Source organism: Erythrolamprus reginae, chromosome 10 (genome assembly GCF_031021105.1).
Source record: "Erythrolamprus reginae isolate rEryReg1 chromosome 10, rEryReg1.hap1, whole genome shotgun sequence".
Lineage (NCBI taxonomy): Eukaryota > Metazoa > Chordata > Lepidosauria > Squamata > Dipsadidae > Erythrolamprus > Erythrolamprus reginae.
In genome coordinates, this window is record NC_091959.1 from 41,201,657 (window position 1) to 41,343,881 (window position 142,225).

At 43.8% G+C, this 142,225-nt stretch overlaps 6 protein-coding genes across 8 annotated transcripts in view; 4 read left to right on the plus strand and 2 right to left on the minus strand.

The window, feature by feature from the left end:
• Window positions 1-3,665: 3,665 nt before the first annotated feature.
• CDC45 (cell division cycle 45) lies at window positions 3,666-33,090 on the minus strand. 2 transcript variants are annotated; one of them, XM_070762849.1, is made up of 18 exons: window positions 32,847-33,090; window positions 29,868-29,928; window positions 29,089-29,181; window positions 25,030-25,167; window positions 23,263-23,409; window positions 22,870-22,925; window positions 21,987-22,035; window positions 20,774-20,835; window positions 19,017-19,067; window positions 17,612-17,731; window positions 14,720-14,851; window positions 13,492-13,590; window positions 12,496-12,657; window positions 9,908-10,046; window positions 9,262-9,345; window positions 7,858-7,976; window positions 7,115-7,191; window positions 3,666-4,300 (listed from the first exon to the last, which is right to left on the minus strand). In XM_070762849.1, the coding sequence occupies exons 1-18, from the start codon at window positions 32,864-32,866 to the stop codon at window positions 4,236-4,238; spliced, it is 1,674 nt and encodes a 557-aa protein (XP_070618950.1). In that variant the 5' UTR covers window positions 32,867-33,090; the 3' UTR covers window positions 3,666-4,235. The 2 variants fall into 2 exon arrangements, with proteins under 2 accessions (XP_070618950.1, XP_070618951.1); XM_070762850.1 differs by having other exon boundaries at window positions 32,839-32,978.
• Window positions 33,091-33,131: 41 nt separating this feature from the next.
• Window positions 33,132-56,374, plus strand: UFD1 (ubiquitin recognition factor in ER associated degradation 1). Of its 2 annotated transcripts, XM_070762856.1 has the most exons (13): window positions 33,132-33,207; window positions 34,014-34,247; window positions 37,611-37,743; window positions 41,937-41,969; window positions 44,197-44,318; window positions 47,565-47,695; window positions 49,455-49,527; window positions 50,558-50,626; window positions 51,787-51,852; window positions 53,627-53,674; window positions 54,620-54,708; window positions 54,802-54,883; window positions 56,260-56,374. In XM_070762856.1, exons 2-13 carry the CDS (start codon window positions 34,245-34,247, stop codon window positions 56,332-56,334), a joined length of 924 nt encoding a protein of 307 aa, XP_070618957.1. In that variant the 5' UTR covers window positions 33,132-33,207; window positions 34,014-34,244; the 3' UTR covers window positions 56,335-56,374. The 2 variants fall into 2 exon arrangements, with proteins under 2 accessions (XP_070618957.1, XP_070618956.1); XM_070762855.1 differs by lacking the exon at window positions 33,132-33,207 and having other exon boundaries at window positions 33,576-34,247.
• Window positions 56,375-58,226: 1,852 nt separating this feature from the next.
• On the plus strand, window positions 58,227-63,334 carry C10H22orf39 (chromosome 10 C22orf39 homolog). The gene is made up of 3 exons (XM_070762175.1): window positions 58,227-58,351; window positions 60,439-60,606; window positions 62,938-63,334. The coding sequence occupies exons 1-3, from the start codon at window positions 58,325-58,327 to the stop codon at window positions 63,076-63,078; spliced, it is 336 nt and encodes a 111-aa protein (XP_070618276.1). The 5' UTR covers window positions 58,227-58,324; the 3' UTR covers window positions 63,079-63,334.
• Window positions 63,335-67,073: 3,739 nt separating this feature from the next.
• MRPL40 (mitochondrial ribosomal protein L40) lies at window positions 67,074-72,883 on the minus strand. Its single transcript, XM_070762857.1, has 4 exons — window positions 72,769-72,883; window positions 71,025-71,108; window positions 69,085-69,243; window positions 67,074-67,535 (listed from the first exon to the last, which is right to left on the minus strand). Exons 1-4 carry the CDS (start codon window positions 72,825-72,827, stop codon window positions 67,226-67,228), a joined length of 612 nt encoding a protein of 203 aa, XP_070618958.1. The 5' UTR covers window positions 72,828-72,883; the 3' UTR covers window positions 67,074-67,225.
• Window positions 72,884-75,052: 2,169 nt separating this feature from the next.
• On the plus strand, window positions 75,053-139,018 carry HIRA (histone cell cycle regulator). The gene is made up of 26 exons (XM_070762863.1): window positions 75,053-75,255; window positions 82,525-82,587; window positions 85,198-85,308; window positions 86,815-86,905; window positions 87,317-87,321; window positions 88,270-88,365; window positions 90,171-90,266; window positions 93,739-93,899; window positions 95,874-96,041; window positions 97,917-98,030; window positions 99,233-99,303; window positions 99,756-99,861; window positions 102,931-103,158; window positions 108,201-108,286; window positions 111,444-111,638; window positions 112,349-112,519; window positions 115,186-115,378; window positions 119,978-120,079; window positions 121,477-121,625; window positions 123,810-123,971; window positions 124,090-124,148; window positions 127,418-127,523; window positions 129,370-129,492; window positions 133,525-133,688; window positions 135,354-135,442; window positions 137,958-139,018. The coding sequence occupies exons 1-26, from the start codon at window positions 75,219-75,221 to the stop codon at window positions 138,072-138,074; spliced, it is 3,063 nt and encodes a 1,020-aa protein (XP_070618964.1). The 5' UTR covers window positions 75,053-75,218; the 3' UTR covers window positions 138,075-139,018.
• A 2,232-nt stretch (window positions 139,019-141,250) lies between these two features.
• PPIL2 (peptidylprolyl isomerase like 2) overlaps window positions 141,251-142,225 on the plus strand; it is a 41,039-nt gene continuing 40,064 nt past the window's right edge. Inside the window, exon 1 of the mRNA XM_070761994.1 lies at window positions 141,251-141,361. Within this exon, the coding sequence (XP_070618095.1) occupies window positions 141,330-141,361 (32 nt within the window). The 5' untranslated portion in view covers window positions 141,251-141,329. The remainder of the gene's footprint in view (window positions 141,362-142,225) is intronic.

Here is a 142,225-nt window from a genome sequence, read left to right on the forward strand (position 1 = left end):
TTCCTTCCTTTGTAGTCTTTAAAATTCCACACGTACTACAGAGACCTGTTATTTACTACAAAGGGAATTCTGCAGAACAGGACTAAATTTCCACCAAAAAAAGGGGGATTGATTCCTGTTCCAAGTCATGGCATTTGAGCTGGAAGATCTTACTATCTGTAAAGCGACTGTAAACATGACCGTTGTAATTACAAAAGAAAGCTCAAGCCTGATTATTTAGCTTCAATAGAAAAAAAAAAAACAGCCAGAAATCCTTCATAATTAGCCCACAAAGCATCTGCTAAGTGTCTGGTGGTAGTAAGGATGAATCATTGATGTTCTATAAAGTATTCTTGCCTGGAGAACTTTTGAAAATAAAAAGTAGCAAGAACAGGAGTCGAGTTAAGGATTTGTTATAGCAACAACTGCTCCTCATGCCGTTTTATCTGCTCTGAAATAAGCGAGGAACCAAAATTTGAAGCAGCATATTGGAAGAAAATAAATAGAAATAAATAAAAGAAACAGGTTATTGCATTAATTATGGTAAAAGAGAAACAGGAGTGTGAGCAAAGTTACTAAAAAGATTTATGCCATTAATATGTGTGACCAAAGGACAGAAGGAAAAGGGGGGGAAATGATTGAAACAATTAAATATGTTAAAGGGTTAAATAAGGTCCAGGAGGGAAGTGTTTTTAATAGGAAAGTGAACACAAGAACAAGGGGACACAATCTGAAGTTAGTTGGGGGAAAGATCAAAAGCAACATGAGAAAATATTATTTTACTGGAAGAGTAGTAGATCCTTGGAAAAAACTTCCAGCAAACGTGGTAGATAAATCCACAGTAACTGAATTTAAACATGCCTGGGACAAACATATATCCATCCTAAGATAAAATACAGAAAATAGTATAAGGGCAGACTAGATGGACCATGAGGTCTTTTTCTGCTGTCAGACTTCTATGTTTCTATGTTTACCAACGAAAGTTCCTTTTACTGATGGATATATAAGAAAGTTAGCTTGGCGTAGTTAGAGTGCTGGCCTAGAAACCAGGAGTTGGTGAGTTCTAGTCCCAGCTTAGGCATGAGACAGCTGGGTGACTTTGGGCCAATCACCAGGAGGCTGGGAGCTATAGTCCCATCTTAGTCATGAAAGCTGGTTGAGTACCTTTGGGCCAATCATCAGGAGACAGTGAGTTCTAGTCCTACTTTAAGACAAGAAAACGTGTGAGTGACTTTGGACTAATCACCAGAAGATGATGCATTCTAGTCCTGCCTTAAACATGAATACCAGCTGGGTGATTTTAGACTAATCACCAGGACACGGTAAATTCTAATAATCCCATTAGGCTTTTGGGCCACTTACTTTCTCAGCCCAACCCACCAGTTTGGATCAGTTTTTAGAACCAGTAGTGGAAATTTACCACCACTCGCCAAACCAGCGATGTCTGGTGGTCCATGCCCCTGAACTGGTCCTGCAATCTCCGAGGCTTGGAAAAAAATCTTCTGCACATGAGCAGAGGGTCATTTCCGGGTGTTTTGCGCGATGTGATGTTGCGATGTGAACCCACATCATATGGTTTGTTCTTGCGGGGAAAACAGGAGGAAAGAGTATTAGGTATGTTTGCCACCTTGTGTCACTTAAAAAGTAATAAAGGTGGAGCAAAAGTTACAAAAAAGACAGGAAAAGGATAGTCAGGATAAATTACTCTTCCTGGAGAAAGGATCTTCCCTTGTAGAAATGAGTCTCTGAGCTCTGTCCAAGGTCCTGAAATATCTGTTTTTAGTCATCCTTGTCTCTGAGATCCCTAGAACAGCGCTCACCCACTGGTGGTCCATGGACTATTGGTGGTCATGAGAGAATTTGGGTGGTCCGCAGAAGAAATTATTTGCATTTTTATTAAAATGTGTTGCAAAATTCAAAACCAGAAGCACACACAGATGACTGATTCAGCTGGATTCGAGAGCTTCTTTATAAAAATAATAGCAGGTCAACGTACAATTCCATCATCAGAGTTCTTCTTCAAGCAGTTACAGACACCAGAGAACGGTTAGTTTCATTTCAGCAGAGTTCAAAGTGGACTGAGCCACGCCCAGCCTTAAGATTAAGTTCCAATTTCGATTCTCTGCACAGACGCAGAAGTGGCTAGCTCCCATTTGGCTGGCACGGTTGCTATGCCTACTCATTGGCTGACCTTGTTAACATGGCTCTCCCAGTTCGTGAATATTCTAGCAATTGTTTATATTGCACTAAATCAGAAGTCCTCAAAGTACGACCCTTGGGCCAGATAGCTGCAATGAACACTTGTGTTGCTGCAGAGAGTCTCCCCGCTCAGGGTCTTTTTGAACGTATGGGAGGGAGGCAGAAATTCTGGCCTGGGGTCTGTTTCAGCCTCCTGGTGGGGGGCTTTGGGCGAAGGCTGGAGGGAAGTGCCACTGGCGGAGAAGACCTGGAAGACCTCGTTCCAGTGGGATTGCATCATGGTCTGGAACCGTCTCAGCCCCACTGAGCCTCCAGGCGCCGGTACCTGGCCTTGAACTCCCGCAGGTCTTCCCTCTGCTTGGAAAGCCTATGCTCCTAGTCCTCAGTGAGGTGCTTCTTACTGAGCCTCCTTCTTGGTCAGATCCAATTTGCCAATTCTTTCTCATCGTGGCTGCTTAGCTCCAACAACTGCTTCCTGTTGGGGCCCTAAGGCAGTGATGGCGAACCTTTTTTTCCCTGGGTGCCTAAACAGCATGTGTATGCACTATCACGAATGAGCGAGTGCCCATACCCATAATTCAATTCCTAGGGAGGGCGAAGACAGCTCTTCTCCCCCTGGAGTCTGTAAATGGCCTGTTTCCCAAATTCTGGTGCCCAGCAGGCTTGTGTTTCACCTTCCCCAGGCTCCAAAGGCTTCCCTGGATCTGGGAGAGGGTAAAAATGCCCTCCCCCATCCTCCAGGAGGCTCTCTGGAAGCCAAAAACGCCCTCCCAGAGCCTCTGTGCAAGCCAAAAATCAGCTGGCCGGCACACACATGCACATTGGAGCTGAGCTAGGGCAACAGCTCGCATGCCAGCAGATATGGCTCTGCGTGCCACCTGTGGCACCCCTGCTATAGGTTTGCCATCACTGCCCTAAGGAGCCCAGATGGGAAGTGGCTGGGAGGGGCAAGTAGAGGCCGATGAGATGCCCCTTGACGTGAGTGACATTGAGTTGGCCATGCCCACCCAATCATATGACTACCTAGCCTAGTGGAGAAGTGGCTCTTCTAAATCCCCCAGCTGGACCATTGGTTCCATAACTGGGATTTGAGCAAGGTCCTTATAATTTTAAAGCCCTGTAAATAAAATTACTTTGATTTGATACTACAGATATAATTCATTCCTTTTTCCGATTGGGATGAATAAATACCCAGGCAACACCTGATCATTAGCTATATTACATAAATATTGCCAACTTGCCATGGCTGGCTGAGGAATTCTGGGAGTTGAAGTTCATAAGTCTGAAGGTTGCCATGTTTTGGAGAGCTCCCTACTAGCCCTAGTTTGGAACTTGGCATGTGCAAATCCAGCCACTATTTCCATGAAAAAGGTCTCTGATTACTTCATATCTAGCTAGAGCCTTAAACTGCAAAAGAGGAAGTTATAAGAATAGTAATTCATTAATAGTAATAGCCAATTCAGTTGATCAAAAACTCATGAAAACAGTTTGTAATAATGAAAACCATTATTTTTTTTAATATCACCCAGCTAGCTGAATTCATGCAATAAATTTGGCTGAAAACCATAATTTACAAGCAAGGGAATGCTGAGTTACAGATAATTTTTAAAAAAAATTGTGAACCTAGCACAACTGAGTAACAATTTTTTTAAACTTTTTATCATGTTTTTTTCAACTAATTCCAATACTTACAGAAGCCACATTAAATAGAAACTTTCCCCATGTAATTAATTTTAATGTATTGATAATGATATAATGCTAATGCACTTTAAATAAGAAAGGGTCCTATGTCCAACAAGATATACTGTAAAACTTTAAAATTTATTTGATTAAATTTTTCCAAGCCCAAACTGGCATTGGCTGCGCTAAAACTCTTAAAAAGTATTTTAAAACAGGCTTGCATAAAATCTGGACAACATTTTGGTAGACACAAGGTATTTACAGATTCATATGTACAAAATAAAACACATGGATGGCAAGGTCATTTGTGCCACATGGTAAGTGGCTCTAAAAAATTTCCGGTGGTGGGAAAGAAACATTCTTCAACAAGCTTACCATTAGGATAAAAGAGCAATAAGAGCATCGAGAAATTTGCTCCTGTCTTCCATTTTCAATTCAATAACTAAAATAATAAAAGAAATAAATATCAGAGGGATAATTCATTATCCTAAGTCCACCATCTGAAGATTTCCCCCCCCAAAAGACAAGTGTAGTTTTTATTTGATGGAAGACATTTCACTTTTCATCTAAGAAGTTTCTTCAGTTCTGACTGAACAGTGGAGGATGGCAGGACTTATATCCTCCACCATTCAGTCAGAACTGAAGAACCTTCTTGGATGAGAAGCAAAACCTCTTCCAAGAAAAATAAAGTCCATTTGCCTTTGGGAGGGAAAAAGCATCTTTGGGACAAACATGACCTGGATGGCTGAAAATCTCCATAGACATTATAAAATAAACTTCAGATCTTTAATAATCAACAGCTTAATATCAGAATAGAATAGAATAGAATGGAATAGAATAGAATTTGTCTTGGTGCACTTGCTCTCAGTGTACATAAAGAAAAATAAAATACATTAACCAAGAATCATAAGATACAACACTTAGTGATAGTCAAGGTTACTAATAAGCTATCAAATTGTACTAGGAAAAAAAATAAAAACAATATAATTGAAACATACAAGCAACATGATTATAGTCATAAGTTGGAAGAGATAGGTACTAGGAAGAATGAGAAGAATAATAGTAATACAGTCTTAGTAAATTATTTGAGTGTTGTGGGAATTAGTTGTTAAGCAGAGTGATGGCATTCGGGAAAGAATTGTCCTTGTGTCTAGTTGTTCTGGTGTGCAGTGCTCTATAGTGTCATTTTGAGAGTAGAAATTCAAACAATTTATGTCTAATAATAATAATAATTATTATTATTATTATTATTATTATTTATTAGATTTGTATGCCGCCCCTCTCCGAAGACTCGGAGGATGTGAGGGGTCTGTAGATGTTTTCACAACCCTTTCTGACTTGTGTAGTATACAGGCCCTCAATGGAAGGCAGGTTGGTAGCAATTGTTTTTTCTGCAGTTCTAATTATCCTCTGAAGTCTGTGTCTGTCTTGCTGGGTTGCAGAACCAAACCAGTTATAGAGGTGCAGATGACACTCAATGATTCCTCTGTAGAACTGGATCAAGCAGCACTTTGGGCAATTTGAGCTTTCCGAGTTGAGGCAGAAAGAATCAATCCAGAATTTAGAGCAGTTTATGCAAATGTCGTCTGGAGGGACCCAGGGGAAGAGCCTTCTCTGTGGCGGCCCCGACCCTCTGGAATCAACTCCCTCCGGAGATCAGGACTGCCCCCACCCTCCTTGCCTTTCGCAAACTCTTAAAAACCCACCTTTGCCACCCGGCATGGGGAAATTGACTCCCCCTGGCCGTTTAGTTTTATATATGGTTTGTTTGGGGTGTATGATTGTTTTTATATTAAGGGTTTTAACTATTTTTTAATTATTGGATTTGTACTATGTTTTGTTGTTAGGAGCCGCTCCGAGTCTCCGGAGAGGGGGCGGCATACAAATCTAACAAATAATAATAATAATAATAATAATAATAATAATAATAATAATAATAATAATTTCATTTAGTGTGGTAAACAGTAAGCTGCACTGTTTCCAATGGCTGCAAGTAAGCAAAATTGATGATATTCTGGTCACCAAGTGATACTGGTATACAGGTTGTCCTCACTTTATAAATGTTCATTTAGTGACTGGGGGGAAAAAACAACTTATGACCATTTTCCTCATCTGTTGCAGCAACCACATGGTCATGAGAAAAAATATCAGATGCTTGGCAGCTGACTCAGATTTAAGATGTGTTGTGGTTAGCTCTGGCCCAGCTCCTGCCCCAAGGACTGTGGAAGTGGGGGAGACATCCACATGCTGCAGGCCTGTTTTGCCCCACCAGTGGAATCTGCTGATGAAGGCTCCTCTGACCAAGAAGACATGAGTGACAGGGAGGAGGAGAGTGGGGCAGACAGCTCAGAAGGAGATCAGTTATCTAGCTCCTCCTTGGATTCAGGACAAGAGTTAATGATACAGCCACGCATGTGGAGAGCGATGCATAGGCAACAACAACTGAGAGATTATTATCAAAGAAAATGAGGCCACCTGTGGTTGGGTGGGGCTGTGGTAATTAGTGAGGCTGCTATAAATAGCAATCTGTGGGTTTGGCCATTGTGGAGGATTATCTGATCGTTGTATTTCGTGACTGCTTTACTGACTTTGACTTTTTGTGTGCTGATTTTTCCCCGCTTTGAAACTAAACCAGAGCAAAGTGTGTTTCACTTTGTGAAAGAAGGACTGTGAATTGCCTCACAGCTGCAAACTAAGTATCACAGAACTGATAAGGGACTTGTACAAATTACCAGTTTGTTTGGAGACGAGTGCTCTTTGCTATACCAAAAGAGGGCTTGGTTTAAGTGAATTTTCATTATAAAGAACATTGTTTTGAATTTTCAAACGTGTGTGTGTCTGAAATTTGTACCTGTGAATTTTTGGGAGGATTCTGCCAGAGAGCCGGACAGAACAAGATGGTTCCAGCATTTCTGGGGTTATGTGATCCTCTTTTATGACCTTCTAACAAGCAAAGTCAACTGGGAAGCCAAATTCACTTAACAACTGAGTTAGTAACTTATCTACTGCAGTGTTTCACTTAACAACGGTGGCAAGAAAGGTCATAAAATGGGGCAAAACGTGTTTCACTTAACAAATGTTTCTCTTAGCAACAGAAATGGTGTGCTCAGCTGTGGTTGTAAGTTGAGAACTACCTGCATGCGTATGTAGGTGGATGTTATGCTTAAAAAGAAGACTATTTTGAAAAAAAAAAAGTATTGATCTATGTTCTTAAGAATCAATTCAGGATTTAAAAGCTCCAATGAATTTTACTTACTAGACATGTCGAAGTGGTTGTGTAACGTCCGAGAATTGGTGTTTTCGGCAGCTTTTTCAAACGCTCGCCCAAAAAAGCTAGAGAGGAAAAACACATCTTGGTGAGCACTCGCCGCTTATTAACGGTCTCTCCAAGCTAGATCCCGTAACATTCCAGAGATTCCATTCCGTCCCTGAAACAGTTGCTCTTAGCAGGCCTATCTTCACCACACTCAAAGAATTTGAGATCAAAGAGAGCCTTGCTGTAGGTTAGGAATCATCAGACAAACATAGAAACATAGAAGATTGACAGCAGAAAAAGACCTCATGGTCCATCTAGTCTGCCCTTATACTATTTCCTGTATTTTATCTTAGGGTAGATATATGTTTATCTCAGGCACGTTTAAATTCAGTTACTGTGGATTTACCAACCACGTATGCTGGTTTGTTCCAAGCGTCTACTACTCTTTCAGTAAAGTAATATTTTCTCACATTGCTTCTGATCTTTCTCCCACCTAACCTCAGATTGTGCTCCCTTGTTCACTTTCCTATTAAAAACAGTTCCATTCCTGAACCTTATTTAACCCTTTCACATATTTAAATGTTTCGATCATGTGCCCCCTTTTCCCTTCTGTCCTCCAGATTGAGTTCATGAAGTCTTTCCTGATACGTTTTATGCTTAAGACCTTCCACCATTCTTGTAGCCCGTCTTTGGACCCGTTCAATTTTATAAATATCTTTTTGTAGGTGAGGTCTCTAGCTTACTTTTTTTTGTCGGAGCTTTCTGTGTGAGGCGGAGTCCCAAACATGATCACCGTCCCTTGCTCGAGATTCATGGGGGCCGCCATAATCATGGGCAACAGTTTACAGCGCTTGTTTCTGGTCTAAAACAATAAATAAATAAAACAATCAGAAAAGGGGTTTAAAGTCTAAAAGGATTAGACGAAGCTCAAAGGCAGAATCCCTAAGACCAACATACTGGGTTTGGGATGTACAGACGTAGGACAAATTTGAGGATTAAAGCTATACCAGGAAAATTACAGATAGAAGAAAATGCTGGAGAAAGATGGAACTGTTAACATCCTAAACAGACTTTGCTTCCACTGACTGCCGTCAATTACTTCTTGCACTGTTAAGTTTGAGATTTAAAAAAAAAACTCTCTTGCTTTTAAAATGCAGATTGACATACAGTGGTACCTCGTGATACGAACCCGTTATACAAACTTTCCGAGATACGAACCCGGGGTTCGGAAATTTTTTGCCTCTTCTTCCGAACTTTCTCCATCTTACGAACCTGCCGCCCGGACGCCGAACCCGGAAGTTCGGCAAAAGTTCGGGTTCGGAGTTTGGGTTCAGGAGGATGCTGAGAAGTCCCGCCGCCCGACTGTCAGCTTTGCAAAACAGCTGCGGAGCTGTCTGGCTGGTCGGGAGGCTCAAACGGAGGTGGGGAATCCCATGGGCGGAGCTTTGACGTCATGGAGACGTCCTTCCTGGAGTCCCCGTTTCGGCCGGCCAGGAAGGACGTCTTCATGACATCAAAGCTCTGCCCATGGAATTCCCATTTGGGATTCCCCACCTCCGTTTGAGCCTCCCGACCGGCCCGACAGTTCCGCGGCTCTTTTACAAAACTGACAGCTGGGCGGGGGGCTTCTCAGTGTCCTCCTGAGCCCAAACTTTTGCTGAACTTCCGGCGCCCAGCGGAGCGCCATTTTTGCTGTGATGGGTGCCCAAGATGCTTATTGAAGCGCACAAAATTGACAGAGTCAGTGCCACCCGAGATTGAAGGCGAGGCTTTTCTCAACTGTTTAGTGACAGGAGATGAAACTTGGGCTTGTCACCGTATTCCACAGAGCAAACGTCAATCAATGCAGTGGCGCCATACCCATTCTCCTGCAGCCAAAAAATTCAAAACTCAGCAATCAGCAAGAAATATCTTGGGCAACCATCAGGCACAAATCTTGGGCACACATTGCAGCAGTGTGTGTGTACATGCCTGCAATAAGAGAAACATTGATGCTTCTCTCTTTTTTAAAAAAATGCAAACTTTGTGGCGCGTCAGTCTTATCTGGTTTGGGCGTTGGTCAGGATATTTTTGGTTAAGCGGGCTTAAAGGTCACGCTTCAAAATAAAAATGGCAAATGCCACCTTGTAAATTAATAGCTTACTTACAGAAGAAACAAAGGATTTAAGCAGGCACTTGGTGAGCAGACATAAGGATATTGGCCTGGAGAATAATTTCACATCTGGGGTACCCTGAAAAAGAAATATTTATAAGTAGATAAATGGATGGCTGGATAGAAAATTAGGATAGATGATGGATAGGTAGGTAGGTACATAGATGGATAGATGGTAGGCAGGTATTTATTTATTTATTTATTGGATTTGTATGCCGCCCCTCTCCGCAGACTCGGGGCGGCTAACAACAATAATAAAACAGCATATAATAATAATCCAATACTAAACACAGTTAAAAACCCATTATTATAAAAATCAAACATACATACAGACATACCATGCATAAAATATAGTTATAGACAATGATAAGTAAGTAGACAGAGAGACAGACATACAGACAGATGATGGTAGGTAGATAAAGAAGGGTGGATGGATGGATGGATGGATGGAGATAGATAGATAGATAGATAATTATTAAATTATTATTATTATTATAGATAGACAGACAGATAGACACAGTAGCTAGATGATAGATATAGATACAGTAGATAGATGAGACAGATAGAGAGAGGGGAAGGGAGGAGAGAGAATATAGGGTAGAATGGAAAGGAGAAAGGAGTGAGCACAAGACAATGTTCACCTCCATGAGGTAGCAGTACAGGAACGGTCCCTGGTTGATGACAAGGTTGGTGCAGATGCAGCTGGCCACTGTCTGCTGGATGGCACACAGCTGCTTTTTGGCCAGCTGCAGTCCTTGGAGCAACTGGTCAAGATTACCCCTGGAAGGAGAAGCAAAACAAAGCCATTGATTTTACCCAGGAGGAAAATCATTCGTAAGATTCTTAGGAAATGTTTTCTTACTATCCCCCTTAGCACAAAGACTCATCAGCGGAACAACATTGCTAGTTTGTTAACTGGTTCAAACCCAACACTTCTGGTGCAATTAGGAAGAAAACATCTGAAATTTTGCAGGACTCCTACCATTGGTCAGCAGGGAATACAGGCACGGTGATTTGAATCCGAGTAAAAGAGTTCCGATATTCAATAAAAGGCATCATTATCGGAAACGAGCAATACAGGTGGACCTTGATTTTTGTTTCAAGAGGCAAATGGACTTTCTATTTTTTATCTTTGAAGACGTTTTGCTTCTCGTCCAAGAAGCTTTTTCAGTTCTGACTGGATGTGGGGAATGGAAGGATTTCTGCTGCTATGTGAGACATTTAGGTTAGGAAAGTTTTGCCCCATTTTATGACTTTCCTCGCCATAGTTGTAAAGTGAACCACTGCATAGAAACATAGAAGACTGACGGCAGAAAAAGACCTCATGGTCCATCTAGTCTGCCCTTATACTATTTCCTGTGTTTTATCTTAGGATGGATATATGTTTATCCCAGGCATGTTTAAATTCAGTTACTGTGGATTTATCTACCACGTCTGCTGGAAGTTTGTTCCAAGGATCTACTACTCTTTCAGTGAAATAATATTTCCTCACGTTGCTTTTGATCTTTCCCCCAACTAACTTCAGATTGTGTCCCCTTGTTCTTGTGTTCACTTTCCTATTAAAAACACTTCCCTCCTGAACCTTATTTAACCCTTTAACATATTTAAATGTTTCGATCATGTCCCCCCTTTTCCTTCTGTCCTCCAGACTATACAGATTGAGTTCATGAAGTCTTTCCTGATACCTTTTATGCTTAAGACCTCCCACCATTCTTGTAGCCCGTCTTTGGACCCGTTCAATTTTGTCAATATCTTTTTGTAGGTAAGGTCTCCAGAACTGAACACAGTATTCCAAATGTGGTCTCACCAGCATTCTATATAACACAATCTCCCTCTTCCTGCTTGTTATACCTCTAGCTATGCAGCCAAGCATCCTACTTGCTTTTCCTACTGCCCGACCACACTGCTCACCCATTTTGAGACTGTCAGAAATCCCGACCCCTAAATCCTTCTCTTCTGAAGTTTTTGCTAACACAGAACTGCCAATGCAATACTCAGATTGAGGATTCCTTTTCCCCAAGTGCATTATTTTACATTTGGAAACATTAAACTGCAGTTTCCACTGCAAATGTTAAGCCACTCCCTCTTAGATCATCCCATGACCTTGTTAATTTTGCTTAGCTCACATTTTGTAATGGCTACCAATAATCTGCACTTTTGCCCTTAATTCCTAGTAACAAGTAGCACAATAGGCCATATGATAATTAGTACGTGACACACACCCACACCCACAAACTTCCTCTTTTCTCAAACCATTGCCTTTGGCCTGTCTGCAAAACATATATACATTTTAGCCTGATGATCAGTTCCTTATTCTTGTGAACCTTGTTTCACCCTGAGCATGCAGCTTTTGAAGATTTTACTAGCTAAGCTGTTTCAGTTCCTTCTCATGCACTAGCAAATAATAATTTTCTATAAAGACTACAATTTGAGAGGAAGGTGTCTTTTGCCCTTCCTGTCTTTCAGTGGCAACTTGAAGATCTGTGAACTATAAGAATCCAGGCTTGGATAAGATAACACTTACAATTAATGAAAAGAAAGAAACGGGATTTTTTTTTTTACTTGGAAATTATGAAAGGATTAGTGATATAAGGAAGATCCATTAACTTGGTTAAACAATTACTGTCATTAATATTATTGTAATTGATATTATGTAGCGAATATTGTTGTAAACACTGCGATTATTATTATTATTATTATTATTATTATTATTATTATTATTAATTAGATTTGTATGCCGCCCCTTTCCGTAGACTCGGGGCGGCTCACAACACAATAAAAACAGTTCATGACAAATCTAATAATTTACAATTTAAAATATTTTTAAAAACCCATTATTAAACAGACATACATACAAGCATACCATACATAAATTGTATAGGCCCGGGGGAGATATCTCAGTTCCCCCATGCCTGACGACAAAGGTGGGTTTTAAGGAGTTTTCAAAAGGCGAGGAGGGTAGGGGCAGTTCTAATCTCTGGGGGGAGCTGGTTCCAGAGAGTCGGGGCCACCACAGAGAAGTTTAAGTTTAAGTTTAATCAGATTTGTATGCCGCCCCTCTCCGCAGACTCGGGGCGGCTCACAGGAAGGCTCTTCCCCTGGGAAGATTATTCTTTCCTAAAATGATCTGTAGCCAGACAACAGATTGCTCAATTAAAATTTGAATTTTTGTAATGCTATAATATAAAATAAAAACTTATTGCCAAAAAGAAAAAGAATCCAGGCTTACCTAGAAAGACTATCCAAAGCCTTGATAAAATTATCAGTTTGGCACTCTTCCTTTTCCATGTTCTCCATTAATGCCGCCGTGGCATACACAACATCACTGGCTAAAAACTTATTTTTAAAACCAAAGTGGACACTGAAGGTTTGGACTCTCAGATCTTTCATTCTGAAAAACAAAACGGAAGTAAATGGCGATGTTCAAACAACTGAACCCCACATGTTGGCAAGCTGTAATGTTTGGCTTTTTGTATTAAATTATGTCTTTTACCTTATACAGTTTTAATATTTTACCTTTGTAAGCTGCCCAAAGTTACCCTGAGGTAAGGCAGCTTATCAATTTTACCAATAAATACATACAGTGGTACCTCTACTTAAGAACTTAATTCATTCCATGACCAGATTCTTAAGTAGAAACGTTCTTAAGTAGAAGCAATTTTTCCCATAGGAATCAATGTAAAAGCAAATAATGCGTGCAAGCCCATTAGGAAAGAAATAAAAGCTCGGAATTTGGGTGGGAGGAGGAGGAGGAAGAGGAGGAGGAAGAAGAGGAGGAAGACAGTCGTTGCCGAAGGAAGAAGGTGAGGTGAGGGGAATCAAAAAAAAAATCCAAAACTTTAAGGCTTAAAAAAAAAAAAAGAGGGAATCTGAGGCAGTGCCTAGAGAAAGGAAAACGCTCCGTTTGCTATGGACTGCCAAAGCCTCCTTAAGCGCCACCAAAAGGCTCCTCTGGCAGCCCAGAAAAGCTCGAGATGGCCAAGATTAAAGGGAAAATGGCAGGAAAGTGGCCGGGCCTTTGTGCCGTTCTCAAATTTCCTGGAAAATTTTTCCAGGCTCAGGTTCTTAAGTAGAAAATGGTTCTTAAGTAGAGGCAAAAAAATCTTGAACACCCGGTTCTTATCTAGAAAAGTTCTTAAGTAGAGGTGTTCTTAAGTAGAGGTACCACTGTATATGAGAAAATTAGCTCAGAATTCTGTATTGTTTAAAAAAAAGGTATCTTTACCCAAACTTATTTGCAGATTCTTCAATGATTTCCCGAAGATTCTCTTTCAAGGACATGTCCATGGAATGAAATTTCTGTTTGACTTGCTTTAAAGGCAACCTTCAAAACACAAAATAAGGAATTAAGTACCTGGGGAATGATGGCAGGAACATTTCCCAAAAGATTCATCTGACATACCAAACTAAGACCCTGCCAACCTCTTCCTACTTACCTGCTAAGTACAGCTAGCCCTCGACTTACAACAGTTCATTTACTGACTTAGCTTTCAAGTCATGGGTCTTCGCAAAAAACTTAGCAACTTTAAAACTTGTGAACTTAACTCCCAACAATGAGGAGTTGAAGTCCACAAGTCTTAACTTTAATGTGGCAACTTTGCAAGGAGACCCCACTACTCTAGTATTACATATTTATTTATTTGATTTGTATGCCGCCCCTCTCCGGAGACTCGGAGCGGCTAACAGCAACAATAAAACAGTGTACAATAGTAATCTAATACTAAAAACGATTAAAAACCCATTAATATAAAAACCAGACATACATACATACATACCATGCATAGAATTGTAAAGGCCTAGGGGGAAAGAGGATCTCAATTCCCCCATGCCTGACGGCAGAGGTGGGCTTTAAGTAGCTTACGAAAGGCAAGAAGGGTGGGGGCAATTCTAATCTCTGGGGGGAGTTGGTTCAAGAGGGCCGGGGCCGCCACAAAGAAGGCTCTTCCCCTGGGTCCCGCCAAGCGACATTGTTTAGTTGACGGGACCCGGAGAAGATCCACTCTGTGGGACCTAACTGGTCGCTGGGATTCGTGCGGCAGAAGGCGGTCCCTGAGATAATCTGGTCCGGTGCCATGAAGGGCTTTAAAGGTCATAACCAACACTTTGAATTGTGACTGGAAACTGATCGGCAACCAATGCAGACTGCGGAGTGTTGGTGTGACATGGGCATATTTGGGAAAGCCCATGATTGCTCTCGCAGCTGCATTCTGCACGATATGAAGTTTCCGAACACTTTTCAAAGGTAGCCCCATGTAGAGAGCGTTACAGTAGTCGAGCCTCGAGGTGATGAGGGCATGAGTGACTGTGAGCAGTGACTCCCGGTCCAAATAGGGTCGCAACTACCCGTGCTCTTAATTCCTTCAGCATTACCATGCACGGCCATTTAGAAATCCCCTGATCATTATGGTTTGGATTTTTTTTTCTTTTTCAATATCCAACTCTGATTAACTCACCCCATGTCAGCCAAGAATTCTTGCAGCCTCTTCTGACCTTGAACAGACCAAAGCTTGAAGCTGGCAGACGTGTAACAGGTATTACAGAGACTTTCGTAGAGAGACCAGTGTTGATAAAGTGCAAGGCACAAGCTAAGGCCATTAAGAATTAAGGGTGAATAATTGGGATTGGAGTGGTGCAGTGGCCTAGCGGTGTAGCCGTCGCCTCACATCGGGGGGCTTGTGAGTTCGATCCTAGGTAGAGGCAGATATTTCTCTCTCTGGGCACACTGAGAATATATCCGCTGAACAAAAACTCTGCATTGGCGACTGGAAAGGCACCCGGCCATTAAAACATTCTGCTAGTTCCATTCATTTGCCCAGACTCTAGGCCGCAAAGGGTGAAAAGATGATGAATTGCTATGCTTATTTCCCCTCCTCTGTTATTTTCTTGCCCCATAAATGCAACTAGGTGGGCTTTACGCAGAGGTTTAATACTTCTAGAAAATATTGACAGCCTTTTATTGGAGTTTAGAATGCTTATAGCCTCATGAACAAATCTTAAGTCTTTCCCCCCAGTATTTCTGATGTGAAAATTAAAGCAGAAATGCACATGGATATTCAGGGCTTGTCAGAAAGCACTGGAACATTTTTCCGGCCTCCTTTAAAATATTATGAACCACAATCAGTTTTTGCTCATAAAATTGCTGTTAGACAGTATGATTAGTGATGCACTAATTTGTGCTTTCTCTTATGAAGGCAGAAGCACCAAGAAGCATTATTGTGGTTTCCTAAGCCACCGTTAGTAACGAGGTCAGAACCAAGCGATTTCTCAGTCAAATACTGCTTAAAAACTAGGACTACATTTGGAAAATGGAACGAGAGGCAAAAAGACTGGACTGAAAGACAGAAAACACAAGGTCACGTGATCAAAAGCTGCATGAATTGGGGACGGGAGACACGGACCTCATCTGCAATCAGTGATATTGACTTCACAATGAAAATTCAATTAGACAAAAGATCAATAAAGATGATTACTATATGTAACATGTTTGGGTTTTTTTTTTGCTGAATTTGAAAATTAAGGGAGTCTAGGATAGATCTATTTTGGCCTCATCAGCTAGCCATACCCACTGGGACTTGAACCTGCAACCTTTGCCTTGTAAGGCAGAGAATTATCCTCTAGGCTACAGTATCCAATCCCTTCAGCTCTGCAACAGGGAAGGGTTACATATTTTTGTGTCGAATCATATATATATATATATATATATATATATATATATATATATATATATATATATATATGATGGCGCCCGGCAGATCAGCTGCTGGGCGGCTTCCCTGGGTCTTCCCCCTCTTGCTGGCGGGAGGGCGAGCAGCGGGCATCAGCAAGGAGTTTCCCCACCGCCCACGCAAACTCCTCGCTGCCGCCCGCCCTTCGCCCGCCCACGCCGTTCATTCTCACCGCTTTCGAGCTGAGTCCTGAAGCGAATTCGCTCCAGGACTCAGCTCGAAAGCGGCGAGAGCGAGCGCGGACAAGCCGTTCGCTGGCGCTGGCTCTCGGCGCTTTTGAGCTGAGTCCTGAAGCGAATTCGCTCCAGGACTCAGCTCGAAAGCGGCGAGAGCGAGCGCGGACAAGCCGTTCGCTGGCGTTGGCTCTCGGCGCTTTTGAGCTGAGTCCTGAAGCGAATTCGCTCCAGGACTCAGCTCGAAAGCGGCGAGAGCCAGCGCCAGCGAACGGCTTGTCCGCCGCCTGCCTGCCCGCTAGCGAGGAGCCGAAGATTGGGGGCGGCGCAGCTGTTTTAAAATGTCGCCGCCGGCATGGGGGGCTTGCCAGCACCCCCCGGACCCCCAACCCGGGTTTGGGGGGCTGCTAGGAAGCCCCCCATGCCGGCGGCGACGTTTTAAAACAGCCGCGCCGCCCCCAATCTTCGGCTCCTCGCTAGCGCTGCGGGAGTAAAAACACCATCTGCACATGCGCAGATGGTGTTTTTACTTCCGCAGCGCTACTTCGCGAAAACCCGCTCGTTGCGGGGGGTCCTGGAACGGAACCCTCGCAACGAGCGGGGGATCACTGTAGTCTGGAGGACAGAAGGAAAAGGGGGGACATGATCAAAACATTTAAATATATTAAAGGCTTAAATAAGGTCCAGGAGGGAAGTGTTTTTAATAGGAAAGTGAACACAAGAACCAGGGGACACAATCTGAAGTTAGTTGGGGGAAAGATCAAAAGCAACATGAGAAAATATTATTTTACTGAAAGAGTAGCAGATCCTTGGAACAAACTTCCAGCAGACGTGGTAGATAAATCCACAGTAACTGAATTTAAACATGCCTGGGATAAACACATATCCATCCTAAGATAAAATACAGCAAATAGTATAAGGGCAGACTAGATGGACCATGAGGTCTTTTTCTGCCGTCAGACTTCTATGTTTCTAATAGAAATTTACAACTACTCTTAAAAAAAAAAGGAACGACACTCCAACGATAAATATGAACTTTACGTCGTAAGGAAACGATACACCAGCCTATTCTGGTTTCATCTTCTATCTTTTTTCTATCTATTCTCGCTCTCTTCCCTTCTCACCTAGCAGTTTTATTTCTTTTCCTTCTTCATCTCTTTCTTTTTGTCCTCCTCTTTTCTCTTCCCCCTTTTACCCCCCCCTTTCTTCCCCTCCCGCTCTAATTTTTCTTCTCTTTTCTCCTCCCCCATGTAAATATGTATACTATTTTAAAATTGCATACTTTAAAACCACACAAACTTGTACCAATGTCTAAATAGTCCTTTTGTTTTCTGTATTCCCTTCCCCCATTTATTTATAATAAAGATTATATTTTTTAAAAAAAAGAAAATTCAATTTGTATCAAGTTGATGCCCTGAGCAACTTCTACCATTCTTTGGAAGGATACTCATATTCAAAGGCGATTCTCATGCAGTCGACAGAAAGGGAGTTTTCTTCATCCCCGTTGCGATGATTATGCCGAGTGATGTGGCGCTGGAGAGTCCCGACGTCCGTCACATACTTCATTCTTCCATTAAAGAAAAATAAAAGCATCCATAACCATAAGAATGCTATTTGAATTTAGTATTAGAATTGTATAAGATGGTAATTATTAGTATAAATATAAATTTCTTTCCTTTCTCTTTTTTTCTCTCTCTCTCTTTCTTTTTATAAAACTTTTTTCTCTTTCATATATATTTTTATACATTTTGATATAGATCTAGATTTATATATTAAAATTGATATTTTTATTCTATATAGCAATATGTATTTTATAGATATTTTTTTAATTTCTTTATTATTATGATGAAGACTTCTATGCTGAGCGGAGCGACTGTAGTTCCACTAAGTGTTGTATGTTTTGTCTGTTATGTTTGTTACTTTGAAAAAAACCAATAAAATGTATTTTTAAAAAAAAGAATGGATGGGGAAACCAGATAAAAGGTGCGATGGTTGCAAAATAATATTAAGCTGTAAGTGATTTGTGTGAAGAAATAAAGGCAGAAACACAGGACAATGGGACAATAAAGATAAATACACTGCCCCCCAAAATAAAGGGAACGCTCAAAGAACACATCCTAGATCTGAATGAAATATTCTCATTTAATACTTTGTTCTGTACAATGTTGAACGTGCACAACAGCAGGTGAAATTGAGTGTCAATCAGTGTTGCTTCCTGAGTGGACAGTTTGATTTCACAGAAGTTTGATTTACTTGGAGTTATATTGTGTTGTTTAAGTGTTCCCTTTATTTTTTTTGAGCGGTATATACTTAAGGAAGATTAAAGTGGGGGGAAATGTAAATAATAGAAAACTTCCATTTTAAAATTGCTGTAAAAAGGGAATAAATTTAAATGTTCCGTGATGGCTGTTGTCGATAGATAGTTAGATAGATAGATAGATAGATAGATAGATAGATAGATAGATAGATAGATAGATAGATAGATAGACAGACAGACAGACAGACAGATATTAGGTAGGGAAATAGAGAAAGATAGAGACAGACGGGGAGAGAAAGCAAGAAAAGAGAAAGAGAGAATAGATAGATGGATGACAGGGAAAGAAAGAAAGAAAGAAAGAAAAATAAAGAAAAAATAATAAAGGCAACATTATTGATTGGTGATAGTGGCTCCCTCGTCTCTTTTTCTACCTCGAAGCTCAGGAAATGAAAATGTTTTCTGGGAAAATGTTAAGGAAAGAGTTTATTTTGGAAAGATTTTGGTCCCATACTGAACAAACTCTTGGCTCAAGAAACACCATGAAATTAATGGGAGGAGCAAAGGATTTTAAAGGAGGTGTCAAATTTTCACTTACTGAGTGATTTTGTCTTGGATCCACTGATCTGTTAGTCCAACAACAGCCCACCTTACAAAAAAAGAAAAAGAAACAAGACTTGCACATATTCCTTTTTTCTGCCCAGGAAATCCTCATTTAGCGACAGTTGAAAATTACAACGGCACTGAAAAAAAGTGACTTAGGACCATTTTTCATAATTATCATCTTTGCAGCATCTCCATGATCATGTGATCAAACTTCAGATGCTTGGCAAATGGTTCATATTTATGACTGTTCCTGCGTCCTAAAGTCATGTAATTGTTAGGACACTGTCCGTAACTGTTGGGTTGACAATGATCCCTCGATTTTCGCGGGTTCAAACTTCGCGAAACGGCTATACCACGGTTTTTCAAAAAATATTAATTAAAAAAATACTCCACGGGTTTTTTTCTATACCAGTTTTTCCCACCCGATGACATCATACGTCATCACCAAGAGTCACTTCTCTCTCTCTTTTTCTTTCTTTCCTGTCATTCTCTGCTTCAATCATTTTCTCATTTCTCTTTTTTTCTCCCCTTTTTTCTATCATTTCTCTCTCTCTCTCTCTACCTTCCACTCTCCCCCCTCTTGCTCTCGCTCTCTCTCTCACTCACTCTATCTCTCCCTCTCTGTGAGAACGCCTGCCCCGCCTCTCCTGCAGCCCCCTCACTGATAGCTGGGACGAAAGCGCTCTCAGCTAAGGGACTGTGAGAGGGGCGGGGCGGGCATTCTCAAAGCGCTCAGAGCGGCTAGCGGCTGAATGAGGAGGATGAGAAGCCGTAGCCACCAGCGCTGCTGCAGGAGGACCCGTGTCCCAAGAAAGCCGGTGAGGGGCGAATCAGGCGGGCGGGGGGTAGCGGCAAGGGGGCCGGAGGCACTGGGGGGGGGCGGGGGCGGCTGACATTCAAAACAATCTTTGCCGGCCTCCGCACTTTCGTCGCTCCCCGCCCCCAACTTCAAGCCTGGCTCCTTGCGCGGCCTTGGAAAAGGATGTGTGGGGATAGTTTTTGGCTGCCCATTGCCAAAAATAGTGTTTTTACTTCCGCATCTCTACTTCGCGGAAATTCGACTTTCGCGGGCAGTCTGGGAACGCAACCCCCGCAAAAATCGAGGGATCACTGTATATTGACTGCAGGTGTTACAGACTGCTACAAGAGGGAGCTAGTGTTTATAGCTTATTTCTCTGGAATTTTCTCTCTGTTTCTCTTTGTCTGGCTACTCACTGTTAATGACGACTCAATGTTAGGTTAGCTCTGCAATCTCTCTGTATTTAGTTATGTATTACACCAAAAATGTGTTTAGGCTTGATATCTTTGTTTGCTGATTATGACAAAGGGAACTGGTAAGAAAGACTGTGTACTTAATAATATTTGATTGTTATTCTGACTTATGTGTATGACTTTAGAGACTATTTATCTTAATATGTATTTCTGAAAGTAAACTTTAATTCAAGTTAGTATATCTGTGTGTGACTGAGTACTTATTCACAACTAATCTCAATCTAAACATTTCTATGTGTGCATAAGCTTGGTAAACAAGGTTCACTTTACTCATACATTAACAGCGATCAACTCTCTCTCTCTCACTCACTCAAGGAATAGAAATCTTCCATTCCCCACCATCCAATCAGAGATGAAAACGTTTATTGGATGAGAAGCGAGACGTCTTCAAAGAAAAAAAGCAGGGAGTCCAGTTGTGAACTCTGGAAAAAAAGCACGTTTGGGACAATTAGCAACATCACAAAGAAGACTACTTACCACAGCATGTCATTCAAGTCTTTGGACATGGTCCACGCCAAATCAAACATCATCATGGCAGACTGTAAAAGGGGAAATGATGAAGCGATGAGTGTAAAGAGAAACCGTTTGGAACCGCCAAGAAAGCAAATCTTCCACAATCAAAAAGTATATTGTGCATCATCTTTTTCAATTGCTCATAATAATTTAGAACCTGAACCGACAGGCTCACATTTTTAATTTAAAAGCTGCCGGGGTTTTGGGATTACAGTGTTCCCTCGATTTTCGCGGGTTCGAACTTGGCGAATAGCATATACCACGGTTTTTCAAAAAATATTAATTAAAAAATACTTCGCACGGTTTTTTTTTCTATACCACGGTTTTTCCTCCCCAATGACATCATACGTCATCGCCAAGCTAATAATTTTTGCAAATAAATAACAAAAAAATAATTATTATTGTTCATAAATAATTATGTTTATAAATATCAGGATCACTAAGTGTCTTATTCAACGGTGAGTACCAGTAATAATGATGAGTAAATGGTTGTTAAGGGAATGGGAAATGGTAATTTAGGGGTATAAAGTGTTAAGGGAAGGCTTGTGATACTGTCCATAGCCAAAAATTTTGTATTTACTTCCGCATCTCTACTTCGCGGAAATTCGACTTTCGTGGGCGGTCTCGGAACGCATCCCCCGCGAAAATCGAGGGAACACTGTATAGGGTAGCGCTCAATTTACAGCCACAATTGAGCTCAAAGCTTATGATTCTAAACAAGATGGGGGTTAAGTGAATTTCCCCCGCATGTTGAGATATTTCTTGCCATAGTTGTTAAATGAATTACTGTGGTTCTTAAGTTAGTCACATGTTTATATTAACTTTGCTTGTCAGGGGGTTGCACAAATGGAGGAATCACGTGACACACACCCCCCCGGGACATTGCAACGGTCAGAAATAGTTGCCAAGCATCTAAATTTTGATCACATGACCATGAGGATGCTGCAACAGTCGTTAGTGCGCAAAAAGGTTTTCAGTGCCTGTTTAAACTTTGAGTGGTCACTAACGGTTGTAAGTTGGGGACTACCAAGCTGTCCAAAAACCAGGTGGATTTTCACAGTAGATCGTATGAAACCTTTAAGTTGGCTTTCTAGAAATTAAAACACCGTAGCACGTGGTGATTCCCCTCACTTAAAAAGTAATGAATTGTACTGGGAAGATGAGATTCAATACATACTGATGTGCCGTGATATTCGTACTGTTCGTAGTCAAACAGAATTTCTTGCCTAAAAAAAAAAGGATTGGATAGAAAATGAATATATGTAGAAATTTATTTATTTATATGCCACTCAATCCCCTAATTAAATTAGAATGACTAAAAGAGAAGAAAATGGAGAATGATTGGTGACAAAATTAGATTCCAAGGAGGCAGCATTAGAGTAACAGTATATACCTAGAACAAAGAGTTACATATATAGATATGATATATAAAAAAATGAGTTTAGAAGGGACACCAATAATTAAAAGATGTATGGGCATATGTTATCAGTCTGTTAAATATTAGATGAATTAGGATTAGAATCACTCAGGGAAATATCAAGAGGGAGAAAGAGGAAGTAGAAAGGGAAGGAAGAAGAGAAGGAGTGAAGTAGGGAGAGGAGTAAGAAGGTATTTGGTTTTTATAATAAGGGTTTTTAGTTGTTTTATTAAATTGGATTGTTACATGTTGTTTTTTATCATTGTTGTTAGCCGCCCCGAGTCTGCGGAAAGGGGCAGCGTACAAATCTAATAAATAGATAGATAGATAGATAAATACATAGGAGATGGAGATAGAGGGGAGTGCAAAGAAAAGAAGAAAAACAGACTGATAAATAACAGCATAAAATAGGTGCAAAAATGGGATAATGATTTATGATTGATTGGATAAAAATGTATAATTGTGTATTGATATGTTTTAAGGTATGTGCATTGATGTATACAGTACATGGAAACTGGAGAATAAAAAAAAACTTTTACAAAGCAAAAAAAAGGGGGGGGGAGGGGGGAGAATTAGCAACAGTTTTTTCTGCTATGATCATAAATCGAAATATCCAGTAAAGCAGATAGTTTGGTTCACATACCTCCGTGCCTCCCACTCTCTTCTTTCACGCCTTTTCATTGTTCTTTCTACCACTTCCTATGGAGAGATTATGATAAACAACAATCAATGCCTAGGGAAAATATCCTACAAATAAATATATTCAATGTTGACAAGGGTAACATTTGACAATGAAACAATTTTACTTTTTAAAAAAACATAGTAAGGATTGCAACTAGAGTTGTTTCAAATGATACAAGATAGCCATGAGCCAAAACAAGGGGGCAAATATTTTATAAAAATCGCTTTTACTCCCTGAGAGACTCCTATACTTTATTGCATCTTCTTTTTCTTAGTAGTCATTGTAAAATTATCTTAATCTATTTATAAATATGACTTTCTTTTAAGATATCGTTTTAACTTGCTCAAATCTAACCTCTTCAAATCGTCTACGTTTCCCTGCAGGCTCTAACCCATTGCTTTCATTCCCAGAATCCTCTTCTTCTTCCTCCTCTTCCTCCCTGAAAATATCATCATAGGCAGGAATCTCGAGGTCATCACCTTGCTTGACCAACAGTTTGACCTAGAAAAATGTGAATAAAACAACTGTAAAACCCGGTAATGATCTTGGCGAAAGGCAGGAATTTGTCATACACTAGAATAGAATAGAATTTTATTATGGACACTATGGACAATTTTAGACCACGTAGTAAAATATTTCATATTATAGTAGATGTAATACAGTATTTGTGATGGGCCCTAGGTACTTGTAACATTTGTGATTGGCCCTTGGTGCTTTCTGAGCTTTGTTGTTATCCATTATCCTACCTAGGTAACATCCTATTTTGTTTCCTCCAAAATAAGACATCCCCTGATAATATGTCCAGCTGGGCTTTTCAGTGCATGGCAATAAGGCCAAGTGCTTATTTCAAGGTTCAAAATATATATGACGGGGTCTTATTTTCGGGGAAACACAATAGTTTAAAATTTGCATTATAAAATTCCATCTCCACCTTTCCTCCGATCACATGATTGGTATTACATTGGCAAACTAATCACCATCTTTATCTTTTTTAACCACTTGAATGGGGTGAACCTACCTAATACTGGTAGTCCTCAACAGTTCATTGGGTGACTGTTCAAAGTTACAATGGGACTGGAAAAAAGAGACTTACAACCAATTTTAGCCTCCCCATGACTACGTGATCAAAATTCAGGTGCTGGGCAACTGACTCATTTATGACCATTGCTGTATCCCCAAAACCATGCGATCCCCTTTTGTGACTTTCAAGCAAAATGGGGGAAGCCAGATTTACTTAACAACCTTGTTACTAACTGATCAACTGCCGCAATTCACTCAACAACTGTGGCAAGGAGGTCATAAAATGGGGCAAAATTCTCTGTTTCTCAAATTTCTCACTTAGCAGCATAAATTCTGGACTAAATTGTTGTCCTACGTTGTCACCTAAATGAAAAACATCCCCAGACAACAGTCTTGAGTCTAAACAAAATATAGACAAAACATAGACTACAAATCGTATAGTCTGGAAGACAGAAGGAAAAGGGGGGACATGATTGAAACATTTAAATATATTAAAGGGTTAAATAAGGTCCAGGAGGGAAGTGTTTTTAATAGGAAAGTGAACACAAGAACAAGGGGACACAATCTGAAGTTAGTTGGGGGAAAGATCAAAAGCAACATAAGAAAATATTATTTTACTGAAAGAGTAGTAGATCCTTGGAACAAACTTCCGGCAGACGTGGTAGATAAATCCACAGTAACTGAATTTAAACATGCCTGGGATAAACATATATCCATCCTAAGATAAAATACAGAAAATAGTATAAGGGCAGACTAGATGGACCATGAGGTCTTTTTCTGCCGTCAGACTTCTATGTTTCTATGTTTCTATCTTCAGAAACTGATAATAAAGCCAGCATTACCATTGCTCAGATAATAATACAGGATCCAGACATGAAAAATTCCCCACAATCCTGTATAGAGCAGGGGTCTCCAACCTTACACAACTTTACAAAGCTGGCTGAGGAATTCTGGGAGTTGAAGTCCACAAGTCATAAAGTTGCCAAACTTGGAGACCCCTGCTGTAGAGGACCTAACAGTATAAGAACAAACCCCAGGAAACTGGGCCTCATGTTGTGACGTCAATATTTTATTTATTTTTTCTCAAAAAGGAGAACGTACTTGCGTCTCATTGTAAATGTTCACTACGTTGATAGGTCTGTGAGTATCGCAAACAAAGAACAGGGCATCGTCTTCGGGTTGAAGAACTTCCAGCAAGTCAATGTTGGCCCCACAGTTTAGGAACACGAAATACTTGAACTGTAAATTAAAAACAAGCAGGTTATGAAAATACATCTGCATGGAAGGTTATTAATACAGTGATCCCTCGAGTTTCGCGATCTCGAGCTTCGCGAAACGCTATATCGCGAGTTTTCTACCCGGAAGTAACACCACCATCTGCACGCATGCGTAGATGGTGGAGTTTGCATTACCGCCGGGCAGATCAGCTGCTAGGCGGCCAAAGGAACCTTCCCTGGGTCTTCCCGCCGGCATGGGGGGCTTCCTAGCACCCCCCCGAACCCCCAACCCGGGTTTGGGGGGGTGCTAGGAAGCCCCCCATGCCGGGGGAGACCTTTTAAAACACCCGTGCCGCTTCCCAGCTGAGTCCTGAAGCCAAGCGCAGAAGTTCCAAAGGCGCTTGGCTTCAGGACTCAGCTGGGAAGGGCGCGGCTGTTTGAAAAGGTGGCAGTCGGCCTGGGGGGCTTCCCAGTACCCCCCCCCCAACCCTGTCTCCTGCCGCCGGTTTAGCCAGGAGAGGAGCGGCAAAGTGACTTGGGAAACTCAAACCGCCCAGTTTCAGCTTTCCATTCCTCCACGTCACTTCGCCGCTCCTTCTGGCTGGTGGGGGGGGGGAGTTAGGAAGGTTCTACTTCTCCCCCCCAGCCAAAAACTCAAAGCCTGTCTCCTGCCACACAGTTTAGCCAGGAGAGCAGCGGCGAAGTGACTTGAAGGAATGGGAAACTCAAACCGCCCGGTTTCAGCTTTCCATTCCTCCACGTCACTTTGCCGGGGGAGTCTGGGAGGGAAGATGACGCGCCGGCAGCACAGGGGCGAGGGGTGGGAGGCAAAGCTCTGCGGGTACAGCCCCTTTCGGCCAAGCCTCCCCCCCCCCGCCAAGCAGCCAGGGAAGCCGAGCCGGGCGTGACGGCGGCGGCGCTGCTGCTCCGGTCGCCCGATCGTGTCCTGCCTCCTGCGCCGATGTTCCACGCCCGGCTCGGCTTCCCTGGCTCCGTGGCCGGGGAGGCTTGGCTGAAAGTGGCTGGAGCCGCAGAGCTTTGCCTCCCCCCCCCCCCTGTGCCGCCCCGCGCGTCATCTTCCCTCCCAGACAAAAAGGCCACCCTTCGGCTCTGCAGTTCCAGCCCCTTTCGGCCGAGCCCACCCGGCCAAGGAGCCAGGGAAGCCGAGCCGGGCGTGGCGGCGGCGGCTTCCTTCGGGGGCAACGCCAGCAAGAGGGTCTTCGCCCTCTTGCTGGCGTGCGTGGGCGGTGGGGAAGACCCTCAGCTGCTAGGCGGCCCAAGGAATCTCCCATGGGTCTTCCCCACCGCCCACGCACGCCAGCAAGAGGGGGAAGACCCTCTTGCTGCCGTTGCCCCCGAAGGAAGCCGCCGCCACCACCGCTTCTTCTTCCTTGCGCCCCCGCTGCCTCTCCGCTCTCTTGGGTGGCGGAGCGAAGGAAAACAAAAAGTTTCCCTTTCTGCAGCTCCTGCCTCCCGCCCACCCAAGACAATAAGAGCGGAAGAAGACCCTCTTCTCCAACACGCCCGGAGGAAAGCGGGGGGAAGGGAGGAGAGAGAAGGAAGCCAGGCACGAAGAGTGTCCCTCTTGCTGGCGTGCGTGGGCGGTGGGGAAGACCCTCAGCTGCTAGGCGGCCCAAGGAATCTCCCATGGGCCTTCCCCACCGCCCACGCACGCCAGCAAGAGGGGGAAGACCCTCTTGCTGGCGTTGCCCCCGAAGGAAGCCGCCGCCACCACCGCTTCTTCTTCCTTGCGCCCCCGCTGCCTCTCCACTCTCTTGGGTGGCGGAGCGAAGGAAAACAAGAAGACCCTCTTCTCCAACACGCCCGGAGGAAAGCGGGGGGAAGGGAGGAGAGAGAAGGAAGCCAGGCACGAAGAGTGTCCATGAGGGGGAAGAGACCCCCGCGCCGGGCAGGCCCACCGAAGCGGGAAGAGGGGGCGTGCACCCGGGCCTGTCATAAGCGTCCTCTGAGGGAAAAAGAAAGAGTCCGAGCTTGCCGTCCGGAAACGTTGAAGCGCCCTCACAAGCAAGAGGGGGAAGACCCATGGAAGGTTGGAACTGCAGAGCCGAAGGGCGGCCTTTTTGTCTGGGAGGGAAGATGACGCGCGGGCGGCACAGGGGCGAGGGGGGGGGGGAGGCAAAGCTCTGCGGCTCCAGCCACTTTCAGCCGAGCCTCCCCGGCCACGCAGCCAGGGAAGCCGAGCCGGGCGTGACGGCGGCGGCGCTGCTGCTCCGGTCGCCCGATCGTGTCCTGCCTCCTGCGCCGATGTTCCACGCCCGGCTCGGCTTCCCTGGCTCCGTGGCCGGGGAGGCTTGGCTGAAAGTGGCTGGAGCCGCAGAGCTTTGCCTCCCCCCCCCCTGTGCCGCCCGCGCGTCATCTTCCCTCTTGCTGGCGTTGCCCCCGAAGGAAGCCGCCGCCACCACCGCTTCTTCTTCCTTGCGCCCCCGCTGCCTCTCCGCTCTCTTGGGTGGCGGAGCGAAGGAAAACAAAAAGTTTCCCTTTCTGCAGCTCCTGCCTCCCGCCCACCCAAGACAATAAGAGCGGAAGAAGACCCTCTTCTCCAACACGCCCGGAGGAAAGCGGGGGGAAGGGAGGAGAGAGAAGGAAGCCAGGCACGAAGAGTGTCCATGAGGGGGAAGAGACCCCCGCGCCGGGCAGGCCCACCGAAACGGGAAGAGGGGGCGTGCGCCCGGGCCTGGCTAGAGCGCTTGATCTGCGGGCGCCTTAAAAGGGGGTGTGGACTCCTGGGAGACCTTGGCGGTGGAAGGGGACACACTCGAAGCCTCAGCCGCCTGTCATAAGCGTCCTCTGAGGGAAAAAGAAAGAGTCCGAGCTTGCCGTCCGGAAACGTTGAAGCGCCCTCACAAGCAAGAGGGGGAAGACCCATGGAAGGTTCCTTGGGCCGCCTAGCAGCTGATCTGCTCGGCAGCGCAGGCTGCTGCTGCGCTGCCGAGCAGATCAGCTGCTAGGCGGCCCAAGGAATCTTTCATGGGTCTTCCCCTCTTGCTGGCGAGGTGAGCGGGCGGGCAGCGGACAAGTGGCGGGCAGCGGGCTGGCGGTGCGGAAGTAAAAACACCATGGAAAAGTGGCACGCATGCGCAGATGGTGTTTTTACTTCCGCACCGCTATATCGCGAAATTTCGATTATCGCAAGGGGTCCTGGAACGGAACCCTCGCGATAATCGAGGGACTACTGTACTGTGTTTCTCCCAAAATAAGACCGTTTTATATATTTTTTGAACACTGAAATAATTGCTCAGCCTTATTGCCATGCATTCAAAAGCTCAATTTGGATGATTTATTTATTTGAATTCAATGCAATTTCTATGATTATCAAGGGATGTCTTATTTTGGGGGAAACAGGGTCTCACTCTCCCTCACTCTCTCGTTTTCCCAAAACTAAGACCTTGTCTTATTTTATTTTTTTTTGAACCCTGAAATAAGTGCTTGGCCTTATTGCCATGCATTCAAAAGCCCAATTGGGCTGATTATCAGGGGATGTCTTATTTTGGGGCAAACAGGGCATATCCAGAGTAGCTAAACTCTTGGGAGTTAAGGTAAAGGTTTCCCTCACACATAGGTGGTAGTGGGGGGCGGTGCTCATCTCCGTTTCTAAGTGCTTTTCAGCTTAGAAACTAAACACCGAAGGAGCACAGAATGCTGTTCCCTTCCCACCAAGATGGTCCCTATTTTTCTACTTGAATTTTTACATGTAAATTTCAAGAAAAGTTTAAAAATTACATTATTAAAAAAAACAGAATTTTAAAAAGATCTTATTTAAGTTCCATTTAGCATAATAGGATTTTCTAAACAAAATGTAGATAATGTACAGGAGATGCAAGAGAAGATATTGTGTTTCATTCTCCTTATTTGTTTAGATAGAGGGACGGACAGACAGACAGACAGATACACATACACCCCATTTATTATTGTTTTTCTTTACCTGATCCTTATGTTCTAGAAATGCTGTTTCCAGTTCTTGCCATCCAGATACTGGGACTAATGTATATTGCACATGATCACACTGGAATAAAGCCTGAAGAAAAATGAAGGCTAGATTTAAGAGCAAAGGATAATACCATAGGTTTACTTTAGCTGACCATAGCAACAGCAGCTTCTAAAGCACGTTTTACATATATCAGTTATATTTAAAGACAAACAAGCTAGAATTGTGAGCTTTGTTAATCGCCCATATTGTTTAACACTCTAATTCTGTATTTTTACTATATTTAAAATATATGATTATAGGCTGGAAGGAAGTTTGGTATTTTATAATGGAAATCATAATAATCACCAAAATCATGCAACTCTAATTTTCTTTTCCCATTCTATAAAGTTGTTCCACCAACATAATTTTATTGATTTATATCTATAACATTTATTTGTCATCTGACTCACACACAACGACTCTATAGATTACATATTTGTACACTAATTAATTTATCATTAAAAGAGCATCCTGCAAACACTTTCTGTAGGAAAGATCTGGGACATATTTGGAGATAATTGTAACTGAAAATCATTAGTTTTTAGACAATACAGCAAATCTCCCTCAATTACACCACCCCCAAGCCATTATCCCTAATTGCTTTGCAAGAAGGATACTAATACTATATTCATTTATTTGGAAATAATATTTATTGCGCGCTTATTTACAGTTTTTACCCCATTGCATCATATTTTGTCATTTGTACACTCAAAATACTTGAAGGGCAGACTTACTTGGAGGATTTTACAAGCACATAATGCATCGATGTCCGAAGCTACCAGAAGCAGCACCCCGCTGTAAGAAAAGAGATATTAGTTAGAAACTACGGGGAGTCCTCAACCTACCACCAAAACTGAGCCCAAAATTTAGCTTAGTTTACTTCGTCACCACAAATTGCAGAACGAAATTAAATACCATGTTCAGTGTACATTATAACTGTAAAAATAAAAACACAAATGCACATTCTTCACATTCTACATAATTGAATTAAAAACCCCATATTGCATTAATATTGTACTATACGGTAGAATTCATACGTTGCTAAGGGATAAATTTGTTAAGTGAGTTTTGCCTCATTTTACAACTTTTTTCTTGCCACATTTGTTGAGTCAATCATTGCGGTTGTTAAGTGACTCTGTTTTCCCCACTGACTTTGCTTGTCGGAAGGTCGCAAAAGTTGATCACATGATCACAGAACACCGCAATCGTCAAAAGTGTGAGTTGGTTGTCAAGCATTTGACATTCAATCATGGGTATGCTGCAATGGTGCAGTGTGAAAAACAGTCAGTACCGTTGTAACTTCAAATGGTCGCTAAGTGGACTGGTGGAACATGAGGATTATCTACATCCGGTTTCTAGTTAGGAGCAGCCGATCCTTTAATCCAGGGGTCTCCAACCGCCGGTCCGCGGACTGGGACCGGGGCCGTTGGGGGTTTTCAGCCGGGTCCGCGGCGCCAGGGCCCCCTCGGCCTTTCCGCGCTGCCCACCGCCCGCCCGATTTGCCCCCTCTGCTCCTCTGCCACCTCCTGCCTTTCACCGCAGCTCCTCCCGCACCCGGAACGCACGCCCTGCCCGCCTCACATTTGCCGAGAGGGACTTTCGCCCCGGGCTCTCAGCAAGGGGGCTGCATGAGAGGCGGGACCGGCGGAAGGTGATATTCAATGTCGGGGGCGCACGGGCGGTTTTGCGCGCGCTCCCTATCTCCCTGCTAGCCCACTCGGAATACTGTATTCAAAATAAGAAAAGCCTTCGCCGGCAAAGGCTTTTCTTATTTTGAATACGTATTCCGAGTGGGCTAGCAGGGAGATAGGGAGCGCGCGCAAAAACCGCCCGTGCGCCCCCGACATTGAATATCACCTTCCGCCGGCCCCGCCTCTCATGCAATACCCCCTTGCTGAGAGCCCGGGGCGAAAGTCCTCTCGGCAAATGTGAGGCGGGCAGGGCGTGCGCGGCGTCACCGCTGAGAAGAACGGAGAGAGAACGAGAGTGAGTGACAGCAACAGACAGCAAGATAGAGAAAGTGAGAAAGAGAGAGTGAGAGAAAGGGGGGGGAGAGAAAGAGATAGCAAGAGAGAGAGAACAAGAGAGAGAAAGAGCGTGAGAAACAAAAACAAGAGAGAAAGAGTGAGAGAGAGAAAGCAAAAGAGACAGAAAGAAAACAAGAGAGAGAAAGTGAGAAGAAGAGAGAGAAAGAGGGGGAGAGAGAGAGAAAGAGAGAGGGGGGAGAGAAAGAAAGAGAGGGAGAAAGAGAGGGAAAGGGGGGAGAGATAGCAAGAGAGGGAGAGAGAAAGAGAGAGGGAAAGGGGGAGAGAGGGGGGAGAGAAAGAGGAGATAAAGGAAGAGGAGAGAGAGAAAGGAAGAGAAAGAAAGAAAGAGGGATAGAAAGAGAGAGAGAGTGAGAGATGCTCAGTGAGCCTTTCTTTGAAGTTGCCTTTCTTTCTTTCTTTCTCTTTCTTTCTTTCTTGCTCTTTTTCTTTCTCTCTTTTACCTTTCCTTCCTCTATTTCTTTTCTTTCTCCTTCCTACCTTCTTCCCTCCCTCCCTCCAGTCCTTCCTCTCTTACTCTCCCCTTTCATAAGTTTCCTTGCTTCCTTCCTCTGTTCCTGTCCCTTCCCTCTTTCCTTCTTTCTTTCTTCCTTCCTTTCCTCCCTTCCTTTCCTCCCTCCATTTCTTGCTTTCCTTTTCCTTCCTCCCTTCTTTCCTCCCTCATTCCCTTCTTTCACTCCTTCCTCTCTTACTCTCCCCTTTCACACCTTTCTTTGCTTCTTTGCACCCTTCTTCTGTTCCTGTACCTTCCCTCTTTCCTTCCTTCCTTCCCACCCTCCGTCCATTCATTCACCCATTCCTCTCTTGATCGCCCCTTTTACGGCGCCGCTGACAGCTAGCTCCCCCCCCCCCACCGGGCCATGGAAAACTGGTCTAGCTGAAAGCCGGTCCCTGGTGCAAAAAAGGTTGGGGACCTCTGCTTTAAATCTCTTCCCAATCTAGTCAATTTCATCTTCACTGATTCAGTTTCAAGGACTTCCCAAAGCCAGTTAAAGCCAGTTAAAACCCCTACGAGAATCCAGTCTGTGGGGACAAAGGTGGACTACAACTATCCAGGGTGGACTACAATACCCAAAGTGAACTACAAAGCCCATCTTCCCCACCACCCAACAACCCCGAGTCTGCGGAGAGGGGCGGCATACAAATCTAATAAATAAATAAATAAATAAAATAAATAAACCCCAGCACGCCCCGTTTCAAGCAATGAAAGAGGTCTTTTACATGGTGGACTACAAGACCCATCCTCACCAGCCACCAGTCATTTCCCATCCCCCTTCCAAACAAATCCCTGTCCAGGTCCATTTGCCTCATCCCGACCCAGTTAAAACCCCTGCGAGGATACAGTCTGTGGGCTCAATGGGGGACTACAACCGCCCAGGATGGACTACCATACCCATGTTGGACTACAATGCCCATCCTCCTCTCCCGGCTCGCGCCCGTTTCAAGCATCGAAAGAGGAGACCCTCAGAGTCTTCCAGGCCCAACTCCACTCTTTTCCTTCTTAGTCCCCCCCCACGTCCCCTCAGTAATTTTAGCTTGCACAACAGTCCGACCGGGTAGGCTGATAGGGGGGCGGAGCTTCTCAACGCCATGGACAACAAGCCCCATTATTCCCAGCCGTCGTCCTCAAGTCCTCCTCCTGACCCGAAAGGCTCCAAACACCCTTACCTGGCCCAAGACCACCTCATAAAACTCCTTCCGAAAGTCTGTCAGGAACATGACCGGCCGGGGAAGCAACAATGGCGGTGGAGGGAGAGGAGAAAAAGCCTACTTCGAGGAAGGCGCCAAAGTAGCGGGCTTTCCTCATTGGCCCGGACGCTCCGAAAACCGACCAATCGGAGAGCAAGGATTAGCGCTCTGACGTTCTGATTGGGCGTGGTTACGTCACCTCGGCCCCGCCTTCTTCTGCCCCGCCCGTCTCAAAGACGGAAGAGAAGAAGGGAGAAGTAGTTTTGATAGTTGTAGAAACAGACTTCCGGTTCTCAACAAGGTATCATTCCATGTGCGGGGCGAACAGAGTGGAAATACGGTAGGTGTTTATAGATACAGTACAGTAATTGTAGAGGGGGGGAGGTGTGATCCCGTGTTAGGTTAAGACTTCTGTGCTTAATAAATAAGCACTTCTCTTGTTGTTTTTCCACTTTTTCCACTTCTATAGTGCTCAATAGTTATTTATATTCTGAACAGTACAAAATACAACAGTCCTCGACAGTAAATCCTTGAAGTACGATCACAAGTCATATTTTTCAGTGCCTTTCTAACTTTGGTCACTAAACCAGGTGTTGCAAATCGAGGACTACAGTATCTGTATAAAGTTTCTGAACGGGTTGCCTCGTTTCATTAATCAATTATCCCCATCCATTTTTCCTATTTCTACCCGCAGCGCCTAAACAGTACCGGTAGTAGCTGTTGTAATGCAAGGTTTCCTAAACCTTGGGCCAGGAGTGTCGGCCGCCATTTTTGTTTTCCTTTTCAGAAGCAAAACAAAAACAGAGCCAGGATAATAAGGGCAAACTGGTGGCCGTCATCTTTGATGAGGGCATTCCCTTGCCTATAACATTCCCCGCTCTCTGTCTGGGTTGAGAAAACCGTAAAAACAACTCTAGACACCTTCTTAGGAAAGCCATAAGGGCGCTCTTAAACTTCCGAATATCTTAAAGGAGACCGGTGCTTTGACTGCGAAAAACAGGTTTAAGTTTTACAGTTCCGCTTGGAGTCGTTTGCGCTCAACCGGAAAGAAAACATCGAAGGACTGATGGCGCCAACTGCATTCTGGGAGGCGTAGTTTCCCTGTTTCCTTTAAAACTAAAACCTCATACCTTCTCTGCCCCTCAGAAACGTCCCATACTCCGAAGAGAGGAACGGGTGTGATTCCCTTTTGTGACCCCACAAGAAAGCCGGATTTGGGGACTCTGCGTGGCGAGGCCTGAGCCTAGGCCGAAGAGCGGCTCCCCATCCATCGCGAGAGGCTTCTTAGCCGGGAGAAGAGCGGAGAAGTGACTCGGCTATTATTTTGGGGGGACCCTTGGCCGGTTGGAAGGGGAAGCCGGAGGAGACGTCGCCGCCATGGTACAGATGTTGGCAGGGAGGGAAAATATAGACTCCTCTGGGCTGGAAGGCGGTTTACAGGGGATGGACTACAAATCCCATGCGGCCGGGGGTGGACTGCGAATCCTCATGGGCTGCAAATCCCACCCAGGGTTTGTGGGGTACAGAAATCCCATCCTGGCTGGGGGTTTTCAAACCACATACGGGTGGGGTGGACTATAAAACCCATGGAGGTGGGTTGGGCTTACATACAGGATCCAAGCGGAAAGCCCCAAGTAGAGAGAATGGACTACAAACCCCATCCAGGGGTTAGGAGCTACGAAACGCTATCCTGGCAGGCCCCGTTCAGGTGGAGTGGGACTGCAAATCCCATGTGGCTGGGATGGACTACATCCAGAGGTTGGGAATGCAAAACCCAATTCCTGGAAGGGTAGGTTACACATCCCAGCCAGGAGGAATGGGCAACAAAACCCCATCCCATTATTGTTGGGATCCAAAGCCCTTCCGGGAGGAGTGGACTACAAAACCTGTGCAAGTGGGATGGAGTGTAAACCTAACCTAGAGGTTGTGGGCTATGAAATCCCATCCAGGTAAAGTGGATTACAAACTCCAGGTAGGGTGAATGCAGAGCTCAGGCAGGTGGATTGGGTTGCAAACCACTTTTTTTTTTGGGGGGGGGGGTGTAGGTGAAACTACAAAACCTATGCATGCAAAGTAGACTACAAAGCCCCCTACAGGCAGAATGGATTGCAAACTCACTTGGGCAGGGTGAATTAGAAAATCTATGCAGGCGGTGTGGACGACAAACCCCATCTGGGGGGTTGGCTACACTGCAGAGCCACTGCAGGTGGGGGCAGCCTATAGCCACATCTGTGTAGGAAACAGGATAGGATTTCTATTAAAATATCAAAGGGAGGAATAAGATGGGTGTTGATCCCAGTTGTGTCTAATTTACGATATACTGTATGTATACTCTCTCTCTCTCTCTCTCTGTATGTGTATATGTTACACACACGCATAGAATAGAATAGAATTTTATTAGAAGTGTGATTGGACACACAAGGCATTTGTCTTGGTACATATGCTCTCAGCGTACTTAAAAGAAAAAGATATATTTGTCAAGAATCATGTGGAACAACACCTAATGATTGCCATAGGGGTCAAATAAGCAATGAAAAAACAACCAATATTAATAAAAATCTTAGGATACAAGCAACAAGTTACAGTCCCAAGTGGGAGGAAAAGGATGATAGGAATGATGAGAAAAATTAGTAGAAATAGAAATGCAGATTTAGTAAAAAGTCTGACAGTGTTGAGGGAATTATTTGTTTAGCAGAGTGATGGCGTTTGGGGAAAAACTGTTCTTGGGTCTAGTTGTCTTGGTGTGCAGTGCTTTGTAGCAACGTTTTAAGGGTAGGAGTTGAAACAGTTTGTGTCTAGGATGCGAGGGGTCAGTAAATATTTTCCCCACCCTCTTTTTGACTCATGACTCATACAGATATATATATGTATATACAGTATATATTTGTTTTCGTAGATTTTCACGGGTACAGGTATGATGGTCTTGGTATATTCGGGTTTCTTCCCGTGTAGGATTTGGAAATTTCTGGCGACGTTTCAACGAGGTCCCACTCGTCATCTTCAGGCTGTGTTTGCCCTAGAACAAGGACAGAAACACCAGCCTGAAGATGACGAGTGGGATACAGTGTTCCCTCGATTTTCGCAGGGGATGCGTTCCGAGACCGCCCGCGAAAGTCGAATTTCCGCAAAGTAGAGATGCGGAAGTAAATACACTATTTTTGGCTATGAACAGTATCCCAAGCCTTCCCTTAACACTTTAAACCCCTAAATTACAATTTCCCATTCCCTTAGCAACCATTTAGATTATTATTCACCATGTTTATTTATTAAAGTTGATTAAAAAAAGGTTTTTTAAAGGCAGACAAAAGTTTGGCAATGACATGACGTCATTGGGCTGGAAAAACCGTGGTATGGGGGGGGGGACCGCGAAGTATTTTTTAATTAATATTTTTGAAAAACCGTGGTATAGACGTTCCACGAAGTTCGAACCCGCGAAAATCGAGGGAACACTGTGTGTGTGTGTGTGTGTGTGTGTGTGTGTGTGTGTGTATACTGTATACTGTAGCCTAGAGGATAATTCTCTGCCTTACAAGGCAAGGGTTGCAGGTTCAAGTCCCAGTGGGTATGGCTAGCTGATGAGGCCAAAATAAGGCCGAAATAGATCTATCCTAGTCTCCCTTAATTTTCAAATTCAGCTTAAACATGTGACACACACACACACATATATATATATACTGTATATATATATATATATATATATATATATGTTAAATGTTTATAGCTGGAATTTTAAAATTAAGGGAGACCAGGATAGATCTATTTCGGCCTTATTAGGCCTCATCAGCTGGCCACACCCACTCTTTTTACTGGGATTCGATCTGGGAAGCTTCTGCATTGTAAAGCAGAGAGCTAGCAATTAGACCCATCCGATCTGAATCCTCTCAGCTCTGTACCAGGGAGGGGTATATGTTTTTTCTTATGTCGGATCACCCTGGTATATTTTTAAGGAACGTCACAGCTCCTTTTTTTTTTTGCCTATAGGCCCAACCTAGGGCCACTGCAAGGCAGTAATATATTTATAGCCGACAAACTATATTTTGTACAAAATATACAAAATATAGTTTGTCGGCTATAAATATATTACTGCCTTGCAGTGGCCCTAGGTTGGGCCTATAGGCAAAAAAAAAAAAAAAAAGGAGCTGTGACGTTCCTTAAAAATATACCAGGGTGATCCGACATAAGAATATATATATATATATATATATATATATATATATATATATATATATATATATGTATGTATGTATGTATGTATATGTATATGTATATATATTTGTTTTCATAGATTTTCATGGGTATATGTATGTAGATTGTTCTGAGTTCGGGTTTTGCCCCGTGTAATATTTTGAGTATCTATGCGACGTTTCGGTGAAATCACATTCACCATCATCAGGCTGAAGTTATAAGCTTCGTGCTGCTGTAAATATAAGCACGAAGCTTATAACTTCAGCCTGATGATGGTTAATGTGATTTCATCGAAACGTCGCATAGACACTCAAAATATTACACGGGGCAAAACCCAAACTCAGAACAATTTACATATATATATATGTGTGTGTGTGTGTGTCACATGGTTTTTTGCTGAATTTGAAAATTAAGGGAGGGTAGGATAGATCTATTTCGGCTAGATCTATCTCTTTTAATTATATATATATATAATTAAAACATAAAGCAGAATTGATTATGGCAAATAGATTGTGCTCCTCTTAACGCCTCCTGTTTTTCTCTTCTTCTTCCCTCCAGTTTTCTTTCAACATGTTTGATCATCCCATCCCTCGCGTCTTCCAGAACCGGTTCTCTACTCAATACCGCTGTTTCTCCGTCTCCATGCTCGCTGGCCCTAATGACCGATCCGATGTGGAGAAGGGCGGAAAAAGTATGTGCTATTTGGCTTTGTTTTCAATTTGATTTAAACTTCCCTTTCTGGCAGGCTGAAATAGCAATGATTTTGGCCGATAGGTGATGGGGAGGGGGAGGAAGAGGAAGATAAACCCACATTTATTCTGGAACCATCTTTCACAAGACACTTACCCGGTGAACTTAATAAATATAGCCATGCATTATTTACAAGGCTCCACTTTGTCTTTTCTTAAAGTGCTTCTTAAAAGCACTTTGTTTTGCACGCTCTCTAATTGTATACACAGCTGCTATGGAAAGACTTTTTAAAAAATAATAATCTGGAAACAACATGGCTATGAATCACTAACAACTATATCTTCCCTTGCTGAATTTACTATAAAAAAAATAGATTATATCAGCTAGTACTCGATACAGCCGCCAAAACGTATAAATCTATTTACGGGCCAGTGTTTTCTACAAATGTGATTTATCTCTTTCGAAGTGTTTGGATAACCTGGTCTCGTGCTCTGGTTAAAAGAGTCATCATTTCTTCAGAAGTGTTGTCCTTCCTGTGCTATACCTGTTTGCCAAGTGACTGGGTGTTATCCTTTAGTTGTCCTGTGGGAACTTCCTGTTTTACCTGGTTGCCTCATAGGGAGCCTCATTTTACATAGAAACTTAGAAGATTGATGGCAGAAAAAGACCGCCTGGTCCATCTAGTCTGCCCTTATACTATTTCCTGTATTTTATCTTAGGGTGGATCTATGTTTTATCCCAGGCATGTTTAAATTCAGTGACTGGATTTACCAACCATCGATCTCTGGGGTGGCAGAGGGTCGGAATATTCCTGTGTTGCTGGGGAGAGGCAGATATGGCGGGGGCCGCGGAGTTAGCCGTTCCAGGGGAACGAGGGACCGTTGCTTAATAACGATCCCTTGTTCTGGCTCCGTGAGCCCAATCTTGGGTACTGGTGATGAGTGTAACTCTGGCCCTGGACTCAGGTTGCTGCTGCTTAATGCCAGGTCGGTGGTAAACAAAGCTCTCCTCATCCGGGATCTGATCCTGGATGAGGAGGCCGACCTGGCATGTATTACTGAAACCTGGCTGGGCCCAGAGGGAGGTGTTCCTCTCTCTGAAATTTGCCCAGCTGGGTTTCAGATATGGCATCAACCTCGACCCCAGGGAAGGGGGGGAGGAGTGGCTATTATAGCCAGGGAGAGCCTTTGCCTACGTGGGCTCATTGCTCCGGAAATTGCGGGTTGCGAGTCACTCTTGATGAAGTTGGACCTAGGGGTTCAGGTGGGCTTATTTCTCACGTACCTGCCTCCCAGCTGCGTGTCAAAAGCCCTGCCTGTGCTACTCGAGGAGGTAGCCGGGTTGGCGGTGGAGTTCCCCAGACTTATTGTCTTGGGGGACTTCAACCTGCCGTCACTCGGCGAAACCTCTGGGTTGGCACAGGAGTTCATGGCCACCATGACAGCCATGGACCTGACTCAAGTAGTACGGGGTCCGACTCATGAGGGGGGGCACGCACCCGACATGGTATTCCTTTCCGAGCAACTGAGTAATGGTCTGAGACTAGGGGGCTTAGAAGCAGTGCCTTTGTCATGGTCAGACCATTTTCTACTACGGCTTGACTTCCTGGCTCCAATCCTTCCCCGCAGGGAGGCGGAACCAATTAAGATGTTCCGCCCCAGACGCCTGATGGACCCAGAGGGCTTTCAGACGGCGCTTGGGGTTATACCAGAGGCACTTGTCCACAGTTCGGCAGAGTCTCTTGCGAAAGCCTGGAACGAGGCTGCAGCGGAGGCTCTTGACCGGATTGCGCCTTTGCGACCTCTCCGTGGCGCTAGACCCCGTAGAGCTCCATGGTTCAACGAGGAGCTCCGGGAGTTGAAACGCCAGAAGAGACGTCTAGAGAAGCGATGGAGGAAGAGTAGGTCTGAATCTGATCGAACACTTGTAAGAGCTTTTATTAAGACTTACAAAGTGGCGCTCAAGGCGGCAAGATGCGCGTACCATGCCGCCTTGATTGCATCAGCGGAATCCCGCCCGGCCGCTCTGTTTAGGGTGACCCGCTCCCTTCTTAATCAGGGGGGAGTTGGGGAGCCCTTGCAGAGTAGTGCCGAGGACTTTAACTCGTTTTTCGCTGATAAAGTCGCTCGGATTTGGGCCGACCTCGACTCCAATTGTATAGCAGAGTCGACTGACAACGAGTCAGTCGAGGTGACTGGGGCACGTACTTGTCCACCTGTCTGGGAAGAGTTTGATCTGGTGACACCTGATGAAGTGGACAAGGCCATTGGAGCTGTGAGTTCCGCCACCTGTTTACTGGATCCGTGTCCCTCCTGGTTGGTCTCGGCCAGCAGGGAGGTGACACGGAGCTGGGCCCAGGAGATTACCAACGCTTCCTTGGGGAGGGGAGTTTTTCCATCACTCTATAAAGAAGCACTTGTGCGCCCCCTCCTCAAGAAGCCCTCCCTGGACCCAGCTGTGCTTAATAACTACCGTCCAGTCTCCAACCTTCCCTTTATGGGGAAGGTTGTTGAGAAGGTGGTGGCACTCCAGCTCCAGCGGTCCTTGGAAGAAGCCGATTATCTAGGTCCCCAGCAGTCGGGTTTCAGGCCCGGTTACAGCACGGAAACCGCTTTGGTCGCGTTGATGGATGATCTCTGGCGGGCCCGGGACAGGGGTTTATCCTCTGTCCTGGTGCTCCTTGACCTCTCAGCGGCTTTCGATACCATTGACCATGGTATCCTTCTGCACCGGCTGGAGGGGTTGGGAGTGGGAGGCACTGTTCTTCAGTGGTTCTCCTCCTACCTCTCTGGCCGGTTGCAGTCGGTGTTAGTGGGGGGACAGAGGTCGACTCCTAGGTCTCTCCCTTGTGGGGTGCCTCAGGGGTCGGTCCTCTCCCCCCTGCTATTTAACATCTACATGAAACCGCTGGGTGAGATCATCCAAGGACATGGGGTGAGGTATCATCAATATGCCGATGATACCCAGCTTTACATCTCCACCCCATGCCCAGTCAACGAAGCGGTGGAAGTGATGTGCCGGTGCCTGGAGGCTGTTGGGGCCTGGATGGGTGTCAACAGACTCAAACTCAACCCGGATAAGACGGAGTGGCTGTGGGTTTTGCCTCCCAAGGACAACTCCATCTGTCCGTCCATTACCCTGGGGGGGGAATTATTGACCCCCTCAGAGAGGGTCCGCAACTTGGGCGTCCTCCTCGATCCACAGCTCACATTAGAACAACATCTCGCAGCTGTGGCGAGGGGGACGTTTGCCCAGGTTCGCCTGGTGCACCAGTTGCGGCCCTATCTGGACCGGGACTCACTGCTCACAGTCGCTCATGCCCTCATCACCTCGAGGTTCGACTACTGTAATGCTCTCTACATGGGGCTACCTTTGAAAAGTGTTCGGAAACTCCAGATCGTGCAGAATGCAGCTGCGAGAGCAGTCATGGGCTTACCCAGGTATGCCCATGTTTCACCATCACTCCGCAGTCTGCACTGGCTGCCGATCAGTTTCCGGTCACAATTCAAAGTGTTGGTTATGACCTTTAAAGCCCTTCATGGCACTGGACCAGAATATCTCCGAGACCACCTCCTGCCGCACGAATCCCAGCGACCAATTAGGTCCCACAGAGTGGGCCTTCTCCGGGTCCCGTCAACTAAGCAATGTCGGTTGGAGGGCCCCAGGGGAAGAGCCTTCTCTGTGGCGGCACCGGCCCTCTGGAACCAACTCCCCCCGGAGATTAGAACTGCCCCTACTCTTCCTGCCTTCCGCAAACTTCTTAAAACCCACCTTTGCCGTCAGGCATGGGGGAATTGAAACATCCCCCCCCCTGGGCACGTTGAATTTATATATGGTATGCTTGTGTGTGAGTCTGTTAGTTTGTGGGGTTTTTTAAATCTTTAAAATTTTAAATTGTTGATTACTTACGATTTGTCTTTTTACATGTTGTGAGCCGCCCCGAGTCTTCGGAGAGGGGCGGCATACAAATCCAAGTAATAAATAATAATAAATAAATAAACCACGTCTGCTGGAAGTTTGTTCCATGCATCTACTACTCTCAGTAAAATAATATTTTCTCATGTGGCTTCTGATCTTTCCCCCAACTAACCTCAGATTGTGCCCCCTTGCTTTATTTATTTATTTATTTATTGCCAGCAGGTGTCTGTTTTTTCTGACATTTTTTCACAAATTGTTTTTGTCTTTTTCTTGCAGTAATTATGCCACCCTCTGCCTTGGATCAACTCAGTAAGTTGTGTACATTTAATGTGTTTTCACGCTTGATATTCTTTTATTGCACATCTATTTTCTTTAAAGGACTATTGTTGTACTCTTTGATTTGTTAGGCATCTACCTACCTACCTACCTACCTATCTACCTATCATGTTTTCCTGAAAATAAGCCTTCCTTTGAAAATTAGCCCTTCCCAAAAGATAAGCCCTCCTCAAAAATATTTAAACGCATCGCAGCCAGTCCTCAACATTTCCTCCGGTTAGAATTAGGGAGACAGCTAGAAATCAGGTAAGATGGCAAGATGCCCTAAAATAAGACCTCAAAAATAAAGCCAAGCGCATATTTCAGAGTTCAAACAAATATAAGACAGAGTCTTATTTTTGGAAAAAGGTGGTATTTGTCTGTCTGTCCAAGTATCTATCTATCTATCTATCTATCTATCTATCTATCTATCTATCTATCTATCTATCTATCTATCTATCTACCTATCTACCTATCTACCTATCTACCTATCTATCTATCTATCTATCTATCTATCTATCTAAACAAATAAGGAGAATGAAATACAATATCTTCTCTTCCATCTCCTGTCAATTATCTACATCTCTTATCTATGTATCTATATCTAATTTCTAAACCTCCCATCTCCCTCGAAGAGGGTTCCAGATAGCATATGATGCAATATAACTGATAAATTTTTTAAAAGTATAAAAATTAACCTTAGAAATTAAATTTTAATAAAAGATTAAATTCCATTTTTACAGAAAGAGAGGTTTTCTCCCCCAATGCAGTCTCAAAAACATTTGTATAAAAAATAAAAACGGGATAGGGAGCAGAGCAATTAAGTTTAAACAATTTTTAAAAAATAACCACCCTCTAAAAAACACTAAAACGACGACGTTAGGGATTTTCTGCACTTTCAGGAATTGTCTCTTTGAATATAATGTACAGTGGTACCTCTACTTAAAAATTTAATTCGTTCCGTGACCAGGTTCTTAAATAGAAAAAGTTTATAAGTACAAGCAATTTTCCCCATAGGAATCAATGTAAAAGCAAATAATGCCTGCAAACCCATTAGGAAATAAATAAAAGCTTGGAATTTGGGTGGGAGGAGGAGGAGGAAGAAGAGGAGGAGGACAGTCGCTGACGAAGGAAGAAGGTGAAGTGAGGGGAATCAAAAAAAGCCAAAATTTTAAAGCTTAAAAAAAGAAAGACGGAGCATGCGTCTCCCACGCCAAAACCTCCTTAAGCACCACCAAAAGGCTCCTCTGGCAGCCCAGAAAAGCCCAAGATGGCCAGCATTAAAGGGGGAATGGCAGGAAACTGGCCAGGCCTTTGTGCCGCTCTCAAATTTCCTGGGAAATATTTCCGGGCTTGGGTTCTTAAGTAGAAAATGGTTCTTGAGAAGAGGCAAAAGAATCTTGAACACCTGGTTCTTATCTAGAAAAGTTCTTATGTACAGGCATCACCTAACATCAAAAACATCATCAAAAAAGCACAACAAAGAAGGTTCTTTCTACGCCAGCTCAGGAAGCTCAAACTGCCCAAGGAGCTGCTGATACAGTTCTACAGAGGAATCATTGAGTCTGTCATCTGCACCTCTATAACTGTCTGGTTTGGTGCTGCAACCCAACAGGACCGACACAGACTTCAGAGGAGAATCAGAACTGCAGAAAAAGCAATTGCTGCCAACCTGCCTTCCATTGAGGACCTGTAGACTGCAGGAGTCAAAAAGAGGGCGGGGAAAATATTTACTGACCCCTCACATCCTGGACACAAATTGTTTCAACTCCTACCCTCAAAACGTCGCTACAGAGCACTGCACACCAAGACAACTAGACACAAAAACAGTTTTTTCCCGAACGCCATCACTCTGCTAAACAAATAATTCCCTCAACACTGTCAGACTTTCTACTAAATCTGCACTTCTGTTCTACTAGTTTTTCTCATCATTCCTTTCACCCATTTCCTCCCATGTTGACTGTATGACTGCTTATATCCTAAGATTTTTATTAATATTGCTTCTTCATTGCTTATTTGACCCCTATGACAATCATTAAGTGTTGTACCACATGATTCTTGACAAATGTATATTTTATTTTATGTACGCTGAGAGCATCTGCACCAAGACAAATTCCTTGTGTGTCCAATCACACTTGGCCAATAAAATTCTATTCTGTTCTTAGGTAGAGGTACCATCGTAATGTACTTTGTAGATTTTCTCCCTTCTTGTTTCCATTAGGTCGGCTTAATATCACCTACCCGATGTTGTTTAAACTGACGAATAAAAATTCAGACCGGATGACTCATTGTGGCGTGCTGGAATTTGTGGCAGATGAAGGCATCTGTTACCTTCCCCACTGGGTATGTAGATGGTTTTGTTCCATTACATTAGAGAAACGGTACTCAAATCTTCTCTTTGTCCCCTTCCCACTCTCTTCCTATGTCTCTATTTTTGTTTTAAGTCAATTGAATTAAATTGTTTCTATTCTCAAGCAATGTTCCCTCTAATTTTTTCTTCGATGTGGGCGGAAAAGTATAGTGTCTGAGCGGCAGTCCCTTTGGGACTGGGCGGCATAGAAGTATAAATAAATAAATAAACAAATAAAGAAGAAAAAAATTTCCCTTCTTTTTTATTAAAAGAAATAAAACAAAACCAAAATCTATTTCTATTATTACTATCTTCTTCTCTTTTCCATCCCTGTCTCCCCCCTTGTTTGTGTGTATGTATGTGAACTCTTGAACCATTTCCAATAACAGGTGAGGGCTATTGGAAATGGTTCAAGAGTTCATACACAAACACACACACAAGGTTCGGGTTTTTTTCTCTGTTATTATTTGGGTGCTTTTTACCATATGCTTTAAATCAAGAGTCATTTCTCTCTCTTACTCTCTCCCCCTCTTGCTCTCTCTTTTTCTCACTTTCTCCCTCTCTTTCTATCTCGCTCTGTCTGTTGCTCTTTCTCTCTCTCTCACTCTTTCTTTCTCTATTGCTTTCTTTCTATCTCTCTTGCTTTCTTTCTCTCTTGTTCTCTCTCTTGCTATCTCTCTCTCTCTCCCCCCCTCTTTCTCTCTCTCTCTCTTTCTCACTTACTTTCTCTCTCCCTCCCTCTTTCCATCTTGCTCTGCCTGTTGCGCTCTCTCCCTCTCTCTCTCTCTCAGTGAGGCGGCTGCAAGAGTGCTTTCTCCGAGTGCTTCGGGAACGCCTGCCCTGCCTCTACTGCAGCCCCCTTGCTGAAAGCTCGGGACGAAAGCGCTCCCAGCGAAGGGGCTGCGAGAGGGGCAGGGCGGGCATTCCCAAAATGCGCGGAGAAAACCCTCTCGCAGCCCCCTGGCTTGGAGCGCGGATGAGGAGGAGGAGAAGCTGTGGATCAGGTGGGCGGGGGGCAGCGGCGAGAAGACAGGGGCGTGAGGGGGCCAGAGGCCCTGTGGGGAGGCGGGGGCGGCCGCGGCTGGCAGGGGGATGGGGCGCGCGCACGGCGCCTCCGCACTTTTGTTGCTCCCCGCCCCCAACTCCAAGGCCCGGCTCCTTGAGCGCCCTTGGAAAAGGGTGTGCAGGGGGGTATTTTGGGCGGGGGGCGCATGCTCTCGCGTGCAGCTTAAAGGGAACAGTGTTCTCAAGTAAAAGTGGTAGATAGTCAATTTCAATAGCCTCCCTTCCTGGTCAGTTTCACCCATTTCCCCCTCCCCACTCTCAATTTTGTGAGCTTTTTTTTTAAACTAAAAAGATGTGATCTGGAATTGTAGGTGGACCTGTTAAAGGTGGACATACATGGGGAGAAGTTAAACTTTTCCTAATGGGGAAATTAAAAGATGAATTTCTTCTCTCTGGCTGTTGCAATGCCATTTTGTTACCTGTTCCTCCTACAGTACTTCTATTTCCTAAGGCAGAGGTAGGCAAAGCTGGCTCTTCTATGTGCACTTCAACTCCCAGAATTCCTGATCCTATCATGCTAGCTCAGGAATTCTGGGAGTTGAAGTCCACATGCCATAGAAGAGCCAACTTTGCCTACCCCTGACCTCAGGCAATGATGGAAAACTTTTTTGATTCGCATGCCAAAAGGGGTGGGTGTGGGTGTGCTAGCAGGCATACACGTACCCACACCCCTTCCCTCCCTCACGCATGCACACCCCTCTCACGCTGCTCCTGCGCATACACACACAGGCCTTTCTGAAGCCTGGTAGGTGAAAAAAATGCCCAAACGGGCAAACCGGAAGTTCGTGAAAATGCACTTCCGGTTTGCCATTGTGCTGGGTTTTTTGCACTTTGGAGGTTCAGGGAAACTTCCTGAAGCCCCAGAGTACAAAAAACAGCGTAACGGGCAAACCGGAAGTTTAGAAAACGCACTTCCGGTTTGCCCATTGTGGTGTTTTATTGCTTCAGAAAGCTTTCCCGAGTCCTCTGGAATGTAAAAAACAGCACAACAGCAAACCGGAAGTTTAGAAAACGCATTTCCGGTTTGCCCATTGTGGTGTTTTATTGCTTCAGAAAGCTTTCCCGAGTCCTCTGGAATGTAAAAAACAGCACAACAGCAAACCGGAAGTTCAGAAAACGCATTTCCGGTTTGCCCATTGTGGTGTTTTATTGCTTCAGAAAGCTTTCCCGAGTCCTCTGGAATGTAAAAAACAGCACAACAGCAAACCGGAAGTTCAGAAAACGCATTTCCGGTTTGCCCATTGTGGTGTTTTATTGCTTCAGAAAGCTTTCCCGAGTCCTCTGGAATGTAAAAAACAGCACAACAGCAAACCGGAAGTTCAGAAAACGCATTTCCGGTTTGCCCATTGTGGTGTTTTATTGCTTCAGAAAGCTTTCCCGAGTCCTCTGGAATGTAAAAAACAGCACAACAGCAAACCGGAAGTTCAGAAAACGCATTTCCGGTTTGCCCATTGTGGTGTTTTATTGCTTCAGAAAGCTTTCCCGAGTCCTCTGGAATGTAAAAAACAGCACAACAGCAAACCGGAAGTTCAGAAAACGCATTTCCGGTTTGCCCATTGTGGTGTTTTATTGCTTCAGAAAGCTTTCCCGAGTCCTCTGGAATGTAAAAAACAGCACAACAGCAAACCGGAAGTTCAGAAAACGCATTTCCGGTTTGCCCATTGTGGTGTTTTATTGCTTCAGAAAGCTTTCCCGAGTCCTCTGGAATGTAAAAAACAGCACAACAGCAAACCGGAAGTTCAGAAAACACACTTCCGGTTTGCCATTTGTGATGTTGTTTGCAGTCCAGAGTTTCTGGAAGCTTCCCTGAAACTCCACAGTGCAAAAAACAGCACAATGGCAAACCGGAAGTGCGTTTTTCCAAACTTCCGGTTTGTCCTAGGGAGATTTTTTGGCCTCCAGAGCTTCAGGGAAGATTCCCTGAAGCGTCCAGAAGATGAAAACGGCCTTTCTCAAGGCTGAAATTCAGCTGTCCAGTGCATGCATCGACGTTGGAGCAGAAACATGGCAAAGTCTCGCGTGCCCTCTGATATAGCTCCGCGTACCACCTGTGGCATTTGTGCCATTGGTCTGCTATCAGGGTCCTAAGGTTTGCAAAATTGATAGAAAAACACGTTGAGCTTCTGGGCCTTGCTTGTAATCAGTTTGGATGTGTGTCTTATTTTTTTCTCAAGATGATGCAGAATCTCCTTTTGGAGGAAGGAGGCCTGGTGCAGGTGGAAAGCGTCAACCTCCAAGTCGCCACCTACTCCAAATTTCAGCCACAGAGTCCCGATTTCCTCGACATCACCAACCCTAAAGCTGTGTATCCTTTTTTTTTTTGGGGGGGGGGGGGGAGTGGTCCTTCAGGAGGGAGCTAGCAGAGTGTTTTTAATGGCCGGATGCCCTTCCTGTCGCCAACGCGGAGTTTTCTTCAGGAGAAGTATTCCCAAAGAGAGAAATATCTGCCTCTACCTGGGATCGAACTCATAACGAGAGCTCCTCCACTAGGCCACCCAACCATTCCTTGACTACCTGTATTGGGGATGGGGGGGGGGGATTCAGCTGCGTTCAGTAACTTATATATCATTTTCCAACATCGCTGAACAAAATTCTGCATTGGCGACAGTAAAAAAAATCAGCTCCATTCAGTTTATTTGTTTTTCTTTCTATCTATCTATCTATCTATCTATCTATCTATCTATCTATCTATCTATCTATCTATCTATCTATGTATCTATCTATCTATCTATCTATCTATCTATCTATCTATCTATCTATCTATTTATTTATTAGATTTGTATGCCGCCCCTCTCCGTAGACTTGGGGCGGCTAACAACAATAATAAGACAATATAAACAAATCTAATATTTAAGTTAATTTAAAAACCCTAATTTAATAAACCAATCATACATACAGACATACCATGCATAATTTTTTTGTAAGCCTAGGGGGAGGAGAATATCTCAGTTCCCCCATGCCTGACGACAGGTGGGTTTTAAGGAGCTTACGAAAGGTTGCCCGGACTACACCCCGCAAGGGATTATGGGGTCATTAAAAGAGGATGGTGACAGATGGACAGACAGATAGACATATAGAGAGATGGATGTATAGATACACGGGTGGATGGATAGATGGGTAGAGAGATGAGTAGAGAGATGGATAGGTGATAGATAGAGAAGATGAATGAATGGATGGACGGGTAAATAGGTAGAGAGATGAGTAAGATCTGTAAATGAGTAGATAGATGATAGATATAGAAGATGGATGGATGAGTAGAGAAATGAGTAGAGAGATGTATACATGGGTGTATAGATGATAGAAGGTGAATGGATGGATAGATGGATGGATAGGTAGAGAAATGAGAGAGATGTATAAATGGGTGGATAGGTGATAGATATAGAAGATGGGTGGATGGGTACAGAAACGAGTAGAGAGATTTATACATGGGTGTATAGATGATAGAAGATGAATGGATGGATCGGTAGAGAGATGAGTACAAGTGCACTAGAGTGCCTTCCGTCCCCTGTCCTATTGTTCTCCTATATCTCCTATACCTTTCCTCTATTCCTATATCTCTTCTTCTATTCTTTCATTGATATATTCTATTCCTATATCTTCTTTTCTATTATTTCTTAGATATATTTTACTATGAGTATCTCCTCTATAACCTTCATCATGTATTTTACTATGTGTATATTGATATATACCCACTAAAACTCTCATTGTGTATTGGACAAAATAAATAAATAAATGAGAGAGATGTATAAATGGGTGGATAGGTGATAGATATAGAAGATGGATGGATGGGTAGAGAAACGAGTAGAGAGATGTATACATGGGTGTATAGATAATAGAAGATGAATGGATGGATAGGTAGGGAGATGAGAGAGATGTATAAATGGGTGGATAGGTGATAGATATAGAAGATGGATGGATGGATGGGTAGAGAGATGAGTAGAGTATAAATGAGTGGATAGTAAGGACGGTGAATTTTTTTTTAATTTTTTTTTTTTAAAGTTGCTTCTCATGTTTTTACACTGCAATCGGGAGATCTCTGTCTTTCCCCTTAACGCTGCATGAAGATTGGAAAATGCCCTCCGGAATTTTGCCTGCCTCACCACTGGAGATGTCATCGCCATCAACTACAACGAGAAGGTAACATCAGCTATTTGCAGAAAAAGAGAGACTACAAAAGGGTTTCTCAACCTGGGCAACTTTTAAACTTGGGAGGACTTCGGTTCCCAGAATTCCCCTGCCGGCTAGTTTTAAAAGATGGGAAAGACTTCCGCCAAAGATGGCATTCAACTGGTTTAGACCGCTTTGGGGAATTGGTAGGAGGAACCTGCTGGTGGCCCCGCCCGCCTGCCCTGGCGCTATACGGCCCTATTTAGGCACAGTTTGAAGCTGCAGGAATGCGTGTTAGCCGCATAACCAAGCATAGCACATGCGTGGAAGCATTGAAGGGCACCCCATTGCCTGTGCTCCTGGCGCGCTTCCAGTGACCGGCGCTGTTGCCCGTGCGCCCGTGTGAGATTTGGCCTCTGTACATGCGTAGGAAACAAAATCTTGTGCGAGGATGCTTACGCACGAACGATTTCGCCAATTTTTGGCAATTTCTTTGCTTCCATGCAGGCATTCGCCTCTCCATTTTTCCAACTGGGATTGCGTACTTATCTCTCTACCCGTCTATCCATCCATCTGCTATATCAGTGATGGCAAACCTATGGCACAGGTGCCACAGATGGGGAGCCCTATCTGCTGGCACTTGATTCGTTGCCCTAGCTCAGCTCCAACGTGCATGTGTGCCAGCCAGCTGATTTTTGACTTGCGCAGAGGTTCTGGGAGGGTGTTTTTGGCTTCCAGAGAGCCTCCTGGAGGATGGGGGAGAGTGTTTTTAGCCTCCCTCGGCTCCAGGGAAGCCTTTGGAGCATGGGGAGGGCGAAACATGACCCTACTGGTCCCGCCAGAAGTTGGGAAACAGGCCATTTCCAGCCTCCAGAGGGTCTCCGGGTGGCGGGGGAAGCTGTTTTTGCCCTCCACAGGCATTGAATTATAGGTGTAGGCATTCGTGCACATATACATGCTCTTTTGGCACTGGAGGGGAAAAAGGTTCACCATCACTGTTCTATGTCTCTATATATCTGTTCTTCATCCTTTCTTTCTTTTTCTCCTCTCATTCTTTTAGATCTATGAACTTCGGGTCATGGAGACGAAGCCAGACAAAGCTGTGTCCATCATTGAATGTGACATGAATGTAAGTCAGGGATGGACAGCCCTTGGCTCACCTCAAAATGGGCCATGGATATTCCTGGGAAGGGGGCATGGCCAGCTGAAAATCAACTGGCTCTCATGTGCCATGGGCGCATGGCTCCAGTGCCAGCTAATATGATTCCATGTGCCTCCTGTGGCACACATGCCATAGGTTTATTTTATTTTATTTATTTGTCTTTTTTTATTAATATTTTTATTGATTTTTATAATATAAAACACACACACAACATATTACATATAACATGTGCTCAGTGACCCCACCACCAGACAATCAATCATACCCCACCATCAGTTGGGGGTATTTCTTGTATAAATAATTTAAACCCAAGAGTGAAATATTTCTTTACATATTATAGAGTGATTCCAACTTGTTTCTTATAGCTTGGTCTCGGATCCTACTCGCCATATATCGTCTTACCTTGTCCCATCGCCACATCAGAATACGTGCCTCCATGTGCCTCCTGGGGCACACATGCCATAGGTTTATTTATTTTATTTTATTTATTTGTCAAACAATTATAGGGTGATAATTTGTACAAATTAAACATTAGATAAGTAATGATAAAAAGTCACAAAAGAAGACAATAGGACAGGGACGGTAGGCACAATGGTGCGCTTATGCATGCCCCTTCCCCATCATGGGCATAGAACAATAATGTAGGGGAAGAGCCTTCTCTGTGGCGGCCCCGGCCCTCTGGAACCAACTTCCCCCAGAGATTAGAATAGCCCCCACCCTTCTTGCCTTTCGTAAGCTTCTTAAAACCCACCTCTGTCGTCAGGCATGGGGGAACTGAAATATTCTTTTCCCCCTAGGCTTCTACAATTTATGTATGATATGTTTGTGTGTACGATTGGTTTTAAAATAAGGGTTTTTAGCTGTTTTAGTATTGGATTGTCGCATGTTGTTTTTACCACTGTTGTTAGTCGCCGCGAGTCTAAGGAGAGGGGCGGCATACAAATCCAATAAATAAATAAATGTAGCAACTTTAAACTCTACATGAGTGTGTATCTGGTCGTTCGTGCCAGACCTAGGGTGGTTTTATAGGCACTGTGATGATTGCGAGTTGGGAGTAACTTTTGTGTTGTGTTGACTTCAATTTGTGAGCTGGGTATAACGTTTTGTGTTTCGTTGACTTAATACAGGTAGACTTCGATGCACCTTTGGGGTACAAAGAGCCCGAAAGACAAGCACCTCATGAAGAGTCTGCTGTAAGTTGTTTCTTGTTGCGTTGTTGTTGGCTCTTGAGTTCCTTCTCCTGCAAGAGAAGCACACACACACAAATCTTCTCTCCCTTTCTCTTGAGAGAAGTAGTGTGTGAGCATTCCAAATATCATGGAAAATTAACTACGTAATATCATGTGCAGAAATGAACTGTCTTACTAAGTAAATAAAAAATAGAGATTAGGAAGAATTTAATAACTGTTGGGACAAGTTTTATAATTGGTTTGGTAAAAGGAAAAAAAGAGAGCCAATAAATGGTAGAAAACTTGGAAAGTAAAGGTCAGAGTTTTGGATATAAAAGGGAATTAAAAAAAAAGATATACTTGATTAAGATCACTATTAAGATTTGGTGTAAATATGATTTGTGTAATAGGAAAGAAGCACTATCAGAATTGTATTACAGGCACGTCAAATATTGTCCAATTTTTAAATGTTTTGTTTGTCTTCTTGTGTGTGTTTTGTTTATAAATAAAATGTATTTTAAATTAAAAAAGAAAATTACATCCGAGTCCGAGCAGACAATTCCTCAAAGTTCCAATTGATTAGCAAAGAGCCATGTTGGCACATCTGGGAGAAACACGAATCTGAAATCCAAGGGGTTTCTCCACCCATTTGAAAGTTCAAGACCTCTTCCTCACACACCTCAAGTCCATCATATTGACCAATCTTCATCTACCAACTCAGCAGCAATTCCCATCTCATTCCATGCAGGTGCAGGAGGGCGAAGACCTTAACCATCTAGAAGGAATTTGTTATAGTTCCATGCAGTCATCCCTCATGCCACTGCCCCTTCCAAATTCCCACAGCTGAGGATATATTTTAAAATAGCATAAAGTGTGGCAGGCCAAAGACCCCCAAGAAAAAAGGCTTTGGCCTGCCATAGCAACCCATTTCATTTTCAAATGAAAATACAGTGGTACCTCGGTTCTCGACCACAATTCGTTCCAGAAGTGTGGTCGAGAACCGATTTGGTCGAGTACTGAATTAATTTATCCCATAGGAAATAATGGAAATGGATTTAATTGGTTCCCAGCCCCTGTTGACTCGCTGGGAACCAATTAAATCTATTTTCTTTATTTCCTATGGGATAAAAAATCTGAGGAGCTCTATAAGCTCTCCAAGCTGCAGGAAGGGTGCGGGCGGCTGCAATCCCGGCAGCTTCGGGGGGCTCCTTTCCTCAGTGCTTTGTCTTGTTACCTGTAGGCAGCTGCACCAACTTTCTCCTTCCCGGCGGCGGCAACGGCGGTGGCTTCCCTTCAAATAGCAACGGCGCCGGGAACGTCACTTAATGAAGGGAAGCTGCTGGAGCGGTGGCAACTGCTGAGATGGCTCCGGCGGCTTCCCTCACATGGCGTTCCTGGGGCTGTTGCTCCTCGAATGGAAGCCGCCACCGTTGCCACCGCCGGGAAGGAGGAAGTTGGTGCAGCTGCCTACAGGTACTGTAACAAGAAGAAGCACTGAGGAAAGGAGGCCCCCAAAGCTGCCGGGATTGCAGCCGCCTCCACCCTTCCTGCAGCTTGGAGCGCTTATAGAGCTCCGAAGCTGCCGGGATTGCAGCTGCCCCCGGCGGTAACATTTCGGATAATGAACAAAATTTTCTGTGGCTGTTCGGTATCCGAATTTTTGTTCGGATACCGAAGGAAATTTTTGCTGACAATTTTGTTCGGTATCCGAAATGTACAACAACCAAAGCATTCGAGAACCGAGGTACCACTGTAACTTCAAATAACTTCATTTATTTTTTTTCCTCTTGCTTTTTAGGATGTGGAAGCAGACCACAGCGGCTATGTGAGCGATCTTGGATTCCGTGTAAGTCTTTCCATTGAGATAAAACTTACTCAGGTTAATCATTGAGTTAAAGAAAAGCAAAAAAAGATGATCTCTGATGCTGCGACTTTGTTCCTTCAGGGGTTGTCTTCAGGAAACTTTGGGATAAAATCAGATTTCAAATCTGTTCTGTCAACTTTTTTTAAAAAAAATCATACGATCTTAATAACTTTCGAAACAGTAGGGAAACAAGAAAAATAGGAAACAAGAAAAACCAAGATAAAAGTACAAAAACCCCAATTGTCTTCCATTTACGACAGTCCTGTTAGTGACCGCTCGGTTTCAATGGCACTGAAAAAAGTGACTTTTTTCACTGCCATTGAAACATTTAAAAGTGACAACATAGAAACATAGAAGCCTGACGGCAGAAAAAGATCTCGTGGTCCATCTAGTCTGCCCTTATACTATTTTCTGTATTTTATCTTACAATGGATATATGTTTATCCCAGGCATGTTTAAATTCAGTTACTGTGGATTTATCTACCACGTCTGCTGGAAGTTTGTTCCAAGGATCTACTACTCTTTCAGTAAAATAATATTTTCTCATGTTGCTTTTGATCTTTCCCCCAACTAACTTCAGATTGTGTCCCCTTGTTCTTGTGTTCACTTTCCTATTAAAAACACTTCCCTCCTGAACCTTATTTAACCCTTTAATATATTTAAATGTTTCGATCATGTCCCCCCTTTTCCTTCTGTCCTCCAGACTATACAGATTGAGTTCATGAAGTCTTTCCTGATACGTTTTATGCTTAAGACATTCCACCATTCTTGTAGCCCATCTTTGAACCCGTTCAATTTTGTCAATATCTTTTTGTAGGTGAGGTCTCCAGAACTGAACACAGTATTCCAAATGTGGTCTCACCAGCGCTCTATATAAGGGGATCACATAGGTAAATGATTATTTTTCTCTCTTTTTTTTCCCCTGAGGCTTTTTCTGGATCCGGGAACAGGTTGGATGGAAAAAAGAAGGGGGTTGATCCAAGTCCTTCTCCAATTAAACCAGAAGATATTCGACGGTTAGTTGGACCTTTCTTTCTCTTAACTTTCACGCAAAATTCCATGATTAATTTCTTTTTAAACGGGTAACTTTCTCTCCTTTCCTCTCTCAGGGGCATTCCAAACTACGAGTTCAAAATCGGCAAGATCACATTCATTCGAAATTCCCGGCCGCTGGTCAAGAAAATAGAAGAGGTGAGTGAAGCTGGATAGGGATTTAAAATAATAATAATAATAATTTAAAAAGCCGTATCTCAGATTGTGAACTTCAACAAGTGCGGCGCAAACCAGCCTGAAAAAGTTGCAGGTGGTTATTGTGATCTGTTTATACATCACAGTCCTAACATCAATATATAATGCTCAAAAAAATAAAGAGAACTCTCAAACCCTGGCAGGACCTAGGGGAAGAGCCTTCTCTGTGGCAGCCCTGGCCTTCTGGAATCAGCTCCCTCTGGAGATTCGCACTGCCCCCACCCTCCTTGCCTTTCGCAAGAGCCTCAAGACCCTTGTCCCCAGGCATGAGGCAGCTAGATTATGCTTCTCTCTGACCATTAAATGTTATGTATGGACGTGATTGAGTAAATTGACTGTTTTTTAAGGTTATGGGATCTTAGCTTATTTATTTATTTATTGGATTTGTATGCCGCCCCTCTCCGCAGACTCGGGGCGGCTAACAACAATGATAAAAAACAACATGTAACAATCCAATTTAATAAAACAACTAAAAACCCTTATTATAAAAACCAAACATACACACAAACATACCATACATAACTTGTAATGGCCTAGGGGAAGGAATATCCTAACTCCCCCATGCCTGGCGAGTCTTCGGAGAGGGGCGGCATACAAATCTAAATAATAAATAAATAAAATAAATAAAGGTGGGTCTTGAGTAATTTGCGAAAGACAAGGAGGGTGGGGGCCATTCTAATCTCTGGGGGGAGTTGATTCCAGAGGGCCGGGGCCGCCACAAGGCTCTTCCCCTGGGGCCCGCCAAACGACATTGCTTGGTCGACGGGACCCGGAGAAGGCCAACTCTGCGGGACCTTATCGGCCGCTGGGATTCGTGCGGTAGAAGGCAGTTCCGGATGTATTCTGGCCCAATGCCATGTAGGGCTTTAAAGGTCATTACCAACACTTTGAATTGTTATAGTTTTTAATTATTAGATTTGTACACATATTGTTTTTGTATTGTGTTCTCTGAGCCACCCCGAGTCTTTGGAGAGGGGCAGCATACAAATCTAATTAATATAATATAATATAATATAATATAAATAACACATCCTAGATCTGAATGAATGAAATATTCTCATGTGAAATTGATTGTCAATCCGTGTTGCTTCCTAAGTGGACAGCTCAATTTCACAGAAGTTTGATTTACTTGGAGTTATATTGTGTTGTTTAAGTGTTCCCTTTATTTTTTTTGAGCAGTGTATTATTTTCTAGAAATGCTCTTTCTTTTAGGGGGGGGGGGAAAGGAAGCAGGGTCTGTTTTACTTGTTGAGCACAATTCCAGAAAATAATAATTGGGGTCCAAATCCCCTCTCTCTCCTTTTCTCCATTTTTTGCAGGATGATGCTGGCAGTCGTTTTATCGCATTCTCCGGAGAAGGTCAATCCCTTCGCAAGAAAAGCCGAAAACCCTGAATGTTGCGCTTGGACGACAATAAAATAACCCTGTAGCATTTCTGGCGAGACTTCTTTCTACTTCCTGCTTCTCTGCGTGCATAATTTGAACAGAGAATTAAAATAGGCTTCTGAAGGTGTTTCAGTTTTGAGAGCAAAGGGCCCCCTCCCATTCCCTTCCAGCACTGATGGTGTTACCTGATTGGGTAAAGAGATGTCTGCAGGCAAACCATCAAGTTCAGAGCACCAAGGATCCCACAGTCTCCTCCTCCCATCCCATCTAGCATTGATGTTGTCACTTAGTTGGGTAAAGAGATGTCCACAGGAAAACAACTATCTTATAAAATATCTTATATTTTATGTTTGGTATGAATGTGTTGTATGGTTTTAGTTGTTGGGGTTTTTTTATATAATTTTAATTATTAGATTTGTTCCATTGTTATACTGTTTTTTATTACTGTTGTGAGCCGCCCCGAGTCTTCGGAGAGAGGCGGCATACAAATCTAATAAATAATAATAATAATAATAATAATAATAACAACAACAACAACTAAGTTTAGAAAGCACCAAGGACCCAACAGTCCTCCTTCTACTCCTCCTATCCCACCCCATTCCATCTAGCATTGATGTTGTTACCCAGTTGGGTAAGGAGATGTCTGAAGGAGAATAACCGAGTTCAGAGCACCAAGGATCCAAATGCCCTTATTCTGATCCTCCTCCTCCTTCCATCCCATGTAGCATTGTTATTGTTACCTAGTTGGGTAAGGAGATGTCTGCAGAAAAACAACCAAGTTCAGGGAGCGTCAAAGACCCAACAGTCCTCCTCCTGTTCCTTCTCCCATCTCATCCAGCACTGATATTGTTACCTATTTGGGCTAGGAGATGTCTGCAGAAAAACAATCCATTTCAGGAAGCACCAGGGGTTCCACAGGCGTCGTCCTTCTTCTGCTCCTTTTCCTCTTCCTCCTCCCATCTCATCTAGCATTGACATTGTTACCTAGTTGGGTAAGGAGATTTCTGCAGGAGACAACCAAGGACCCCAAAGTCCTTATTCTGCTCCTCCTCTAGAATAGAATAGAATTCTTTAAGCTACATGGCTATACCACATTGTATTAGCCACATTGTATTCCGCTTTTAATTGTTTAAAAAGTTGAAGCTTTAAACGTCACATAATTTTTGTGTGTGTTTGTGTGTAACATTTTTGCTGATAGTGAAAAGGAAGGGAGACTACTATAGATCTATTTCAGGCTTATTTGCCTGAATATATATATATAAACAAATAATATATATTTGCAAATAAGCCTGAAATAGATCTATAGTAGTATCCCTTTTCATTATCAGCAAAAATGTTACACACACACACATAATGAATATACATATGTGTGTGTGTGTGTGTGTGTGTATACACATATGTATACTCATTATCAGCAAAAATATGTATATTTGAATATATATGTGTATGTGTTCAAATCCCAGTAAGGGTAAGGCCAACTGATGAGAGCATAATAGCTTGAAATACTGTAGATCTATGGTAGGTTCCCTTCCTTTTCGTTATCAGCAAAAATATATTACATATTTTTATGTTAGATTTATTTATTTTGTCGAACAAATATAGGATTGTAGTTTCTATAAGCATAACATAAGTAGTGATGATAAAAAACAATAGGACAGGGACGGTAGGCACAATACAGTAGTACATACATACATTCATACATAAACCCGCACATGGAGGAACTTTTCTTTTACATCTGGGAACCGGACGTGACGTATGCTCGCTACGGACCGCAGCTCTTAAGTTTCCCCTTCGAACCTTTCACCCGCTTTTTCAACCGCACAAGAGAACCCGAAGTGATGGCCGTACGCTATTGACTGCAGCCCCTTTAGGGGGTTTCTGATACAAGTTCCCAACGACGCTTTGCCCCGCCCCTTGGGACAAAGGTGGGCGGGGACGACCGACCAGAAGCCCCGCCCCTCGGGGAGGTCGTCCTCCCAGCGGAGAGGAGACCACGCGATGGCCGCTGAAGAGGGATCTTGGCGGGTGAGCTTTCCCGGGTCACGAAGTGGCTAATAACTAAAAAAACTGGCCACCGGGCGGGTCATCCTTTGAGCCAGCAGTAAGAAAAGGCCTTTCTCGTGTGTGTGTGTGTGTGTGTGTGTGTTTAACTCGCAGGTCGTGCGAAGGCAGGACACGGGTGTTTTCAGGTCGTGTGAAAGCAGCCTCAGGTTGACCGCATCCGGGATTGAACGGTCTTTCTAACCCTGGGAGCGACCCCTCCGATGCTCTTAAGGAACTCCAAAGCTCAGAAATGCCATTTTAACAATTATTATGCACAAGATTCACAAATTATTCATATTTTACATTCTAGTATTTCGGCATAAATATAAGTGGTGCCCAGCATTGCATGATGGTTTTTATTATGTTTTGCATCCTACATTTAACATCAAATTAGATGTCACCCAGGGTTGCATTAAATTGGATGAATGGCATATAAGGTTAACTGAGTAAATATTAATATATATTTACTTATATTGATGTGTACATTACTTATTGTATGTAATATAGATATTAATCATATAAACATAGAAGATTGACAACAGAAAAAGACCTTCTGGTCCATCTAGTCTGCCCTTATACTATTTCCTGCACAGTATTTTATCTTAGCATGGATATGTCTATTTATTTTTATTTATTTATTAGATTTGTATGCTGCCCCTCCGTAGACTAGAGGCGGCTCACAGCAACAACAAAACAATGTACAACAAATCTAATAATTTAAAAAACACTAAAAAAACCCATTATTAAAAGCAAACATACACACAACCATACCATGAAAAACTGTATAGGCCCGGGGGAGATGTCTCAATTCCCCCATGGCTGACGGCAGAGGTGGGTTTTAAGGAGTTTGCGAAAGGCAAGGAGGGTGGGGGCAGTTCTAATCTCCGGGGGGAGCTGGTTCCAGAGTGTCGGGGCCACCACAGAGAAGGCTCTTCCCCTCGGCACCGCCAAGCGACATTGTTTAATCGACGGGACCCGGAGAAGGCCAACTCTGTGGGACCTAACCGGTCGCTGGGATTCGTGCGGCAGAAGGCGGTCCCGGAGATATTCTGGTTTATGCTTAAGACCTTCCACCATTCTTGTAGCCTGTCTTTGGACCCGTTCAATTTTGTCAATATCTTTTTGTAGGTGAGGTCTACAATGATTTAGCTTTATGTTTCCAAATGTAAAATAATGCACTTGGGGAAAAGGAATCCTCAATCTGAGCATTGCATTGGCAGTTCTGTGTTAGCCAAAACTTCACAAGAGAAGGATTTAGGGGTAGTGATTTCTGACAGTCTCAAAATGGGTGAGCAGTGTGGTCGGGCGGTAGGAAAAGCAAGTAGGATGCTTGGCTGCATAGCTAGAGGTATAACAAGCAGGAAGAGGGCGATTGTGATCCCCTTATATAGAGCGCTGGTGAGACCACATTTGGAATACAGTACTGTGTTCAGTTCTGGAGACCTCACCTACAAAAAGATATTGACAAAATTGAAAGGGTCCAAAGACGGGCTACAAGAATGGTGGAAGGTCTTAAGCATGAAACGTATCAGAAAAGACTGAATGAACTCAATCTGTATAGTCTGGAGGACAGAAGGAAAAGGGGGGACATGATCGAAACATTGAAATATGTTAAAGGGTTAAATAAGGTCCAGGAGGGAAGTATTTTTAATAGGAAAGTGAACACAAGAACAAGGGGACACAATCTGAAGTTAGTTGGGGGAAAGATCAAAAGCAACGTGAGAAAATATTATTTTACTGAAAGAGTAGTAGATCCTTGGAACAAACTTCCAGCAGACGTGGTTGGTAAATCCACAGTAACTGAATTTAAACATGCCTGGGATAAACATAGATCCATTGTAAGTTAAAATACAGGAAATAGTATAAGGGCAGACTAGATGGACCAGGAGGTCTTTTTCTGTCCTCAGTCTTCTATGTTTCTACAAAATAGCCCATTGGAGCTGAGCTAGGGCAACCTCTCACATGCCAGCAGATAGGGCTCTGCAGGCTACCTGTGGCACCCATCACTGCCCTAGGCTGTATCTCATCTTCCGGTCTGTCACGAATATTTTGTGCTTTGTGTCCGACAGCCACCCCGAGCCTGCACAGATTACTGGTCTGAGTGGAAACTTTGCCGGAGTATCCGTAATCTGTACCATCACTATTACACTTATGGGAAGATGCCATCTTGCGCGCAGTGGAAAAAGGATTACAAGAATTGCAAAGAGTGGGAGAGGAACAAAAGCGCGGTGGCCAAGGTGAAGTACAGGATGTTATTGGATGGACGTTATTGAAATAATCATGTGTCCCCTAGAGTTTATGCACGGTTTCGTACTGTGGTTTTTTAAAAATAATGCACTAATAATGAAGAGCCGGAGTGGCGCAGCAGGTAGAGTGCTATACTGCAGGCCACTGAAGCTGACTGTAGATCTGTAGGTCCGCGGTTCAAATCTCATCCCCGGCTCAAGGTTGACTCAGCCTTCCGTCCTTCCGAGGTGGGTAAAGTGAGGACCCGGATGGTGGGGGCAATAGGCTGGTTCTGTTAAAAAGGGCTATTGCTAACATGTTCTAAGGAGAAGGGTGGCATAAAAATTGAATAAATTATTTATTTATTCATTTTTATTTATTAATTTTGTCCAATACACAATACATATTGAAGAGAATAGACATGTAGTATTATATATAAAGAAAAGGATAGAAGAAAAGATATAAAAATAAAGGAGAAGATATATGAAAGGAAGAAAATATATATATGAGATAAGGAGAGACAATTGGACAGGGGCCGAAAGGCACACTGGTGCATTTATGCACGCCCCTTACTGACCTCTTAGGAACCTGGAGAGGTCAATCATGGATAGTCTAAGGGAGAAATGTTGGTGTTAGGGATTGACACTACTTAGTCCGGTAATGAGTTCCACACTTCGACAATTCAATTGCTAAAGTCATAGTTTTTACAGTCAAGTTCGGAGTGATTAATATTAAGTTTTAATCTGTTGCGTGCTCTTGTGTTGTTGCAGTTGAAGCTGAAGTAGTCATTGAGAGGCAGGACGTTGCAGCATATGATCTTGTGGGCAATATTAGGCGTCGTAGTTCTAAGCTTTCTAGATCCAGGATTGTTAGTCTATTTTCGTAGGGTATTCTGTTTCGAGAGGAGGAGTGAAGGGCTCTTCTGGTGAAGTATCTTTGGACGTTTTCAAGGGTGTTGATGTCCGAGATGTGGTATGAGCTGTATTCAAGGATGGGTCTGGCAAAAGTTTTGTAGGCTCTGGTAAGTAGTGTGAGATTGCCAGAGCAGAAGCTACGTAGGATCAGGTTAACAACTCTAGAAGCCTTTTTGGCGATAATGTTACAATGGGATTTAGCACTTAGGTCATTTGATATTAGTAAATAAATGACAACGAAACTCAGAGAGCACCAAGGACCGTATAGATCAGTGATGGCGGATCTTTTGGTTTGCATGCTGAAAGGGGTGTGTGTGAATGTAATAGTTTGCGTGCACATACCCACACTCCTTCGCTCCACCCCCTACGCATGCGCACACATACCTCACGCTGTCCTCAGCGCATGCACACAGGCCTTTCTGAAGCCTGGTAGGTGAAAAAAATGCCCAAACGGGCAAACCGGAAGTTCGGGAAAACGCACTTCCGGTTTGCCCATTGTGCTGTTTCCGGGGCTTCGGGAAGCTTCTCGGAACCCCCCAGAGTGCAAAAAATAGCACAATGGCAAGCCGGGATTGTGTTTTTCCAAACTTCCGGTTTGTCCATTGGGAGATATATTTTTTTTGCCCTGAAGGACAAAACAGCCTTTGGAGCAGAAACATGGCAAAGCCCTCCGATATGGTTCCGTGTGCCACATTCACTATCACAGGTATCAATCCAGGGGTGGGCAGCAGGCAGGACAGGGTGGAAGGCAGTTCCACGGGCGGAAATAAAGATGCTATGCGCAACTCCAGCTGATCGGCGGCTGTCACTTCCTGGATTACTGGTCTCGGCTCAGCTTTCCTTTTTTCCCCTGCTGCTGCTGCTGCGTCTGCACTCCTTGCTTTTTTCCTCTTTCCTCCTTCCTGGCCTTGGACGACCTTCCCTCTCTCCTGCCCGGCTCCCCTCCCACCTGAGGTGCAAGCAGAAGGCGTGGGTGGAAGCGGCGCTGGCAGCATTTATGCTTCTGGCAGCACCCATTCGCCTAGCTACCCAGTCCGCTTCGAGTCTTCGGAGAGGGACGGCATACAAATCTAATAAATTATTATTATTATTATTATTATTATTATTACTGAGCTTGAGGCGGGGGGGCAACCCAGGAAGGAGAGCGCGTGAAGCGCGAAGCAAATTGCCACCCCAGCGAGCGACACTGGTAAGGTTGTAAGTTGAGGACTTAACAGTTCATTTGAACGATGGTGACCGTTCAAGCCACTCCCACCTGGTCACATGGCCAGCAAGCCACTCCTACCCAGTCACATGGTCATTAAGCCACACCCACAAAATAAGCCACACCCACAGTTTGGAAGTAAACATTACTGGATCAATCTATATGAAAAGCATCGTGTGTGTACTGAGCATTGGGATATTAATAAGAGCTTTGATCTGTTTCAGGAACAATTGTGCAACAGCGAGCATGAACGTTTAGCCAAGAAAGAGAAGCACTCTCCAGTGTGGAAAATGAGAAAAAGTCCTCCACCTGATTGGAATGCACCCCTTGAGGAAGAACCCTTAAATGACGAAGGGAACTCATAAACTCTTAATCCTGAATATAGGGATTTTTTCCGCCATAAATCTGTGCTCCCACCTGGTTATACCTGGGTTTAAAGGTTTATTTGTTCTGTAAATAGCTGCTCTGAATTCTTCTTCTACGTCAGAGCAAAGTTTCAAAGGACGTTCGCAAAATATCATTGCAAAGGATATACATTTTGCTGTTTACAAGTTTCTCTCTTTGTTGCAAATTAGCTAGGAAAATACTGCGGCTGGGTAATAAAACAGGACAAGCCAAGAATTATTTGTTTGTACACAACGTTCAGGTCTGGCTTAAGAGTGGTGTGGATGGCCCAGAGGTGGAGCTCTCGCCCTCACAATCAGCATTCTGTGTCCCACAGGGGCCCACCAATTGTCCATGGGGATCTTGAGCAGAAAGAGAAGGCAAGACCCTCCCTTTCCTTCGACATCCATCAAATGGTACCCAAGGGAGCCCTGCCTGCCTCCACCAACATAGAGGCGGCACTTGGACATTCATTTCAATAACCATCTATGATACACTTGGCATCCATGAATCTGTCTAATCCTGCCGTGAAGCTCTCCAGGCTGAGAGCTGTCCCGACCTCTTTTGGAAGTCAGTTCCATAAACCAATGGATGGGCGAAGAAATATTTCCCTTTATTTGTCCTCTTACCTCTGGGCTTTAGGGAGTTCCACCTCGCCCTAGTATTGTGGGATAGAGAAATTTTTTTTCCCCTATCCACCTTTTCGCTGAAATTTTGCACGAGGATGCGCAAGATTTGCATGATTTTCGGCCTTTCTTTGCTTCTGTGAATGTGCAGAAGGAAAAAAATTGGCGGAAATTGCAAAATCTCATGCGTGCCAACATCCTCGTATGAGATCTTGGTGATTTTCGAAGTTTCACGCGGGTGTGCGCGTACCTGCCACCGACCATGTTCATGCTGACTTCCGGGACCAATCTGGTAGGAAAGGCTAAGCGCGGCCCATCACTACGCGTAACGGAGTGAGCTCCCGTTACTTGTCCCAGGTTCTGCCAACCTAGAAACATAGAAGATTGACGGCAGAAAAAGACCTCATGGTCCATCTAGTCTGCCCCTATACTATTTCCTGTATTTTATCTTACAATGGATATATGTTTATCCCAGGCATGTTTCAATTCAGTTACTGTGGATTTACCAACCACGTCTGCTGGAAGTTTGTTCCAAGGATCTACTACTCTTTCAGTGAAATAATATTTTCTCACTTTGCTTTTGATCTTTCCCCCAACTAACTTCAGATTGTGTCCCCTTGTTCTTGTGTTCACTTTCCTATTAAAAACACTTCCCTCCTGAACCTTATTTAACCCTTTGACATCTTTAAATGTTTCAATCATGTCCCCCCCTTTTCCTTCTGTCCTCCAGACCAGTGTTTTTCAACCAGTGTGCCATGGCACACTAGTGTGCCGTGAGACATGGTCAGGTGTGCCGTGAAGCTCAGCAAGAGAGAGAAAGAGAGAGAGAGAAAGAAAGCAAGAGAGAGAGAGAAAGAAAGCAAGAGAGAGAGAGAGAAAGCAAGAGAGAGAGAGAAAGCAAGAGAGAGAGAAAGAAAGCAAGAAAGTAAGAGAAAGAGAGGCAGGGAAGGAGGGAGAGATAGAAAGAGAGCAAAAAAGAGGAAGGAAGGAAGAGAGAAAGAAAGAGGGATGGACAGAGAGGGGAAGGAAGGAAGACATAGAAAGAGGGAGAGAAATAGAGCGAAAGGGAGGAAGAGAGAGAGATTATTTTTGTCCAAACTTTTTTTAGCCCCCCCCTTCCCGCTCAATGTGCCCCATGATTTTGTATACGTAAAATATGTGCCGCAGTTCAAAAAAGGTTGAAAATCACTGCTCCAGACTATACAGATTGAGTTCATTAAGTCTTTCCTGATGCGTCCATCAAAGGCTTTGCTGAAGTCCAAGGCTGAACCTAGCAGTTTTGAACCTAGCAGTTCAAAAGCACATAAGAATTACAAGTAGACAAATAGGGACCCTTTGGTGGGAAGGTAACAGCGTTCCGTGGGCCCTTGGCTTTTAATCATGCGGATCACATGATCACGGAGGCATCTTCAGACAACACTGGCTCTTTGGCTTTGAAACATGAGCAGCGCCCCCTAGAGCCGGAGACGACTAGCACATATGTGCAATGGAACCTTTACTTTGTTCAACTCCTAGAAAAGTAGCAAAAAGTGGAATTTCTACGCAAAGCTGATCAATGCATTATTGCACCTACTAGGTAAAATCCGCGATGGGGAATTTATCGACTGATAGTACTTATTTAAGTATTTATATTGTAATTGTTTGGTAAGTTTTCATTGTTTTAAGTGTTTATAAGCCCTTCCCACACAGTATTTATTTTAGATACAGTATTTAAATACAGTATTTACAATTTTAGATATATTTTTTTTAAAAAACCTGCCGATCGAGTTCTGTGGGCTGTTTATATCTGCCGATCGACTTCCTCAGAAACCCGCGAACCAGCGAAGATCCGCGAATGATTTTTTTCATTAATATTTCTTGAAAACCCGCGATGAAGTGAAGCCGTAGTAGGTGAAGCGCGATATAGCGAGGGACTACTGTATATGCATTCCTCGTGTGTCCAATCACACTTGGCCAATAAAGAATTCTATTAAGAATCAGCTCAGAATAGTTATGGTGGGGTCTCGGATACTTGGGTTTTCAATCCCCCAAGAAAATTTTCCGATTGGAACTTAGGTATCTCACAGCAAGATTTTATTTATTGAATAAATGTATGTGGCCACCAAACATGGGAGCACATAGGACATTAAACTCTTATTTCAAAGAGTCAGCGTTCAAAGCCTTTTTTCCACGGACTCTGGTATGATCTGTGTGTCTCTATAGTAAGTTCACCAAACAGCTAGATTGGACTGGTGATTGAGATCTAAACAATGGGTCAGAGAACATACTGTGTTTCCCTGAAAATAAGCCCTCACTGGATAATAATATAAGCCCTCCCCAAAAATACGAGGGTCACCCAGAAAGTAATGCACCACATTTTTTCCTACCGTAATGGTATGAATGTGAAACTTTAGATATACATTATTTGACCAGAACGAGGAGTGGTACCCACAGGGCATGCATGCCCTTGTGTCTCGCTGGAGGAAGGCCTTAGAACAGGGCAGAGATATGGAAAAACAGGGAATGCAGTAGAAACATCATTCTTTCTTGTGCGAAAATTTCATTGTCTTCAATAAATGTTGGAAGAAAAAAAATGTGGTGCATTACTTATTGGGCGACCCTCCTATTTAAATGCAGGCACAGCCGGTCCCCAATATTACCTTTGGTCAAGGTAAGGGTGGCAGCTGTAAATCAGGTAAGATGGCCAAGAAGAGCCCCGTCTTGCTCCACGCGGCCCAAAATAATAAGACCTCCCTGAAAATAAAGCCAAGCACTTATTTCGGGGTTAAAATATATACAGTAGAACCCCGACTTACGAGACTAATTGGTTCCGGAAGGAGGCTCGTAAGTCGGAACGCTCGTATGACGAAACATTGTTTCCCATAGGAAACAATGTAAAGTCAATTAATCCGTGCAACAACAACAAAACCCGCTGCCGCCGAACGCGGAAGTTAGCGTTCGGCTTCAGGAGACAGCTGCGAAGCGGCGCGGGTGTTTTAAAACGTCGCTGCCGGCCTGGGGGGTTCGGGGGCTTCCCCCCGAGCCCCCCAGGCCGGCTGCCACATTTTAAAACACCCGCGCCGCTTCGCAGCTGTCTCCTGAAGCCGAACGCGGAAGTTAGCGTTCGGCTTCAGGAGACAGCTGCGAAGCGGCGCGCGTGTTTTAAAACGTGGCAGCCGGCCTGGGGGGCTTGCCAGCACCCCCCCGAGCCCCCCAGGCCGGCTGCAACCTTTTAAAACACGCGGGATACGAGCGCCAAGGAGCTGTCTCCTGAAGCCGAACGCGGAAGTTAGCGTTCGGCTTCAGGAGACAGCTCCTTGGCGCTCGTATCCCGAATGTGAGCTCGGGAGGCGAACAAAAATGTCGCTCCCCTCCCAGCTCTTATCTCGAGTAGCTCGTAAGTAGAGCTGCTCGTATGTCGAGGTTCCACTGTATATATAAGCCAGGGTCTTTTTTTCGGGGAAACACGAGTAATTTAGTATTTTTCTGCTTGCTGATGGCGTTGGTCTTCCCACAACCCAAATCAGCACGTATATGTTCTGGTGAGATCGTTGCATTTTCCTTCAGGGGCTTCGTAGGCAGCCTGAGGAGGGGTGTGCAGGGGTTCTTGCCTGTCGAAAGGGAACAAGCAGTCGTCCCGCAGAATGGCGGCCTGGTAGAGCTCTTCCGACTCCAGGCGCAGTTCCCTTAAAGCCTGTTCTTGAGCAGCCATGAGTGTTTTTATCGCATCCATCTCAGCCGCGTCCTGGCGTTGCTTGTAGGCTGCCCACTTTTTCAGAAGTTTGGCTCGTCTTTCGCTTTCTTCGGGAGACGACGGTGCAAGTTCTCGGATCCTGTGAGAAAGGAAAAAGAAAAAGACACAGAAACATAGAAGATTGACGGCAGAAAAAGAATTCATGGTCCATCTAGTCTGCCCTTATACTATTCCCTGTATTTTATCTTAGGAGAGATCTATGTTTATCCCAGGCATGTTTAAATTCAGTGACTGGATTTACCAACCATGTCTGCTGGAGGTTTGTTCCAATCATCTACTACTCTTTCAGTCAAATAATATTTTCTCACACGTTGCTTTAGTATATCTAGTACATAGATTTTCTTTTGATTAAATTCCCTCCTTAATGTTCTTTGAAAAAGTATAAGAATCATAATTCTAACTTATTAACCATTATGCCATAGTACTGCCTTCCTTTCTTTATACATTTTTCTATAAACTAAGAAAACCTTGTATAACTAATCAAATGTTAGCAAAAAGAAATTAAAAAAACAGAGAATAACACAAAAATTTCAGACTTCTTCCTCCCCTCTAAATAGTACATTTCCAAATTTTTAAGACTACTTCAACCCAATTAGCCAATTAATGCTTATCTACATTTCTCACTTAATTGTTAACCTTAAATATCAATCAATTTCAATCATGTTGAGAAAAGAAAAAGAAATATTCTCTAATTTCAATCAGCAAATGGACTCATATTTATGACAGTATACCGTCGTGGGGCTTCCAAGATTCGCCCACGTTTCTTCAACACTCCGTGGCTTGCATTGGCTGCCGATCAGTTTCCGGTCACAATTCAAAGTGTTGGTTATGATCTTTAAAGCCCTACATGGCATTGGACCAGATTACCTCCGGAACCGCTTGCTACCGCACGAATCCCAGCAACCGATAAGGTACCACAGAGTTGGCCTTCTCCGGGTCTCGTTGACTAAACAATGTTGTTTGACGGGCTCCAGGGGAAGAGTCTTCTCTATGGCGGCCCCGGCCCTCTGGAGCCAACTCCCCCCGGAGATTAGAACTGCCCCCGCCCTCCCTGTCTTTCGTAAACTACTCAAGACTCACTTATGCCGCCAGGCATGGGGGAGTTAAGATATTCCTCCCCCCTAGGCCATTACAAGTTACGCATGGTATGTTTGTGTGTGTGTTTGGTTTTATAATAAGGGTTTTTAGTTGCTTTATTAATTGGATTGTTACATGCTGTTTTTATCATTGTTGTTAGCCGTCCCGAGTCTCCGGAGAGGGGCGGCATACAAATAAAATAAATGAAATAAATGAAATAAATGAAATAAATGAAATAAATGAAATAAATGAAATAAATAAAATAAATAAAATAAAATAAATAAATAAAATAAATAAATAAAATAAATAAAATAAATGAAATAAAATAAATAAAATAAATAAAATAAATAAAATAAATAAAATAAAATAAAATAAAATAAAATCAATCAATCAATCAATCTTTAGGGTTTTTCAACTTCAGCCACTTGAAGACGTGTGGACATCAACTCCCCAAATTCTCCATCTGGCACAAATAAACATTCTAAATAAAAAAAATTAAAAAAAATTGCGGTAACGATCCGCAGTGACCCCACTTGCTCGATGCCCCTTACTTTTTTTCATCCATGAATCTGAATGGGACGATGAAGTCTTCAATAGGAACCAACTCCTGAGCTGCTCTTTCCAATTTTCTGATTTTCTTTTTCAGCCGTTCTCTTTGAGCGAAGTCCATCTTCGGGTCTAACTTTTTCTTCTTCCTTGGGGGCTCTGATCTAATAGTGGGAGAATAAATAAAATATCGGTCACCTGAATTTTATAGAATGCTATTTCACCTTCTCAAAATGACTTTATTGCAAAAAAAATAATCTCAAAATCACAGACGGTTGTAGTCTTGCGCAGTCTTGTGACTGTGATTTATGTCATTTTTTGCTAGCACCAGTGAAGGAGAATACAGTATTTGTAACTCAGGATTGAAATGAGGGGGGTCCTTGGTGCTCCCTGAATTTGCTTGTTTTCTTGCAGATCTTTCATTACTCTAACCAGGTAACATCATCAGTGCTAGAAAGCCTAGTTAAGGTAATGAAATGTCTGATAGTTTTTGGCCTTTTGGGCCAGTTTCCTGCAAAAACAAAATATCCAGAAGAATGGATTCATTTAACATTTGCATTTAACAATCACAGTGTTTGCTTAACAAGCACCACAAAATAATTATAAAATTGAGTCGGTCACATAAGACATATTTCCAAGCTTAATGATGGTCCGAAGTTGAGACTGCATCTATAAAAAGGATTTAGGGGTAGTGATTTCTGACAGTCTCAAAATGGGTGAACAGTGCAGTCAGGCGGTAGGGAAAGCAAGTAGGATGCTTGGCTGCATAGCTAGAGGTATAACAAGCAGGAAGAGGGAGATTATGATCCTGCTATATAGAGTGCTGGTGAGACCACGTTTGGAATACTGTGTTCAGTTCTGGAGACCTCACCTACAAAAAGATATTGACAAAATTGAACGGGTCCAAAGACGGGCTACAAGAATGGTGGAAGGTCTTAAGCATAAAAAGCATCAGGAAACACTTAATGAACTCAATCTGTATAGTCTGGAGGACAGAAGGAAAAAGGGGGACATGATCAAAACATTTAAATATGTTAAAGGGTTAAATAAGGTCCAGGAGGGAAGTGTTTTTAATAGGAAAGTGAACACAAGAACAAGGGGACACAATCTGAAGTTAGTTGGGGGAAAGATCAAAAGCAACGTGAGAAAATATTATTTTACTGAAAGAGTAGTAGATCCTTGGAACAAACTTCCAGCAGACGTGGTAGATAAATCCACAGTAACTGAATTTAAACATGCCTAGGATAAACATATATCCATCCTAAGATAAAATACAGAAAATAGTATAAGGGCAGACTAGATGGACCATGAGGTCTTTTTCTGCCGTCAGACTTCTATGTTTCTATGTATGGGTGTGGGTATAGGGATATATGTGCGCTTACTCAAATATAAATCCTATTGGATTCAGCAGCACTTTTACCTGCATAAGCAAAAAATAAATTGCAGCTGTATTAATTAGTTACTTGAGCGCACTGGATAAATTTGAACTGTGAACTTGGAAAAGCAAGCCAAGTTCCTCACTCCAGAACATTTAATGAATTCTCCCAATCAAATTACTTTTTCTTAAGCTACTGTTCACTGTAATGATAAAACATGTATATGAACTGTAAACAGCCTGGCTGAACTCACTCACAGAACTAAGCCAAGAAAGCCATGGGGTTTTTTATCTAGGTTTCAACAGGTGGTAAAACACATGTGAAATGTTCAAAAGTAATTAATATGATAAAGATTTAAATCGCTTTTCATCCAGAAATGATCTCAGCATCATTCACCATCTACTAAAGTTAACCTCATTCAGTTCTGCACATGATAAAATGAGAGAATGGAGAACCTAACCACGAGATTCCAACATTTCTTAGAGAAGGTAAGGGAAATAATACATTTTAATAGTTCTTCCTATATTATCAGGTGGAAAGGATCAAATAAAATTTGGTGTTTACTTTACCTCATGGGCAGAGCTGTTCTCAGTTCCAAGAGGGAAGACTGCCAGTGGTTCGCACGAAGTTGTCCATTCCAAATTAACTGAGAACTAAAAGAGTATATAATGTCAATCTCAGGTGGTTGCAGACAAATTAGAAGGAAAGTGTGATGGATATGTCTGCCACCATAAGTTATTTGTAAAAGTAATAAAGGCAGGATAAAAATGAACAGAAATAACAGATGGAGGCTTATCAAGGAGAGATCAAACCTAGAGCTAAAAAATTTCCTGACACTTAGAATAATTGACCAGCGGAACAGCTTGCCTCCAGAAGTTATGGGTGCTCCATCACTGCAGGTTTTCAAGAAGAGACTGAACAGCCATTTTTCTGGAATGGTATAGAGTCCCCTGCTTGGGCAGGGGCTGGACTAGAAGACCTCCAAGGTCCCTTCCAGCTGTATTCTGCTTGATTGACCAGTGGGACGACTTGCTTCCAGAAGTTGTGGGTGCTCCATCAGTGGAAGTTTTTAAGAAGAGACTGGACAGCCATTTGTCTGAAATGGGATAAGGTCTCCTGCTCCAGCAGGGGGTTGGACTAGAAGACCTCCAAGATCCCTTCCAACCTTATCCAATGTTTGTTTAATTAATTTATTAATTAAACAAACATCAAATCCAACCTCCTGCTCAAACAGAAAACCCTACACCACTCCAGAGAGATGGCTGTCCAATTTCCTTTTGAATGTGTCAAGTGTTGGGGCGTTTACAACCTCTGCTGGCAGGCTGTTCCACTGGTTGATCGCCAGAAAGTTCTTCCTTATTTCAAGGTTGAATTTCTCCTTGGTCAGTTTCCATCTGTTGCTCTTATTCTGGTCCTCTGCCCTGGAAAATAGTGTGATCCCCTACGCCCTGTGGCAGCCCCTCAAATATCTATATACTGCTATCATGTAAGTTATAAGTTATAATAAAGTTATAATAAACTGTGGGTGACCCATCACTGGACGTCTTTAAGACCTTGGGACAGGAATACAAGAATAACAATACTTTATATCCTTTTTATTATATACGGAAAATTATAAAAGATTTATATACAATATACTTTTTTAAGAACGATTTGTATGAATTTAAATAAATTAAACATGAATGAAAGAAGGCGGGGGGGAAAATGATTTTAAAAAAATAGAGATAACCTAAAGGAGAAAACGGTAGATACTATGGTTATGACACACTTCACCAGAAAATAATTTAAAATTACAAAAATGATTTATAACTTACCCCCTAAAGGGAATTTAAGTACAAATACTATATATTATGCTATACGTTAATTGGTTTTGCTATTATTGTTTAATGTACTTAAATAAGTAACTATATTATAAGAATTATTTATGTTTGTTCTTTTTTTGTTTGTTCGTTTTGTTTGTCGATATGTGTTGATTTGGCATTGTTTCAATCTACGATGTATTCCATTCATTTTGTCTGTGTAAATGTGTATACAGTATATGTAATAAAATAAAATAAAAGACCTTGGGACAGCCCTTTGTCTGAAATGGAATCAGGTCTCCACTTGAGCAAGGGGTTGGACTAGATGACCTCCAAGGTATCTCCCAACTCCTATTATTCTGCCGTATGATAGGTTTTCGTGGAGGGGCTGTGCAAGGCGTCCCCATAGGTGGGGCTTGCTTCCACCCCAAGAATATGCTGGTCGCTGCTAGAAGCAGCCGAAGTAACGAAAAGACCCCCCCACCCCACCCAGGACTCCCTTCTGGCCGATTACCGTAATAAAACGCCTCCCGTCCGGTTCCCGAGAAGGTTTAACGCACCGCGAGCCCACATGTCCCCCTTCCCGATGGAGGACCGCGTTTCAGCGACGGACCGTGGTCCGACTTTGATTGCTGCTCTCCCGGCTTCCGAAGGTTCGTCGGGAAGTTCCGGAAAAGTTGGCGCCCCCCCCCCTCCCCAATATTTATTATACAGTATTGATGTTTCATCTCATTGTTTTGCGGGTTGCACGGAGGGATGGGGTGGTATAAATAAATAAGAAAACTATAGACCGAGGATAGATAGATAGATAGATAGATAGATAGATAGATAGATAGATAGATAGATAGATAGATAGATAGATAGATAGATAGATAATCCACTATCACAGTTAAATATTATTAAAATAAAACATTCATTATAATTTATTAGCCACTATAGCTTACCATAGGCTAACTTTAGGCAGCTTTAAAATTTTATAAAGTTTATATAAGCTGCCTAGAGTTAGCCTATGGTAAGCTATAGCGGCTAATAAATTATAATGAATGTTTTATTTTAATAATATTTAACTGTGATAGTGGACTATCTATCTATCATCTATCCATCAATCGTCCATGAGCACAATTTGAGCCCAACATTTCTATTGTTAAGTGGGATATTTCTTGAGATTTGGCCCCTTTTTTACTTTTCTTGCCACAGTTGTTAAGTTAATCACTGCAGGGGTTAAATTAGTGACTCCGTTGTTAAATGAATCTGTCTTCCTCATTAACTTGTCAGAAGGTGGCAAAAGGGGATCCCGTGATCCTGCTGGGATGTTGCAATGATCATAAATATGAGCCAGTTGCCAGATGATGATGTGATCCAGGGAATGATGCAATGGTTGTAAATGTGAAAAATGGTCATGTCACTTTTTTTCAATGCCTTTGTAACTTTCAATGGTCACTAGGGGAACTGTTGTAAATAAAGGACTACCTGTACAATCCTGACAATCACGGAAAAAGATTTAACTTGAAAAATGCTACCCTGATACCTTCAATATTGAGAGTAATTGTTGAAGTATGTGGTTTAAATGTCCTACAACAATTATGAAATGAAATGTTATAAGTGAAGAACTGCCGGAATAGTAAAATTGTTAAAAACATTTTAATTTGAATTTAAAATATATTTTATATATCAATACATATTTGTATACCTTGAATACGTGTATATGGGTTTACATGCAATGTTTTAAAGAGCTGAATGCAACAAAAATTTCACTTTAATGCTGATTAGTGTAATTTCAAGTGACAATAAAGGTTTATTCTATTATCTATTCTGTTCTACTGAATTTTATTCTATTTCTATTTTATTCTATATTCTATTCTATTGTTTGTTCTATTCTATTTTAATCCTATTCAATTCAATTCTATTCTATTCTCCATTCCAATATCTATTCTATTCTATCTGTTCTTCATTCCAATATCTATTCTGTTCTGTTTTATTCTATTCTTTATTCCAATATCTATTCTATTCTATTCATTCCATTCCATTCTATTCTTCATTCCAATATCTAGTCTATTCTTCATTCCAGTGTCTATTCTATTCTATTCTATTCTATTCTTCATTCCAATGTCTGTTCTGTTCTATTCTTTATTCTCTTCATTTCTTAATTCTAATTCTAATTCTATTTTCCCCATTCTAAAATCCATCAGACCCGGGGAGTAGCAGGGCCACTCATGACGTCACCCCCTCTCGGCCTCGCTCCGTCACCTGCCGCTGAACTACAACTCCCAGCATGCCTCAGCCGTCGCCGCCATAGTGGAGGCTCCCGGGAACTGTAGTTCCCCGCCGTCTGACAGGGCCGCCCCTCTCTCCTCTCCCAGCCCTTGCCTTAGCCATGCCGACCGCCCGGGCCTCCGAGAAGGCCCCCGAGCCTCCCTCTACCCCGCCTCCTCCTCCTTCTCCTCCGGGGACCCTGGGCGGGCATGAGGGCCCCGGCGGTGCCGGGCCGTCGCCTTTGGCGGCCTCCCGGGAAGCCCCCCGCCGCGCCACCCGGCCGGCCTCTCTGGGCGTCGTCCCTTGTTTCCCGCCGGGCCGCTTGGGTCGTTGCCCTCCGCTGACTTCCGGCGTTGCCGGGGAGCCGCCGGGAGCGGGGGATGCGGCCGGGTGGCGGCGGCGGCTGGCGGGACGGGCGATGGCGCGGCGGCCCTGAGGGCCTCGAGGCGGCGGCGGAGGAGGAGGAGGAGGAGAAGGGAGGAAGAGGAGGACGAGGAGGAGGAAGGCGGTGCTGAGGCGGCCGGCCGGGGCGCCGCCGCCGCCGCCGCTGCCTCCTCCGCCCCTGGGCAGCCTGAGCCGGGGCCGCCCCGCCTGCCCCGGCCCGCGGCCGTCCCCGACACGGAGCGAGAGGAGTGCTTCGGCGGAGGGGAGAAGAAGAAGAAGAAAAAGAAGAAGAAGGAGAGAAGGAGGCGGCGGCGGCGTGGGGGAAAAATGAAGCTCCTGAAGCCGACCTGGGTCAACCACAACGGTGAGCGCGTGCAGAGGGCCTGCGGGAGACGCCAACGGGTCCCTCAGGCTGGTGGGAGGAGAAGGAGAGGGGGTCCTCTGAGGGAGTGCAGAGGGCTAGGGAGATGTCAGTGGTATTCCATTGGGGGGGGGAATCCTCTGAACGAGTGCAGAGTTTGGGGGAGGGTCCTCACATCATCCCCACGGTGGGGGGTGGGGGGGATAACGGGGTCCTCTGAGAGAGTGCAGAGAGCTAGGGAGGTGTCAGTGGTTCGCATATTCAATGGGGAGAGGGTTCAGGTGGGGGGAGTCCTCTGAGGGAGTGCAGAGTGTTGAGGGAGGGTCCTCACTTTATCTCCATGGTGGGGGGTGGGAGGAAGAAGGCGATCCTATGAGAGGACTATCAGTGGTTTTCGTATCCCATGGGGGCTGGGCAGGGGGGTTGAGTCCTCTGAGCCAGTGCAGTGTTGGGGGAGGGTCCTTACTTTATTCCCATGGTGGCGTGGGGTGGGGAAGAAGGGGGTCGTCCGAGGGAGTGCAGAGGGCTAAGAAGCTGTCAGGGGTTCCCATATTCCATGTGATGGGGGGGGGGGTCCTTTGAGAGAGAGTGCAGACTGTTGATGGAGGGTCCTCACTTTAGATCCATGGTGGGAGGCAGAAGGGGGTCCTCTGAGAGAGTGCAGAGTGTTGGGAGAGGGTTCTCACTTTATCCCCATGGGGGCTGGGGGGTGGAAGGCAGAAGGGGGTCCTCTGAGAGAGTGCAGAGAGCTAAGGAGCTGTCAGTGGTTCCCATTATCCATGGGGGGGGGTTTGAGGAGAAGGTGGTGGGGTCCTCTGAGAGAGTGCAGAGTGTTGGGGCATGTCCCCAGCTTTAGCCTCCTGGGGGTAGGCGGAAGTCCAAATAGCTTCAAGTTGCCAAGTTGGGAAACACTGACTTAGACAGTTCTTTCCCTTATACATTTCTACGGCCTATAACACCTTGGTCCTATATTAATTGGGGGAGCGGGGGTCAGGGAAGGGGAGGGTCCTTTAAGTTCATGCAAAAGATTGGGAAGTGTCCTCAGCCCTATACCACAAGGAGTGGGAGGAGGTGGGACTCTGATTAAATGCAGAGGGGCTTGGGGCCGTGTCCATTGCGCTGCTGCTCTGACTGACACTCACTGGAAGGGGTAGGAGTGGGTTATCTGAGCACATGCAGAGGGATAGTGGGCCCCTCCCAATATGCCTAATTGCGCGCAGCTCTGAGGCTCTGGCGCATGAGATACATCCGAGTGAAATTGTGCTTCTTGCACATGTGCAGGTAGCAAAATCTCACACGGGGACGCGGGTGTGGGTGTGGGTGTGTTTCAGCAAGTGTTTTTTGGCTTCCGTGCAAAAAACCTCACCAAAACACACACGCCTGTGCGTCCCCGTGTGAGGTTTTGCTACCCGCACACGTGCAGGAAGCAAAATTTCGCTCGAACTGCGCGCAATTATTTACTTATACATTCATTCATTCATTCATTCATTCATTTATTACACTCGGGGCGGAAATAGGGAATTAGGGATACCAGTAGGAGCCCACTAGTGATGCAGAGGGCCTGGTAGAGAGGGCTGGAACGGGGAGAACTTTTGGGTTGCCTCCAGGCATACGCACCCCAAAACACTAAGAGGAGGAGGAGGAGGAAGGGGAAGAGGACAAGCGCTCTACTAGCATGTGCAGAGGGCCCCAAGGAGCCCGTAGCTGGGTGAGTGGGGTGGATCTTCCACTGGGTTGCCTCCCACCCCCAGAAATGGGGAGTAGTAGTAGAATAGGTCCTTGAGCATATGCACGAGGAATCTGTGGACAGGCTCCCAGGAAATCAACCAAGTAGGGGGGGACCTTTTGTTCATGCTCAGAGACTACCAGCCTCCCTTCCATCCTTGCCTGTGCGCTTGAAATCCGAGGGAGAGCTCAGCGCCCACCTCCCCTTCTTTCCGCTCCTTGTTGAGTTGCTACAGCACGTAAGCACCTCGCACAATTTACAGCGCAATTCTCTTCCTTGCAAAAATACAAGTGCAGGCAGTCCTCGAGTTACGTCAGTTCACTGTCGTAACTCGACCGCTCAAAGTTACAACAGCACTTTAAAAAAAGAGGACTTTTAACTGTTTTTCACATAACCGTTGCAGCTGTCCCTGTGGTCACGTGATCAACATTCAGCCGCTTGGGAATTGACTCGCATTTATGATGGTTGTAGTGTCACCTGACCCCCTTTGGCCTCCTTCTGACAAGCCAAGCCAATGGTCAAAACAAGATTCACTACTTTTCTTAACAACTGCAAGCAATTCACTTAACGTCTGGGGCAAGGAAGGTGGTGAAATGGAGCAAAATTCACTTAACAAATGTTTCCCTAATAAGCAACTAAACCTTTGGGCTCAATGGTGGTCGTGAATCGAGGATTACCTGTAGTCCTCAACTTACAACCATCGGGGGGGGGGAGGAAAGAGGCTCTCTGCACATCTACACATTGCAATCTGGTGTTTGGAAGACGTAGAGAAACAGTTTGAGATGGAAAATCCCTGAATGCTTTATTAGACAACTCTTATTATTTTATGCTGACTGGCAGCATCCTCTAAACAGAGGTCTTCAAAACTTGGCAACTTTAAGATTTGCAGACTTCAACTCCCAGAATTCCTCAGTCAGCATAAGCTGGCTGGAGAATTCTGGGAGTTGAAGCCCTCAAGTCTTAAGGTTACCAAGTTTGGGGACCCCTGTTCCACAGAGTCTCGTCAACTGAGGTCTTCCAAACATGTGCAGAGTTTTCCATTCCTAAGGAAAATCAGACTATGTGGCATAGGACAGTGTGCTTTGTTTTACTGGCTGAAGTGCTGTAGCTCCTTAGAGTTTTGACTCTCCTTTGTCCTGAGTTTTGACGTCAACAACCTGGAATGCAGGAATAATACAGAAAACCATTTATAAAGAGTTTGATCCCTTTTTTAAAAGACTCCCTTGTAGGATTTTGCACGTAAAACCGTTTTCATTGACATGTTCGATGGCAGTAGCTTTTGCAGTTCTTCATTATTATTTTTTGTTGTTGCAACATTTTGTGGGTAAAGATTTCTTGGAAATACCAAAGGCACTCATGGTTGTTCTTTTTTTTCCTTTGAAAACCTTTTCCTTGTTGTTGTGGTTGGCTCTGGCCCAGCTCCTGCCCCAAAGAATGTGGAGGTGGACGCAGGGGAAACATCAACATGTCATAGGCCTGTTTTATTGCCGACAGTCAGGGAGTGCAGTTTCCTCAGACGAAGAAGAAGGGTGACCTCTGGAAGAGGGGGGCTTGGCACACAGCCCAGGAAGCCAATCTCCATTATCTTCGGTTGATTCGGATGAGGAAGTGTTGGATCCATGCATGCGCAGAGTTATGCGTAGAAGAGACCAAGTAAAGAAATATTACAGGAAATAAGAGAGGCCACCTGTGTTTGGGTGGGGCTCCAGTAATTAGAGCTGCTGATACAAATAGCAGCCTGCTGGCTTGGCCGTTGTGGAAGATTATCTGATCGTAATTCTTCATGACCGTGCCTTGCTGTTTCCGAACTTTGTTGATTTTTCAAGACTTTGAAACCAAAGCAGAGCAAAGTGTGTGTGTTTCACTTTGTGGAAGAAGGAGGGCTGTGACGTTTCTTCACAGCTGCTAGCTAAGTACTTAAGGACTGTTTAAGGGGCTTGTACAGCTTACAAGGTTATTTTGGGAAGAGTGCTCTTTGCAATACAAAAAAAGGGTGCTTTGTTTCTTTTGAATTTTGTGATAAAGAACATTGTTTTTGAACTTTCAAGTGTGTGTGTGTCTGAAATTTGTACCCTTGAATTTTTGGGGGACTCATACCATAGAACACTTGTCATCCAAGAAGCTTCTTCAGTTCAGTGAGAAAAATCCCAGGAGGTCCCAGTTAGTTGCCTTTTGGAAAAAACAACTTTGGGACAACCATGATCTGGATGATTGAAGACTCTCTGGAGACATTTCTTGGAGATATTCATTGTCATTTAAATTAGGCCTCATGGTTTGATCCTTTCTTTGTTCAGCATAGAAAGAAAAATGTTAGTGACAACTTAGCATTTAAAGAGACAGTTTCTGGCTCTCTGATCTCTTCCACTCCTTGAAAACAGTACAGCTTAATTTCTGCCTGGGACAGCATGTATCTTCCCAATACTTTCTTTGAGGTGCACAGTTCCCTATTTTGGCATTATGTTATTTCCATCAAGGGGAGGCTAAACGGTCTTTTACCCCCCTGAAAACTTAAAAAGAGCTCTTTGGAAGTAACCTAGTGCATAGGGGAAGGTTTGGTAGGGAAGGTTTGCCTATTTGCCGATGACTCTAAAGTGTGCAATAGGGTTGATATTCCTGGAGGTGTCTGTAATATGGTAAATGATTTAGCTTTACTTGATAAATGGTCAAAGCAATGGAAACTGCAGTTTAACGTTTCCAAATGTTAAAATAATTCACTTGGGGAAAAGGAATCCTCAATCTGAGTATTGTATTGGCAGTTCTGTGTTAGCAAAAACTTCAGAAGAAAAGGATTTAGGGGTAGTGATTTCTGACAGTCTCAAAATGGGTGAACAGTGCAGTCAGGCGGTAGGGAAAGCAAGTAGGATGCTTGGCTGCATAGCTAGAGCTATAACAAGCAGGAAGAGGGAGATTATGATCCCGCTATATAGAGTGCTGGTGAGACCACATTTGGAATACTGTGTTCAGTTCTGGAGACCTCACCTACAAAAAGATATTGACAAAATTGAACGGGTCAAAAGTCGGGCTACAAGAATGGTGGAAGGTCTTAAGCATAAAACGTATCAGGAAAGACTTAATGAACCCCATCTGTATAGTCTGGAGGACAGAAGGAAAAGGGGGAACATGATCGAAACATTTAAATATATTAAAGGGTTAAATAAGGTCCAGGAGGGAACTGTTTTTAATAGGAAAGTGAACACAAGAACAAGGGGACACAATCTGAAGTTAGTTGGGGGAAAGATCAAAAGCAACATGAGAAAATATTATTTCACTGAAAGAGTAGTAGATCCTTGGAACAAACTTCCAGCAGACGTGGTAGATAAATCCACAGTAACTGAATTTAAACATGCCTGGGATAAACATATATCCATCCTAAGATAAAATACAGAAAATAGTATAAGGGCAGACTAGATGGACCATGAGGTCTTTTTCTGCCATCAGACTTCTATAAGTGGCCATTTCAGGGCCTCTGAAAAAGTTATACAGTACTTTCTATCCAGATCAGAATGGCTTGGACCCCCTATGGGACATTCCCTGGATATACTTTGGACTGCTGAACGGATCACAGATTTCCCGTTTAGGAAGACAATTAAATGTCATCATCTCTAACTTGGAAACATTTTACAACGGGGGTGCTTGGGTTTTAAGGAAGAGCAGAAAGCAAAGATCATCTTTAATTGTGCCTTATTGATTTTTAATTAGCCTCCTGGACAGTTAAGCTTTGCATTAGAGATTTCTTGGCTGGGAGATTTGTAAGGATACCAACAAGGGGCTCTGACAATGGAAGATCACATATTAACCTTCTAACCTAAAGAATATAGATTGAGCAGAACTCCAAGGCGTGTCACTGATCCTTTAATCCTTATTGTCAAGAAGGATCTGGAAGCATTTTTTCCCCCTTTCCAGAGGTGAAGAAAGGGCTCCTAATATCCATACCATATCGGAGTGTCCTGCTGGGTTTCCCAGGAAGGGGGCATTTGTTGTTTGTTTCATCCAAAGGGTTGGTCCATAGGGCCCCCTCAAAAGTAGCCCAATTGCAAAGTTTCATCAGCGTTTTTTGTGTTTTCGTGTATAAAGTCAGCTAAAATCACATTGATCAATGACCCCCAGAGTGCAAACCTCGCCATGAAAAAGGTCACCTCCAGAGGGGGTGATATGTGTAGGTTTTAAAGCGTTTTGTTAATTGCTTGTACATTTCTTTTGATGAAGTATTTTTTTTCCTTTTTTCTGCCATATGTTAGCGGCAACTTGCTGAGGCAGTGACTGGCTGCTAGAAAGCTTTCCATTTTGCGCTCAAGAGGTTTCAGAAATAGCTCTTCCAAACTAATATTTATAACTCCAAGGACAATTCCATCTGTCCGTCCATAACCCTGGGGAGGGGGGAATTATTGACCCCCTCAGAGAGGGTCCGCAACTTGGGCGTCCTCCTCGATCCACAGCTTATATTAGAGAACCATCTTTCAGCTGTGGCGGGGGGCCGTTTGCCCAGGTTCGCCTGGTGCACCAGTTGCGGCCCTATCTGGACTGGGACTCACTGCTCACAGTCACTCATGCCCTCATCACCTCGAGGTTCGATTACTGCAACGCTCTCTTACATGGGGCTACCTTTGAAGAGTGTTCGGAAACTTCAGATCGTGCAGAACGCAGCTGCGAGAGCTATCATGGGCTTTCCTAAACATGCCTATGTTACTCCAACACTCTGCAGTCTGCATTGGTTGCCGATCAGTTTGCAGTCACAATTCAAAGTGTTGGTTATGACCTATAAAGCCCTTCATGGCATCGGACCAGAATATCTCCGGGACCGCCTTCTGCCGCACGAATCCCAGCGACCAGTTAGGTCCCACAGAGTTGGCCTTCTCCGGGTCCCGTCGACTAAACAATGTTGTCTAGCGGGACCCAGGGGAAGAGCCTTCTCTGTGGCGTCCCCGACTTTCTGGAGCCAACTCCCCCCAGATATTAGAGTTGCCCCCACCCTCCTTGCCTGTCGCAAGCTCCTTAAAACCCACCTCTGTCGTCAGGCATGGGGGAATTGAAATTTTCCCTTTCCCCTAAGCTTATAGAATTTATACATGGTATGCTTGTATGTATGATTGGTTCTTTAAATTGGGGTTTTTTTCGATTATTTTTAATATTTGATTTGTTTACATTGTCTTTTTTATTGTTGTTAGCCGCCCCAAGTCTTCGGAGAGGGGCGGCATACAAATCTAATAAATAAATAAACTTTAGTCTTTTGGAACTTCAAATGATAGGATGTCAGCTTTTTGTATAAGTGCACATCCTGGCTGGGGAATTCTGGGACTTGAAGTCCCGCTGTCTAAAACCCTGGCATATGGCATCTTTGGCCATCGATAACCGGAATGGAATATCCAGCTTCTTCCTCTTTAAATTTAACTTGGGAGCTTTGAAGTTTTATTTTAGGTAGTTGCTGGCTAACGTGTTGCTTTGTTAATGATAAGTTATCGCTCTTTCTCTCCAGCACTGTGGTGCGTTACAAGGATTCTCTGCTCAAAGAATTTTTCTCTATCTCTCTGTGTTTTTTTCCCCCACAGCCAAGCCGATATTTTCAGTTGACATTCATCCAGATGGGACCAAGTTTGCAACTGGAGGGCAAGGTAAGGATTGACGAAAAAGTTTCTTGTTAAACTCCTGCGCCCGTTCCAATGAAGGAACGGACAGGATAGCTCAACTCAGAATTTAAGAAAAGTAAAACTTCAGAGTCCATTTTGAACTTCAAAGTGAAATTTACTAAATCAGAAGTGAATGCATCAGATGCAAAGCAAAATCTGAAGAAAAAGGCGTGATGGTTGCCCATATCAAAGTAATCCCAATTGCCCCCCTTGGCAAGACAACCAATCACGATAGTCGACTAAACAATGTCGTTTGGCGGGACCCAGGGGAAGAGCCTTCTCTGTGGCGGCCCTGGCCATCTGGAACCAACTCCCCCCAAGAGATCAGAATTGCCCCCACCCTCCTTGCCTTTCGTAAACTTCTCAAAACCCACCTCTGCCGTCAGACATGGGGGAATTGAAATATCTTCCCCAGGCCTATATAACTTATGTATGGTGTGTTGTGTGCATGTTTTTTTAAATTACGAGTTTTTAACTTCGTATTATTAGATTTGTATTGTACATTGTTTCTATCACTGCTGTGAGCCGCCCCGAGTCTACGGAGAGGGGCGGCATATAAATTTAAAAAATAAATAAATAAAATAAATAAATAAAATTGTCCATCTTTGTCATTGGACGCATCTTCATCGTCGTGTGACTAACGTACCCCCTTATCACCTCGTCTCAAGAGAACAAAGCTCCCCTGACCTTCACCAGAAGAAACAAAACTTACTTGGGCCCCTCCAGCAAACTTCCCCCTCCCAAATCCCAAACGTTTGATTTATTTAGGTGGTGGCCTTCGCCTGCAGCGAGTACCATAGAACAGTGTTTTTCAACCAGTGTGCCGTGGCACACTAGTGTGCCCGCGAGGACATGGTCAGATGTGCCGCGAAAAAGGAAGCTCAGATTCCAGTCTCGCAACTTTTTGCTGAGAGAGAGAGAGAGAAAGCAAGAGAGAGAGAGAGAAAGAGATAGAGAAAGAGTGAGAGAGAAAGAAAGCAAGAGAGAGAAAGAAAGAAAGCAAGAGAGAGAGAGCGAAAGAGATAGAGAAAGAGTGAGAAAGAAAGAGAGAGAGAGAAAGAGAGAGAAAGAGTGAGAGAGAAAGAAAGCAAGAGAGAGAGAGAGAGCGAAAGAGATAGAGAAAGAGTGAGAGAGAAAGAAAGCAAGAGAGAGAAAGAAAGAAAGCAAAAGAGAGAGAGAGAAAGAGTGAGAGAGAAAGCAAGAGAGAGAGAGATAAATGAGCAAAAAGGAGAGGAAAAAAGAGAAATGAGAAAATGATTGAGACAGAGAATGAGAGGCAAGAGAGAGAAACAAAAGAGAGAGAAGTGACTCTTGATTTAAAGCATATGATAAAAAGCACCCAAAGAAGAATAGACAAAAAACCCCGCAGCCCTCACCTGTTTTTGGAAATGGTTCAAGAGTGTGTATACACACACACACACAAGGGTGGGGAGGAGACAGGGATGGAAAAAGAGAGGAAAGTGTCTTAGGGTGTCATTTTAGTTGGTGGTGTGCCCCAGGATTTTAAAATGTAAAAAATGTGCCGCGGCTCAAAAAAGGTTGAAAATCACTGCCATAGAATGCGTGGCAAACAGCAGGGATTGAGATTCTTAGGATAAAGTATCAGAAGCAAATATGCGCTTACCATCCCTGAGGTTGTAATTAATGTGGCATTAGTTGCATTAATTTAAAACATGACATTTAACAGGCTCCAGCGTTCAGTATCTTTCCCCCTCCTTTATAGTGGCAGGGGTACATTTTTCCCTAATGAAAGTAATGCTAGCTGCAGAATGTGAAAAAAAAACCCCAAACAAAACACCCCACTGTGAATTAAGTGCCATAAGTATTTCCCGAGATCTCACCATTAAAAAAAATATTTGTTGCTTTGTATTGTCATCACAGTACAGTAACATTTTGTGTAAAATCCTGGTTGTGTTTGCAACTTTTAGCTAAACAACCTGCTGGATTTGCAAGGTTGTGTTTCTTTGTAGCGCATTTTTGTTAAAACCCTGTTTGCTGCAGCAGAAGCCTCAGTGGAGTTTAAGCTGTTTGGATTTCAACTCGCAGCCAGACCCTCTGGGGAATTCTGGGAATTGAAGTCCACGTGGTTTTAAGCTGCTGAGGTGCAGAAATCCAGCTGTATAAGCAGGCGTCTCTAGTGCTCTATTATTTACTAAATTATGGAGGGGATTAAACTCTGCTTTGAAGAAACCTCTAAGGCAGAGGTTCTTAACCTGGGGGCCGGGACCCCTTTGGGGGGCGGGTTGTTGAATGACCGTTTCACAGGGGTTGCCTAAGACCATGGAAAAGACAAATTTTACGAACTAAAACTTCTATTCTGGCGCCTTGGGACATATTTTTACAATCCGACCAATCAGGCGTTTACAGTGGGAGTGTCCCTCTCACCTTCCTGCCAATCAGCTTAAAGCTCTGTTGGGAGAATTGGCGCTAGACTTATGGTTGGGGGTCACCACAACACGAGGAACTGTATCAAGGGGTCGTGGCATTAGAAAGGTTGAGAACCACTGCTCGTAAGGACAGTTAGCAAAGATAAAACCTCCCTTTTCTTCTTTGTGGTACCTGCACTGAAAATTTTGCTCTTCCTTATGTCTTTAGGACAAGATTCCGGAAAAGTTGTAATATGGAACATGGCTCCAGTCCTCAAAGAGGAGGATGAAAAGAACGAGAATGTACCCAAAATGCTTTGTCAGATGGACAATCATTTAGGTATGAATAGAATAGACCTTTCTAATAGGCCGGCATAATTTGAAAGACAGTTTGGTTTAGGAGTTAAGTCACCAGGCTTAGAAAGCAAGAGACCGTAATTTCCAGTCCCACCTTCAGCATGAAAGACAGCTGGGTGACATTGGGCCACTAGGAGATATGGTGAGTTCTAGTCTGGAGTTTGACCACAAAAGTTAGCGGGGTGACTTTGGGCCAATCGCTAGAAGACTGGGAATTCTAGTCGCCTTAAACAAGAAAGGAATAAAGGATAAAAGATCTACAGAGAAATTAATATTTTTGTGTTATGATTTTTTTCCTGGGATTATACAAGAGTTACTAACAAAAAACTGCATTTTATTGTACTGGAAATAGAAGATATTTGGCATTGTACTAAAGCATATGAAGGAAAAATTAAAAAAATTATACTTAAAAAAAAAACCCCCAACAAAGCCAGCTAGGTGAATTTGGGCCAGTCATTCTCTCTCAGTCCAACCCACTTTACAGGGTTGTTGATATGGGCAAAATAGGAGGAGGAGGAGGGTGTGTTCACCGCCTTGTAAAAATAAAAAAAGGTAGGGTACAAAATAAGGCATATCACCCAATGACAAAAAGCTCACCTGACATGTTGGAGGAGGGAAAAACACCACTTCTGCTTTGAAAATATCACTGGGTGGTAACTCTTCCACTAATGCAGCTGCGAGAGCAATCATGGGCTTCCCTAAATATGCCCATGTCACACCAACACTCCGCAGTCTGCATTGGTTGCCGATCAGTTTCCGGTCACAATTCAAAGTGTTGGTTATGACCTATAAAGCCCTTCATGGCACTGGGCCAGGTTATCTCCGGGACCGCCTTCTGCCGCACGAATCCCAGTGACCCATTAGGTCCCACAGAGTGGGCCTTCTCCGGGTCCCATCAATTAAACAATGTCGTTTGGCGGGACCCAGGGGAAGAGCCTTCTCTGTGGCGGCCCTCTGGAACCAACTCCCCCCAGAGATTAGAATAGCCCCCACCCTCCTTGCCTTTCGTAAGCTTCTTAAAACCCACCTCTGTCGTCAGGCATGGGGGAACTGAGATATTCTTTCCCCCTAGGCTTCTACAATTTATGTATGGAATGTTTGTATGTATGATTGGTTTTAAGATAAGGGTTTTTAGCTGTTTTAGTATTGGATTGTCGCATGTTGTTTTTACCACTGTTGTTAGCCGCCCCGAGTCTACGGAGAGGGGCGGCATACAAATCCAATAAATAGATAGATAGATAGATAGATAGATAGATAGATAGATAGATGATAGATAGATAGATAGATAGATAGATAGATAGATAGATAGATAGCTAAACACATAAACACATAAATAAATAAATACATACATACATACATACATACATACATACATACATACATACATACATACATACATACATACCAGCTCCAGCCTTAGGTAAGAATGTGTTCTGGGGCCTATTTCTTTTTTTCAAGCATCCTCAAGTCTTGCCATTTTTTCTTCCAGCATGTGTGAATTGCGTGCGATGGTCGAACAATGGCATATACCTTGCCTCCGGGGGAGACGATAAACTGATCATGATCTGGAAGAGGGCAGCGTAAGTGTTTTTTCCTCCCTCACCACCACCCCTTAAATTTTATTGTTGGTATCTTCCTTGCGCTCTTTTTGAAAAGAAAAAAAAAGCTCCTTATCTTATGCTCAAGGTTGGGTAAACATCTGTAACCTATCCTGCAGTGACTCTATGGCGCCATATTTCATCAAGGTTTTACCTTAATTTAATACTTTATCTTGCTCACTGTTTGGTTCACACAGTTTGAATCTATATGCTGACACACTATTTAAACTGAAATCTGGGTTTGTGCACACAGTGTGTTTTATCATTGTCGTATGTCAGCAATTGCACGGCCAGGCGCTAAATACATTAAGTGGGTAAACATGAATTCAAAGAAAGGCCAAGTAGCACCATCAGTGCTAATGTTATTCCGATAGTCTGATGAGGTTTACCAAGATACCGTCATCCCTTTTTCAAGTAGCAACTGGATTTTCTGGTTTTTCGTTGAAGACGTTTCGCTTCTCATCGGAGAAGCTTCTTCAGCTCTGAAGAAAGTCCGGTTGCCTCTTGAAAAAGCACCTTTGGGGACAACCGTGACTGAGAATCTCCACAGACATTTACCAAACAGGTAACCTCAGACTAGCTCTGATGATGTTACCTAGTTTGGGTATGCAAGAAATAACCAACCTCAGAGAGCACCAAGGACCCAACAGTTCCTTCCTTCCTTCCTTCCTTCCTTCCTTCCTTCCTTCCTTCCTTCCTTCCTCCCTCCCTCCCTCCCCTCCCTCCCTTCTCTTTCCTTCCTTCCTTCCTTCTCTTTCTTCCTTCCCTCCCTCCCTCCTCCCTCCCTCCCTTCCTTCTCTTTCCTTCCTTCCTTCCTTACTTACTTACTTCCTTCCTTTCCTTCTTCCTTCCTCCCCTTCCTTCCCTCCCTTCTCTTTCCTTCCTTCTTTTCTCCCTCCTTCCTTTCTTCCTTCCTTCTCTTTCTTCCTTCCCTCCCTCCCTTCTCCCTCCCTCCCTTCCTTCTCTTTCCTTCCTTCCTTCCTTCCTCTCTTTCCTTCCTCTCTTCTCTTTCCTTCCCTCCATCCTTCCTTCCTTCCCCTCCTCCCCCCCTCCCTCTCATGATGTTTAATTTATTTCACTTCAGTGGGACAATCCCATGGGACTACTTGTATCATGAAATGTCTGTTTAAAAAAATCCAGCTCAGAGATCACCAAGGACCCCACAGCCCCCCCCCCCCTTTCTCCTCCTCAATTCCACTCCCTTTTAAATTCTGATGATATTCCCTAGTCGGATACGAAATGTCTGCAAGGCAACAGCCAAGTTCAGAGAGCTCCAAGGACCCCATATTTCAACTCCGAACTGTGAATATTCTCCTTTATTGACACCTCCCCTGTTTCTTCCCTAGGTACATTGGGCCCCAGCACCGTGTTTGGTTCCAGTAGTAAGCTCGCTAATGTAGAGCAGTGGAGGTGTGTCTCAATTCTGAGGAGTCACACCGGTGGTAAGAGCGCTTAAAACTCCTAGAGGGTTCACCATGTTGCATTGTTCACACTCTGGAAAAAAAAAAAGATTTCCCCCTTGATCACCTGACCAACTAAGGTTGATGAAGTTTGGATGGAGTTCTTTTTTTCCCCCTTTTTTTGCATCGTGTTATTCTAGTCCAGTCAATCTGAATAGTCTGGAGGACAGAAGGAAAAGGGGGGACATGATCGAAACATTTAAATACGTTAAAGGGTTAAATAAGGTTCAGGAGGGAAGTGTTTTTAATAGGAAAGTGAACACAAGAACAAGGGGACACAATCTGAAGTTAGTTGGGGGAAAGATCAAAAGCAACGTGAGAAAATGTAATTTGACTAAAAGAGTAGTAGATCCTTGGAACAAACTTCCAGCAGATGTGGTTGGTAAATCCACAGTAACTGAATTTAATCATGCCTGGAGATAAACGATATATCCATTGTAAGATAAAATACAGGAAATAGTATAACAGCAGACTAGATGGACCATGAGGTCTTTTTCTGCCGTCAGTCTTCCATGTTTCTATGTTTCTAGTTACAGATAGTCCTCAACTTGCAACCATTCGAAGTTACAACAGCACTGGGGAATAGGACTTAGGGACTGTTTTTTCACACTTACAACCTGTTCTGCCCCAGCTAAGAACATAGCAAACACAGTTTGTTTAAACTTATTTTAATCAATAACCGACTACTAATAACTGTCTTAATAGAGGTCACATACACACACAACCTAAAGGAAGTCTTTTCTTCCAAAGCCCAGCTGTTTATTAATCGTCATTAACAGTTGGCATAAGTTCAGAAGGCCTTAAATCATAAAAATAGCAATTAGTCTTTGACAGCTGGTGAAGTTTGGCAAAATGCCCAGAAGTTGTCTTCAATAAACAAACTGAAGCAGATGAGCAGAGCAGAGATTTTCCAGACAAGAAGCAACACACAACATACACATGATTTTCAAAGGCTGTTTCCTGCAGAGATGCAGCTGCTTTCCTTAAGTAAACTAGGGCAGTGGCCAATTACCCCCAAGTCTTACTCTCGAGGAGACCTCCCTGGAGTAAACCCTCCTGCCTTTTGGCAGCTCTGCATGCTCTTGCATTAAGAAGAGGAGAAGCCTCTTCTTCCTCATCAAGTGCTGGAGGTTCCGAAGGCCCTGGCTGAGCCTCTGCCTCTGCCTCTGCCGGGTTCCTACTTTATCAACTGCAGGGATCACTTAACAGCAATAAGAAAGGCGGCAAAACGGGAGCAAAAGCTCCCTTAACAAATGTCTCGCTTAACGACATTGTGGCCATACGTCTACCTGTGTTAGTTTACTCAGATGGTCTACGGTAGGGTGTCTCCAAGCTTGGCAACTTTACGGCTTGTGGGCTTCCATTCCCCGGGCTGGCTGAGGAATTCTGGGAGTTGAAGTTCGCAAAGTTTCCAAATTTGGACACCCCCGGTCTATCAGAATACAAACAGCAATATTAGTCCTCCCCTCCATCAGTCACTTACGCCTGCTCAGTGTTTTGATCGTGGTCTCGGCCTGCCTTTCCTTACCAGGTTTCTGTGAAGAAGAGCCCATGTGACCTTTGACCATTTGTTCAATGATGGTTCAAAGTTCCAAGAGTGACTCACAGCCTGTCCTCACACTACCACCCTGGCTGTCACATGACCCTAATTTGGGCGCTAGGCTACCGGTTTGCATTTACAACCCATTGCAGTGTCCTTACTGTCCTACTGTCACTTGATTAATTGTTTTGGGCCGGATGCTGTCCCTGGAATTCATATCTACCATGTTTTTAACACTTCCACGTAGACGTTATGGATGTGGCGTGGTCGCCTCATGATGCTTGGCTAGCCTCCTGCAGCGTGGACAACACGGTCGTGATCTGGAATGCTCTCAAATTCCCTGGTAAGTATACTTGTGAAAGGAAACAGCCCTTCCCCAGTGGGCCGACCTCTAGGAAGGCACAGGATGCCATAATTGCCACATCAAAATGAAGCAACGGAGAAGATTTTCTCGGTGAGACGGCCTCGATTGAATCGAGATCGCTCCTTTTATTGTATTTCACTTTTCCTGACATGTTCTGTGTTAGCAAATACTTCAAAAGAAAAGGATTTAGGGGTAGTGATTTCTGACAGTCTCAAAATGGGTGAACAGTGCAGTCAGGCGGTAGGGAAAGCAAGTAGGATGCTTGGCTGCATAGCTAGAGGTATAACAAGCAGGAAGAGGGAGATTATGATCCCGCTATATAGAATGCTGGTGAGACCACATTTGGAATACTGTGTTCAGTTCTGGAGACCTCACCTACAAAAAGATATTGACAAAATTGAACAGGTCCAAAGACGGGCTACAAGAATGGTGGAAGGTCTTAAGCATAAAACATATCAGGAAAGACTTAATGAACTCAATCTGTATAGTCTGGAGGACAGAAGGGAAAGGAGGGACATGATCGAAACATTTAAATATATTAAAGGGTTAAATAAGGTCCAGGAGTAAGTGTTTTTAATAGGAAAGTGAACACAAGAACAAGGGGACACAATCTGAAGTTAGTTGGGGGAAAGATCAAAAGCAACATAAGAAAATATTATTTTACTGAAAGAGTAGTAGGTCCTTGGAACAAACTTCCAGCAGACGTGGTTGGTAAATCCACAGTAACTGAATTTAAACATGCCTGGGATAAACATATATCCATTGTAAGATAAAATACAGGAAATAGTATAAGGGCAGACTAGATGGACCATGAGGTCTTTTTCTGCCGTCAGACTTCTATGTTTCTATGTTTCTATGTGGTACAGAATAACCAATCCGCGAACGCCACATACATTAAGCCATCCCCCAACTACCATTCAGTCATGGACTGTATAAGGCAACCTCCTCGTGGCTTCCCTATAGATAATTAACGGAAGCTCCATTCATTGCCTTTTCCTGGATTGTGTGTTTACTAGTGATTGGCAAAGGAATGAGAATAAGGCACATGTTTCCTTATATGGAAGTTAGCTCTACGTTATCTTCATGCTGTATATCAAGTTAATTATTTTCCACGTGATCATGGATTTTGCAGCTTGCCATTCAGCCTGGATTTTATTTCTATGGAGGAGGAATAAGGTTTTATTCGGCACCCAATTAGGCTAAAACATCACCCTTCGGTGATATCCTATCCCAGCATTCAGTGACTAAGAACCTATGATTACAACATACAGTGATACCTTGTCTTACAAACTTAATTGGTTCTGGGACGAGGTTCTTAAGGTGAAAAGTTTGTAAGACGAAACAATGTTTCCCATAGAAATCAATGGAAAAGCAATTAATGCATGAAAGCCCAAAATTCACCCCTTTTGCCAGCCGAAGCACCCGTTTTTACACTGCTGGGATTCCCCTGAGGCTCCCCTCCATGAGAAACCCCACCTCTGGACCTCTGTGTTTTTGCGATGCTGCAATTTCACTGAGGCGCCCCTCGCTGGGAAACCCCACCTCCGGACTTCTGTTGCCAGCGAAGCGCCTGTTTTTGCGCTGCTGGTATTCCCTTGCAACATCGCAAAAACACAGAAGTCCGGAGGTGGTGTTTCCCATGGAGGGGAGCCTCAGGGGAATCCCAGCAGCACAAAAACAGGTGCTTTGCTGGCAATGGAAGTCCGGAGGCGGTGCATCACAGTGGTGGCGGTGGGTTTGTAAGGTGAAAATAGTTTGTAAGAAGAAGCAAAAAAATCTTAAACCCTGGGTTTGTATCTCGAAAAATTTGTATGATGAGGGGTTTGTAAGACGAGGTATCACTGTACTTGGAAACCACTTTTGGACTTTCTGCTTGAGGTAGGGGTGGGTGGAAAACGGGTGGATTGTGGGGGGGGCGCAGTGGGTAGCAGAAAGGGAGCTCCACCCCAGAGGACCCAATTTGCACTGAAAGATGTGGTAGTAAAAAGTTTGGTAGCCCATCACTGGTGGGAAATGATCTGTTGATTTTGGAGTTTGCTGATTGGTTTATAGATAGATAAGAGCCACGGTGGCGCAGTGGTTAGAGTGCAGTACTGCAGGGTACTTCTGCTGCCTGAAATTTGGCAGTTCGAATTTCCCCAGGCTCAAGGTTGATTCAGTCTTCCATCCTTCCGAGGTGGATCAAATGAGGACCCAGATTGTTTGGGGACCATAGGGCTGATTCTGTAAACTGCTTAGAGGGGTCTCCAAAGCATTGCAGAGCGGTATATAAGTCTAAGGGTTATTCTGATTGCTATTGCTATTGTATTGCTCTTTCTTTGCTCCCTCCCTTCGTGGTGCAGTGGTAAAAATGCAATATTGCAGGCTAATACTGCCCACTATCAGCAATTTAATGCTGACAGGCTGCAGGTTGACTCAGACTTCCTTCTTTCCAAGACTGGTAGAATGAGGACCCAAGATGCTTAGTCTGTAAACCGCTTAGAGAGGGCTGTAAAGCTGTATATAAGTCTAAGTGTTATTGCTATTCCTTCTTTCCTTCCATCTATTCATCCATTCATGGTTCACAATAGTTAGAATGCAGTATTGCAGACCGACTCTGCCCACTGCCAGCAGTTCGATCCTCACTAGCTCAAGGTTGACTCCTTCTGAGGTTGGTAAAATGAGGACTTAGATTGCTGGGGGCAAGAGGCTGACTCTGTAAACCTCTTATAGAGGGCTGTAAAATCACTGTGAATCGGTATCTAAGTCTAAGTGTTATTGTTATTAGGTGTTACAGAAATTGCTACTTCATTCTATTATATAAAAGTAAATGGGCCGGGGTGGCGCAGCAGGTAGAGTGCTGCACTGCAGGCCACGGAAACTGACTGCTAGATCTGCAGGTCAGCGGTTCAAATCTCATCACCGGCTCAAGGTTGACTCAGCCTTCCATCCTTCCGAGGTGGGTAAAATGAGGACCCGGATTGTGGGGGCAATAGCCTAGCTCTGTTAACAAAAGTGCTATTGCTAACATGTTGTAAGCCGCCCTGAGTCTAAGGAGAAGGGCGGCATAAAAATCGAGTAAGTAAGTAAGTAAGTAAGTAAGTAAGTAAGTAAGTAAGTAAGTAAGTAAGTAAGTAAGTAAGTAAGAAAGAAGTCGAGGTTTCATGTTATTGTCCTATTCTACTGCATCAAAAGGACTCAGAAGTCAATGTTTGGTTTTTCCTGCCCCCCACTACACTTTTCTCTCTTCTCCTTTTCCTCCTCTGTTTCATCTTCATTTTGCTTTATATTTTTGTGTTTGATGCTTTGCTAAAATTAATTTTAAAAAATTGAATCTCAAAATTCCCTGTTAAGGAGCCCACTACTGATTGAATTGACCTTCTCCATGTGTGAAGATCCTGTCTCCTGCTTTAATCCAAAGCATTTCTGCTAACCAGCCCTTTCCACACTCTTTTTTGTCATCCTCCTGCAGAAATCCTTGCCACTCTGAAAGGTCACTCCGGCCTGGTTAAGGGGCTCACTTGGGACCCTGTTGGAAAATATATTGCCTCTCAAGCTGATGACCGAAGTTTGAAAGTCTGGCGTACTATGGACTGGCAGCTAGAAACCAGCATTACCAAACCTTTTGACGAAGTACGTATTGCGATAACGATGAGCTTAACTTTTTCCCCGTGCATCGTTCCGTCCTTCCGCAGTCAGGCTTCCAAGTCAGTTTCAAAACACTAACCTGCCTGGAACTCTTTAAAGCAGCTGCATCTTTTCCTGGAATCTCATAGTGCTGTGATGGCGAGCCTATGGCACGCCTGCCCAAAGTGGCACACGAAGCCATGCGGCCTGGCATGCGCAGCTTTGCCAGTTTGTCTTCCGGGTTTTTGGAGTGCATGAATGTGTCACAATCATTTATTTATTTATTAGATTTGTATGCCGCCCCTCTCCGGAGTCTCGGAGCGGCTCACAATCATGCTATCCTTCACGCGCGTGGTATGCATGCGCACCAGAACCCAGAAGTTCGGCTTTTCTGGAGCGTGTTCCCTTCACGCATGCAGCAGTGCTGAAAACCAGCCTGTGCATGCGCGCTGGCCGGCTGATCTTCGGTTGTTCGTGCCCGCTAAAAGTTTGGCTTTTCCGGAGCATGGCCCCGATGAGCATACACACAAGCACGAAGTTTCCGCACAAACTTTTCGGCTGAAAAGGTTCGCTGTCGCTGTCATAGTGGAGAGACCCAGCTGCTTTAAAAAGTTGCACAGAGCGGTTACGTTCAAACTCCGCAGCACTGTTTTGTTTAGGAATCAGATACCAAGGCTTGCCATCTTGTTCACTATGCCCATTATCCAAAATACAGTGGTACCTCTACTTAAGAATTTAATTCGTTCCATGACCAGGTTCTTAAGTAGAAAGGTTTGTAAGTAGAAGCAATTTTTCCCATGGGAATCAATGCAAAAGCAAATAATGCCTGCAAACCCATTAAGAAAGAAATAAAAGTTTGGAATTTGGGTGGGAGGAGGAGGAGGAAGAAGAGGAGGAGGAGGAGGACAGTCGCTGCTGAAGGAAGAAGGTGAGGTGAGGGGAATAAAAAAAATCCAAAACTTTAAGGCTTTTTAAAAAAAAAGAGGGACTCTTAGGCAATGAGGAGGAGCACGCGCTTCCCATACACCCAGCACGATGCTGCCTCCCATACACTGTGCCAGAGAGAGAAACCCAGGTGGGCGAGAGGGGGGAACCTCCCTCTCCTTTGACCTAAATGCAGCTGCTGCTGCTACCTGCTTCCTCTTCCTTCCCATGCTGAAGGGCTCTCCTTATTTATTTATTTATTTATTTATTTATTTATTTTATGATTGATTGATTGATTGATTGATTGGATTTATATGCCGCCCCACTCCGGAGACTCTTCTCTCGCACGCTTGCTTTGTAGCCGGCGCCTGTGGTGACTCCTCGGTTTGGCTGAAGCCAAGTTGATCCAGCTGGGGTAAAGTGCCCCCTTTTGCCTTTCTGCACCCAGACGCTGCGGGAGGCAACCTCGCGCCATTTGTATGGGAGGCAGCGCGAGGGAGTCACCACAGCGAAGTGGTTTATTCCCTCTCCAAGCGCCCAGAGAAAGGAAAACGCTCCATTCACTCTGGACTGCCAAAGCCTCCTTAAGCGCCACTGAAAGGCTCCTCTGGCAGCCCAGAAAAGCCCGAGATGGCCAGAATTAAAGGGGGAATGGCAGGAAACTGGTCGGGCCTTCATGCCGCTCTCAAATTTCCTGGGAAATTTTTCCGGGCTCGGGTTCTTAAGTGGAAAGTAGTTATTGAGAAGAGGCAAAAAAATCTTGAACACCTGGTTCTTATCTAGAAAAGTAGAGGCGTTCCTAGGTAGATGTACCACTGTAGTGCCGTCCAGGAGGTTCTAAACCTCTCCAGTTCATCCCATGTGTCGGCCTCACGTAGATCTCTACACTGGTTGCCAATAAACTGTCAGTGATGGTATTTAAGGCCCCGCGCTCAAACACACCAAATTATATTTCATTTCCAAAAGTGAGCCTGTACACATGTCTGCACATTCGCGTATTTTATGTATAACCCTTCCATCGCTTGGCGATTTTTTCAAGCTGTCATTCTCTTCCAGTGTGGAGGCACGACACATGTCTTGCGCATCAGCTGGTCTCCCGATGGGCATTACCTGGTCTCGGCTCATGCCATGAATAATTCTGGGCCCACCGCCCAGATCATCGAGAGGGACGGGTGGAAAACTAACATGGATTTCGTCGGCCACCGCAAAGCAGTGACAGTAGTGGTGAGTTCTCTCCCGTCCAGAATGTAGATCGCTCCCAAGTTGACTGCTCCAAAGAAAATGATGATAAGTCAGGCTTTGAAAGAAATCCTGCTCAAGGGGTTGGGGGCAGTGTTCCCTCTAATTTTTTTGGGGGGTGGGCGGAAAAGTATAGTGTCTGAGCGGCAGTCCCTTCGGGACTGGGCGGCACAGAAATAATTATTAGATAGATAGATAGATAGATAGATAGATAGATAGATAGACAGACAGACAGACAGACAGACAGACAGACAGACAGACAGACAGACAGACAGACAGACAGACACAGACAGACAGACAGACAAATAAAAAACCCACCCTGTTTTGCCTCAAGAGAATTTCAAAATAAAATACTGTACTGTGTGTCTATAACAGTGAGCTCATAATAGGGCAACTCTATCAATATCAAAATGCCACTTAAATAGTTGAGCTAGTTTCAAACTAGATTTTGATTTTCTTTCTCTCTTCCTTACTCCCATTCTTTTTTTTCTCTTTTCCTTCCTCTCTTTTTTCTATCTGTTTCTCTCTCTTCCTCTCTTCCTCTCTCTCTCCTTCCCTCTCACTCTTTCCCTCTCGGCTTCTGGGCAGGTTTGGAAAACTCTGAGTTGATGATGATTTTTAAGTGAGCGATTGCTCACTGCTCAGCTTAGAGGGAACTATGGTTGGGGGTGTTTCATAATTAAGGGAGGCGCCTTACAGGGGAGGCAGGCGTCATAAAACAATTTACCATATTTTTCAGACTATAAGAGGCACCTAATTATAAGACTCACTTAAATTTAGAAGAGGAAAAACAACACCCAAAAAAGGTTTTTGGCCTCTGCAACCCATTTCCAGCCCAAACCATTTCGAGGCTTCCCCCCCCCCCCCTTTCTTGAGGCTTTCTCTGACCTTTTGGGGGCTTTTTCCAGCCTGTTTTTGAGGCTTTTTTCAGGCTTCTTTTTGGCCTTTTTAGATCTATTTTTGGCCTGTTTGGCAGGCTTTTTTCAGCCCTGAAAATGGATCAAAAAGATCAATTTTCAGGGCTGAAAAAAGCCTGAAAAACAGGCCAAAAATAGGTCTATAAAGGCCAAAAAGAGGCCCGAAAAAAGATCCATTTTCAGGGCTGAAAAAAGCTTGCAAAATAGGTCTAAAAAGGCCAAAAAGAGGCCCCAAAAAGATCCATTTTCAGGGCTGAAAAAAGCCTGCAAAACAGGCCATAAATCGGTCTAAGAGGCCAAAAAGAGGCCCAAAGAAAGATCCATTTTCAGGGCTGAAAAAAGCCTGCAATACAAGCCAAAAATAGGTCTTAAAAGGCCAAAAAGAGGCCCGATAAAAGCCTCAAAAACAGGCTGGAAAAAGCCCCCCAAAAGGTCGGAGAAAGCCTCAAGAAAGGGCCGGAAAAAGCCTCGAAATGGTTCAGAAAAAGCCTAAAAAGCCATCCAAAAAGCCTCAATAAACAGCCTGAAAGAAGTCTCCAAAATGGGCCAAACCTACCACACCCCGCCCCCAAATGGACTGAAAAAAAGCCTGAAAGTATTTTTTTTATTTTTTTTTATTTTTTTAAAGTGAAGAGACAATATGTACTGAATTAATTCATAAGGGAGATGTTAGAAATAGGATAAAATAAACCAGAAAATAGATATTTGTATATAGAAGAACACATAGAAGGAATAAATAATAGAAAAAAGAATGATAAATATTTACGGTACATGTATATGAAATTTTGTGGACTAATCTTAGGCTATCATTAAGACAAGAACTTAATTATTAAGATTCCTAACATTTTACGTTTGTATGTTATGTCATGTTTCTGTGTTTATAAAATAATAATGAAAAAAGTACCGGTGTTTTTTTAAAAAAAACTTATTTCCCCCCCCCTAGAAATTCAATCCAAAAATCTTTAAAAAGAAACAAAAGAACGGCAGTTCCACCAAACCGAGCTGCCCTTATTGTTGTTGTGCAGTTGGGAGCAAAGACCGGTCTCTATCTGTCTGGGTAAGTAACAGGCTGGGTCAGATTTAAGGGGTAGGTGGCCTTTTGCATGTCTCGTCTTTTTCCATCCATTTCCCTAGGAAGAGATCAAAATCTTTTGGCCCACCTTCTTGGGGCGACGTTTTAAGTGAAAGGTCTCCAACCTTGGCAACTTTTAAGACTTGGGTGCGGATGCTGTCAAAGTCCTTAGTGAAGACAATGTCGTCAAAAAGGGGCTAAGTGCAACCCAGCCGTGTGGGGTCACTCACAAACGCGAATCCTAGAAAGAAAAACTGGACACATTCTCTCTCTGGGTGAAGTGACATGGTGTAGAGCCATGTACCCCTTTTTATTTGGGAACATAAGGAAATGGGGGATAATTACATATACATGTCAAATGATACATCCAATAACATAACTTCAAACGTATCTTTTGAGTTCTTCCTTTTCCCATAGATATCAAGAAACAATTTCCTAGAAAACTCTTCCCAAGAGCAGATGTTCCTCACACCTAATTTCTCTGAAGTCTTCTTCCTTATCTCACTAATCTTCCTTAATCACCCTGTCCTCCTGTTGTATGCTTCAGGCAATGTAAATCCCCCCCCCCCCCCTTTGATCCTAATAACGTCCTGTCTGGAGTGGTGAAAACTTTGTGAGATATTTATTTGAGCCCTTTTGTTTCCCTGTTGTAATTGCCAGGAATGCAGATTAGGCAGGTTAGTGCCCTTCCTGTCCTGGGTTATAGAATCAGGGTAAGCAGGGTATTTTTATGCTAGAGGTCCAGATATATAATGATAATACTATCCTATTCTAACATATTTCATGCTATACTGCAACACTTGCGGACTTCAGTTCCCAGCATGGCTGGCTGGGGAATTCTGGGTGTTGAAGTCCACCAGTCTCAAAAGTTGCCATGGTTGTTGTCACTTGTATGAAATGGTCCAGGGCAGTGATGGCGAACCTTTTTGGGTTCGCGGGCCAAAAGTGAATGGATGCGTGCGCTAGTTAGGATTAGATGATTTGAAGGCTGCAGGTTCCCGTCAATTTGCTTAAATTTTGACCCCCAACAAATGGTACCCAAGGGAATCCTGCCTGCCTCAACCAATATAGAGGCGGCACTTGGACATTCGTATGTGTGCTAAATGTATGATCAATGAAATATGTCATTAAATCTTTGGACTGAGACTCCTTTTACGATACTCATATACCCGTAATTTTGTTTTTAGCTGACGTGTCTAAAAAGGCCGTTAGTCGTCATACATGAGCTGTTTGACAAGTCCATCATGGATATTTCATGGTAAGTTGCGTTAAGTTTTTTTTTTACATTTAAAATCACAATACCACTTTTACAGCTTTCTATTATCTTGATTTACATTTGAATGATTGATTGATTGATTGATTGATTGGATTTATAGGCTGCCTTGCTCCTCCTGGACTCTGGGTGGCGTGCAACAATTCAGACAATATAAAACCAATTAAAACTCCAGAAAATAAAATCATTCATACATTCCAGATCGTATTGCTCAACAGCCTCAGGACTTCCAGCAGAGCCAGGTTTTCATAGCTCTCTGGAAGGCTAGGAGGGAGGGGGCAGTACGGCTCTCTGGGGGCAGCTGATTTTTATGCGACTGTTGATCAAAATAGAATCGCCAACATCCGATGATGGATAGGGGATAAGGAGAAGAAAAAGAATGACCTGGATGACTGAGAATCTCCATAATATTTTTTTCTTGGTTTATCCTCCTTCAGGACTTTGAATGGCCTGGGCATTTTAGTGTGCTCCATGGATGGATCTGTGGCATTTCTGGATTTTTCCCAAGACGAGCTTGGAGACCCCCTAAGCGAGGAAGAAAAGGTGGCTAGCTGACCTTTCAGAATTCTTGGCTAGAATTTATTTATTGGCTAGAATGCTAGCCAATAAAGAATTCTTCTTCTTCTTCTTCTTCTTCTTCTTCTTCTTCTTCTTCTTCTTCTTCTTCTTCTTCTTCTTCTTCTTCTTCTTCTTCTCCTCCTCCTCCTCCTCCTCCTCCTCCTCCTCCTCCTCCTCCTCCTTCTCCTTCTCCTTCCTTCTTCTTCCTTCTCCTTCTCCTTCCTTCTCCTTCCTTCTTCTTCCTTCTCCTTCCTTCCTTCTTCTTCTTCTCCTCCTCCTTCTCCTTCTCCTTCCTTCTTCTCCTTCTCCTTCCTTCTCCTTCCTTCTCCTTCCTTCTCCTCCTCCTCCTCCTCCTTCTTCTTCTTCTTCTTCTTCTTCTTCTCCTTCCTTCTTCTTCCTTCTCCTTCTCCTTCTCCTTCCTTCTTCTTCCTTCTCCTTCCTTCTTCTTCCTTCTCCTTCCTTCTCCTTCCTTCTTCTTCTTCTTCTTCTTCTTCTTCTTCTTCTTCTTCTTCTTCTTCTTCTTCTTCTTCTCCTTCTCCTTCTCCTCCTTCTCCTTCTCCTTCCTTCTCCTCCTTCTCCTTCTTCTTCCTTCTCCTTCTCCTTCTCCTTCTCCTTCCTTCTTCTTCCTTCTCCTTCTCCTTCCTTCTTCTTCCTTCTTCCTTCTCCTTCCTTCCTTCTTCTTCTCCTTCTCCTTCTCCTTCTCCTTCCTTCTTCCTTCTCCTCCTCCTCCTCCTTCTTCTTCTCCTTCTCCTCTTTCTCCTTCCTCGTCCTCGTCCTCCTCCTCTTCCTCTTCTTTCTTTCTTTTTAAAATATTTTCGGACTGCCTCGATCAAGGGTGTTAAACTCAATTTCATGGAGGGCCACATCGGGGTTGCATTTGACCGAGAGGGAGGGGGACGTGGCCAGCTTGATGTTCTGGTCTAAGCTTCACCAAATCACCAGACTCCTTGTCTTGAGAAACCCCTTTTTATTTGGCTAAGGTGAATTCCTAGCATTCACATCCAGCAAAGCCCCGGCAAATAGTCTTTCAAGGGTGAGTTGCAAACACAGACCTTATCAGTCCTTGGATAGTTGCCAGGCCAGTAGCTTCTTGGTGCAACACGGAACAAGGAAATACTTGGCAAGGAGGCACAATTCAGATAAGCAAATCTTCACACAAATGAAGTAATTGTCTCCTGAAAACAACACTCCCCTTTTGCTCCTACAGTAGTACCTCTAGATACGAGCTGCTCCACATGCGAGTTTTCCAAGTTACGAGCCGAGATGCGAGCAAAATTTCTATTCAACACCTGAGCTCAAATTCGGGATATGAGCCGAGCTTCCACTAGGTGGCGCAAGAATTCCATGCTTCCAGTTATCTCGGCGTGAAAAACAAAGGCATTCGTTCGAGATGCGAGTTGATCGACATACGAGCTCGGGTCTGGAACAAATTAGACTCGTATGTCGAGGTACCACTGTACTTATTTCCTATGGGAGTGGCCATTCAGCATCCCTTTGTGCTTTTAAACCCGAGTCAACCTTTGTTTGTTTGTTTGTTTGTTTGTTTGTTTGTTTGTTTGTTTGTTTATTTATTTATTTATTTATTTATTTATTTATTTATTTATTTATTTATTTATTTATTTATTTATTTATTTATTTATTTATTTATTTATTTATTTATTAGATTTGTATGCCGCCCCTCTCCGTAGATTCGGGGCGGCTAACAACAATAATGAAACAACATGTAACAAATCTAATATTTAAAATAATTTTAAAAACCCTTATTTAAAAAACCAAACATACACACAAACATACCATGCATAAATTGTATAGGCCTAGGGGGAAGGGAATATCTCAATTCCCCCATGCCTGACGACAAAGGTGGGTTTTAAGGAGCTTACGAAAGGCGAGGAGGGTGGGGGCAATTCTGATCTCTGGGGGGAGTTGGTTCCAGAGGGTCGGGGCCACCACAGAGAAGGCTCTTCCCCTGGGTCCCGCCAAATGACATTGTTTAGTCGACGGGACCCGGAGAATTGTTCCCTTCTCTTGATAGTTCTGTGCATGCGTACATGGGAACAGGCTCCAGCTGTTCTTCAGCCCCATTTATCTCCGACGGCAGCTGATAACTGTCGGACGGCCCTGGCCCCATGTCTGCACTCATCAGAGCCTTCCCCAGACTCTAGGATTAGCCCATATTCCTCCCTAACCTCCTCATTGTCCGAGACTGTCGCCAGCTCCGCTGGCAGGCCGCAGCATTTGATGTTGCTGGTGTTGTGGACACCTTTGGTGGTCCGCATGTTCTGCCTTCGAAAACGGGCTCCTGAACTCTCCATTTTTGGCTGTGACGGCCTCTTGGACTCCCATTTTTGCTGGCAGAGGGATGCAGGAGGCTGTCATGGCTGAAAACAGCCTGAGAGGGCTGCATGCGACTCTCCCATGCTCCATTTGTGCTGGCAGAGGCACCGTGGGCCGATCTGGCTGGGGGGACCACAGGCCATCCCGTGGGGCAGATCTGGGCCCCAGGCCCTTGAAGTTGACACCCCTGGCCAGTGTTCCCTCTAATTTTGGGGGGCGGTGGGCGGAAAAGTATAGTGTCTGAGCGGCAGTCCCTTCGGGACTGGGCGGCACAGAAATAATAAACAAACAAACAAACAAACAAACAAAAAACCCACCCTGTTTTGCCTCAGAGAATTTCAAAATAAAATACTGTACTGTGTGTCTATAACAGTGAGCTCATAATAGGGCAACTCTATCAATATCAAAATGCCACTTAAATAGTTGAGCTAGTTTCAAACTAAATTTTGATTTTCTTTCTCTCTTCCTTCCTCCCATTCTTTTTCTTTCTCTTTTCCTTCCTCTCTTTTTTCTATCTGTTCCTCTCTCTTCCTCTCTTCCTCTCTCTCTCCTTCCCTCTCACTCTTTCCCTCTCGGCTTCTGGGCAGGTTTGGAAAACTCTGAGTTGATGATGGTTTTTAAGTGAGCGATTGCTCACTGCTCAGCTTAGAGGGAACTATGGCCCTGGCCTACATGGGCCAACAGTCTGATCTTACGTTCGGCTGCTTTTTCCCCTTTCAGAGCAACATCCACCAGTCGACGTACGGTAAAAGTTTAGCTATCATGACAGAGGCGCATCTCTCAACGGCCATTATCGAGAATCCGGAAATGCTGAAGTATCAACAAAGGCAGCAGCAAGTGGAGAAGAAGAACGAAGCCCTCAGGGACGGAGTGGGTTTGGGAGCAACGATAACGGCGCCTAAGCTGGCCAGCATGGTGAATGGAGAAAGCTTAGAGGACATTCGAAAGGTAGCGATTTCCTCTGCCTGCTTCCATTCCTTGGTCCTTCTTTTTTTGATGAACTGATGATAAAATACAGTATAAATGTCATGCCATGCAGCCATGGAAGATCTGATGCCTCTTTGATAGAAGATGGTCTTCCTTCCTTCCTTCCTTCCTTCCTTCCTTCCTTCCTTCCTTCCTTTCTTTCTTTCCCACTTTCCTATCTCTCTTCCTCTCATTATATGTCATAGGTATAGGTAACTCCCTCCCTCCTTCCCTTCCTATTCCTATCTTTCTTTCTCTCTGTTTTCTCTTTACAGGTATTCCTTCCTTCCTTCCTTCCTTCCTTCCTTCTCCTATTCCTATCTCTCTTTCTCTCTGTCTTCTCTTTACTTCTCTCTTTACAGGCCTTCCTCCCTCCCTCCCTTCCTTCTTTCCTTCTTTCCAATCCCTATCTCCCTTTCTTTCTTCTCTTTACAGGTACTCTTTCCTTCCTTCCTTCCTTCCTTCCTTCCTTACTCACTCACTTACTTCTTTCCTTCTTTCCAATCCCTATCTTCCTTTCTTTCTTCTCTTTGCTGGTACTCTTTCCTTCCTTCCTTCCTTCCTTCCTTCCTTACTTCTTTCCTTCTTTCCAATCCCTATCTCCCTTTCTTTCTTCTCTTTACAGGTACTCTTTCCTTCCTTCCTTCCTTCCTTCCTTCCTTCCTTCCTTCCTTACTCACTCACTCACTCACTCACTTACTTCTTTCCTTCTTTCCAATCCCTATCTTCCTTTCTTTCTTCTCTTTACTGGTACTCTTTCCTTCCTTCCTTCCTTCCTTCCTTCCTTCCTTCTTTCCTTCTTTCCAATCCCTATCTCCCTTTCTTTCTTCTCTTTACAGGTACTCTTTCCTTCCTTCCTTCCTTCCTTACTCACTCACTTACTTCTTTCCTTCTTTCCAATCCCTATCTTCCTTTCTTTCTTCTCTTTACTGGTACTCTTTCCTTCCTTCCTTCCTTCCTTCCTTCCTTCCTTCCTTCCTTACTTCCTTACTTCCTTACTTCCTTCCTTCTTTCAATCCCTATCTCCCTTTCTTTCTTCTCTTTACAGGTACTCTTTCCTTCCTTCCTTCCTTCCTTCCTTCCTTCTTTCCTTCTTTCCAATCCCTATCTCCCTTTCTTTCTTCTCTTTACAGGTACTCTTTCCTTCCTTCCTTCCTTCCTTCCTTCCTTCCTTACTTACTTACTTACTCACTCACTTACTTCTTTCCTTCTTTCCAATCCCTATCTCCCTTTCTTTCTTCTCTTTACTGGTACTCTTTCCTTCCTTCCTTCCTTCCTTCCTTCCTTCCTTCTTTCCAATCCCTATCTCCCTTTCTTTCTTCTCTTTACAGGTACTCTTTCCTTCCTTCCTTCCTTCCTTCCTTACTTCCTTCCTTCCTTCCTTACTTCTTTCCTTCTTTCCAATCCCTATCTCCCTTTCTTTCTTCTCTTTACTGGTACTCTTTCCTTCCTTCCTTACTTCCTTCCTTCCTTACTTCTTTCCTTCTTTCCAATCCCTATCTCCCTTTCTTTCTTCTCTTTACTGGTACTCTTTCCTTCCTTCCTTCCTTCCTTCCTTCCTTACTTCTTTCCTTCTTTCCAATCCCTATCTCCCTTTCTTTCTTCTCTTTACTGGTACTCTTTCCTTCCTTCCTTCCTTCCTTCCTTCCTTCCTTCCTTCCTTCCTTCCTTCCTTCTTTCCAATCCCTATCTCCCTTTCTTTCTTCTCTTTACAGGTACTCTTTCCTTCCTTCCTTCCTTCCTTCCTTCCTTCCTTACTTCCTTCCTTACTTCTTTCCTTCTTTCCAATCCCTATCTTCCTTTCTTTCTTCTCTTTACTGGTACTCTTTCCTTCCTTCCTTCCTTCCTTCCTTCCTTCCTTCCTTCCTTCCTTCTTTCCAATCCCTATCTCCCTTTCTTTCTTCTCTTTACAGGTACTCTTTCCTTCCTTCCTTCCTTCCTTCCTTCCTTCCTCACTCACTCACTTACTTCTTTCCTTCTTTCCAATCCCTATCTTCCTTTCTTTCTTCTCTTTACTGGTACTCTTTCCTTCCTTCCTTCCTTCCTTCCTTCCTTCCTTCCTTCCTTCCTTCCTTCCTTACTTACTTCTTTCCTTCTTTCCAATCCCTATCTCCCTTTCTTTCTTCTCTTTACAGGTACTCTTTCCTTCCTTCCTTCCTTCCTTCCTTCCTTCCTTCCTTCCTTCCTTCCTTCCTTCTTTCCTTCTTTCCAATCCCTATCTCCCTTTCTTTCTTCTCTTTACAGGTACTCTTTCCTTCCTTCCTTCCTTCCTTCCTTCCTTCTTTCCTTCTTTCCAATCCCTATCTCCCTTTCTTTCTTCTCTTTACTGGTACTCTTTCCTTCCTTCCTTCCTTCCTTACTTACTTACTCACTCACTTACTTCTTTCCTTCTTTCCAATCCCTATCTCCCTTTCTTTCTTCTCTTTACTGGTACTCTTTCCTTCCTTCCTTCCTTCCTTCCTTCCTTCCTTCCTTCCTTCCTTCCTTCCTTACTTCCTTCCTTCTTTCCAATCCCTATCTCCCTTTCTTTCTTCTCTTTACAGGTACTCTTTCCTTCCTTCCTTCCTTCCTTCCTTCCTTCCTTCCTTCCTTCCTTCCTTCTTTCCTTCTTTCCAATCCCTATCTCCCTTTCTTTCTTCTCTTTACTGGTACTCTTTCCTTCCTTCCTTCCTTCCTTCCTTCCTTCCTTCCTTCCTTCCTTACTCACTCACTTACTTCTTTCCTTCTTTCCAATCCCTATCTTCCTTTCTTTCTTCTCTTTACTGGTACTCTTTCCTTCCTTCCTTCCTTCCTTCCTTCCTTCCTTCCTTCCTTACTTCCTTACTTCCTTCCTTCTTTCCAATCCCTATCTCCCTTTCTTTCTTCTCTTTACAGGTACTCTTTCCTTCCTTCCTTCCTTCTTTCCTTCTTTCCAATCCCTATCTCCCTGTCTTTCTTCTCTTTACAGGTACTCTTTCCTTCCTTCCTTCCTTCCTTCCTTCCTTCCTTCCTTCCTTCCTTCCTTCCTTCTTTCTTTCTTTCCAATCCCTATCTCCCTTTCTTTCTTCTCTTTACTGGTACTCTTTCCTTCCTTCCTTCCTTCCTTCCTTCCTTCCTTCCTTCTTTCCAATCCCTATCTTCCTTTCTTTCTTCTCTTTACAGGTACTCTTTCCTTCCTTCCTTCCTTCCTTCCTTCCTTCCTTCCTTCCTTCCTTCCTTCTTTCCTTCTTTCCAATCCCTATCTCCCTTTCTTTCTTCTCTTTACTGGTACTCTTTCCTTCCTTCCTTCCTTCCTTCCTTCCTTCCTTCCTTCCTTCCTTCCTTCCTTCCTTCTTTCCAATCCCTATCTTCCTTTCTTTCTTCTCTTTACAGGTACTCTTTCCTTCCTTCCTTCCTTCCTTCCTTCCTTCCTTCTTTCTTTCTTTCCAATCCCTATCTCCCTTTCTTTCTTCTCTTTACTGGTACTCTTTCCTTCCTTCCTTCCTTCCTTCCTTCCTTCCTTCTTCCAATCCCTATCTTCCTTTCTTTCTTCTCTTTACAGGTACTCTTTCCTTCCTTCCTTCCTTCCTTCCTTCCTTCTTTCCTTCTTTCCAATCCCTATCTCCCTTTCTTTCTTCTCTTTACTGGTACTCTTTCCTTCCTTCCTTCCTTCCTTCCTTCCTTCCTTCCTTCCTTCCTTACTTACTTACTTACTTACTTACTCACTTACTTCTTTCCTTCTTTCCAATCCCTATCTTCCTTTCTTTCTTCTCTTTACTGGTACTCTTTCCTTCCTTCCTTCCTTCCTTCCTTCCTTCTTTCCTTCTTTCCAATCCCTATCTCCCTTTCTTTCTTCTCTTTACTGGTACTCTTTCCTTCCTTCCTTCCTTCCTTCCTTCCTTCTTTCCTTCTTTCCAATCCCTATCTCCCTTTCTTTCTTCTCTTTACAGGTACTCCTTCCTTCCTTCCTTCCTTCCTTCCTTCCTTCCTTCTTTCCTTCTTTCCAATCCCTATCTCCCTTTCTTTCTTCTCTTTACTGGTACTCTTTCCTTCCTTCCTTCCTTCCTTCCTTCCTTCTTTCCTTCTTTCCAATCCCTATCTCCCTTTCTTTCTTCTCTTTACAGGTACTCCTTCCTTCCTTCCTTCCTTCCTTCCTTCCTTCCTTCTTTTCTTCTTTCCAATCCCTATCTCCCTTTCTTTCTTCTCTTTACTGGTACTCTTTCCTTCCTTCCTTCCTTCCTTCTTTCCTTCTTTCCAATCCCTATCTCCCTTTCTTTCTTCTCTTTACAGGTACTCTTTCCTTCCTTCCTTCCTTCCTTCCTTCCTTCCTTCCTTCCTTCCTTCTTTCCTTCTTTCCAATCCCTATCTCCCTTTCTTTCTTCTCTTTACAGGTACTCTTTCCTTCCTTCCTTCCTTCCTTCCTTCCTTACTTACTTACTTACTTACTTACTTACTCACTTACTTCTTTCCTTCTTTCCAATCCCTATCTTCCTTTCTTTCTTCTCTTTACTGGTACTCTTTCCTTCCTTCCTTCCTTCCTTCCTTCCTTCTTTCCAATCCCTATCTCCCTTTCTTTCTTCTCTTTACTGGTACTCTTTCCTTCCTTCCTTCCTTTGTTCTTTCCTTCTTTCCAATCCCTATCTCCCTTTCTTTCTTCTCTTTACAGGTACTCTTTCCTTCCTTCCTTCCTTCCCTCCCTCCCTCCCTCCCTCCCTCCCTCCCTCCCTCCTTGTATCTAGGAAATGCAAGTTTGAGGTGGCCCATTGTAAGCAAGTGAAGCAAAACTGCCCTTAAAAGTAAATTTTCTTGATTAACTGCCTTTGAACATGTCCTTGAGAGTAAAAAACACACACACAAAAAAAACCCCACAGCAGCTGAAAGGAAAACGAGAGCTTTCATATCAACAGAAAGATCTTCTGATCTATGTATCTAACATTTCTTTATCTCTCCCATTCATATGGCCGCCAACCTGAACAAGCGATACTGGGAGGCCCTGGATCTTGGACAAATTTTGTTATGGCTACAAAAATATCCCAAATCCTAAAAAACCTATTTCTTCTTGGCAGAACCTATTAAAGAAACAAGTTGAGACCAGGACGGCCGACGGTCGACGGAGGATCACACCGCTCTGCATAGCCCAGTTGGACACAGGGTACTGTTTTCAAAACATTTCGGACTTTCATTTTGTTTTGAAACGTCGTTCCAAGATAGTGGTGGACAAAATATCTCTGCCTTGCAAAGCCCTCCCTCCCCTTCTCTTAACCTAAGGATGAAGCAGGCCAGACCAAACCACTTTAAAAATGACCTCCCTCCTCCCCATTCCACTAGGCCAGTGATGGCGAACCTATGGCCCGGGTGCCACAGGTGGCACGGAGAGCCATATCTGCTGGCACGTGAGCGGTTGCCCTAGCTCAGCTCCAATTTAAATGTATGTGCCGGCCAGCTGATTTTTGGCTCGCGCAGAGACTCTAGGGGGGCGGTTTTGGCATCCAGAGAGCCTCTGGGGGGGGATGGCATTTTTACTCTACAGGGAAGCCTTTGGAACCGGGGGAGAGTGAAACATGAGCCCGCTGGGCCCATCAGAAGTTGGGAAACAGGCTGTTTCCAGCCTCCAGAAGGCCTCTGGGGCGGGAGGGAGCTGTTTCCACCTCCCCAGGCATTAAATTATGGGCAGCTGTTTCGGCACCCGAGGGAAAAAATGTTCACCATCACTGAACTAGGACAACAAAGAGTGAACCAGATCTATCCAAATAATCACACCTCTTTTTAAAAAAAAAAAAATCACAGATTTCAACCCATGGAAACAGTCCTCAAGTTTATGGCTTATGGGACCACCGTAGGTTCTGTTGCTAAGCGATTCAATCCAGTGAATTCACAGTTCCAGTGAATTCACAGTTCCGGTGAATTCACAATCCAGTGAATTGTGCCCAACTGTGCAGTCTTTTCCCCACTGTCGTCAGGCAGGCTGCTGCAAATCACTAAATCAGGGATGGCGAACCTTTTTTTCCTCGGGTGCCGAAATAACATGCTTGTGTGTGTGCTATTACTCATGCGCAAGTGCCCACGCCCATAATTCAATGCCTGGGGAGGGCGAAAACAGCTTCCCCTGTCCCTTGAATGCCCTCCGGACGTCAGTAATGGCATGTTTCCCAACTTTTGGTGGGCCCAGTAGGCTCGTGTTTCGCCCTCCCCAGGCTCCAAAAGGCTTCCCTGGAGAGTAAAAAGGCCCTCCCCCATTTCCCTGGAGGCTCTCGGGAAGCCAAAAATTAATTAATTCATTTATTTATTTATTAGATTTGTATGCCGCCCCTCTCCAAAGACTCTCGGGGCGGCTAACAACAATAAAAAGACAATGTAAACAAATCTAATATTAAAAACAATCTTAAAAACCCCAATTTAAAGAACCACTCATACATACAAGCATACCATGTATAAATTCTATAAGCCTAGGGGGAAGGGAAATTTCAATTCCCCCATGCCTGACGACAGAGGTGAGTTTTAAGGAGCTTGCGAAAGGCAAGGAGGGTGCCCAACTCTGATATCTGGGGGGAGCTGGTTCCAGAGGGTCGGGGCCGCTACAGAGAAGGCTCTTCTCCTGGGTCCCGCCAAACGACATTGCTTAGTTGACGGGACCCAGAGAAGGCCAACTCTGTGGGACCTAACCGGTCGCTGGGGTTCGTGCGGCAGAAGGCGGTCCCGGAGATAATGCCCTCTCAGAGCCTCTGTGCAAGCCAAAAATCAATTGGCTGGAACCCATATGTGCGTTCGAACTGAGCTGGGGCAACAGCTCACGTGCCAGCAGATATGGCTCCGCGTGCCAACTGTAGCACCCATGCCATAGGTTCGCCATCTCTGCACTAAATGAACCGTCCTTCTGTTGAGTAAATCTGCCACTCTCGTTCACCGAACTATCCAGGGTTGTGGATCCGGCTTTCCCCGCAGATTTCGCTCGTCATAAGCCAGTTGGGAAGGTCACCTGTGGCCATCACATCACTCCCGGGAGCCCACCACTGTCATAAATGCCTGTTGGTTTCCAAATATTTCAGTCTTGATCATGTGACCCGAGGACGCTGCGACTGTTGTTAGCGTGAGGACGGCTCATAAGTCACATGTTTTCTGTCATAAATTTGAACAATCGCTTGTGAGTTGTAGACCACGGTTCTGTTTAAATTATATAGCAGTGATGGCCGACCTATGGCACGGGTGCCACAGGTGGCACACGGAGCCATATCTGCCGGCACGCGAGCCGTTGCCCTGGCTCAGCTCCATCAAGCTTGTGTGCACCAACTAGCTGATTTTCGGCTCGCACGGAGGCTCTGGGAGGGCGTTTTCAGCTTCCGGAGGGCCTCCAGGGGGATGAGGGAGGGCGGTTTTGCCCTCCCCAGGCTCCAGGGAAGCCTCTGGAGCCTGGGGAGGGTGAAAAACGGGCCTACCAGGCCCATCAGAAGTTTATTATTTATTATTTATTTATTATTTAGATTTGTATGCCGCCCCTCTCCGCAGACTCGGGGCGACTCACAGTAGGATACAACAATTCATGACAAATCTAAATATAATTTAAAATATTTAAAAAAACCCATTTACTAAGCAAACATACACACAAACATACCATGCATAAATTGTACATGCCCGGGGGAGGTGATTCAGTTCCCCCATGCCTGACGACAAAGGTGGGTTTTAAGGAGTTTACGAAAGGCAGGGAGAGTAGGGGCAGTTCTAATCTCTGTGGGGAGTTGGTTCCAGAGAGTCGGGGCCGCCACAGAGAAGGCTCTTCCCCTGGGGCCCGCCAACCGACATTGTTTAGTTGACGGGACCCGGAGAAGGCGGATTCCGGAAAACGCTGGGATTCGTGCGGCAGAAGGCGGTTTTGGAGATATTTTGTTGGGGGAAACAGGCTCTTTTTGGCCTCCACAAGGCCTCCGGCACTCGTGTAGGAGCGATAATGTGTCCGCATGTATTTTTGGCACCTGAGGGAAAAAAGGTCCGCCATCACTGTTATATAGAATTTGTCCCGATCGTGTCCGGCGAGGATAATGAGTGGTGTGGTGGCCTGAAGGTAGAGCTCTCACCTCAGAATTAGGAGGCTTTCTGAGTTCGATCCCAGGTAGAGGCAGATCTTTCTCTCCTCATGATAAGAATATATCTGCTGAACAAAAACTCCTCCTTGGCATCTGGCGATTAAAATAACAATCTTGCTAGCTCCATTCAGTTGCCCAGACTCCAACCCCCAAAGGAATTAAAAGGAGACGATGGTCCGGCAGGGATAATACGGCCCGATTTACCCCTGACCGCCTTTCTTTTTCCCACAGGGATTTTTCGACAGCCCTCTTTAACAGCATCCCACTCTCGGGGTCTTTAGCTGGGTCCATGATGTCCGCTTCCCCGACCAATCAGCTCATAGCGTTAGATTACAACGCGGCCAACTCCTTGGGCGCCGTTAAGCCTGCCTTAGAGCCCATGGCAGCGGCCGCTAAAACGGCGGAAGACGTAGCCAACAAGGATGGGTGAGCATCGAACGAAAGGCCTTCTCCTTACGAAATGGGTGGGGGAAACGGAGGACCCCGCGTTCAGTGCAGCGTGGGTTGGCTTAGCGAAGAGGAATATATATTCTTTAAATTATTTTAAATTACGACGTCGAACGGTTCCACAGCGAGCTGTCCTGTGGCGAATTGGCCATGGCTAAAAGGGCCACGGGGAGTAGGCAGTAGCGAGTTGGCCGCAGCAAGTTCTCCCGTTTTGCTTCGCTTGCTACTAGATACCTAGATATACAAAATGGAAATTCCATGGTTAGGTCAGGCTATGTTTCTGAAGGGCTTGCCTGGTGCCGCTCTCATCAGACGTCCCCCCAATGTTTAATTATAACAGATGTGAAGCGAGCCCATCCACTGGTCTGATCTGGATTGGTCCAAGGCCTGGCTACTTCAGAGCAGCGTTTCTCAAGCTTGGCTCAAGCTTAAAGACGTGTGGACTTCAACTCCCAGAATTCTGGGTGGAGATTTCCTGGAATTGACGTCCGTGCGTCTTCAAGCTGTTAACAGTTGAGAAGTGCTGCTTTAGAAATTGGAAGGCCCTTGCCCCTAAATTCAACGGGGTAGGGGGTAGAAACCGTAGCGGTTCATGGTTTTATTTCTTGCCAATTGTGAGCAGAGTGTGGACGCCTGCCGGATAGGTGGAGAGCTTCAAAAATACTTTTTTTTGCTTTCTCTCTTCCCAGTGTGAACACTACCTCGACTCCATCTCCTCTCCCAGCCTCTGCCTCCTCGGGACTGCCCACCTCTTCTAAGATTGAGCCCATGAAGGCTTTCGATTCTCGGTTTACGGAGCGATCCAAAGCCACCTCAGGGAGTTCCCCCATCTCTCACACCAATCAGGTTACCTTGGACAGGTGAGATGCCGAACTGGGGAAACAACCATGGACCCGGGGAAAGCACCCAGCTAATCTCTATTTTTTCTGAGAGTTGCAGTACAAAGAGTTCTCCTTTAGGGGCAGCAAAGAGAGCCAGAGACTCTCGTTCTTTGGCGCCATCTAGCGGTCAGCCAAATATTTACAATCTAGAATTGGAACCCTAAGTATATTTCAATATTTACAATCTAAGTACAGTGGTATCTCATCATACGAACTTAATTGGGTCCAGGAGGAGGTTCGTAAGGTGAAAGGTTCGTAAGATGAAACAATGTTTCCCATAGGAATCAATGTAAAAGCAAATAATGCCTGCAAATCCTTCAGGAAAATCCCAAACTTTAGAAGGGAGGCGAACAGAGGGCAGGGAGGAGCAGCTAAAGGGGGCGGGTGGAAGAAGCAAGGCTAGGCTAAAGGGTGAGTGGGAAGGAAGAAAGGCAAGGGGGGCGCCCCTCCCTTTCCTTTCTTCAAAAGACACCCTTTCAGTTCCTTTGCAAGCAGGTTGTTCTCTGCAAAATTTTTCCTCCCCCAAGCTGCCCCTCCCTCCTCCCTTTTCTTTCTTAAAAAGACACCGTTTCAGTTCCTTTGCAAGCACGTTGTTCTCTGCAAAAATTTTCCTCCCCCAAGCTGCCCCTCCCTCCTCCCTTTTCTTTCTTAAAAAGACACCCTTTCAGTTCCTTTGCAAGCACCTTGTTCTCTGCAAAAATTTTCCTCCCCCAAGCTGCCCCTCCCTCCTCCCTTTTCTTTCTTAAAAAGACACCCTTTCAGTTCCTTTGCAAGCACCTTGTTCTCTGCAAAATGTTTTCTACTCCAAGCAGCCCCTCCCTTTTCTTTCTTCAAAAAAGGGGGGGGAAAGAAACCCCTTCATCCCAGCAGCAGCTGCTTGGGTTCGTAAGGTGAAAATAGTTCGGAAGAAGAGGCAAAAAAATCTTAAACACCGGGTTCGTATCTTGAAAAGTTCGTTAGAAGAGGCGTCCGTAAGACGAGGTACCACTATATATTTCAATATTTACAATCTAGAACTGGAACACTAAGTATATTTCAAAGTATAAGACCCACTTCCCCTTCCTCCCAAAAGAGGCTGAAAATGTGGGTGCATCTTTTAACCCAAATGCAGCTTTTTCGAAGCTTTTTTTTTCTGGCCCTAGTGAAGTGCTAGCGAGTGAAGCGATCGTCTGCACTTTGCCTGCTTTTCTCAGTTTTGCTCCCTCCAACAATCTGCTGTGCTTTAGAAGCTGTTTTTTTAATCCCCAACCATCCGTGTGCGCTCAAAACCAGCGAACTAATGTGATGAGGATACTAGCCAGATGAATGCCTGGTAGGCAGAATCCCTCCCCTCGTTTTCCTCCCCAAAAACTAAGGTGTGTCTTATACTCTGAAAAATAAGGTATTTATTCACTTATTTACCATATTTTGGGGAGTATAACATGGACCTTTCCCCCCTAAAAGAGGGTGGAAATGTCGATGCGTCTTATACATTGAATGCAGCCATTTTTGGCTTCCTGAAACCCTGCCCCCACATCCAATTATTGTAAAAATGGGCCAATTTTTTGCAGGAATGGAGCATGCAGAAGGTTTGGGAAGCCTGCAGAGTGCTCCTGGGGACTGGAGGCAGGCAAAAACGCCCCCGTTTCATTAAAAAATGGGTCTTCCCCCAGCCCCCAGGAGCACTGCAGGCCTCCCAAAATCTTCACGTGCCCCGTTTTTTTGGTGAAAATTGGCTCAAAACTGACTCGTTTTTGCAAAAAAAAAAACGGGCCATGCAGAAGGTTTGGGAGACTTGCAAAGTGCTCCTGAGAGCCGGAGAGGACAATAACCTATTTTCTTACTTACCTCTTTGAAATCTTGGTGCGTCTTATACACCGGGGCGTCTTATAATACCGCAAAATACAGTACTTATTTGTATCTCACCTTTGTAATTTTTAGAAATAACTGAAGGCTGCAGACTTATTATTATTATTATTATTATTATTATTATTATTATTATTATTATTATTATTTATTAGATTTGTATGCCGCCCCTCTCTCCGTAGACTCGGGGTGGCTCACAATAGTGATAAAAACAATACATAGTGACAAATCTAATTATTAGAATCTAAAATAGTAATTATGCATATAAAAAATCTAAAAGAGAAACCCCAGTAAATAAAAGCATACATACAGTCATATTGTGCACAGAAACTACATAGGCAAGGGGAAAGTGTCTCAGTTCCCCCAAGCTTGACGACAGAGATGGGTTTTGAGGAGTTTACAAAAGGCAAGGAGGGTGGGGGCAGTCCTAGTCTCCGGGGGGGAGCTGATTCCAGAGGGTCGGGGCCGTCAGAGAGAAGGCTCTTCCCCTGGGTCCCGCCAGACGGCATTGTTTAGTCAACGGGACCCGGAGAAGACCAACTCTGTGGGACCTAACCGGTCGCTGGGATTTGTGTGGCAGAAGGCGGTCTCGTAGACTTACCTGCTTCCTCCTATTTTCTCCAGCACAGCTCTGTCAGCTGAGAAGCAAGTGGCCCAAAGTCACAAAACCGAGCCAGCTTTCTTCATTAAGTGGGGGGGCTTCTAGAATTTAGAGTCTTTTATTTTCTAGCCTGGTTCCTTAACATCTGGATCGCACTGTGGTCCCCACTCCACCCCTTCCTTCCTTCTTTTTTCTACAGGCTGAAGGAGCAGAATTCTGTTCGGGAAAGCAAGCCCAGGGATCTCTTAGAAAGTAGCAGCGATAGTGAAGAAAAGCTTGCCATCAAACCCTCGTCGCTCTCCAAGCGGAAGCTGGACCTAGACGTCGAAAAGAAGAAGAAAGGAAGGCCTCGGAAAGATTCCCGACTGATGCCTGTCACTTTAACCGTTCAGGTAACCCAAAACACAGTAGCCGTCCCCCTTCGATACACAACCACAGATCCTTCCCCCATTTTAGAAACCAGATTCTTGTCTTCTTAAATCGAGCTGCAGTGGTTTATGGCACAGTGCCGCGATGACGAAACTATAGATTAGATTAGATTAGATTAGATTTATTGGATTTATATGCCGCCCCTCTCCGCAAACTCGGGGCGGCTCACAACAAAGTAAAAACAATACATAGTAACAAATCAAATACCCACCAATCCAATTACAATGTTAAGCTAAAAAATTCATAAAAAACAACCCCAGAATATTAAAAAACAAGCACACAATCAATCTAACGCCAAAACAACATGGGCAAGGGGGAGATGTTTCAGTTCCCCCATGCCTGACGGCAGAGGAGTTTGCGAAAGGCAAGGAGGGTGGGGGCAATCCTAATCTCAGGGGGGAGCTGGTTCCAGAGGGTCGGAGCCGCCACAGAGAAGGCTCTTCCCCTGGGTCCCGCCAGACGACATTGTTTAGTCAACGGGACCTGGAGAAGACCCACTCTGTGGGACCGAACCGGTCGCTGGGATTCGTGCGGCAGAAGGCGGTCCCGGAGATATTCTGGTCCGGTGCCATGAAGGGCTTTAAAGGTGATGACCAACACTTTGAATTGTGACCGGAAACTGATCGGCAACCAATGCAGACTGCGGAGTGTTGGTGTGACATGGGTCATATTTAGAGAAGCCCATGATTGCTCTCGCAGCTGCATTCTGCACGATCTGAAGTTTCCGAACACTTTTCAAAGGTAGCCCCATGTAGAGAGCGTTACAGTAGTCGAGGTGATGAGGGCATGAGTGACTGTGAGCAATCACTCCCGGTCCAAATAGGGCCGCAATTGGCGCACCAGGCGAACCTGGGCAAACGCCCCCCTCGCCACAGCTGAAAGATGTTTCTCTAATGTAAGCTGTGGATCGAGGAGGACGCCCCCCCTATAGCATGCGCGCCCAAAGTGTTCTATCCTAGGCTTTTCAGATTTAAACAAATGGCTAAAATCCACGATTTAATGTTTTGAATTACACTCTTTACTTGAAAAAGCAGCATTTACAGGCAGAAAGCAGTTCTTAAAGGTTCAGGGAATATATTTCTCTGCTGCGAAGTTATCTGATAAGCTTCCGGGAAAAGGCACCAGCTTCGGGCCTAATTGCATTCCAGCAAGATAAGACAGGGAATGAATCATAGCTCACCAATTTCTAACAGACATGCAGTGTCTAGCAAAGGACTTTTGCAAAGCAGAATGCAGGTCTTTAGGGAGGCATTTTCTAGAACCCAAACTCTAATACAGCGTCCATGAAATCGACGTTGAAACTCCACCCAGAATTTCCCAAGATCCTTTGCTTTTATACCTTCTGGGAGTGGTCAGCAAACCCCCTAGAGCAATGATGGCACAGGTGGCACATGGAGCCATATCTGCTGGCATATGAGCCATTGCCCTAGCTTAGCTCCAACGTACATGTGTGTGCTGGCCAGCATATTTTTGGCTAAGACAGAGGCTCTGGGAGGATGTATTTGGCTTTGTTTTTTTATCAGTTTCCATCCGTTATTCCTTGTTTGACCTTGCAAAATAGCTTGACTCCCTCCTCTCTATGGCAACCCCTCATATATTAGAAGACTGCTATCATATCTCCCCTGGTCCTTCTTTTCAGTAAACTAGCCATGCCCAGTTCCTGCAACTATTCATATATTTTAGCCTCCAGTCCCCTCGTCATCCTGGTTGGTCTTCTCTGCACTCTTTCTGTTGTGGTTGGCTCTGTCCCAGCTCCTGCCCTAGGGAATGGGGAGGTGGATGCAGGGGAAAATTCAACATGTCACAGGCCTGTGTTATTGCCGACAGAATCAGTTCAGAGTTCAGTTTCCTCGGACGAAGAAGAAGAAGGTGGGTGTGACTCGGCAGAGGAGGGCTTGGCACACAGCCCAGGCAGTCAATCTCCCTTATCTTCTGTTGATTCAAATGATGACGTTTTGGACCCACGCAAGTGCAGAATTATGCGTAGAAGAGACCAAATAAGAACATATTACAGGAAATAAGGGAGGCCACCTGTGTTTGGGTGGGGCTCCAGTAATTAGGGCTGCTGCTATAAATAGCAGCATGTGGGTTTGGCCGCTGTGGAAGAATATCTGATCGGAGTTCGTCAGGAATCTTGTGTTGCTGGACTTTGTTGCTTTTTCACGCCATGGAAAACAAAGCAGAGCAACGTGTGTGTGTGTGTGTGTGTCTCACTTTGTTGGAAGAAGAAGGGGTGTGAAGTTTCTTCACAGCTGCTGGCTAAGTACTTAATGACTGCTTAAGGGAAATTGTACAGACTACCCGGTTGTTTTGGGAAGAGTGCTATACAAAAAGAGTGCTTAGTTTATTTCGACTTTTGTGATAAAGAACATTGTTTTGAATTTCCAAACGTGTGTGTGTCTGAAATTTGTACCCTTGAATTTTTGGGAGGCTCCTATCAGAGAGCCCGGCAGGACACTTTCTAGAGTCTCAACATCTTTTTCATAATGATGTGATCGAAACTGGGTGCAGTACTCTAGGTGTGGTCTGACTAAGTGATATCGTTGTGGTTAGCTCTGGCCCAGCTCCTGCCCCAAGGACTGTGGATGTGGGGGAGACATCCACATGCTGCAGGCCTGTTTTGCTCCCGGTGGAATCTGCTGATGAAGGCTCCTCTGACCAAGAAGACATGAGTGACAGGGAGGAGGAGAGTGGGGCAGACAGCTCAGAAGGAGATCAATTATCTAGCTCCTCCTTGGATTCAGAACAAGAGTTAATGATACAGCCACGCATGTGGAGAGCGATGCATAGGCAACAATAACTGAGAGATTATTATCAAAGAAAATGAGGCCACCTGTGGTTGGGTGGGACTGTGGTCATTAGTGAGGCTGCTATAAATAGCAGCCTGTGGGTTTGGCCATTGTGGAGGATTATCTGACCCTTGTGTTTCGTGACTGCCTTGCTGACTTTGACCTTTTGTGTGCTGATTTTTCCCCGCTTTGAAACTAAACCAGAGCAAAGTGTGTTTCACTTTGTGAAAAAAGGACTGTGAATTGCCTCACAGCTGCAAGCTAAGTATCACAGAACTGATAAGGGACTTGTACAAATTACCAGTTTGTTTGGAGACGAGTGCTCTTTGCTATACCAAAAGTGGGCTTGGTTTCAGTGAATTTTCATTATAAAGAACATTGTTTTGAATTTTCAAATGTGTTTGTGTGTGTGTCTGAAATTTGTACCTGTGAATTTTTGGGAGGAGTCTACCAGAGAGCCCAACAGAACAGATATTAGTACTGTACCTCACTTGACCTTGATTGAATCCCTATTAATGCAACTTAGGATTGCATTGGCTTTCTTGCCTGCCGCTTCACACTTCTGGTTCACATTTCATTGTGCAAATATGTCTCCCAAGATTTTTTTCCCACCAAACGTGCTCACGCTTCGGTCCAATTGCCCTGCTTCAAAATTAGCTGAGATTCTCACCCTGCAGGATTGTTTCTGAAGACCATCCAGATCGCAAAATCTAATCAGTGGATAGAAATTGTGCGGGTGTGAAGTTGAGAGGGGCATCTTAGAAACATAGAAGATTGACCTCATGGTCCATCTAGTCTGCCCTTATACTATTTCCTGTATTTTATCTTAGGATGGATATATGTTTATCCCAGGCATGTTTAAATTCAGTTACTGTGGATTTACCAACCACCTCTGCTGGAAGTTTGTTCCAAGGATCTACTACTCTTTTAGTGAAATAATATTTTCTCATGTTGCTTTTGATCTTTCCTCCAACTAACTTCAGATTGTGTCCCCTTGTTCTTGTGTTCACTTTCCTATTAAAAACACTTCCCTCCTGGACCTTATTTAACCCTTTAACATATTTAAATGTTTCGATCATGTCCCCCCTTTTCCTTCTGTCCTCCAGACTATACAGATTGAGTTCATGAAGTCTTTCCTGATACGTTTTATGCTTAAGACCTTCCACTATTCTCGTAGCCTGTCTTTGGACCCATTCAATTTTGTCAATATCTTTTTGTAGGTGAGGTCTCCAGAACTGAACACAGTATTATTCCAAATGTGGTCTCACCAGCGCTCTATATAGCGGGATCATAATCTCCCTCTTCCTGCTTGTTATACCTCTAGCTATGCAGCCAAGCATCCTACTTGCTTTTCCTACTGCCTGACCACACTGCTCACCCATTTTGAGACTGTCAGAAATCACTACCCCTAAATCCTTCTCTTCCGAAGTTTTTGCTAACACAGAACTGCCAATGCAATACTCAGATTGAGGATTCCTTTTCCCCAAGTGCATTATTTTACATTTGGAAACATTAAACTGCAGTTTCCATTGCTTTGACCATTTATCTAGTAAAGCTAAATCATTTACCATATTACAAACGCCTCCAGGAATATCAACCCTATTGCACACTTTAGAGTCATCGGCAAATAGGCAAACCTTCCCTACCAAACCTTCCCCTATGTCACTCACAAACATATTAAAAAGAATAGGACCCAGAACAGACCCTTGTGGCACACCGCTTGTAACCTCTCTCTGCTCAGAATCTTAACGTTTGTTTTGTCTTGTCTCCCAGTCTCCGGCTATATTAGCAACCGAGAAGGATGGTGCTTGCCACAGTACACCGTTAGCACTTAAACTGCCGACCCCAGTCCTGCAGAAATCGTTCGCATTGCAGGTAAGAGGTGGATGGTATATATTAGGAGATTGTTTTTACCCTGCCATTTTTCTGTCTGTCTAGCGTGGAATCAAATGTGGAAATGTTGATGAAGCTTACTGAGAACTGAAGTTTTCCTGTTTGCCTCAATTGCATACATTACTTTTCTGTTTCTCTTTTAATGATACCTTCCCACTCCTCCAAGAATTTTTCTGTCTGTTTCTCTGTCATAAATAGATAGACAGATCTATTTTAGGCAGTCTGTCTGTCTATCTTGTATCTCTCTCTCTCTCTTTCAGTTTCTCTTCTATCTATCTATCTATCTATCTATCTATCTATCTATCTATCTATCTATCTATTCTATCTATCTACCCGTCTACCCATCTACCTATCATCTATCTATCTATCTATCTATCTATCTATCTATCTATCTATCTATCTATCTATCTATCTATTCTATCTACCCGTCTACCCATCTACCTATCATCTATCTATCTATCTATCTATCTATCTATCTATCTATCTATCTATCTATCTACCCGTCCACCTGTCTACCCATCATCCATCTATCTATCTATCTATCTATCTATCTATCTATCTATCTATCTATCTATCTATCTATACATACATACAATACATACATACATACATACATACATACATACATTTCAGTTTCTCTTCTATCTATCTATCTACCTACCTACCTACCTACCTATCCACCTGTCTACCTATCATCCATCTATCTACATAAATACATACATTTCAGTTTCTCATCTATCTATCTATCTATCTATCTATCTATCTATCTATCTATCTACCCGTCCACCTGTCTACCCATCATCCATCTATCTATCTATCTATCTATCTATCTATCTATCTATCTATCTATCTATCTATCTATCTATCTATCTATCTACCCATCTACCTATCATACATACATACATACATACATACATACATACATACATACATACATACATTTCAGTTTCTCATCTATCTATCTATCTATCTATCTATCTATCTATCTATCTATCTATCTATCTACCCGTCTACCCATCTACCTATCATCTATCTATCTACCCATCCATCCATCCATCCATGCATACATACATACATACATTTCAGTTTCTCATCTATCTATCTATCTATCTATCTATCTATCTATCTATCTATCTATCTATCTATCCATACATATTTCAGTTTCTCTCCTACCTATCTTATCTATGTATACTATTTCAGCTTATCTATCTCTATTTCTGTCTCTCTCTCTCCTATCAACCTATCTTATCAGAGGGGGTTAAGCTAGCACCTGTCCTTTTAACTATACACCATATCACAAACCTTCTTCACAAACCTCCAGGTTTCTCCGCTCGCTTGAGCTAGGACTGCTCAGGGTTCAAAAGGAATCTCTCTTGCAGGTGAGCTCCGATCCCTCCATGTATATTGAAGTGGAAAACGAGATCACAACCGTGGGAGGAGCCAAACTTAGCCGACTGAAGTGCAACCGAGAAGGGAAAGAGTGGGAAACGGTGCTCACCAGCCGAATTCTCTCTGCGGCGGGAAGCTGGTAAGCTTAGCTCTGGGGGGGGGGGGGGGGCTGAGGAGGTGCACGGTAAACAGAGAACGCTCGGGTGCCCAGTTTCAAAACTTTGTGCATCACATTAAAAAGTGACGTTTCCCAATGTGATACCTCTCTACTGGGTAGAAACTCCCTGAATGACCAACCCAGATAGAATTTATTTGTTTGTTTGTTTGTTTGTTTGTTTGTTTATTTGTTTGTTTATTTATTTATTTATTTGTTTGTTTGTTTGTTTATTTATTTTTTGGATTTGTATGCCGCCCCTCTCTGCAGACTCGGAGAGGGGCGGCATAGCATTTTTATTATTTAAAATTTAATATTTTTAATATTTAATATTTTTCTATCCTGGGTTCTTTTGAAGCTGATAGTATTTGTTTATATGCCTGGCTCACCTTGATGTTGATTTTTATTTTGGCTTTGTTATTGTTTTGTACGCTAATCGGCTTTGCTGGAAAGGTTAAGAAATGTGCCTCTTTTTTTTTTAGATTTTTTAAAAAAATCCCATCTTTATTATTTTTTTACAAAAAGCTTAAAATGGTGAACATACCTAATACTCCTCCTTCCTTCTATTTTCCCCACAACAACCCCATAAGGCGGGCTGGGCTGGAGACAGAGGGACTGGCCCAAGGACCCCTCGCCAGCTTTCATGCCTTAAGGCGGGATTAGAACTCCCAGTCTCCTAATGATTGGCCAAAAGGTCCCCAGCTAACTTTCATGGATAAGGTTGGACTAGAACACCCAGTCTCCTGGTGATTGGTGCAAAGTCACCCATCAAGCTTTCATGCCTTAAGGCGGGATTAGAGCTCTCAGTCTCCTAATGATTGGCCAAAATTTTCCCAGCAGATTTTTATGGCTAAGGCGGGACTAGAACTCAACATCTTCGGAGAGGGGCAGCATACAAATCTAATAAATCTAAAATCTAATCAATAATAATAATAAATTTATTCTCATTGTCAAAACAACGAATTGTCATTGGCAACGAAAGTCGTGTGACACCCAGAGACCAGGCCCCCGTACATAAAATTAGAATAGGTAAATTTAAAAATAGAATTAAAAAATAGAATAAAAATGTCCCACCCACTACAAATTCCCCACCCTAAACCACTCAACCATCTACATGACAAACCGAGTAATATTGTCCAACAGTTCACTGATGGTGACCCTTTAGTTCCTTGTTAAGTGCGAGTATAGCTCTGGGATAAAAACCTATTCAGGAAACGTGTGGTCCGAGTTCTAGTTGTTCTGTATCTTCTGCCAGAAGGCAACAGTTCAAAAAGATTGCAGGCAGGATGAGAAGAGTCTTTGAGAATGGTATTTATTTTATTTATTTATTTTATTTATTAGATTTGTATGCCGCCCCTCTCCGAAGACTCGGGGCGGCTAACAACAATAAAGAAAACAATGTAACAAATCTAATATTAAAAAGTAATCTAAAAAACCCCAATTTAAGAGACCAATCATACAAACAAGCATACCATGTATAAATTCTATAAGCCTAGGGGGAAGGGAAAAAATTTCAATTCCCCCATGCCTGACGACAGAGGTGGGTTTTACGGAGCTTGCGAAAGGCAAGGAGGGTGGGGGCAACTCTGATATCTGTGGGGAGCTGGTTCCAGAGGGTCGGGGCCGCCACAGAGAAGGCTCTTCTTCTGGGTCCCGCCGAATGACATTGTTTAGTCGACGGGACCCGGAGAAGGCCAACTCTGTGGGACCTAACCGGTCGCTGGGATTCGTGCGGCAGAAGGCGGTCCCGGAGATATTGTGGTCCGATGCACCTTCCTAGAACAGCGAGATGTGAAGATGTCATCCAGGCGGGTAGTTGGAGCCCAATGATGTTCTGGGCAGTTTTAACAATTCTCTGTAGAGCTTTTTTGTTTGCTACAGAGCTGCTCCCATACCAAGCTAGTATGCCGTATGTCAAGACACTCTCAATGGTGCTGCGATAGTAGGACAACAGCAGATGCTGAGATCAATTTATCTTCCTGAGCATCCTCAGGAAGTACAGCCTCTTTTGTGTCTTCTTCTAATCTAATCTCCAGGTAAAAGTCCTTCAGCTGGCTTTTAGGCCTAAGGTGGAACTGGAACTCACTCACGCCTCCTTCTTTCTAGCCGGATGCCTTCGCCACTAGTCCAAAGTACCAAAATGTCTTTCTCTTGTGCTTTCCCCTCCAGTGAAGTAGTTAGCGTGGCCTGTGAAAAGCGGACGCTGTCCGTGTTTTCGGCATGTGGCCGTCGCCTCCTCCCTCCCATCGTTCTCCATTTCCCCATCTCCACATTGCACTGTACAGGGTTTTACATCATGGCTCTCACAACGGCTGCAACCCTCTCTGTCTGGTAAGCACTGGATTTCTCTCTCTCTCCCCTAGATGACATTTCCACGTCCTTCTGTGCAAGGACGCGACACGTGGAACTTGAATGACACCCCTCCCCCCCCAATGTTTTCCCCTTTTAGGAACGTGCGGAAGCAGTCGGTGGTGGTGAAAGACGAGTCCCTACAAACCATTTTAGCAGGTAATGGCACTCAAGTCCACCTAGGGCCATCTAAATCGTCTTGAAGGGTTGCTCTGGACCTAACCATCCATTCGTTTAATGACTCTTCGAAGTTTTCATGGCGCTAAAAAAAAGTGACTTATGACTGGTCTTTCCAAATGGAATGGAATTGAATAGGAGCGAAAAGGAGAAGAGAATGAAGAAGAGGAAAGAACGAAGGAGAAAAATAGAATGAAATTAGAATAAAATAGAACAGAACAGAAATGTTATTGCCACTTTACACGTACACCAAACAGCATATATTAAAATGAAATTTCATTGCATTCAGCTCTCAAAAGATAACCATTATGCATACACCCAGATATATGACACAGGAAAACATCACAGTATAATTTGGATGTATACATTTCATTTCATTTATTAGATTTGTATGCCGCCCCTCTCGGTAGACTCGGGGCGGCTCACAACACAATGAAACAGTTCATAACAAATCTAATAATTTACAGTTTAAAATATTTTTAAAAACCCATTATTAAGCAGACAGACATACAAACATACCATACATAAATTGTATAGGCCCGGGGAAGATATCTCAATTCCCCCATGCCTGACGATAAAGGTGGGTTTTAAGGAGTTTACGAAAGGCAAGGAGGGTAGGGGCAGTTCTAATCTCTGGGGGGAGCTGGTTCCAGAGAGTCGTGGCCGCCACAGAGAAGGCTCTTCCCCTGGGGCCCGCCAACCGACATTGCTTAGTTGACGGGACCCGGAGAAGGCCCACTCTGTGGGACCTAATCGGTCGCTGGGATTCGTGCGGCAGAAGGCGGTCTCGGAGATATTCTGGTCCAATGCCATGAAGGGCTTTATAGGTCATAACCAACACTTTGAATTGGGACCGGAAATTGATCGGCAACCAATGCAGACTGCGGAGTGTTGGTGTGACATGGGCATATTTGGGAAAGCCCATGATTGCTCTCGCAGCTGCATTCTGCACGATCTGAAGTTTCCGAACACTTTTCAAAGGTAGCCCCATGTAGAGAGCGTTACAGTAGTCGAACCTCGAGGTGATGAATTCATGAGTGACTGTGAGCAGTGAGTCCCGGTCCAGATAGGGCCGCAACTGGTGCACCAGGCAAACCTGGGCAAACGCCCCCCTCGCCACAGCTGAAAGATGGTTCTCTAATGTCAGCATGTATAATGTATGTACATGTATAAGGTGAGAAAAAAGAATCCTGCGACAAGACGGATGGCATACGGGACAAAGCTATTACAAAATCTAGTCGTCCTTCTAGAAATATTTCAAAATCTCCTCCCAGACACAGATCCTGGTTTGCATGCTACCCTAAGGATGACGTGTGGAGAGACCTACGATTGTGGCAGCAGCATCCCTGTGATATGTGATCATATTTTGGGTGCTTAGCAACCAGCATATGTTTACAGCAGTTGCGTGTTCCAGAGCGACATGGTTGATTCAACAACTGGAGTGATTTGCTTAACCCAGTGTTTGCCAACCCTGGCAACTTGAAGATATTTGGACTTCAACTCCCAGAATTCTCCAGCCAGCATTTGCTGGCTGGGGAATTCTGGGAGTTGAAGTCCAGATCTTTTCAAGTTGCCAAGGTTGGGAAACACTGGCTTATCCATCGTGGCCACAATATTGGCCTGGCTGCCTTAATCACCACTTCCTTGGCAGCAGAAATTCTAGCCACTGCGGTTGTTAAGCAGATAATACGGTCGTTAAGCAAATCTGGCTTTGCCCATAGAGTGGTGGTCAGACATCAGCTGGAATGGTGACAAGCGGTAATCATGTGACTGAGAGTTGTAAGCGCGAGAACCGCATGTAAGTTGCTTTTTTTTCAGTGCCATTGTAACTTCAAATGGTTACTAAAACGAATACCGTATTTTTCGGGGTATAAGACGCACTGGAGTATAAGATGCAACATTTATTTATTTATTTATTTATTTGTTGATTGATTGATTTGATTTGATTTGATTTGATTTGATTTGTATGCCGCCCCTCTCCGAAGACTGGGGCGGCTAACAACAATATAAAAAGACAATGTAAACAAATCTAATATTAAAATCAATCTAAAAAACCCCAATTTAAAAAACCACTCATACATACAAGCATACCATGTATAAATTCTATAAGCCTAGGGGGAAGGGAAAAATTTCAATTCCCCCATGCCTGATGACAGAGGTGGGTTTTAAGGAGCTTGCGAAAGGCAAGGAGGGTGGGGGCAACTGTGATATCTGGGAGGAGCTGGTTCCAGAGGGTCGGGGCCGCCACAGAGAAGGCTCTTCTCCTGGGTCCCGCCAAACGACATTGCTTAGTCGACGGGACCCGGAGAAGGCCAACATAGATTCCTAGGTATAAAAAGCAGGAAGAGGGAGATTATGATCCCGCTATATAGAGTGCTGGTGAGACCACATTTGGAGTACTGTGTTCAGTTCTGGAGACCTCACCTACAAAAAGATATTGACAAAATTGAACGGGTCCAAAGACGGGCCACAAGAATGGCGGAAGGTCTTAAGCATAAAACGTATCAGGAAAGACTTAATGAACTCAATCTGTATAGTCTGGAGGACAGAAGGAAAAGGTGGGACATGATCGAAACATTTAAATATGTTAAAGGGTTAAATAAGGTCCAGGAGGGAAGTGTTTTTAATAGGAAAGTGAAGACAAGAACAAGGGGACACAATCTGAGGTTAGTTGGGGGAAAGATCAAAAGCAACGTGAGAAAATATTATTTCACTGAAAGAGTAGTAGATCCTTGGAACAAACTTCCAGCAGACGTGGTAGATACCATAGGAACATAGGGGAAAAAATCTGCCTAGCGAGTATTTATCTGGCTAGCATCCCAGCACATTATTTTATGTCCTGGTTAGGGCTTTTAAAAAAAACCTTATTTGGATAGAGTAACAATGAAAGAGCCTGCAAGCCGTAAGAGTTTGGAATATCATCAGCATCTCATTAGGGCTGGGAAAAAAACTTATTCGGAGCAAATAGCCTGCAAAGACTTAGGGCTGGAAAAACGTTCTTCAGAGAGAGTAACAGTGAAAAAGCCTGGAAGGTAAGAGCTGGGAAGTTCATTAGCAACTTTTTAGCGCTGAAAAAAAAGATTCGAAAAATTACATTTGGGGTATAAGAGGCACCCAGATTTTCAGTCTCTTTTAGGGAGGAAAAAGGGAGGAAATACGGCAGTTGTAAGTCAAGTTTGCCCGTCAGCTGTCAAGTATGGTCCCATGTTTCTCCCGCCGAGAAAACTGACAGCTATGTTTGACCTTCGCAGGAAGTGAAACCACCGTCTCTCAAATCTTGCTGACTCAGCAGGGCATCCCCGTGATGAATATGTCGGACGGAAGAGCATATTGCTTTAATCCTTCTCTGTCTTCTTGGTGAGCCTCCAAGGTGGAAGGTATAAGGGAGGTGATTCTTTTAAGAGCTAGGCAGGATCGATCCGCCGTTAATGCTTCCGGAACAGACTATATAACGTTAATACGGCAATAAGACGTGGTTTTATGACCAGGTCTATCAATGAGCTTCCAGTTAAAGTGATTTATTGCTACTCGTGTCTTTGTTCAACTCGGGGTTTGCACCAGTTTGGAATTAGATAAGGGTTGGCAGAGTTCAAGTGGAATTGGACTTAAAACCAGTTGTGGCTACGTAGAGGGGTCATTCTTTGTCAAGTGGACCAGTTGAAATTGAAGCCTTATTTGAAAAGAAACCATCACAAAAATAACATATATGATGGGGAAAAACGTGCTCTTTCTAATGAAGATTGCAGGTGATGAAACAGAGCTCTCTGTTTTCTCACTTTCAATCTTCATTTTTTGTTTCATTAGAAAGAGCATGCTTTTTTCTATCTTATATGTTGTTTTTCTGATGGTTTCTTTTCAAATAAGGCTGCAAAAATCAGTCAAGTGGACACCTGGTCCACTTGACAAAGAATGACCCAGAAATTCTAGGCCAGAGGTCTGTAACAAACACTCAAAGATACATTTGGACCCATTTCCCACAGAAAAGAAAATGTCGGGAGCCACAATACCTGGATGGGCGTGGCCAACTCAATGTCACTCATTTCCGTCAGTCACATGACACCCGTTCTAGGCTAAAGCCTCTCTTGACTCTGATTAATTAACTTCGATTTCTATGCTGCTCTTCTCCTGAGACTCAGGCGGACTTACAACATACTAGAAATCTACATAAAATTGCATTCAAAAAAATACTACAGTTAAAAACTAAACAAACAGATTCATCTACCATACATCCTGCATTCTTTCATTGGGCAGTGCAAGATGGCAAAATTTCAATGGCCATAAGCCTGCTAGCAGAGGTTAGTTTCTCAAAATGGGAGAACAGTGCGGTCAGGCAGCAGGGAAAGGAAGTAGAATGCTTGGCTGCATAGCTAGAGGTATAACAAGCAGGAAGAGGGAGATTGTGATCCCGCTGTATAGAGCACTGGTGACTGAGACCCCATATGGAATACTGTATTCAGTTCTGGAGACCTCACCTACAAAAAGATATTGATAAAATTGAACGGGTCCAAAGACGGGCTACAAGAATGGTGGAAAGTCTCAAGCATAAAACGTATCAGGAAAGACTTAATGAACTCAATCTGTATAGTCTGGAGGACAGAAGGAAAAGGGGGGACATGATCGAAACATTTAAATATGTTAAAGGGTTAAATAAGGTCCAGGAGGGAAGTGTTTTTAATAGGAAAGTGAACACAAGAACAAGGGGGCACAATCTGAAATTAGTTGGGGGAAAGATCAGAAGCAACATGAGAAAATATTATTTGACTGAAAGAGTAGATGCTTGGAACAAACTTCCAGCAGTCGTGGTTGGTAAATCCACATTAACTGAATTTAAACATGCCTGGGATAAACATATATCCATTGTAAGATAAAATACAGGAAATAGTATAAGGGCAGACTAGATGGACCATGAAATCTTTTTCTGCCGTCAATCTTCTGTGTTTCTATGTCTTTGCGTAAGGCAGGGTTCCCTTCGGCAAGAATACTGTTAGTTGGGAATCTGTTTTTCAGTTGACCAACCTGTAGTTTTAAGAGGAGGGCTGGCTTTGCGCAATGGGATGAATTTAAATGGGAATTGAGGCTCGTCCATTTTTGGCTGGACGGGAAATGAAATGAGTTAAACTTCCAAATTTGCACACGTTGAATTTTGCAAGAAGGTCTGTCCTTCCCCACTTGGGTTAACGGTAACCATGTTCTGCCTTTCCAGGAACCTTGTCTCTGACAAGCAGGAAACATTGGCACAGTGTGCAGACTTCAGGAGCAGTCTACCATCCCAGGAGGCCATGCTGTGTTCGGGACCTTTAGCCATCATACAAGGACGAATGTCTAAGTACGACTTTGTCTCTCTCGCTCTATTTCTCTTTCTTTAGCCCTTCCGGTCACCAGAACAGGTCAATCTCTTGGTCAACCAAAAGCTTGGCGACCCCTGCTTTGGTCTTTGACTGTACCTCCTGTTAGAGTAGCGTTTTGCGGAAGATATACAGTGTTCCCTAGATTTTCGTGGGGGATGCATTCCGAGACCGCCCGCGAAAGTCGAATTTCCATGAAGTAGAGATGCGGAAGTAAATGCACCATTTTTGGCTATGAACAGTATCACAAGCCTTCCCTTAACACTTTCAACCCCTACATTGCAATTTCCCATTTCCTTAGCAACCATTTAGATTATTACTCACCATGTTTATTTATTAAAGTTTATTTTTAAAAAAATTAATTAAAGACAGATGAAAGTTTGGTGATGACATTTACTTACTTACTTACTTACTTACTTACTTACTTACTTACTTACTTACTTACTTACTTACTTACTTACTTACTTACTTACTTATTTGATTTGTATGCCGCCCCTCTCCGAAGACTTGGGGCGGGTAACAACAGTATAAAAAGACAATGTAAACAAATCTAATATTAAAAATAATCTAAAAAACCCCAATTTAAAAAACCACTCATACATACAAGCATACCATGTATAAATTCTATAAGCCTAGGGGGAAGGAAAATTTCAATTCCCCCATGCCTGATGACAGAGGTGGGTTTTAAGGAGCTTGCGAAAGGCAAGGAGGGTGGGGGCAACTCTGATATCTGAGGGGAGCTGGTTCCAGAGGGCTGGGGCTGCCACAGAGAAGGCTCTTCCCCTGGGTCCTGCCAAACGACATTGCTTAGTCGACGGGACCCGGAGAAGGCCAACTCTGTGGGACCTAACCGGTCACTGGGATTCGTGCGGCAGAAGGTGGTCCCTGAGATATTTTGGTCATAGGACGTCATCGGGCGGGAAAAACCGTGATATAGGGGGGGAAAGTATTTTTTAATTAATATTTTTTAAAAACCGTGGTATAGACTTTTCGCAAAGTTTGAACCCGCGAAAATCGAGGGAACACTGTATAGCTGAACCAGCCAACCACAGATCAAGATTGAAGTCTTGAATAAATACAATGTAGCAGGAGTCCTTGAGATAATATTTTACTTCTTCGCAGCACAAAGTATTCTATCGGTTTACACTATAACTATCTTACTAGTACGATACAGACAACAAGCCGACCCACAATTCACAACAAGCCATCTACAACAAACCACCCACAACAAGCCACACCTATGCAAAGGTGCATTTCATTTTATACATTGATCTACCAATCAGGTTGCAGCACATTCTGTCGATTCACGGTGACTCATTACATTAATTGTAATCCTTCTTCCTGCCTTGGGATATTGCGTCAGGTCAACTCTGCAGATTTCTCCCAAAAGCTCCTCCACAGTTTCCTGTCAAGCGCTGTTCTGAGCTAGGCTTCCTTAGAAAGCGTGAAGCGGAGTCTTAGTACCAGTAAAACCTCTTTTATTTGCAAGACTGTGGATTCCTTTCATTCACAGTCGGCAAGGCTTGGCAAACAGTATTTCAGAGGAATATTTATCAACACCGACCTTATCTCACTGCCAGAGAGCCGTGGTGGCGCAGCAGGTAGAGTGCTATACTGCAGGCCACTGAAGCTGACTGTAGATCTGTAGGTCAGTGGTTCAAATATCATCACCGGCTCAAGGTTGACTCAGCCTTCCATCCTTCCGAGGTGGGTAAAATGAGGACCCGGATTGTGGGGGCAATAGGCTGGCTCTGTTAAAAAGTGCTATTGCTAACATGTTGTAAGCTGCCCTGAGTCTAAGGAGGAGGGCGGCATAAAAATTGAATAAATAATAAATAAATAAATTAGTTTCCAAATGCAGGGAAGGCAAAACTTCGCAGAGAGTCTATTAGAGTCACAAATAGATCTTTCCACTCTTGCAACGACTGAGAACGAACTAATTGTTTCCTGCCAGGCGGGGGTTCCTACTTACTGCCACTACTGGTGCAAAGCATGCACAACTTTGGGTGATTGGCGGGTGTGCGTGCGCATCTAAGCAAGATTTGGCTTCTGTGCCGGAAGCAAAATCTTGTGTGAGCTTACACGGCCATGTGACATTTTGGCAATTTTTTTGCTTCTGCGCACATGCAGAAGCAAAAAATCGCCAAAAATCACTGAAATCTCATGTGCGCGTCTTCTCACAAGATTTTGCTTCCTGAGCATGCGCAGAAGCCAAATCTCGCCCGGATGCATGCGCGCACCCTCTGGTCACTCGGAGCCGCGCATGCAGCTCCATTTTCAGTACCGCTACGCAGTGTGGGGCATACCGGCTAGCAACCCATTACTGTTTCCTGCAAAAGCCCACGCCCCATTTCTTTCTCTTTTATTTCCTATGGGAAGGGCCAATCATCTCTAAGGTGTGGCCTTAGTCCCAAGTCGAGCCTTATTTCTTTGTTGTTCCCTTCATCTGGCCGTTCTGTGCATGGGCACACTGGGAACAGGCTCCAGCTGTTTGTCTGCCTCACTAATGCCTGACTCCAAAGGCAGCTGATAACTGTCAGACAGCCCTGGCTCCATCTCTGCCTCGGATGCAGAGCACTTGTCAGAGCCTTCCCAACCTCCTCCCCAACCTCCTCACTGTCTGACTCTGCTTCCATCTCCACTGGTTGCTGGCAGCCACAGCAAGCACCAGACAAATCAGGAAAGTTCAAATGAGTCCAGGTAGTCCTCTACTTACAACAGATCAACGGCACTGAAAAAAAAGGACCGCTTTTCACACCTAGGACATTGCAACATCTCCACGGTTACATGATTCATATTCCAATGCTTGGTAACTGATTCCTATTTATGATGGTTGCAGTGCCCCGAGGACATGGGATTTCCCCTTTGTAACCTTCCAAATGAGCAAAACCATTGGGGAAGCCAGGCTCACTTAACAACCATGTTACTGACTTCACAGTTGCTATGATTCACTTAACAACAGTGGAAAGAAACGTCGTAAAATGTGGCGAAAACTCATGTAACAAAGGTATCGCTTAGCAACAGGAATTCTGGGCTCTATTATCGTAGATTCAGGACTGCCTTTATAAAGATTTATTGCAAGATTAAGCTCTCTACAAGAATCTGCAACCGTTTTGAACTCAAAATATAATTGATTAATAAATTAATTTCAATACCGACACTTTAAATAAATAAATAAATAAATTGACAAATAAATAAACAAAACAAAACAAAATAAAATTAGATTACAACAACATTACTCTTTTTACTTGTTTCTTAAACTCAATTAAACAACCGTTCACACGATTACAATATAATCCAACTAATTACTTTATTCCATACTAACTGAATCACAGCTTTTCTCTTTTCCAATACTTACATAAATATATTTTCTTTTCTTTTTCTTTTTTTTAAATTATTTTCATTACTGATATATTACTGACACACCCATTAACATATTATTACATCATGTCGTACCTACTGATAACGTCTGTCTAGGCATATCCTCCCTCTCTCCCTTTCTTTTTATAAATACAGTACTTTATAAAATCGTAAACTTATCTTCCTAACTACCTCTCTATAAATATCTTTCTTACTATCCCTATCACTACTTATTACTACCTTTTAAATAATAAGATAAGATAGAAAAATGAAATATTTATAGTAATAAGGTATAAATGTGTACATTGAATTTTTATTACAAAGTAAGATACTGTATATATGTCAAAATACAATATCATGTAATAATTATTCCTATCCCTTTTTAAATTTATGTACCCCATTTTCCCTTCCCCCATTTACCTTTTGTCAACCAGTAAACTTTATTAAAAAAAAAAAAAAGAATCTGGCCAACTAACCATCAAGGGAAATGAGCGGGAGATAAGAAAGGCACTGAAGGTGGGGGCTGGTCTTAGATCTCATGATTTATGACGTGTGTGACCGTCTCCCTCGGGCTCAAATTGGTCATCATCTCCTATGCTTCCTGCCATTCTCAGCCTCTTAAAAGCTGCTTCCTCTTTGTTCCTTTCCCACAGCTCTGGGCGGCAGGCAGCCAAATTGTTCTCCATGCCTCATTTGGTGCAGCAAGAAACCACTACGGCGTACCTGGAGAATCAGGTGGCCTCTGCCTTGGCTTTGCAGTCAAGTCACGAATACCGTCACTGGCTGCTTATCTATGCACGGTACCTGGTTAAGGAAGGTAAGGCGTGATGGGGCTTGTGCGATGTCTTTAAAGGTCTCGTCCAGGGGTGAAATGCTACCTAGATCAGGTGGTGGCGGCTTCTGGTGGTTCAGAGAACTGGTAGCGGCGGCAACGCAAGGCTCCTCCCACCTACCCAGGCGTCACCGTTTAATTTTTTTAACCTTCTGCACATACGCAAAGCTTTCTTATGTTTGCACAGTCAGCCAGACCGCTTGGCCTGGATTTGAACTTTTTACTCACCTGTTGAATCCTCCTCGAGGATTTAGGACAGGCCAACGTTGTTGGTTGATTGTATCAAAGTTACCATTGCAGAATGTCATATGTTCCAAGCAAAGCTGCCTTTTGCAATTGGCCGATGGGGATTCTCTCAATGCCAATGATATTTAGAAACATAGAAACATAGAAGTCTGACGGCAGAAAAAGACCTCATGGTACATCTGTATAGTCTGGAGGACAGAAGGAAAAGGGGGGACATGATCGAAACATTTAAATATGTCAAAGGGTTAAATAAGGTTCAGGAGGGAAGTGTTTTTAATAGGAAAGTGAACACAAGAACAAGGGGACACAATCTGAAATTAGTTGGGGGAAAGATCAAAAGCAACGTGAGAAAATATTATTTCACTGAAAGAGTAGTAGATCCTTGGAACAAACTTCCAGCAGACTTGGTTGGTAAATCCACAGTAACTGCCTGGGATAAACATATATCCATTGTAAGATAAAATACAGGAAATAGTATAAAGGCAGACTAGATGGACCATGAGGTCTTTTTCTGTCGTCAGTCTTCTATGTTTCTATCTAGTCTGCCCTTATACTATTTTCTGTATTTTATCTTAGGACGGATATATGTTTATCCCAGGCATGTTTAAATTCAGTTACTGTGGATTTATCTACCACGTCTGCTGGAAGTTTGTTCCAAGGATCTACTACTCTTTCAGTAAAATAATATTTTCTCACGTTGCTTTTGATCTTTTCCCCCAACTAACTTCAGATTGTGTACCCTTGTTCTTGTGTTCACTTTCCTATTAAAAACACTTCCCTCCTGGACCTTATTTAACCCTTTAACATATTTAAATGTTTCAATCATGTCCCCCCTTTTCCTTCTGTCCTCCAGACTATACAGATTGAGTTCATGGAGTCTTTCCTGATACGTTTTATGCTTAAGACCTTCCACCATTCTTGTAGCCCGTCTTTTGACCCTTTCAATTTTGTCAATATCTTTTTGTAGGTGAGGTCTCCAGAACTGAACACAGTATTATTCCAAATGTGGTCTCACCAGCACTTTATATAACGGGATCATAATCTACCTCTTCCTGCTTGTTATACCTCTAGCTATGCAACCAAGCATCCTACTTGCTTTCCCTACCGCCTGACTGCACTGTTCACCCATTTTGAGACGGTCAGAAATCACTACCCCTAAATCCTTCTCTTCTGAGGTTTTTGCTAACACAGAACTGCCAATACAATACTCAGATTGAGGATTCCTCTTCCCCAAGTGCATTATTTTACATTTGGAAACATTAAAATAGTGCACTTGGGGAAAAGGAATCCTCAATCTCTATAAAAGGAATCCTCAATCAATTTAAATGGCACCTATTGTTTCTAAATTAGTTCGAGAGAATATTGCTTTCTTTGTGAATCAGTCGTCTTCTTTGTCTCCTTCAGGCTTTGAATATCGCTTGAGGGAATTATGCAAGGACTTGTTAGGTCCTGTCCACTCTTCATCTGGAAGTCAATGGGTATCAACCGTAGTGGTAAGCATTGATTTTTTTTGGGGGGGGGGGAGATGGAAAGACACATAATATTGGTTATGACCTATAAAGCCCTTCATGGCATCGGACCAGAATATCTCCGAGACCGCCTTCTGCTGCATGAATCCCAGCGACCGATTAGGTCCCACAGAGTCGGCCTTCTCCGGGTCCCGTCGACTAAACAATGTCGGTTGGCGGGCCCCAGGGGAAGAGCCTTCTCTGTGGTGGCCCCGACTCTCTGGAACCAGCTCCCCCCAGAGATTAGAACTGCCCTTACCCTCCTTGCCTTTCGTAACCTCCTCAAAACCCACCTTTGTCGTCAGGCATGGGGGAATTGAGATATCTCCCCCGGGCCTATATAATTTATGTATGGTATGTTTGTAGGTATGTCTGCTTAAAAATGGTTTTTTTTTAACTATTTTAAATTTTTAATTGTATATTATTAGATTTGTCATGAATTGTTTTATTGTGAGCCGCCTCGAGTCCACGGAAAGGGGCGGCATACAAATCTAATAAATAATAATAATAATAAATAATAATATTACATTTCCTTCCTTCCTTCCTTCCCTAACTCAGCTATATCAGCCTGAACGTCTCCCTCTATCTTGCTCACTTTTCCAGCCATACAGAATGAAATGTATAACATACAGATAGTCTTCAACTTACAGTCACAACGGAGCCTAAGATTTCTGTGGCTGACTGTTAAATGAATTTTGTCCCATTTTGCGACCTTTCTTGCCACTGCTTAAGAACATAAGAAGAGCCATGGTCAATCAGGCCAAAGCATTCTGTGTCCCACAGTGGCCCACCAATTGTCCATGGGGATCTTGAGCAGAAAGAGAAGGCAGAACCCTCCCTTTCCCTTGACCCCCAACAAACGGTCCCCAAGGGAATAATAATAATTAATAATTTAATAATAATTTATTAGATTTGTATGCCGCCCCTCTCCGAAGACTCGGAGAGGCTGGAATCCTGCCTAGCTCAACAAACATAGAGGCGGCACTTGGACATCCATTTCAATAACCATTGATACACTCGGCATCCATGAATCTGTCTAATACATGAATCTGTCTAATCCTGCCTTGAAGCTATCAAGGCTGACAGCTGGAAGTGAATTCCATAAACCCAAGGACCCTCTGGGTGAAGAAATATTTCCCTTCATTTGTCCTCATTTTCTTACCTATGAGCTTTAGGGAGGGCTCCCTCGTCTTAGTATTGTGTGATAGAGAAAAGTATTTTCTATCCCGTGCATGATTTTATACACTTAGATCAAATCGCCCCTTACTTTCCGAGCCTCTTTCTATAGTGTTCTGTCGAGCTCTCTGGCAGAATCCTCCCGAAAATTCAGATACAAATTTCAGACACACACACATTTGAAAATTCAAAACAGTGTTCTTTATAACGAAAATTCACTTAAACTAAGCCCTCTTTTTGTATAGCAAACAGCACTTGTCTCCAAACAAACTGGTAATTGGTACAAGTCCCTTATCAGTTCTGAGATACTTTGCTTGCAGTTGTGAGGCAATTCACAGTCCTTCTTCCACAAAGTGAAACACCCTTTGCTCTGCTTTAGTTTCAAAGCGGGGGAAAAGCAACACACCAAGGTCGAAGTCAGCAAGGCAGGCACGAAACACAATGATCAGATAATCCTCCACAATGGCCAAACCCACACGCTGCTCTTTATAGCAGCCTCACCAATTACCCCAGCCCCACCCAACCACAGGTGGCCTCATTTTCTTTGATAATAATCTCTCAGTTGTTGTTGCCTATGCATCACTCTCCACATGCGTGGCTGTATCATTAACTCTTGTTCTGAATCCAAGGAGGAGCTAGATAATTGATCTCCTTCTGAGCTGTCTGCCCCACTCTCCTCCTCCCTGTCACTCATGTCTTCTTGTTCAGAGGAGCCTTCATCAGCAGATTCCATGGGAGCAAAACAGGCCTGCAGCATGTGGATGTCTCCCCCACATCCACAGTCCTTGGGGCAGGAGCTGGGCCAGAGCTAACCACAACAGAATCCTGCCTACCTCAACAAACATAGAGGCGGCACTTGGACATCCATTTCAATAACCATTGATACACTCGGCATCCATGAATCTGTCTCATACATGAATCTGTCTAATCCTGCCTTGAAGCTATCAAGGCTGACAGCTGTCACAACCTCTTCTGGAAGTGAATTCCATAAACCAAGGACCCTCTGGATGAAGAAATATTTCCCTTCATTTGTCCTCACTTTCTTACCTATGAGCTTTAGGGAGGGCCCCCTCGTCTTAGTATTGTGTGATAGAGAAAAGAATTTTTCTCTATCCACCTTTTCTATCCCGTGCATGATTTTATACACTTCGATCAAACCATCCCTTACTTTCCGAGCCTCTTTCTATAGAAATGAGGCATTTCCATGCAGGCAAGTGTCGGGGAAGAGCTCAGCGCAGTGGCCACCTGCTTCTCTGACTTTTGACTTCTGTGACATGTTTATTTGTCTCCCTGTGTGTTTGTCTATGTGTGTGTGTTTGTGCAGGGCTTACGGAAACGGGACCTGCTCAAGGAACTGTTGCCCGTCATCGGGCAGAACCTTCGTTTCCAGCGACTTTTTACGGAATACCAGGAGCAGCTGGACATTTTGAAAGACAAGTAGTGGTCCTTTGACATCTTTCTCCAGCCTACGGGAAAGCAGGGAAGAAGAAGAAATAGAAGGTCCGTTGGCAGAAGCTAACACTCCTGAAAAACACCAGGAGAAGGAGCCAGGTGTGGGGTCTTTTTAACAAGCTAAAATATTGCCGTTTTTAAAAAGAAGATCGCAAGAGGGAAGCGAGGACATCTGGGGATGCGGAAGATCTCGGTTTCTTGGTCCTCTCTTGGAAGTTGAGCCCCACGGCTTGTAGCTGTCAGAGCGCGTGGGAATGGTCTTCAAAGGAGGGCTGTTGGATTCCAGATCTGATATACCAGATATCAAAGAGACACATTTATTTGTGAGCCTTTTGAATATCCTTCGAAAAGCACATTACAAGAAGCTAAACCGAATGTCATATAAAGCCCTCATTTTGGGGGTGTTTCTTTATTGAGGATTTATGTATTGGGGAGATAAAACCGCCCAAAACAGAAAATCCCAAAACTCCCTACGGAAAATTATGCAGCCCACAAACTCTTCAGTGGCGGATAACGATTAGAAATGAGAGGCTGTTTGATCACCATGGACTATTTTTATACTAGAATTTGCTAACTTGTAATATGAGAATTTTATTTGGCCAATATTTCCCCTGCCCCTGTCCCTCCCCCCACCCCAAAGTCCTCTTGTCGTATCGAAACGTACCTTCATTAATTATGACAGCTACGTTGCTGAACAATTGTACCAAAATAAATGTCCTTTTTTAACTATTTGTAAAAGATATTGGCAAAACGGGAAGGGATAGCTAAAAAAAAAATGGATAAGGGATTTGGGGGCGGGAGGGCGATTTTGTTTTTGTAAGTACAATTAATAAATGAACATTGCATTGATTTCAGAACAAACGTGAATGTCTTTGTGCTGCTTGTGGTAGCATTAAACTGTACAGGCCACCACCTGTATAAACAAATATTGAACTCAGAGTTTGAATAGTGGGTTTTATTTATTTTGGCCACGGGTCCTTATGTACCGCTGGTCCAAAGCGGTTTGTTTGCAAAGCAAAGGAGATAATATCAGATTACAACAATGGATGACACATGACATAATGACGCAAAACTCATGTAAACCGCCTTCCTTACGTTACATGTCCAATGGTCTCCAGATTGTTATATGTATTGTATAATCTTGCTGGTTTTAAGTCTTTCCACTCTTCCCCCCTCATTTGGAACTGCATATTCTGTCCTGTAATAAAAATGTCTTTTTTTAATCATGTCCTAGGAATACTAGTTGGAAATTTCCAGACGGGATTTTGAACCTCGTTTGTTAGTAGGGATTCTTCTAAAAAGCCACACAATGTTGTTTCAGACTGGTGGATAGAATAGAATAGAATTCTTTACTGGCCAAGTGTGATTGGACACACAAGGAATTTGTCTTTGGTGCATATGTTCTCAGTGTACATAAAAGAAAATATACATTTGTCAAGGATCATGAAGTAGAACACTTAATGATTGCGAAAAAAGAATGGAGCAGACACATCTATTTTTAAAAAAAAAAAACTTATCTAAACATTCCAAGGAAGGATATTAAAAGTTTAGTATATTATACTCCAGATTAAAACTGGAGAGATTCAGAACAGAGTTCTCACTCAGCCATGGAATTCACAATATATCTTGAATTGTTCGAAGGATGGAAATGCAACAGAGTTTATTTATTTATTTATTTATTTATTTATTTATTTATTTATTACTTACTTACTTACTTACTTACTTACTTACTTACTTACTTACTTACTTACTTACTTACTTATTATTATTATTATTATTATTATTTAGATTTGTATGTTGGATGGAGAGTCTGTCATGATTAGATCTTCCAAAACAGGACAGGTAATTTAAGCTGTGTTGCTTATAACATTCTCCATGGTTGTAGGTGGATGCATTTACATTGGTTGGTGATATTTATTGTCGTCCATACAGACTAGGGGAAGCTAGTACAGTGAAGTCAAAATTGGACAAGTGGAATTCTGCAGCAGATTTCCAACAGGTCCAATAGTTCACAACTCTGATTAAAACAGGCTGGGTTCTTGCATTCTAGGGAAAACCTATATTCACTTAGTTGGCTCACTTACTTGTGGAATTGGCAACATCTCTTTTTATGTATACCTGAACCTTAAACCCCACAATCCAAGTGTGGTTGGTCAGTTTGTGATCCCGCCACTATAACTACGTGAAGAAAGAACAGCTGGTAATATTTGATGATTTAGAAAAATCTGACCGTCAACTGACAAGCATTCTTACCTACCAAGCACTCTTGTCAAATGTACTGGTTTTACAGATGAGTCCTGGAGGCGATCTGAAGAAAGATCCATATTTATTACTGGGGGGAAAAATAAAAATAAAAATGATTATTTAAAGAGTAGCATTGCCTCCCTTTCTGCCTATATATAATAAGTGGGGAGGGAAGTTGGAACAGCAAGCTACTCTCAGCTAAGGTTATTAATTTGTGTATGTCTGCATTATTTTTGGCAACAATAAGTGAAGTGGTTGGGCAGGCACTTTAATTTCTCAATTTAGCTCAGAGTCCTTTGATCAATCAGAATAGAGCTGGAAGGGACCTTGGAGGTCTTCTAATCCAGCCCACAACTCAAGAAGGTTACCCTCTACCATTTCAGACAAGTGGCTGTCCTATCTCTTCTTAAAAATCCCACAGTGATGGAGCAGCCACAACTTCTGGTGGCAAGTGGTTCCGCTGGTTAATTGTTCTTACGGTTAGGAATTTTCTCCTTACTTTCAGGTTGCTTCTCCTTGATTAGTTTCACCAGTCAGCTGAAGAAATATCCACCTTTATTACTGGAGATTTTTTTTATTTTTAAAAAATCTATTCTGGGAATTTTTGGTTATTCTGGCAGTTGAAGCCCATACATCTCCAAGTTGCCAAGGTTGGCAGTCTCTGCCCTAAAGCGATAAAAGAAGCCTTCCGTCCCCTGTCCTAATGTTTATCTTTTACTAGTACCATGTATATCAATATTATGATATCTTATATACCACCAATACGTACTTGACAAAACAAATAAATAATTCAAAATAAAATAAAATAAAGAAGCGGAACCTTTAGTGGCGACTTTCTGTTTCCCCAGCGGGGGGACTTGTTTTGCGCGACGCATAGTGCCAGACCGGAAATGGAGCTGCGGAGCGTCTTTCCCGGAAGTGGAGGGTTTTTCCGGGCAGCGTTTAGCTTTTCTCGCCGGGCGTTTGCAGAGCGGAGGAAGGGAGACCCACCGCCGCCGCCATGGGGAAAAGGCAGCACCAGAAGGACAAAATGTAAGCGAAGTGTCTCAGGAGGGGTGGTGGGGCAACTGGGGCGCCTTGGAAGCTCTCCGAAAGGGGGGAAGGTGGCATTTCTGCCCAGCCTACCTGGCAGGGAGGTTGTTGAGGGAAGGAAAAGGTTGCTGGGTGGAGGCGTTCCAATGCGGGCACTGGCTCTTCTTTATTTCATGGCTCCCTTGGACTCTTCTCCTACTAAGAGGAAGGAGAGAGGAAGCGGAGAGAGAGAGAGGATGAGATGGATAGATAGATAAGACATATATGTATATATACATACATACATATATATGGCCACAGAGTTGGCCTTCTCCGGGTCCCGTCGACTAAACAATGTCGTTTGGCGGGACCCAGGGGAAGAGCATTCTCTGTGGCGGCCCCGACCCTCTGGAACCAACTCCCCACAGATATCAAGAGTTGCCCCCACCCTCCTTGCCTTTCGTAAGTTCCTTAAAACCCACCTCTCGTCAGGCATGGGGGAATTGAGATATTCCCTTCCCCCTAGGCTTATAAAATTTATGCATGGTATGTCTGTATGTATGATTGGTTTCTTAAATTGGGGTTTTTTACATTACTTTTAATATTAGATTTGTTCATATTGTCTTTTTACTGTTGTTAGCCGCCCCGAGTCTACGGAGAGGGGTGGCATACAAATCTAATAAATAAATCTAATTAATAAACAAACAAACAAACATATATATATAGATTGTTATATATGTTTTTTCTGTTGGATAAAAATATAGCAAAAATATGTGATATATATATGTGTGTGTGTGTGTGTTATATATACACATATATATTTGTTTTCGTAGATTTTTCACGGGTATATGTATGTAAATTGTTCTGAGTTCGGGTTTTACCCCT

Coding starts and splice junctions, on each gene's coding strand:
- CDC45 (XM_070762850.1), bottom strand. CDS start 32,897: ATGTTCCTGACAGACTTTCGGAAGGAGTTTTATGAGGTGGTCTTGGGC. Junction 13,591..14,719: donor GAATTCTTGGCTGACATGGG/GTGAGTTAATCA, acceptor TGTGTTTTGAAG/GTTGCCTTTAAAGCAAGTCA. Junction 7,192..7,857: donor GAAAGCTCCGACAAAAAAAA/GTAAGCTAGAGA, acceptor TTTCCTCTCTAG/CTTTTTTGGGCGAGCGTTTG.
- UFD1 (XM_070762856.1), top strand. Junction 37,744..41,936: donor TGTGGAGAAGGGCGGAAAAA/GTATGTGCTATT, acceptor TTTTTCTTGCAG/TAATTATGCCACCCTCTGCC. Junction 54,709..54,801: donor AAACCAGAAGATATTCGACG/GTTAGTTGGACC, acceptor TTCCTCTCTCAG/GGGCATTCCAAACTACGAGT.
- C10H22orf39 (XM_070762175.1), top strand. CDS start 58,325: ATGGCCGCTGAAGAGGGATCTTGGCGG. Junction 58,352..60,438: donor CTGAAGAGGGATCTTGGCGG/GTGAGCTTTCCC, acceptor TGTGTCCGACAG/CCACCCCGAGCCTGCACAGA. Junction 60,607..62,937: donor ACAAAAGCGCGGTGGCCAAG/GTGAAGTACAGG, acceptor GATCTGTTTCAG/GAACAATTGTGCAACAGCGA.
- MRPL40 (XM_070762857.1), bottom strand. CDS start 72,827: ATGTGGGCTCGCGGTGCGTTAAACCTTCTCGGGAACCGGACGGGAGGC. Junction 71,109..72,768: donor ACGGGAGGCGTTTTATTACG/GTAATCGGCCAG, acceptor ATACTCTTTTAG/TTCTCAGTTAATTTGGAATG. Junction 67,536..69,084: donor AGATTCATGGATGAAAAAAA/GTAAGGGGCATC, acceptor CCTTTCTCACAG/GATCCGAGAACTTGCACCGT.
- HIRA (XM_070762863.1), top strand. CDS start 75,219: ATGAAGCTCCTGAAGCCGACCTGGGTCAACCACAACG. Junction 99,304..99,755: donor TCCATCATGGATATTTCATG/GTAAGTTGCGTT, acceptor ATCCTCCTTCAG/GACTTTGAATGGCCTGGGCA. Junction 124,149..127,417: donor CCTACAAACCATTTTAGCAG/GTAATGGCACTC, acceptor TGACCTTCGCAG/GAAGTGAAACCACCGTCTCT.